Consider the following 144179-nt stretch of genomic DNA (forward strand, 5'->3'; position numbering starts at 1 on the left):
CACCAATCATGAAACTAATGTAAAATCCCGATTTAAAAGCACATTGATTTTTCTTTTATCTACAGGTCTCTAAGTTCACAGAGAGCAGGCTTCCAGACTTTCCCTGGCAGTCATGAAGGATGAAAACATTGTTTTGAAGGTTGCACTTTTCACATAATCTTATGCTTCTTGGGATCAGTGCTCTGAGAGATATGAAACATTTTGTATAATAATTACAATAATTGGCAAAGCAGTTTTCAAAGGCAGGGCCTATGAATAGTCACCAGTTATTAGATTATAATTGGGAAGGCTAATGAGGAGCATTTGTTTCCTTCTCTGCAGTTAACTACAGTATTGTCAGTTTATGAAACTGACACCAGTCAGACCTCTAAAAGGTAAAGTCAGCTCTTTGATATGAAGTTGATAATTAAGGCTGTAGACACATAGTAGAGAGCCAAGCAGGAACTTAAACCCAAGTCAGCATGATGTCACAGGATTGTTGCATTGCCTTCACTCACAACCTGAGCTGCTTTTTCAACCTCTTGGCCCAACTCAGTGCCACCATCCCTCTGCTCCATTTGCCCAGGCTCTTGGGTAAACATGGTCCAGTAATGTATCTACGGATCTGAGGCACAACACTTTGCCACTTTTTCAGATCGTGGCTGCTGTACCAAGCTGGGATGGGCCAGAGAAGAAGTCCTGTTCAGGCACCCAAATGCTGCAAGGCTGTGGCTGTGGGTCCTCAAGGAAGCTGCCTTGGAGCTTGGCCCAAGGAGTTTGAGGGTCCATGGGATAAGCCTCCCTGCATCAGTAAACAACTATGTAATCTTGGAAAATGTTCCTCCCAAGCAAAGAAAGAACTGGTTCCTGGGCTTATACAACTCATAAATTGGTCATGCAGCCTGCTGGATCTCCAAGTAAGACAACCTCTTCTGTTTCTCTTCTGTTGTCTCTCCCTACACATTTTTTCCCCATGAGAGGGGAGTACCAACTTGCAGTCCTGAACAAAGTCCAGTGTGGGCAATTGCATTTTGCTGACATAACCTACCACAGCAGTGGAATGCTGTATCCTGCACCACTGGCTCTGAACTGTTGAATGGTTCTGGCACACGGCAGGGGGTTGTGCTCCTCCCTTAAAATGGCTGCACCTCATGGCTGGAAGATGCAACGCCCATGTCTCTGCACTGTGCAGAACAGCCAACTCTGGACAGAATTTGGTATTTAAGTGCAAAATGGATATTACACAGCAGAGTCAGAACATTTAACAGCAGTATTTTGAATTTCAAAACTGTATGAAAGATCAGTTTTAACCTTTGAATAGAGTTCAAAAGATGTCCCTCAGCACACTTCCACTTTTAAATAAACAGGAGAATCAAGGGCCCTGACATTTCCAAAGCCCAAAACACCAGTTTGTTTTCCTTACATAAATACTTTGAATCTCAGCAACTGTCTACAAAAGATAATGATAGAATTTGTCATAGTAAAATGTGATCTGCTGATAGATTTAGCTTGCAGTTTTACAGTACCTTTGGGGAGCTTTGGTCCATTGAATAGAAGAATTTGGATGTATTGTGAGCTCTAAGGACACGTTCTTCCCCTCAACATTTTTCATAAATGTCACTGAAGATGCAGCAGCCATGCACTAAGTGAGAAAAGCAGCTGCCTTACCGTCAGGCTGAATTAGAATCATAGTGCAAATATACTTAAGTGACTCAGCAGTAACTAAGTGAGTATTTGGGATCTATTCTCCCCTGGTCATGTAATTCCCCTTCATCTACATGGGAATTGAGTATATGTTTTAAGCAGAAACTAAACGTGTAGTGCTGTAAACCCTTCAAGAAGATTTTTTCTTGAGGGAAAAGACACTGATAGAAGTTTTCTTCTATCATCTGTTATTCTGTTGTTTGTGGAATTAAAATGAGCATTTTTTTTCAGGTTAGGGAGAATTAAAAAATCACCTTTTTTTTTTCCTCCAGTGCCCAGGGTTTTTTTACCTTTCCATTTGTTAGTGACACAGTATTAACAGCCCACCTATATAAATGGAATTTATTAGACTATTGATACCTTTAAAAGGCAGTTTTGAAAGTTAGGAGTAGTGGTTTTTGAAAGAGGTTGATCACAGAATCATAGAATAAATGAGGTTGTGAAAAGACCTCTCAGGTCATGGAGTCCAACCTACATTAACTCAGATTTAGGTATATTTTGTCCCCAATGGACTAACATAGAGTGACCAAACACCTTTGCTGTCTACCTCTGAAATGGACAACGTTGTTTTCCAGATTTTCAACTTACCAGTCCCTCTTTCTCACATCCCTGTTAAAATGTCTCCCTATGGGAGTGGGTAATAGCTCATACTCTAGATAGAGCAGCTGGTGAGCAAACCTGATGCATCGGGAGAAAAGATCAGGTATTTGCGCAGAAGGCAGAAGCAGCCGCATCTGGGGGGTGGTGGTTGTCTCCTTCCACAACCGGTGTAAATACATTTGTGTGGTTAGGATCTGTATGGCTGGGATCCATACGGTCACATGCCCTTCCTGGGGAAGCCACTGCTCTGCCAGGCAGGTGGTAAAGCACAAGCAGCATCACATAGGGGACAGAAGATGGGTAGTAACGAAAAAAGAAAGGCCAAAAATAATAAAGAAGTTTAAGCCAAAAGACACACTATTGTTTTTTTAGCCTCTTGTGCAAGACATGAACAGAAAGATGAATTGACTGCCATTATGTAATTGTAAAATAGATCTATCACACATCCTCTGGGTTTGGGGTTTGCATGTAGCCCTGTTTGAAGCAGCAGCATGAGGCATGCTGTTTCTTTGCCAAAGACACAGACACATATTTCTATTGCTTAACCATATTTTTCTTTTTTTTTTGGTATATAGCTATGGCCTCAGGCTGGGAAAAACATTCATGCTCTTCTCTCCGGTGTATGTATTTTCTAAGGACAGCACCACTCTTATGCATATGCAAAAGCGCATGCTTTATATATTTACTTTCTTTATACAAAACAGCGTGCCTGCCACATCATGTACTGCTTTCACTTCTGTGCATATTACCCCAAATTTATCATCTTCTCATATTTAGAATGTAATTCTCACTCAAATCATAAGCAGCCAGCTTTTCTTAATAACAGTTATTCCAGAGATAACAGCTAATTATGACATTTCAAAAGGCGTACATTAATATTTCAGTAGGCTCAATGTTTTGAAATACTACTCAGGGCAACATCTTGGTTGTTTTTGCGGGGAAACCTAAGGATCCATTCAGCAAATAGGCAGTTAAAACATCCTTCAACATACAAACCCTTGCAAACACTTTCTACAGTGTCTTCTGTTCATCATAAGCCACAGTTTGGAAAAAACCAGCTTTAATGGATCGCTTCTTAATGCAATTAAGTATATTTAACAACAGTATGCTTCAGAGTCCTTAAATTAGTCCTTTGCCTCAAGACAATGTATTCATCCAAATCCCTCCCTAAAACATTCTTATTTTGTAAATCCTATTAGCATTAATCTGCTAAAGTTAGGTGTGCTTTATCTTTTTTTTTTTCAGATACCTGGAAAGCTTTGAGAGCTACTGCTCATTCAGCAGCTTATGGTTCCAAACACTTCTGGAGGTCTAACTTAGCCTGGAAGCTTTGAAGGATTCATGCCACCTTGCTTTGGACATCCTCAACTGAACAGTGCTATAGGGAAAAGAACAAAGTGCAGGGATTTACTGTAGGATGGCATTAGCGAGGGTGTGGTATAAGAAGGGACAAAACTGAGACCGAAACCTAACTGTGTACTATAAATGCAAAGGAGAGAAGGGATAATTCATGTCTCTTTTACCACTTCCACAGTGCAACTTGTTCCAGAAACAACAGAGATTTTTAACTGAAAGTCCTTGGATGACCGATCCCATTTAAACTCAGCCTAAGTCTCTGCAAGCTGGAGTGAGGCCTGACTGCTGTGAGGCAGAGATAGCCGGGACCCCAAATATTTTCCAGCTCTAAACAAGCATGGTCAGGTTATTGTTTCAAAAGGAAGATTAACACCACTCTGAATTGAAGTCAAATGCACGCACAAAAAGCCAGGACAGGGCCCTTCTGTTCCTCCCTGAGGTGCATGCAAAGTCTTTCTTGGAAGAAAGAAGTGGCCACATTTTCCTTTCAGGTTTATCTCACAGGCACGTGAAAGGCACTTGGGGCTTCCCAAACCCTCAATTAAATGCTGTGAGAATTTGTAAAAGTTAGCAAGTGGAAGAGGGAGTTATTTGAGGATTTCTAAACTATTTTAAGCAGGAACATGGAAAGATTGTGGAGGAAACATTTTTAAATCATCATATTTCAAGCATTTAAAATTTTTGTCCCGAGATCTCACTGCCAGATTAAGCTTGGTCACAGAAAACAAGACAGCAGGGCTGCTGACTTTAATTTGGATTCAGAAAGAGTGGTGTTGCCTAGCCTTGCCTCCCAAGCCAAGAAAAGTCTCCTGAGGAGAACCAGTATGGTTAACACTCCAGCCTCCTCTCCCTCGAAGCTGCCATGTTGCAAAGGGCTTACAGTGTTTTAGAGTGGCTTCCCCCTTTCCCTTGCCCACCCCGAGGGATGATCTTTCCCCATAGCCCAGGGACACTACTGGGGGGAGTGTGCCAAGGGGAAGGCACTGGGGCTGGCAGGTTGGCTATTCCCACTAGAGACCAGGGCTACCATGGGAGGCTTCTGTTCTCTGCCTTTAACCACTCGTGGAGGTGTCTCCCGTGCGTGGAGGGGCACAGCGGCTGGCATGGACTGGACATACACCCAGCCACGGGGCTCTATTTTGGAACTGGTTTACCCCTGGGACTGGCCTGAAGTTGTGTCAGGGAAGGTTTAGGTTGGGTATTAAAAAAAGATTCTTCACCCAGAGAGTGGCTGGGCACTGGAACAGGGTCTCCAGGGAAGTAGTCACAGCACCAAGCCTAACAGAGATCATTTGAAGAAGCATTTGGACAATGCTCACAGCACATGCTGGAATTCTTGGAGTGTCCTGTGCTGGGCAAAGAGTTGGACTCGACGATCCTTGTAGGTCCCTTCCAACACAGAATATTCTCTGATTCCGTGACTTGGGGCGGCTGCCGTGCCCACCACCCTCTGCCAAGGGCACAACACCTGCGCAGGTACATGCCGAGTCCCCGTAATACCGATCACCGCCCGACCCGGCTGATACGCGGGGCGCTGAGGTTGAAACTTCGCCCCGGGCTGGCAGGGAAGAGAAGGGCCGGGAACAGCTGGGGCTGCGCCTGCCGCGCGGCCAATGGGCGGCGGCGGAAGCACCCCGATTCGGCGGCTGGAAATTCCCCGGCGGCAGCGGCCCCGCGCTCCCGGCCCGTGGGTCTCCCGGCCCGTGGCAGCCCCGGGCGAACCGCGGCGCGCCCCTCCCCGCTCCGGGGCGCTTCCCCCGGCCCAGCCCCGAAGCGCGCGCGTCCCCCCATCCCCGGGTCTCTCAGCGTTCTCCAGTACTTTTCCCGGACGCTTCCGCTCCCAGCGGGGCAGCTTCTCCGGGAGCGCCGGGTCTCACGGGGCTGGGAGGGGACCAGGGAGGGGCAGGAGGCATCAGAGCGCTCCTGCCGGGCAGGGCCCCCTTTGCCCCGCCCCGCGGTCCCGGAGAGGTCCTCCCGCAGAGGGGAGGTAGCCACCCAGGCTGTCCCTGCCCGTCCTTCCTGCGCTGGAGCGGGGGAGCAGCGGCCCTCCCGGCGGGCAAGGGGGAGCCCAGGGAGCTCCTCCCGCGCGATCCCGGCAGCGGCAGCGGCAGGAAGGGCAGGGCGGGGGCGGGGGCTGTGCCTGTGCCGGGGGGGGCGGTTCGCGGAGGAGGGGCCGCCGCCGCCGCCGCCGGGCGCAGCAGGCAGAGGGAAGGCAGTGAGCGGAGCTGCCGCCGTCGTTGCCGCCGCCGAGGGCCGGGGCCTTGGACGCGTCCGGCGAAGAGCGCAGGAGGAGAAGGAAGGAGAAGGGGGGGAGCCAGCCGGCCCCTCTCGGAGGACGCGGCCCGCATCCGCCCGGCGAAGGGCAGAGGGAAGCGGAGGGGGAGCGAGCGGGCGCCGCCGCCGAGGAGACAAAGAAGCGGAGCCCGCCTGGGCTGGGAGCCTCCCCGCCGCCGCCGCCCGCCCCGCTCCGCTCCCCGCCGGCCGGCCGGAGGTGAGCGCGGCCGCGGGCGGGACGGGGATGGGGCCGGGGCGGGGGCTGGGGCCCGCCGCAAAGTTGTGGCGACCGCGGGGGGCGACGCGGGGAAGGGGCGCCGGGAGCGGGGGAAGGGCGGGTGTCACCTGGGCGGCCGAGGCTCCGCGGCCGCCCCGCGCGGGGGGGGGGCCGGTACCTGCTGGGGGCGGCACGGGGGGCCCGGAGCGGGAGGACGTGTTTGTGTGCCACGTCCAGTTGCGGGGCGGGGGGGGGGGGGGGTCGGGGGCGGCCCTTCCTTCATCCTCCCGAGTTGCCTCTTGTGTCTGTGTGCGTGTGACAGCCGCTGCTTTGTGCCGCTCGGCCGGGGGGCAGCGCCGGGCCGGGACACCACCCCCCCACACCTCTCGCGGGGCTCCGGTGAATGGAGGCGGCGTATCCGGCGACCGCGGGGCAGCGCCGGGGGAAGGCGGGCAGCGCCTCCCGGCCGGAGCGCGGCGCAACCCGAAAGTTTCCCGGGCGGGAGCGGGAGCGCCGCCGCCCCGCACGGGGACCGGCGGGCGGACACACCGGGCTGCAGCGGGGACATGGCCCTCGGCCCGCTCGGTTCTTTTTTCTTTCCGTCACCGACTTTCGACTTTAGTAGGGCTGAGGCCGGAGGTTTTCTCGAGGAGCGCGGTGCACTGTGGCCCCGGTTGATACCAGTGTAGGAAAAGGGCACAAAGGTAAAATTACACCTCATGTACTGAGTGTTCAATGAAGCGCATCCCTGCGTGTTTTGGGAAGAAAATTACTGAAGTTTGTAAGTCTTCTCGCCCTGTTTTTAATTAAAAATGTGCCCAGGCTAACAGCTACCCCTTCCTGGTGGGGTAGGCACTTTGGCCTATCTCAGATCAGGTTGTCAGATTGGGATTCAGGTTTGTAATTCAGGTCTCACCTACAGCTGGCTGATCATGAGTGCTCTCAGTTCTAGTTCCTATGTTGATATCTTCCCCTGTTTTTTAACCGTGAATGTGGCCCTCTGCATGCATCAGGGTTATTCCCTGAATTCCATGTAATATTTCACTCGGAGCTGTCATGTTTTTGTAAAACAAAGTGAAACCTTTTGTTGTTTTAAAAGTTAAATGGTGACTGAAAGTCGGCAAGAATTTAAAGTGTTCTTCAGCTTGAACAGCGTTTCTTCCCCTTCTCCTTCCCATGAAGCATTTTTGTTTCTGAGGAATATACTGCTACTGTTCTAGCAGCTCAACGTGGGAGAATTAGACTTCTCTTTCATGAAATGTGGTAGTGGCCTTTGTAAAAACCAATTTTCATGGCCCAACCACGCGTGGTTTGTATCATCGGGAGTTTGGATTAGTAACTTAACATGGAAGAATTTGAAAGGACTTATTGGGTAGGAGATTATGAAGAATTTCTGTTTGAAAGTACTTGTTTTGCCACTGCTTTTTAGGAATCTGAAGCAGTCTGCACCACATAGATGATGTTAATGGTACTGTGTTTTAATTTTTAGGATTATAATTTCTGATGCAATGTTGTTGCTTCTCTGAACTATTGATTTCACAACTTTGGAAATCAAAATCCTCTGTCTTGCTCAAGTCTGTTTAAGAAGTTGAGCAGATCACTTTGTCTTTGTAACTGACTTTCTTCTTGTGACTTTGACAGAAGATGTCACTTTTGGGAACAGTGAATAAATGTAGCAATAGAAGGCACCTGTACCATGAAGATCAAGGCTGTCATTAGCAAATATTTTTATATAGGCCATGAAACAGATACAGATTCATTATAATGTTAGCTCTTGTTGCTGTTGTTCTGTATTGCAACATTAGCTGTTGCATTTGCCTCTTACTTCTACCAGATTATGTTTCCGATTGCTTTTGTGAAAAAAAAAAAAAATGATACACAAAATCACTTTTGCTATATTTTCCCAAAACTAACAGCAGAGTTAGCCCTTGATAGTCTGGATGATCCTTTTTATTGCACCCTGGTTACTGAACATATGATAAATTCAGAACTTCAGCCTTTGCCTTGTTGCTGCACAGAAAGGGAACTCACCTCCCCTTCCTGTCTTTTCTTCTCTAGTTTCCTGGCTTGCTGTCTGGAAGCTTATGGAAAGGTGTTTGTTCTCTTCGGTGTCACCTTGCATCTTCTGTAGCTAAAGAAGAGAGACAAGGTCAGCCATGTCTGCTGCTTTTCCAGCCTTTGTTTTTTTGTGCCTTGTGTTGTTGTTGGTATGTTAATCCTTTGCAGTGGTCATGGCTTCCTTTGGTAGAAACTATAACAGTAGTGACTCGAAAAGTGATACCCAGATAGCTCTGTTTGCTGGTCGTGGTCTTGAGCAGCAGCAAAACTACCCAGAGTATCTGCATTTTTCATGCTCCTTGAGCATAAAAGCTGCTTCCAGACTCATGGAGACAGGTGCTGTATCAATTTACTTGCCGCAGGTTTGAAATCAAAACCAAGGCATCTTTGAATGCAAAGCGCATGTTCTAGAAAAATACTTTCTGTTTGCATTGAGGGACTGATGGTTTCTAAGCTGTGGCTATTCACAACCCCCCATTCCCAGTGTGTTTTGAGGAAGGAGGATTACTGATGTGGATTTATTAGAGGTGTTTAAGGGAGTTTTTAGATAGCTGAAAACTGTGAAACCAGGTGCTGCCGTGTTTCAGTTAGTTTAGTCAGACAGGGGTGGGGTGCTGGGTGCTTGTCGCTGGACACCCTGCTCCCCCAAAGTAGGTCATCTGGCGTGTCGGAGAGGCGGAGGGTTGAGGCACTCTGCAGGAGAGCTACTTTCTGCTTCTCATGAAATAATAAACTTAAAGGCAGTGCTCTTTGTCCTTGTATTTACTAGGTATAGAGAAATGTTGTAGAACAATAGTTTCCAGGGAGTGAAAGTCAAGGATTCTTACTAGCTCCTGAAGTGAACAATGTTCAGAGACAGCTGGGATGGTGTTTGTAATGTGGGAAATAGCAGTGTTTCTTCATCCTGAGGTGGAGAAATGAGGCCTGCACTAATCACTTCACCTGTGAACCATTGTCCAGTCTTTTGAAAAAGTTAGTACATGAGATCCTGGTACACCTTTTGAAAAAATGAGTTTTCTGTTTGTTTTGCTTTGCAGATTTATGCATATTGGCCCAGGAATCCAGAAGTTATTTCTGTTTTAGGTAGTTCCAATTTAAAATTTTCTTGCAAATTAATTAGACCCATTAGTTTTCTCATAATAATATAGTCATCGGTGTTCTGCCCAATTAAACTGTTGCTCTGTTCAGTGGTGGGTAAAGTAATTCTTCCAAATGTTAAATTTTTTTTTTCTTGAAGTAATCTTTTTTCCTCTATCATAAGGATTCTTAATTGTTTCATAAATGCTAATGGCATGAGTAAATTGAAAGTGCATTGAAATATGAAATATATATATTTATATTCAATTAGGTATATGTGACACAACAAATTAATTTGTTTCTCACCATTAATGGAGTTCATATTTTAAACCCAGCATAAATAATAACTTTGTGTGCAATGAGGTGGCCTGACAGTGTACATTTTTAAACTTTAATAGAGTACTGCATATTTTAAGAATTCAGATACAGAGGAATATATCTTGATTAGAGAATACCAACCCATTGCATTTTAAATTACTGCAGCTATACACAAAACCCTGGTGTCAGTAAAGTTTTAGAAATACTCATGCTAAGAAAAACATATGTTAGAGTGGAAGCTCGGGCATGCTGGTATAGCCTGTATTTGTTCACAGTTATAGAAACAAACTTTGTGGTTTAGAGACTTTTTGGTACTATAGGTTTGCTGTGCTGGTTTTGGTCCTGATCTCATTAGCCAGTATTAATATGGTGACATGTAACTACTGTTGATCATTCGGTGGAGCAGACAGTGTGGTGAACACGGCATGCTTGGCAGATCCCTGCATTCTCAAAAGTGTTGCTTTTCTCTTACAATCATGACAAAATACAGGTGCAAAATAAAATGCTATACGGGTGTGTTTTTACCTTACCCACTTTTCCTCAATTCATATCAGTTACCGTGTGCAAAGTATGCACAACCATAGAAGCAGACGTGAAAACAGGTAGTGAGATATACCACAGATAGAATATGGCTGAAATTTTATCAGACAAAAATGGTGAATGTAGTATGTTTACAGAATCGGGTAACAATTGTCTTAGGCAACCTCCTTTTCAAAGTCTTTTTTTTAATTAATGAAATGAAATACAAACTTTGTTTCACATAAGATGTTTAAGCAAGAAAGGAAATATAGTTAGGTAGCCTGTTGTGTTTCAGCAGTTGTGCTGTTTGGATAGGTGGGGCACTGGTTTCCTCTGTTGCTTCAGAGGTATCTATTGTGTGGTGCTTGGAGTTGATGTGGATGGTACTTGTTGTGCCAGGACTGGGCTGATTAGCCAAGATGGATCAATAACCAAAAATAAACGAGCAGGCCTTCAGTTTATTACCTATTTGTTACAAAGGCAGATTTTAGCCTTCTGAGCTGTTTGAAGTTTCTACATTCTAGTAATGATCAAAGTATTTATGAGGGCCTTAATGAAGAGAAGTGACACAAGTGTGAAAGCAGGTACTGAAGTTTATGGAGAAGCTAGAGGATGCGGATGCTTTGCTGACGCTGGGTCATGTCCTCTTACAGTGCGAGAAGCTGCTTTTAGCTGAGTGCTGTCTCTTGCTTGTCTTTCCCTATGGGTTATGCTGGATCAGCTCTGTGCAAATATGGAGGAGCCATCAGACCCTATAGGAAAACAGGAAGAGGGTTAACAAAAGCAGGTGCATTTTACTCATGCTGGAGTGGGATTATTGGTTGTGCTAGCAGTGCATCATTTAAGAAGTATGTGTTTTATTTTTAAGAAAATAGAAGCAAGCTCTTGGAGAAAAATTTGTCAATTTCTCTTTGGATTTAACTATATTGTACTTATTTATATTATTTTCAAAAAGTCATTGAACACTGTTTTAGAACCTTTCCTTCAAAATAAGATTAGATCCTTGGAAGGGTGGGAAGGTTTAGAAAGGAATGATGATATTCATTAGGCATATAAACTATAAATGAAATGTGGTGGGATTTTCTAACTCATCCTTGTCAAATTAAAGTTGGCTGAAATAATGCTTTTTGTATACCAGTTAAACATTAGTCAACTATATAGTAAAATAAAACATTCCATCAGTCCTTTCACAGGTTTGGGAGAGGAGAGGAACACTATATCCTGTTAAAACTTACTCTGTATATGGAGAGTTAAACTGGTGTATTACTCTTAAATTTTTTTAGCGGATTCTGGAGTAATAAACATTTCAAGGAACCAGCAATAAATTAAGCCTCTGGTTTAGCAAAACCTGTCACTGATACCTAAGAAGAGTCCCAAGCATTGATGATACTGACCTCTTGGTTTTAATGCAGTAAGAGCACCCTCAGCATACCATGGCTGCAAGGTTTTTCCTTCCTGTTCATGCAGTAGCGGTGTATCCATCACACTTGTTTTCTCCCCCATCCATTGTGTGTTGGACTTGGCTCCCAATGCCATCTTGGGCCACTGCTGTTTCAGGGGAGCCGACTTCTTAGTTGACATCCTAATGATGTTTCAGATGACGACAAGGAAAGTATTTTTCAACCTTTTAATGCAGAAGGAGAGATATGTGGCTCTATGATATGCTCTCAGGCTGAATTTTGATAGCTGTCATGACAACAAATGACACGTTCATTTGCCTGAATGGATGGTGTCCTTCCAGACACACACAGAGTGTTATCAAATTTGACAGGTCTTGAATGATGGCATGTCAAGAATTCTGGATTCCACCACAGGAGACTTGGGCTGCTGCAAATGCACTCTGCCACTTAGCTTAGCAAAAATTACTGTAGGCTTTTTCTTGAGTTTGAGGTCAGAGGTTTTTTAGTTTGTTTTTACAAGTATCCTTTGAGTTTTCATTTTAAATAGATTTAATGTTGGTTAAAATATAATTGGTAATTTTAGATTGAAAGTTTGTTTGCTAAATAGTAGAAGAGGAAAAAAAGGTAGTTGAACTTCATCCAGTCACTTCAAAGGTGCATGTGTTTTAGACGCCTTCAGTATTTTTAGTAAAAATGTCAGCAAAACCAGAAGGATAGGTTTTGAGTATTTGTTAAGTTGGAAGCGAGCACTCTGTTCACTGATTTTTTTCATTTTGTGTTAGTGCTGTCAGTCAGTGATGGTACAAACACTCCGTGGTAGTTCAGCTGTAGAGTGCAGGGCTAGGAGCTGACACCTGTGTAGATGGGCTGCAAACAGGGGCAGTCAGTGGCACAGATGGCTTATTTGGTTTATTTATAGTCTTGGCTGTTGTTTATTTGTAAGGGTGCAGTCTCAGTTGGCCAGGTGTTTCTGGTTTAACCGGACTGAAGAAGGTCCTGTAAGTTGGGCAAAGTCCTATAAATGCTGGTTTTTGTGTGTTTTGTATTGGAATGTTAAACTGCATTACAGTCTGTCAGTATCTAGTGCTCTGGTAACTGACTCAAATGATCTGCAAACAGCAGTTTTTCATGCATGGTGGTGTATTTATTTGCTTATAGTTATGGATTACTTTTGATAGCAATACTGTCTGGCTATACCTGTAATATAAGTGACTTGAAAACTGGTACCGTTTAGGTGCTGGGAAGGAAGTCCCATGTTTGTATCTTTAATTAGTCCTTCCTACCAGAACTTGAAATTCTGTGTATGGACCAACTTTGGAAATGTAAGTTGCAACATAGCATTTTTCCCAGTGAGCACTGAAATTTTGTAAAAATCCCTGCTATTTTTTCAGCTTTGTGGTTTTAATTAAGAATGTTTTTGTTCCAGTCATAAAAGAGGGTAGTTATGGTATGTCTTGTTTAAGTGTGCTTTCCTTTAATCATTGCATGTTGAATGCAAAAATATGTAGGTGGCATTTATAGGTATAAAGATGTGTATTTTTACATCAAAAAAAGAGTGAAGGCATTTAGAATATAAACATCCTGAGCATCACCTTTTCTGTCTCTCAGAAAAAAAAAAGAAAAGAAAAATTGATGATCGATCTCCTTCCTTTACATTTTCAGGTCTGTTGGCAGTCTTTGTGCTAGTGCTGCAGGGATAATATAGAAACAATTATATTGTGGCCTATTCATAAATTCACACTGTTTTGAATTCCGTTTAATTCAAATAGAGAAAGAAATTAATGCTAATATCCCAAATAATTAATGCTATAATAAAGGGTCTGCCTTCCACTTGACACTAAATGACTTATGTTCCATTACATCAAAAGACTTAAATCATTTTGAGCATTCAATATTAAAATTCAAGTTCATGAATATTAGAAATTTAATCAGATATCTCAGTAAGGACTGTGTGGATTGTATTGAGTTTAAACACTGGTAATCACAAAGCGTGTGTTTAGCACAAGTATCAAAATATGACACACCATTTTTATGAGCTTTGAGGCTCTTAAGGGATGCATGGGGATCATAATGAACTCAAATGTTATAGACTTCCCATGGCAGGAAACTGTTAAAGTCTGGGTAATGTTGTTACTGTGACAATGTGTGTCTTCCTCTGTTAATCTTGTCTTGTAATACTCTTGGTTGTATTCCTTTAGGATCTTTTCTGGTTTTGCTGACAGGAGATTCTGGATGTTTATTTTATTCAGATATTTCTTTCACCTCTCTGGAAGGCGCAATGTCAAAGCTTTGCCGAAGTTTCATTCTTTGTTTTGTATCCCAACTTTTCCTTCCATTGCTGTGGCCCTGTGAAAATGCAAGCATGTGCTTAGTACTACTGGTGGTCCTATTGGAATGAATGTCTCTTATTTACAAATTACGAAGCTCAGCTGTAAGTACCTCTTTTCCAAGGCAAGAACCACAGTTACATTGCAGGTCAATTCTTTTTTAGTTACACATTCTTTACTTGTCATGATATGTGTATTGAATTATGTGTTGAACTTCTGCTGTAGTGTTACACAGCGTATAACTGTGTTTAGAGACAGACTTTATACCTATACATTGTGTATGATGTTACTTTTCCAGCAGTCCCATAACGTCAGTGTGGCTCCTAGTAGTTCAGGATTGTTTAATGAACAGTAATACTGAGCTGTTGTAGAACAGGTGTGGATCAGGCAGTGCTTGATATAATGGCTGCTTAAGTTGATGGAATAGGAAGTTAGTCCCTCGGGGGGGAAACAAGGAATTAGTTAGTTTGGTGTATAATTTAAAAACATAGAAACCTAGAATGTGAAACAGAAAACCAAAATGTATGAGAACAGGAAAAAAAAGGGAAAACTAAAATGTGATGCAAGAAAAGCTCTTAAATGCATTGAGGTTTGTAATTCCTGTTTTGGAGGAATCAAGGTTTAAAAATATTAATGCAGATCATGGAAATTCATAACTTTTAAAATGCTTTGCCCCCCATGTTTTAACTGTATTAGATTGTTCAGTGGTGCAGCTAGACACGATTTCAATGTTCTGTTATAAAAGTCTTTTCAACTTGCCCTTGCGATTTGTCTGTTCTGTTCTTCGATATTTTTTTCCCTTCTTTCTGGATAGATAATTTTAGTGGTTAAGTAGCTGGTCATTTGGATTCCTTTGAGTTAATATAAGTGATATACTTGTGGTTAAAAGAAGATACCATACATAACTGCAATCTGAATTAATGGCCATTGACTTACTCTTCTGCAGCAATGGCATACATACCATTACTGAGTATACATAGCATTTGAAACAGCTTGGTATTTAGTAGATTATACTGTGCTTGCAAAGCAGGTAATAAAATTTTAAATGCTTCATTCTTCAAAAGTAGCAATCCTGAATCTGATGTCAGTGAGTCATGAGTGTGGGTGAGTCAAGGTGGAGTTGTGCTAGAGAGGAGGTCATTTTTCCAGTGCCACTCCCTGGTCAGCTCTGCCTGCCTGTTGCCCACCTGAATGGTAGAAGCCCTTGGCTCTTGTTTCTGCACCATTTTCCTGCCACAGGCTTTTTGAATGTGAGGGATGTGCCTAGTTTGCAGGATGTCATGCCTGATGTTAAGCAGCTGGATTTCAGTGGATTTTTAAATTGCTGATACTGTTGTTCTAAAACTGTGGTGCCTACTAGATATTAAGAAGACCCCCACAAAACCCAACAACAATCAAAACTCCAAACCTCAATATTAATACTTGCACCTGGTGTAAATATAATTCTTAGTTTTGGCAGTTGTGTAGATGCACCTTTAGATTTTCTTAGGTAAGTACAGTTTTATTTTATGAATCTGTAAATACTTACTCAAGAGAAATTTGATTTAGTTGGTGATTATCTTTATTGTTGTGCTGTCTAAACTGATGGTGATCACCCATACCTTTGCTTAATCTTTTCCCTCCTTCTTTTCCATTTTGCTGTATTTTGTAGATAATTAGGATTGGGAATAGCCTTGATTGTGAGTGGACGTGTTTTAGGGTTGTCTGTAATCCATTCATATGGCAGAAATATTTAAGCAAAGAAAATAAAATATTAGATAAAACTAGAAAAATATGTATTCTGTTTAACGTGATTGCACACATTTGGGAATGAGTAAGATTTGACTGGAACATTGCAGTTACGTGATGTGCAGAATTAGAGTTGATGAGATTTCTGAAATGAGGATACACTTGAACCCTTGCTTACAAGATTTCTGTATAATTGTTTTTAACTTTCTTCTTCTATGAATATATTCTGGAATTGTGTTAGGGTATTGGGTTGGGCTCCCACATGGGTCAGTCAATACATATCCTTCCTTAAATAAGAAAAAACATTTTTTACATTGGGAAATGTAATAAATAAGTGTTTTGCATTGTTTTTCTAGAATTTTCAGTGGCATTGATTTGAAGTACTGTAAATTTATGGAAGGCTAAAATGACCGTGTGTAACTATTTTGTGGAGAAATCTGTGTTCCTGCAGCTGCTCCGTGCTACTGATCATCATATGTTGTCTTGCATCATACAGCCCTTTGCTTTAACACCTCTTTCAAAGCATCCAAATCTGCCTCCTTACCCCATCTCCCTTCTGCTCCCTTTGCAGCACCAGGGAGCACAGGTCAGTGCCTCAGAAATCACATCCTCTGCTTAATGCACTCTTTCCATGCAGCACAGGGGCTGCCGGGTAGCTGAATGGCGTCCAGCTGCTGTGTTATGAAGCCCTTTGTCTAACGATCTGCTGTTAAAGTTCCCGTGGAGGCTATTACTCATGTATTCTTCATGCCGGAAGAGTCTTTCCATTAAATTAACAGCTGTGAATAGGATTTGGATGAAGATATTTTTGTTAGTGTTTTGTTGGCTCACTGTTCTAACCCTGTAGTTGCACACAGTCACAGAAAGGAAGTTTGCCGCTTATGTCTGCTCAGGGTAGGAGTAACTGTAGGGTGCTTTACAGGTTATTCTGTTGAATATAATGTTCTCGTTTCCTACCTTCATATGTGTATGCTTGCAACTTGGTATTTGGGAATGATTAATTAAATCTGAACTTAATGTGGTCCAAATTGGGGTAGGATTTACCAGTATGCACTGGCTTTGGGCTAAGACGAATTGTATAAAAATAACACTGTACTTTCCTTCACTGTACATCCTCCTCCTTCTGCTTGTCCATTCTTCATAGTGTGGGAGAGCTGCCCCAGAGAGAATTGTGTGATGAGGTTCAGCACTGGATCCCAGTTTCATAGGATGTTGGGGGAATGGTGGAAGCAATATTATTTCAGTTTTTCTGTTTTCCAATAGCTGGATATGCTCTTTTCTGTAATATTTTTTCAGAACTTTGCTGTTCTGAAAAGTCTGTGTTGTTCCGTACTGAAATGAAATGTAGCCTGGAGTTTTCAGCTTGTAGATGTGCTGTAGTATACTTACTGACTGTTACTGATTCTGAGGACTTTATATGCAACATTGGTCTGAAACTTACAAATTTTAAAGGGCAGGTAAAGGAATGAGAGTTGGAAAATAGAAATCTTGAGTTCAGGAAGAGTTAGACAAAGGATATATGATTCACAGTTAGTAGCCTTAAATGTATATGTATATTTTAAAAAGTTTCGTTTGGGCATACTTCCAAGATTTGTTTTTAAAGTAATTGTTTTGTGGATATCAGCTTTTGCTGCAAAGTGGACGTAATGCAGGTTGCTGAGTCATTGACCCTTGTAACCAACAATTTGTATATCTTCAGCTTGTTTAGCTTCATACCAAGAAGCAGTAGAAAAGTGATTTTTATATAAAATCACTAGATGAATAAACTGTTCACAAAGGAAAGACTTAAATTTTTCTCTGGTATGTCTAATTTTTTATCATTATGTATGGACTTACAAAATGTGCTCAGCTGAGATTGATCACTGGTGTGTGAAATGACCAAATTATAACAATGGAGGTTTTTCTGAGGTGGGTAATATATTTTCATATGTAGCTTCCAGCAATGACTTTAATACACTGAAGACCACACTTTCAATGCTTCTGTTATTGAAATGTAGTGCTGTGACTGTTTTTCTGCTGAACTTCAATTTAGAACTTCATCTGGAAAACATCCAAGGGAAAAAAGCATCAAAGCAAAATAATAAGAATTGTCTCGGAATGCAGGAAGATCTTTAAGTATAGAATTAAAATAGGTAGCAAGAGCTTGGAAAAGTGCACAGGACATATTAAAGGCTAAATCTGTAAATAAGAAAGGAAAAGACTGGCATGTAGCTTGATGTTGTAATAGTTTGCTAGCCTTGCATACAGGGAGTAAACTTTTGCATTCTTACTGTTTATAGCTTCATTTCCCGTCTTGAATCTTTTGGCCTTACTTTACTTAAAGGGTTGTTACCACTTTACTGATAGATCCTCAAGAAGTATATTGCCGCTCGCAGAGCCCTGAATTGGTCCTCTGCTGCACTTCAAAGCCACCAGGTAAACTCTTCCAAATATTTAATCAACTGAGTTATGATACTCAAGCTACTTATGAATGTGTTTGGTTAACTTTTCTGAGGTTTGGATTTGGGACTTTGTAAAGAAAGGCACATATGGGAAGAAGAAAATGATGATTAAAAGAAGTGTACGCACAGTTGAGAATCAGTTCTGGCTCTTGGGCATTTTAGGTGTGCCAGTGAGAGAACTGTTTCTCTAGGTTTCTCTAGTTCTTCTACCAGCGTAGTAATAGCTGTGGCAGGATGGTGGTGTGCTTGAGGCTTCAACAGCTGACAGCTTTTTTGTTTTCTACACCTACAATTAAAAATGCCATAGAAGTTGAATTTCACACTGCTTTTATTGAAAGAATGATTAAAGAAGAAATGTAATCTGTATTATCCAGGAAAACCTTTATATATCATGCTGAAGTCATTCAGGTTTTCCTTTCTTTACAGTAGGTCTGGACCTGTCAAACACAGATTTTGGTGGTTCCTGAATTGTTCTGGCAGCATCAGCAGATGGTTTCAATGCAATCTGCAAAGTACATGGGAAGTTCGGTAAAGTGCAGATTTTCTAGGGTTTTTGATTGGTTTTATTCTGCCTTGCAATGAATATTAAAATGTTCAGGAAGTTTACTTCATTTGTCTGCTGGGCACAGTAAAATTTTGCTGTGGCATGTGGAAGCTGCTTTTCATCTTACCCACAAGCTCAGTGTACCTGAAAAATCCAGTTATTGGCTCTGGAGTGTGTTGGGGAAGAGATCTGCTCTTCAGCCTACATCTTAGCAGACATGGGGATTTTCTTCACCTCTTGTATTACAGAGGACTCTTCTGCTTGCTTTAGTTTCTACATTGTCTTTTCAGCTCAGCCCACACATTTATCTTGCTTTTCTAGGAATAGCTTCCCTAAATGGCAACACCGGCGGCTGGCAGCTCTGTGCTTGTTATGGCTGGGAAAAAGCCCTGTCTTTCTCAAAGCCCACTGCCTCTAGCAGCAATGAGCAGATACACTCATTGTTAGGAGATGTGAGTGGCAGGTATGTGGTAGTCTTGTCTCTGCGTGGCCGAAACCATTGTCACCTGGAGCAGCTGAATGGATCCTGGTCTTGGATGAGCTCGATGGGTTAGCGTAGTGGAAGAGTGTCTGCTATGTAACATATGTCAGTTGATGCTGCCATGAGTTGTTGTAGGTGCTTGCAAATATTCTCTCCCAGATATGGTGGAAATGCTCTTGATTTTCTTGTTTATTCATAGGTATGTTGCAGTAGGTCTGGATTGGACTCTGATAATAGAATCACCTGTATTTCCACCTGCCATCTTTTTCCAAGTCACCTCTGCTTGCTGGATAAATAGCACACATACACTTGTCTCCAAACCAAGGATTTCTGTGGAATACACACATGGGAAGTTTGTTACAGATTTTAAAATCTATCCCTCTGTAGTAAGACTATTTCCTTGATTTCTGTATGTGTTTAAAAACATAGTATCACCCCCAAAGCAGGTCTTGTCAACAGTTACTACTCCTTGTTAATTTTCATCCTTGGGGTAAAAAGTTGTCTGTTAAGGTAACTTAGTTTCAAGATGCGATAAGAGGTGTTAAGAGAGGACCTGTATGTGCCTGCAAAAAGGTGAATGATTCCCTGTTTCTCTGTATCTGTGATTCCATCTGTGAAAGAAAAAAGCAAGGAGAAAAGTCATTCCGGTCATGTAATGTTGTTTGATTTCAGCTAGTCTGAGTTTTCTTTCTCAGAAAAGAAAGATCATTTAATCACAGATTGCAAATAATGGAAATTAGACACCCCTGGAAAGTAGAAATGATAGTAGAAGGATGAATTAGTTGATTTCTACCTACAGCACAGGACTTGCTCATTTTGGCAACAGCAAGATGTTTAGTTCAGCTCCGCCAGTTTTTTTTTTTTGAAATCTCGCTCTAATTTGCTGAGCTTGGAAACTGTGTGATTATTTCAGCCAGCAGGAGAGCCTTATTTCTTTTGTCAGGGTTTCTTTTAAATCTGCTTGCTAATTCTTCTGGGTTTTGTTTCGGGGGTTTTTGGTTTTTTGGGGTTTTTTTTGAATGTGGCTTCATCATGTGCACCATTAAACATTTTATGCAGGAATGAGAGGTAATTATTTCTTCTTCAGTTGGTTCACAGTGGAATAGCCATAAAACCCTTGATCCTGATTCTCCCCTGTTCTGCAACTTGTAAGTCATTTATTTCGTGCTCCAAGTGCAATATGTTTGTATAAATCTACTATTGATGTTGATGTATCATTTCTACTTCAGTCTCACTTAAGGCAACTGTAAATAACTTTACAGAGTTGCAAAACAGTAGGGAAATGAGCCTCCACAAGATAAGGCATCAGATTTATTTTCTGGGGCAAATGAAGAGGTTCTTTGAAGCCTGATCAAAGCCCAGGCTCTCCTGTTGTACATAGTATAAAGCTGGTGGCGTTTGAGCAGAATTTGTTGGCTTCAGAAGTTTTGGTTTTGTTTTCCTTTTTTTTATTTTTTTATTGGGGCTTTATATCTCTGGAACCCATATTCAACATATTTCTGGAAATGACAAGTGTACTGCCATATGGCATACCAGATTTCAAGCCACTCTGAGGTGCATGTGTGAATTTTAGAGTGCCTGGAAGAAATGAATGAAAACCACATTCTCAATTTTATCTGTTGCCGAGCTCTGTAGGCAGAGGAACGGGAAGGCTTTGAAGTAAATTCTGCTGGAGGGATTGTGTGCTTATTTCTGAGCCACCATGCTAATGCATCAAGGTATAGATGTAATTTATGTTTCAAAATATGCACTAATTTCAGCAGGACTGTTGATTTATCTGCTGCTGTGCTGTTCTGGGAGATGGTAAGAAATACTGAGCATCCTTTTGCTACTGGCAACTGTTACCATTTTCAATTCTTAATTTCCAACCCTTTCTGTGCCTAAACCTCTCTTTCAGACTTTGATGCCTGAACTTAATTCTTAAGTATTGTTGAACTGTTATTCTTGTATATGCTGTGCTTCCTTAAAAGGTGCTGTATTGATTGTAATTTGAGTAGATTTCTTAAGCTTTTGTTGGTTAATAAAAGCTCAGGAAGCATTACTGAAGGTATTTCTACCAGGGTTATTTTTAATCCTGGAGACTTTATGTGGACTTCTTAAATGCAGAAGAGATGTTTGGGGAAATTGTATCAGGTTTTGGTTAGAAAAAGCATCTCCTGCTTGCAGAGGGCAAGCTATTAAGGGAGTTCCTTAAGATCAGTTGTGTGATCAGCTTACACCATTCTGTGAATTTTCTTCAGAATCAAAGACAATTAATTTTGAAGGCTTTTTTTTTAATGTAGAAAGGGGGGAGAAACTTACTTGTGAGATAGCTAATTTGAGTGATTAATATTTTGCCACAGTAGTTGCTTAGCTGGTCGAATTTGTTAAAATTAATTCTGTCTTCCTCTAACAATAAGAGAGTGTTCACAGGGGAAATAATGTTACTCTACTAAATCCTTTCCTCCAAATTTTTCTTTTAAAAAATGTACCTTGATACAGTAACTGTTCATGATCACTTCCAGTGCACAGCCTCATGCTCTTTGATTTGTGTGAAACCCCAAGGCTTTTCATAAGATTTCCTCCGTGTTAGGTCATCTCCATGATTCAATTTAATTTTCTGTGTGCCAATTAATTGCTGTTTCTGACCTTGAATGAAAGAGTATGTTGTGTGTTCCAGTTGTATGAAAAAGGTGACGGCAAAGGAATGATCCTGAAGTGATGTAAAGCAGCAGTTTTACGTGTATTTATGATTACCAACATTTCTGATGTTGGTAAAATGTGGAAATGGTGGTAAAATGTGGAAATGGTGGAAAAATGTTTTCCTTCTTCCTAGAAAGTACTGATTTGTTAGGTCTGTGTTGTTTAATAAATCAGTTTGACAAGGTTGGATGTCCTCATGGGTCGAGAAGCAGGAAGCTGTGGTTCTTGCCAGTGGCAGCAGGGCCAGGAGCTGCACTTGGGATCTGTGTGTGCGCAATCCTCCTCTGGCCCTTGGGACAGCTCTCTCTGGTTAGAGGTCACAGAAGCCTGAACAGACACAGAGTGAGGGGTTCCTGATGCTGACAGCATGTCCTCTTGTAGGTGACAGTGGGCAACGATTGGAAAATTCATGGCGTTTTCAAGGAGGAGAAAACTATATCCCTTCTTTCTTTCTGAATGCTTTTTGGTGATTTTTTTTTTTCTTGGTGTGTTACATGTTTTCAAACTATCTTCCTCTTTCCGAGAAAATAGATTTTTAAAATAATTTAAGCAAAGTTTTTTTTAAATACAAAATCTTAGTTCATATCTGTCTTCCACTTAAAGACTTCTGGAGTATAGAGATTCCCACAATAGTAATAAGCCATTGTTCTTTGCTTTTGAAATTCTGTGGCACCATATGTAGCACCAAGTATGTATTCAATGTAATGTTTATTTGAAATCAAGGATTTGGCATTTGTGAAATGCAATTTCTGTGTGTTTTGGTAGGAATAAAATAAAGGACATTTTAGAGTTTTTAGCTTTACCTGCTTTATGCACAAACAATTTTGAAACATAAGGTTTTGTGTCAGAATGGCAATACACTTATTAAATTGCCATCCATATAGAAACTGGTTTTGAAATGGTTTAAGAAGGGTATTAGTACACTGTGAATTTGTTAGTTAGTCCTCTTTCTTCATACATTTGTTTCAAAACTCTTCTTCCAACTTCTGTAGAAATTCTGTGTATAATCATATCTGTAAAGAAACCTAGATAAGAAACTCTTGGAAAAAATCACAAAATGGAACATGTAGTCGGCCATTTGAAGAATTCCTGTATGCTGAACCTTTTCATCATATGTCTCTGATGTGGATCAAAATTAGCTACAAACATCTCCCCAGTTCTTCCCTTTCTGAAAGACTGACTTGAATTTGTTAGCATTTTATTTTATCTTTCAGGATTATAGTTTAAGCTGTCAATACAAAACCCTAGCTAAAACCTGAGCTCTTTTGGTGTAATAACTCATTGCAGGTGATGTGTGTTTCCTTTACTGTGTATAAATTTTCTTAAATGTATTATCTCTGAAATTTTGGTGTATCAAAAGTGATGTTTCTTCCAAGGCTACTACCAACCAACCCTTATTTTCTATCAAATTGTTTTGAATGATGTAATAATTGGTGGTTGCTTGTCATCAGTTTAAGTAAAACTAAGCTCTGCATAGCTCTTCTGTGTGTATTTGTCTTTCCCTGTCTGTGAAGGGAATTGCTAATTGCTTAAAACATTTCTGCATGTCTTTCAGTGTTTCTCCAAAATTTTGGCTGTTTTTGTCTTGTTTCTTCCTCTACTTTTGCACTGCTTGACCTTCTCATGTGAGTTATCTTTACCAGCCACTTACTAAAAGACTACATCTGCTATCCATGCTCTTGTTTTGAAAACACCAGCAAAGAGCAATTCTGAAATAAAATTGTGATTGCATGCCCATCCAAGCTTTATTGCTTGGTAGATATTGCAGGTAATGGCACTAAGGAAGACGTGATAGCATGCTCTAGCAATCAAAGTACATCCCTGCTAGATTTGTACTCTCATTCACATCTTGGTCCTGTTTGGAGAAGCTCTGTAGACCTGAAGCAGAACTCTTGCTGCCCTTAGGCCATCAATTTACACATACTTCTAGTTCTGCAAGTTTTCTTTGAAATCATAGATGTGTGTGGTTGGCTTGTTTTGTTTTGTTTTGGGTTTTTTTTAGTGAAGAGTTGTTTCATAACATTTGGTGGCAATTAGCCTGAGTCAGTCATTTGAGTTGGGGGGTGGGGGGGGGAATCCTGCCCTGCTGAGAATCACAGAAGTCTTGTGATTCTGATATTTGAGGACCCCACAATCTCATTCCATTTTGCAGTAAAGCTTTTGTATGGGTACGCAAGATGCCTTTAGAAGTTTGTGGATGTGTGTGTATTAGTCGAATAGCTTATTCTTTGTTATTATAAATTCGAGTGATAAACATGTGCCAATAACTTTAAGATGGTGCTTAAATCAGGATTACCTACTCTTCTGCTCACCAGTGTAAGTTGCCTTCAAAAGTATCAGGTCCAAGCAGTCCTCCTGCCTCTCTGCTCCAGGGAGAGCATTGATAGGAAAGAGAAGGTTTTTTGCCTATGGGTACACTGAAAGGCTGGACAAAGAAACAATACCACTGTCCTTTGAGGTGATTCTTCCTTCAAGCTGTATTCAAACAGGAGGCATTTTTGCCCTGTGACAATTTTGAGCTTGGTTCTCAGACCCAAAGTGCTCATTTGAAGATCCCATCAGATTCTATTTAGCAGAAAAGAGGAGTTGTGTTTCTGTGGTGAAGCCAGCTAGCTTTTTTAGGTGACAAAGCTAAAACTGGCTTCTGAGATACAAGCTAAGCAAAGTGTGCAACATTTATCCTTGCAGTTTATAAGTGTGGCACTACCTACTTCAAAATTTTGTTACTGATAAGTAATAGGCATAGAAACCCATGCTAGAGATTTTGGTTGCTATGTCCTCTGGAGGGTTGGTCTTTTTTCTGTCCTCTCTTTCCTTTGTATCTCATGAAGTAAGACAGTAATGTCTTTAATAAAAATAAATTGCCCCCAGTTGCTTTGTTTTGGGTATTTTTTGAAGTGTCGAATATTGATTGACCCTTCTTGAACTCATTAATGCCTGTCATCAGCAGGAAATATAAGAATTCTGGTTGAAGAAAGCCTGCACGTGTAAAGTTACTATAAGCTGGTAAAATGTAAGGTGAGAATAAATTTTTTTTTGCCAAAGGAATGAATGAATGGTGTACCCCACTTATGGGGTTAGAACCAGTACTAGATGGTGCATCATGCTTTTTATCCTTAATATTGTTTTGTCATGGTAGGTTTATTGCTGAATCTTGGAGCATCACCAAAATTTTGAATCCTGTTCACACAGGATGTCTGTTCCTGGGCTGTTTTTTCTTTCTTTTTTTTTTTTTTTTTGTTTGCCACCATATGTCAAATGTGCAAAGAACATGAAGCTTGTTGTACTCCTTTCTTAAGGTACCTAGTGCTTCTAAAAATACAGTAGCTATAATTTGAGAACTTGATATGTTCATAGTCTGTAGGTTCTAGTTCTGAAAATACTTAATTCTTACTGGGAATGGCTACTTTGTATTTGTCAAGAAGAAAGCACTTGTGTCATCTGTGATATTGCTGATTTAAATGAAAGGTTGCTATAACTTTTTTAAAGCAAAATTGTGTGTATGCTTTAGTAATTAACAGTGAGTTTTTGAGACTGTTGCTCTTAGGCTTCATGGCAATAGACTTTGTGTTCTGAAGCATGTGGGATATTTGTGCTGTTTTGCAGTTTGAGATGTGTAACTTCCCTAAAGGATCTGTTCTTATTACATGAGGATCCGTACTTCCATCATAGTCTACTGAAAGGAATGGTAAATTACAAAGAAAACAAATACCATTAAAATCACACAGAAAGGAGAGGAAATTGTTCTGCCTCCTTTAAAGTTAACCAGAATTTTCAAAATTATTTAAGTATACAAGTACAATCTAGTGTTTTCAAATCTTTATTAGTTTTAAAAAACTCAGAGATGATACTCTTAGCTTTATTTTTAGGCAAAGATGTTTGGATCATGAAGCTGGTGTCTTCATATTTCTCTTAGCGAAGCTTCTGTTCCTTCAGGTCAATAAAGACATTTTAAAGTGTGTGCAGAAGACGCTATGGAAACACACCAGAAAAGCCCACGTGATCAAGTAATATGCATGGAAAAATACCTCTGCCTTTTGTTTCCTTTTGTCGCAGAAAGGAAAAAAAAAAAACAAACCTCATGTTATTGTCTTCTAATCTCCCCTGCACCGAGAAAGTTCTGGCCCAGATCTTCCCATTTTAATTGTGGAATTGGAGTACAAACCTTGAAATTACTTAACTACCCTCCTTCCCCCCAACAGCATCTTCTCTCTCTGTCTGGAATTTATCTGTTTCTCAGGTTGTCAGTAGGCATGTAAAGGACAAAATTTAATAAAACTATAACAAGAATTGTTTAATGAAATGACTGAAATATTTTAAAGTCTGTTCTTGAAGCTTTAAGCCTTTCTGTACTAGAAACAAAGTGTTTGGCATGTGTGTTTGAAAGTGGACAGCATATGTTTTCTTGGCTTTTGTATTTTAACAACAGATCATGTGTTTAAATGGCATCATGACATTTTGATTCCTAGCCTGCATGAGGAAGATGATTTAGTCAGGTTAGCTCTTGAGAAAGAGCTATTCAACAAGGCTCTTGTGTACCCTTCAGAGAGAGCTTTGACTGTTGTGACTGCCTACTACAAATGAGGGATTTTTTTATTTGTTTTCTTTGAGTTTTTTGTTCCCAAAGAAAGGACAGACCTGGACATCTATAAACATTTGGTTTTGGGTAGTTGGATGAGCTTGGGAAATACTGTATGAAGAGAGAGACACGTGATTATTATATATCCATAAATAAACTGCACTGAACTGGTGAAGCATTCAGAGCTTATGAAAGTTATCTAAACTTACATGGAAATATTTAGCAAAGATAGTTTTTAAAATCCAGATAGGATAAGAGCTTATTTTTAAGAATTTAGTCATCTTTTCAGTAGCCTTCAGATTGGTGAGTTTGTTTTGATCTCCCTCTCCCTGTTTTCCAGCCTGATGTAACCCTGTGTCAAAAGGTTCCTTACCCAGGAAATCTTTAAAAAACAACAAACAGAATAAAACAACCCTAGCAAACAAGAAAATGAGAACTGGGACACCATTGGAATAAATGTTGAATTCATCTGGTGGTTGTTATGGTTTGCATACGTTTTGAGCATTGGGACCAGCACAAACTTCTGTGCTGCAAGCAGAATGAACTCTTGTTTGAGAACTATGAAATAGCAACTGGCTTTTTCAATGGATGGTGGGAAGAACAGGCATTTCCCAAATGCCTAGCAGAGAAAGGTAGCTCTGAATTTTCTTTCTTGTAAATGAAATTTTATTAAGCTATGATTGCCATCTATGTCATACTGTAAAGATGGTTGAAGAATGTGCTGATTCTCATTTCATTCAGTTTATTGTCGTACCGTATCGGATTTCAATGAGACCTAATGGAGTAGTAATTGGATTTGATTGGATTTGCAGTGCCTGTGTGACATGAAGGAGGATTCATGGTACTGTGCTCAGTCTGTTGTAGAGAGCAAATGCAAAAATTAAATCTCATATTAAACTGGAAACAAATAGATTGATTGAATATATCCTTAAACTTAAAAAAAAAAAAAAAGGAAAAATTGTAGCTGAAGAATTTCATTCTAGGCTTTATCAAAATGCTTCTGACAGGCTCATTGACTGTGTGATTCAGCTGGAAGATACTTTCAATTAACTGTATATTTTCATATATATATTAACTTTATATTTTCAGTCTCTTAACTGTATATTCTAAGTAAATACAATAAAGTTATTATTAGTTTAGAAGTTTAGTTAAAATTGTTGTCTGATATTCTCTGTTATGCTTTAACAGCAGAAAACATACGGGTTATTGATTTGAATTTGTTCCAAACCAGTAATATCCAAAATTGCTGCCTTGCAAAGAGATGTCTGTGAATACCTCTGAAAAGGATTTTGGGACTACATGCCCCAAGAAAATGGTAGCTGCTCTTCATTGGCACTGCTTTTGAATTGAGGCTATCTTGAGTTCTGGAATGCAACCCTGCATTTGTGTATTACATTTTTCTTTGAATTTCTTTTTGAATTAGCTCTATACTCTAGAATGTTCCCCATTTTGACCAAGAAAGTTTCTTGTTTTCAGACTTTTCTGAGTATCGCTAATGACTGTATTCAGGAAAAAATCAGTCAAACAGAAACAAAAAATACCCAACTCTAATTGTGTGAGTCTTGGTGTAAGAAGCACAGGCTTGGAATATGCAGTTCTAAATTTAGCCACATTAATAATGAATGCTTTAGTCTCTCCTGAATTTTATACTGTCTTGATACCAGAAGCACTTGCAATATATATAAAGTGAGTTATATCCTTACCGTTGAAAGTGCTCTGGACAGATCAGGGTTAGAAACTTTGTCTAAACCAGTCTGCTATTTTTAATCATCATTTACTTATATTTAAAGGTTTATTCATCTATTCATAATAGAGATAAGGGATTCTCGATAGAATGTATTTACTAACCAACATATATTGCTCCGGTTATTTGGCATGTACAGTTTTTTTCTTTTGTTTCATAGCAGTTTCTTGAATAGTTTCATTTTAAAAACAGGTAAACTTATATTTTAATGTGCCTGCCACGAAGAAAAAAAAATTCCTTATATTTTTTTCTTTGTTGAATTAAAATACTGTTTCCCTTTTTCCTTGATCCTTACATGTTTTAAAACAACGAATAAACAGAATCCTGTTGCAGGGTTCAGCAAGCTGAATTTGCCACATAATTAAACAGTAACAGAGACACTTCCAAGGAAAAAGGAAAATCAACAGTTAAAATGGTTTAAGGGAAGCAGCAAGAAATCATACTCTTAAAATACATTTGTCAATGAATACCATTTGTCAAAGTGAGGGGGAATATTATTTTCTTTTATGTAAACTTCATATAAATTTATTTTGTGCTTCTGGGAAGTTGGCATGTTGTACTACTGCTGTTAGTGTTTTGTCGGGAGAAAGAAATTTTGGGAAAACCAAAATGGTAGTTGAGGATGAAGAGGTAAGTAGAAATCTTTGTAATGACTTGAGTCAGTATGTCTTTTTTCAAAGAAGTGGACCTGGAAGCTATTATCTTGGGGGGCAAATTTGGAGAAGGTAATTGGCTTTGACCTTTAGCCAGATGTCTAACAGTTCTTTTTCCCCTCTCCCTTGCATCCAGATAAATGTCATGCCTTCAGGTTTTTGTTCCCTTGTTCTGGTTTCAGGAGTGGAGCTGCTTATGTAGCTAATCTGCGCTTAAAATTATTTCCAGTTCTAACCCCAGTAGGACGCTCTTTTGGGGTATTCAGACAGAATTGACATAATTGGATTTCTGCCCAGATACTGTATTTAGATAGCTTTGGAGATGTCATTAATTTGACAGCTGCTGTAGGAAATCTTTGTTTTGACTATTGTTACAGGGCCTGCAATGTTTCTATTGCATTTTCGTTCGTAGTCTGCCACTGAATTGCTGTGATTAAAATGAGTAGAATAAGACACCATCAAACATGTACAAGACATGAGAGAAAATCAGCGCTAAAAACCTCAGAAGGTAGGCTGTTGCCAAATTTTATTTGAGTATGATGAGATTCTGGAATACCTAGTTATCTTCCAAACACCAATAACAGCAGAGCCTGTGGCTAGAGCTGCTGTGTGCTGTGATGGAACCAAAGCTGTGTTAACGTTTCTCTTGTTGCCAACCTAAAGCAAAGTTTCTGTGTGGTTCAGGCAGAATCTGCTTCAACTGCTTTTCTGATGGTTAACTTGGAAGAAAAACAGGTTTTTTGGGGGACTGTGTTCTTGGGAACTAGCAGTCTTAGCAACTCAGCCATTATTAACAAAAGGCAACATGGATCTAAGGATCTTTGTCCTGCACATTGAAGGTGGTGAATTTGGAGGCTGCTGTTCTGCCACGTTGAAAGAGGATGGTCACTGTACCACCTACCAAGTTGTGTAAGTGGTAAAAACACTTCAAAGTTTCATGGGTTTGTCTTCTGCTTCCCTTTGGCTCTTATATGTGAACCTCTAGTTTTGGTAGTTTTGTACTTGAACCTTATGCAGGTTGTTGCAACTTGAACCTTTTTTTTTGCCAATTGCATCATCAGTGGAGACTCAGAAAAACTTAAATGTGAAATACCAGTTTTTCACAGCCTTTGACATACAAATAGACTGTGACAAAAATATCTTACTCCTTCCAAGGAAGATAGCTTTCATCAGTGCATTACTGAGTGCTAACACCAGATATTATTTGAGCCTATTCCGGTTTCAGTAAGGGATTTTGTGTTGAGCCTGCCTCAGTTGTACTATTGCATTCTAGGTTAGTGTCTGTTTATGTGAGTTCTTCAGCCCTGTGCTTTTTGGCATTGTAAATGAAATACTGAGTTTCAGTAAACAGTAGATACCTGCTCTTTCTGATGGTTATGGTTTAGAGAGGTTTCTTCAACTTGCTCCCTGAGCTGAAGTCATTATTGATTTCACCTGAGGGCCAGGATGCCTGGACTTTTCTGCTGTCCTGTCCAAGTCAAGTGGCTCGTTCATGCTGGCAGTATTTCAGATTTGCCTAAAGAGTATAGGGCAGAACTTGCAAAATCTTTGGTGTCAGATTTTCTACTTGGACAATAATGCCTGGAGTATCATTACATCTGGTGGCTGAGCATCTGGAGGAAGGGTAAAACCCAGACACCCTCAGCAAACAGGCTCAGCTGTGGGGCGTGATGGCAGCAGCTGTTGGTGATGGCAGCTTTTGCTGGGGAGTGCCCAAACCAGGCCTTGTTCTGTCAGTGTAAATTATCCCCTTGCCACCTTGCAGTTTGAGTTACAAAGAAGTTTCTGACAGTGGTTTCCTTGAAGATAACAGTCACAAACTGCTCTGTGCTTTTCTTCTAGTTCTCTGTATCTGCCTGGTGGCTTCAAAGGCAAACACTGACCTTGACCCATCCCTCTTAAAATCACCATTGCCATATATTTTAGCACCAAGACAGTAGTGGCAATATTGTTTTAAATTCAGACAGTGCTGTGTTGAATGTACACATAGGAAAAAATTTCTGCAGACTAAGAAAGAATGAATAATTTACCACAACAGAAGCTCTAATAAGGATTTCAGTCAGCCTTTAAGTTTGAATTGCCAGAAGGCTAAGTCTGCCTTACTTGACTCTGTAGCCCCTGGTACAGTCCATTTTCTGTTATATCTCACCCTTCCAATCTTCTCAAACTGTGTAACTGTGAGATTTATTTGCTTATTTTAAATGTTAGTCTTTTTAGCCATGAGAGGTAACCAGTTGTCTCTGCCTGGTGTTTCTCTGATACTGAGTTAATGTTACATCCTTCTGTGGTAGCTAATTCATCAGAATATGTGGTTTTCAGTTCTCCAAAAGGCATCTGTGAATGTCTTTTTCCAGTGGAGGTGTTAATTTTCAGTAATCTACATGTACAGATTACTAGATTAGTATAATATGCTATTTGTAGTCATCTTTCACAGTCCTGAAATCCACAAGTATTGAATTAAAAGCTCTGACTCTAGTAGAAAGGTTTGGAAGAACTGGTATAATTCAGTGGGTCATATATGTCTTCAATTACAATGTTTTACATAAAGATGCAATAGGAAAAATAGATTTGTGAAGGAGTTGCTTGGGGCTGGTAAGTTGCTAACCACTGAGGTCATCCTCAAAGATTCTGAGAAGATTGTATATCTAGTGGAAAAGACTGTCATCGTACAGTTTTTACAGAGCATTAAATTATTGATCAGAAAAAGGCTGAAGCTCAAATGCAACCAATTATTAAACTGTATATACAAAGTACTAGTTTATGAAATTTTTACTGACTGTAGATGCTAAGATGTTTCTAAAAATGTCTGTAATTTGAATAATAAAGCATCCTATTAACAAAACCAAAATAATTAATTATCTCATGCTCAAACCATGCCCCGAGAAGCTCACTTAGGCTGAAGTCTAATCCTTTCCTTTCCCTAGAGATGCTGTGAGGCAAAGTTTAAGAACAGCTTTGGTACATGTAGTTCAGTTTCTGCTTATCTATTGGCAGTTACAATTGGTAATGCAAGTCTTTCAGTGTGCATTTGTAGGGGTTCTTGAAGTGGTTAGAGCTGTCCTAAGCATGAATCATGACCTTTGTTGCTTCTCATATGTAGGCTTTTAGGGGTATTTATCCCTATACTTACAGATCCAGCTTGTAAACCCCTAAAGAAAGAAAACCATAGAGCTTGTGAGCTCTGTTTCCTTATTGCAAATAAAAAAGAAAAAAAATAGAGGAATTGATATAAAATGGAGTTTGAATACTTCACCTTTCACTGATAGTTCTTGAATAGGAATGCTTAAAGAAACTGGAGCTATGATGGTGGCACAGCACATTTGTTGTGAGCTTCCTTCAGCTTGCAGAGTGACTGGTCGCAGCGTGCACTTATTTTGGTGCTTGATTATTGGTCTGAACAACAGGTGTGTGGGGTTTTGGTCATGGGTGTTACTTGGTTTTGGTTTTGAGACTGCAATAGTGCATGTCTTCTCAAAGAGTTCATAGCCTTCCTGTCAGGGAAGCTTTCTGGCCACCCATTCATGATTTTTCCACTGTGCTTTATGTTTGGTTTTTTTTTTTCTTTTTCTCATGCAGGGGCTGCCATGGACGTTTGCAGCTCAGCGTAATCAAATATGGATTAGATCAATATCAGCAAGTATCAAGATCGAAAATCCTGCTTAATCCAGGAATTTTAAAAATTGCATATTACAATGAGTTTAGGTAGTAATTTGTTATTAGGGGTTTTTTATAGCTTAAACTTTTGGTGGAGAGCTAGAGAATGTAAAAAGCGTATGATTTCTCTTAAAATAATGTAAATTTGTACAATATATGTTGTAGAATTCTTATCAGAGGCAGCCACTAACAGATGTAACCCTCCTCCTTTCTTTCCAGTTTAAAAATTTGCTAGTCATGCAAGTGATTAGAGGATATACATACAATACATAGGAAGCTTGCAATGGCAGTTAGGTTTTGAAAGACAATATTTCTTTTAAATACTGGTATTATTTAAACAGCCAACTACTTGTGTGTCATGAGTAGATCAGGAGTTGGTGGTTGTGCAAATAGATGTAAAAAATATCCTTGTTTTTTGAAAGCATATCATGTATACACCAGTCTACAGAGCGTATGCATTTGACTGCAGGAGTTAAATGAGAATACAAGTCAGCATAGATTCTTTAATTGTGTGTGATTAAAGTGTGAGCCATGCATTTTTTTCTAGCTGCATTTCTTTTCCTATTCTCCCCAAGTATATGTTTGTTTAAAAAAAAAAAAAAAGAGTTGTTTGAAGGACCAATGATACGTGTCTAAGTGCTTCCTGTTTGATACAGACAGCATGGCCAGAGGTGCACGACAGCTCTTGCATCCAGACAGGAGCACAGAGAAGATGCACAACCTCCTGCCTGTGTGCTGTTCAATAGAGACATGAATTTCTTGGGATAACCTGAACAGCCTCTGGTGATGGCTCCAAACCTGGACTGCTTAAAAAAGCCCATTTAAATACAGTAATTTGTCTTTGCTTCAAGGGCTAGTCCCATTTTTATAGCTGGCATATGAGCACAAATCTTTCCCAGTGTTTTAAGGATCTCACAGTCTTTTCTGCATGCAAGGCAATGAACCTATTCTTGTGCCTCATTTCACTTGCTTTCTCACTGTTAGGGAACCACAATATTAAGAGAAGAAAAGCTTAGTTGTATAGACGATATAGCATGACAGGATTTTAACTTTTTTGTTTGTTTTTAAAATGTTATACACCTTGTAATGCAGCATTGTAATTTGCTGCCTTTTTGAAACCTTAAATATGATATAAATCCAGTTTCCCTTATTCTTTTCTCCCTGTGTTTCTTACTGACTCTGAAAGTGTGTTACTATTTTAACATAACCATTTTCTTAGCTGTAGAAGAAGGTAATATTAAGTGAGTTTTGAGAGGATTTATATGACTAGGTGGTTTAAAATACTAAGCATATACTAGAGTATTAAAAAACTTGTCGGGTTTCTTTTCCCTTTAAGCAAATTCAGGCATTGGGCTTTTGAGTGCTTAGGCTGATCTGTCTGCTGCTCCATGGAACTGGATTGTGCTTGCCCAATTGTCTGCATAGTTAAAATATTTTGAACATTGCCTATTTTAATGTAACTTCTTTTGAAATATCTGCCTAATGTAGAAGTCTTAATGGAATACTTTAATAGCCCAGAGTGGTTACCTGCAATTGCTCCAGTGTATTTGAGTCAATTACAAAGGAAGGCAATATTTAATGTTGGAGTGAAGCTAGATGGTATAATGAACTGGCAGATTGCCAACTTGATCTTCTCCACAGGAGAATTTGTATTAATGTGATGCTTTTCATTTGTTCTCCAGAAGGTCAGCAGTAATACGTCAATTGGAGTTAAAATTCCCACTCTGTGCAGTACAGGTTTATGGTCAGATCATTCTTGTGTATTAGCATATTAAGTATCAAAGAGATTATTTTAGCTATTTCATGTCAGAATTTAAATGGGAGGTGGCTGGATATTGGGAAGAGAGCCTGAGAGAATTGTCGTTGAAATTGTTGCTGTAAGGCTGAATCTGGATTTTAGCCATGGAGATGAAGAAAATGGGGCACATTAGAGCTATTAGTGAAAGATGAGGTGGTTAATAACTGTGGATGTTACTTGTAATGTAATCATTACAAGACCACTAATTTATTCTGTGAGGTAGTAACCTTTTTAATAAGGTGCTTATTATATTAGATGTTACTGATATTTACCTTCTGGTGCTCGTTTGCAAGCATCAAGTTCGAACTTTTATTTCTGACTGTTGACAGGAGCTTTTTACAGTGGAACTTTTATAGTCCTTGTGTTTGGAAGACCTTGGTTTAGAAAGCAAATGAGTGACTAAAGTTGCTATTGAAAAGTGGATAAATTTGTCTTTTTGCCTTATGTGTTTGTAATCACGTGTTCATCCAATTCCTATACTTTGCCATTCCTATTCTTTGTCATAGTCTTCTGTTCCTCTGCTTTGGGCCTCAAGGGAAATGTAGGATATGAGGAGAGTCATGAGTGGTAAGGTGGTGTGGCATTTTACATGGGGCAGGGCTGGCATTACTCCAGTAGCAGATGCATTGAGTGAGGTACAGCAAGTGGACATCATGCTAAATGTACAGAAGTGATGGGCACTGGGGATACCATGGGATAAGACTGTCTACCTCTGTGCCTCCATTTGCTTTGCTGCCTTCCAAAAAAAAGATGTTGACTTGATTTCCCAAGTTTTCCAGTGTTGCACCAGTTTGTCTTTTGGGTGAACACTAAGTCCTGTGTGCTGCAAGGCTTTTGAAGGTGGTTGGAGATGATCTTGTACTCTTAGAGTTTAACAATTTGTTCCCCAGAATGGCTGTGCTATCAAATATATCTCTCTAGTCCTGGCTGGTAGAACATAGCAGGAGAACCAGAAAACTCCATGTGTGGTGCAAACTCTGCCTGGGGCAGATAGTCCCAAACCCTAACTGCTTTTACAATTTATTGACCTTTGAGAAGAAAGGTCCTGAACTTCTGTAACTGAAAGATTGTTTCAAGGAACACATTTTAGATAGAAGTGAAATATTTGAAGTCTGAGTTTCCATTCTGAGTTTGTGTCACTTGGCAAATCACAGTGTTTTGGGCAAAGCTTTGGACTGTGGGGGTGTGTGATGGAAATTGGCTACTCCCCTGGGGAAGTGACTGTTAATATGACTCGTAGCAGAAAACTTCCTCTGGCTCTTCCAAAGCCAAGTGAAGATTTTTATCATGAGAAAAATAGAAAATGGGGTCACAATGCAACAGGATTGAACCCAAGGAGGGCAGAGACCAGTTTGCATCTTGTACTTCTGTGTCTGTTAGATTAACAGAATTTTATTTCAATCTAAATATTGTTAGGGAATGATGGTTTTTTGTGCATCTTCTTCCTTTGACTATTTGCACTATTACCATTAACATTCTGAGCTACTTTCAATGTGTGTTAATTAAGCTGCCAAAATAAAACCATTCTTGCTCTACAGAAGGAAGTCAGCATTGTTATGATGAGATAAACACTTGACTCATTCTTTTCTTATGCGTTTGGATGAAATGTGGACTCTTTCCCAACTGTACTTCTCCATTTAACTAATATATACAGGGCTAGTTTTTTAGATATTGATAATGAACAGTACTGTTTTTCAGCTCACTTTTGAACACATGTTCCATATGCAGGTGTGCATTTGTGAAGATGGAAGCAATAATTGAGGGAGGTATTGTGTTTTTCTTTAAGGTACAAACCAAAAAAACCCCAGACAAAATCAGAGGCTTGCTACAGCACTTCAGTGATAGATGGTAATGGATAGTAGATGATTTGTGAGGTAGGACAAGGAAAGATAGTACTATTCAGAAGATCTTGTACCAAAAAAATGAGGAGACTTTTATTTTCTCATTTTTACCTCTTAATATTAAAAATGTCCTTGTGTTATTGACAGGAGAAAAACACATACTACAAAACATTCAGCTAGCAGGAAAATAGATCTGCTCTGCCTCAGGGTTTTAATGTTGCTTCATTTATTAAAGTATCTCTCTCATTTACTTGATATCTGTCCTACAATTTCAATAGAGCAGTTTTCAGTGGGAACACAGTTAAGGTCTATAATTGGTTAGAAAAATTGATATAGCAAAGTGTGGTTGCCTGTAGTCTGTGTCTGCAGAAAGCTGAAAACCCAGGTGGGGCAGCAGCTATTCTTGCCACCACCTGGCAGAGGAAAAGGGATTGGTCACTCTCCAGTCCTGTCTGCTTTCTGCTGCCACAGGCAAATCTTCATTCAGTTGGTGAGCTCTTCTGTTGGAATAATATTTCCTCATGATTTGCTATCCTCCATTATTTATTTTTTTAATCTTATGTGTTTTTCAGGAGGGTTGGCAACAGTTTGTCTCCCCTTGCAGCTGCTGGGGACCAAGGGGTGAGCTTCCAGGAGCAGAGGGTCAGGGAGTCTCTTGTTCTTTACCCCCTAACAATATGTTTAGGCTTAAGTGTTTGTCAAACTGTGACTTTAGTAGTTCTGTTACTCCACCTATTAATGAGTGTGAGAGTAAATCTCACTTTGAAACATTTGTGTAAGGTATTTATAACACCTTTGTCAATACTTTTTATTCTTGCCTCACTTCATTATCGTGCATGGGATCACTGGGTGACTTGCTCCTTTGAAGTTAATATCTTCCTAGGATGCTTTTGTAGAGTCACAACTGATTGGAATCTGTTCAGAAAAGACTTTGAACAGAAACATTTGTGCGTGAGTGGCCTGGGGTTGCGTAGGAGTTTTAACACATCGTTCTTATGAGGTAGAGGCTACAGCACAAGAAGTTGCTGAGAATTTTTTTCTTATTTTTGATTTGGATCTTATTGGGTTTACACTACCTGAGTTTGTCAGACATCCTATGGAGTTAGAAGGGTCATTAAAAAAACAGAAAGAAGGGTTTAAATACTCTGACCTCTCTTCTGAACAGTTACTTTTGTGGCTAGAAAGACTTAACTGAACAATGGAGGCCAGGAGGGACCTCTGGACAAGCCATCCATGTCCTGTCAGGGCTGAGGCTGCACCTGGGGCCATGTTCAGTAGAATTTGAGACTTCCAGGAAGAAGGCCCATTACTTTCTCAGAGGATATGTGGCTGTGCTTAACCACCCTTGTGCCTTCTTTACATCCAGCCAGAATTTCCCTGAATGTAGTTCTCTGACCATATGACCAGCTTCACCACCTCTGTCAGAGCTCTCTCGTTGGGCCACCATCTCTTGTGCCAGAAGGCCCCAGGCCACATGTGGTAGTAATCCAGCTGAATTACACATCTGTATGTGTGTGAGTGCCTTCTGGATGGAAATACTTCCCTACCCCACAAAACTCCTGGCGGTCCTTTTGTTGCTGTACCTCTTTTCCACGTGTAGAGGCATTTCCTTTTTCTTAGAAAATACAGTCAAGTTAAACCAATACAGGAGTGAAGGAAACAGTAAATAATGGTGCTTTGTAAAAGATAATCTTTCTAAAACTAGGCTGAATTTTTAATTCCATTTCTTGACTGATTTTTCTCTGTATTATGTAGGCTTAACATTGTACATGGTCTGGATTGTTCGTGATTAAAATTACCTTGTATTCATTGAGAGAAGTTAAATATGAAGATGGGGTCTGTTTTTGCAAAACGGTGGATCAAGTTCAAGCTATTCTGCCTGCTCCTCAGCATCTCACAGGAGGTTTTGGCAGCATGAAAGCTAAATTACCTAGTAGAAGTGTTCTAAGTTTAGTGCTAGAACTAAAATATATGTTTGTTGTTTCAGGTGGTGGTGGTGGTGTATATAACTTTGTTGGAGAGTCCTGCCTTTCACTGCCTGGATCCTTTTAACAGTGTGTCAAAGGTGAGTGGTTCAAGTTCAGTGGTTATTTTTGTAACTAAAGATAACAAGTGAACTGGATGTATTGCTTGGTTTTGGCTTTATGTAATAGCAGTGTAGTTGTGATTTTAATTTTTTTTTTTAACTGCTGCATGATTGATTAAATAGTAAGTCTTTTTCTGTCAGTGATCTGGGGCAAATGAGTTCTAGCTCTTGCTTTCAGGAAAAAAAACCCAAGAAAAAATGATAGTCTCAGACTGTGAATGAAGCAGTAGGTATTGCTTCCACTGTTTCATGGCCCCTGTCTCCTGCTACCTACTGCTTTGACTTGGGATGTTTTCCCCTGAAGGTGCTGCCTGAAAGCACAACATGATGGTGTGGGAAGTATGGAGGAGAAGCAGTCATCCATACACCATGGTGGGGCAGGCTTAGTGTTATTCTTTGGTTGGATTCTGAAAACTAAGTAATAGCTTTGAAAGTGTTGAGTACTGAAAGTATTGAGTGGAAAGAAGGTTTTTGTGTTTTCTGTGAGAGCAGAAGAGAATTGCATTCAATGTATAGAGAGCATCTTCCTAGCCTGGCTCTGAAGACCTGAAATAATCTAATGAAGCTGATGCTCCTGTAGAATTCTTTTTGTGGTAGAGTTTGGCTAACTTCTTTCTGTTAATTTGTGTACCCTGTTGTCAGTTTGTCGTAGCTGTAGTTGATCTCTGTGGCTTATTAGGAATTTGTTAACAGAAACCTTTAATAAATGACACCTCATTACAACTGTACCAAAAAATAAAATCAAAATGGCAGTACACTGAATAAACATTCAGCATTGTAGTAGCTGCAGCATGAAACAGAAAACTTGGAATCTTGGCTTTATTCAGTACTTTATCAGGTGGATTTATTATTTCTTACTCAAGTTCTCTGTTTATAAAATAAAAGTCATTTTACCTTCTTCAGAGGGAGGTTATGAAGTCCAGTTATTGACATTTTGGAACATTCAAATGGAAAGCAATATATTAAGTTGTTGTGTGCCTTGATATTTGCTGTGAGTTCTGTTAAATACTTGTTCAATGAAGTGTTATGAGCCATTGAAATTAGACATATTTATTGAATAAAGTGAAGGTGAACCAGTTAGAATGAAAAATGCAATCCAGTCTTAACTATAGTGTCTCCATATGTTTTTGCAAATGATTCATTTTCCTTTAAACTGAAAAGGAAATTCTAAAGTAATACTGAGATAGGGGGCTTTTGCTCTATGTTTTCAAATTATCTGACATTTGTTTTTAAATGTACTAAAAAAAATTTATAATCCTGGCCTTTCTAACAGATCAGAGTGTAACCTTGACGACTTAGGTGTTTAAAGACTAATAGTGAGAAACCTTTTGTACTAGTTTTCTGGAGTAGAAATTGCAGTAAGTTTTCTTTAATACTTTTTCTATGACGTAATGTAGCAAAATTAAAATATTCTTGAAAGAGCTGTTAATGTGAAAACAAAGTACACAATCCTAAATGATTAATCAAGCTGTTGACTTAGTCATTGTAAAATTATTTTTCTATGATAATTTCTACTCAAAATTAAGCCTGTATTTTACTAACTATGGGTCAAATTATGTATTTATTTCAAGTGTGTAATATAAAACACATTAGAGTTTTATCTTTGGAATCTTTCTTGTTCTTTTTTATAATAGTTTTAAGTTAAATGTTCAGTGAAAATAATTTTTAAAATAGTCCACTGCTCAGTTAAAGGAAATAGGTGTCTGAGATCCTGGTTATGTACTTAGTCATCTTTATTTCTTGAGCTAGTTGCTGTGATATTTGGCTTATTGGGTAATTTTTTTTTGTTACTCTTTAATCCGATAAATGTGGAGGGTAACCAAGCAGGCCTAAAGTAGAGTTCTTTACATCAGGTGAAGGTTTTATGTATTTCAGGAAAAGGCAGTAAGTAGATAACAGCTCACTAAAAGGAGGTGAGGAAGAACTATCTGGACATGTCAGTTGGTGGGGGAGTGTAAGGAGTGTCTCTCTTTTTGTATCTTTTTTCTTTCCCTTTTTTATTGAAGATGAGTACCCGGCATATTTGCTGTGTACAATTAGACCACACTCAATTTCAGTAAGAAAATTAAATCTAACTGTATTAATATTTTATGTCTTTTTCCATCCTTCGTGTGCTTGTTTCTGATGGACTGTATTCAGCTTGGTAAATATGTGAATCTGCAAAACCTGGAGCATTCTAATGCTGTTCCCAAAAGGAAATGAATGCGTAGATGTAGGTTCACTTCACTAAAGCCTACATTTGTAATGCTTGTTGAACCAGAACATTGTAACCCTTTTGCCCTTTGAAAAGGAAATGAAATGGCAACAATGTAAATATTCAGAAATTACACCCGAAGTCCTTAAACTTCACTAAACTGCAGGCAGTCATGTATCCTTTCAGGCTTTTGTTGTCGTCATCAAGATCTGCCAGGTCTTCTTTTACGTAGCTGGGCAAACTGGCTTTTTTCAGTCGTTTGTTCTCCTCTCCCCCTCTCTCTCCCTTTCCTCTAACATCATATTTTATGTAGTGGTATTCTGTACTTTTGAGCTTGTCCCTCATTCACTTGCAGTAATTGAATCAAAACCAAGATCTCATATTGTATTTTCACAATAAAATATTTTGAAAAGTGGTTGCAATGTTGATATGTGCATTGAACATTTTGTATTTTAGATTAAAATCTCCTGGGAAATGTTCTGTAATTTTTTGAAACTTGATACATTTGTATGGAATGATTGGTTTTTTAGGTTACCCCTGTACACGGGAGGGAGATTGTTTGATGAGATCAGAAGCAAACCAGTACAAGCAAAGTTATAGATGTGTTAGTACTCAGCAGATCTGTCAAAGGCTACAGTACCACAGCGTACAACAGAAATCCTTGTCTGTAAAGATTCTCAGAACAACCATGACAGAGATGAGCTCCTCATATTGTGAGACTGGGGACCTGTACACAGCTTCTGACAGACTGATCCTCCTCCTCTGTTCAAGAGCAAAAAGCACCCTAGACATTTCAACTTGATGGAACTGTTTGTGATGCTGTAGCAGAATATTTCTTGGTATTTTTCTGTGATTCAGTATGTTTGTAGTTGTTGGCTTTTTTTGAGATTTTTTAACCCAAGGAAAATGATACCTATTCTCAGTGTTTCATATGAGTTAGTTATGAGAGCTTTGATTCTGACAGTTATGAAGAGAATGAAAGGTATGTGCTGAGTGGATGTCTGGATTCCTTTCCCTTAAAAAAATATTTCTGTAATTACGCCAATTATCTCAGGTGCCCGAAGTGATTTTAAGACTTTGAATGTAACTTCAGTGTTACTTAAATATACTTACAGACATTTAGTATAATAAATGAATTTATAGAATACTGCCTGTTATGTTATGCTAGTGTCATAATACTTCGTAACCTGTAATTGAGGACAGTGGAGAAGAACACTTTTAGCCCACTCTTCCACTTCCATAACCACAGGTACACACCCTGAATAAATTGATCTTCTCTGAATTACATTATTTTAGTACTTTCGTTTTTTAGATTTTTCTTTACTGCATTTTTTCTGTTTCTCTTTGTAGTAATTGTAGTTCTTTGCTTGAAGTACAGGCATGTTTAAATTTGCTAGTAATATAAAAGTTAAGAATCGGTTGTCTAATTTTTTCGAGTTTTGATACTTTCAAGTGCAATGCATGTTTGTGGGTACCAGCAGTACCTGTTACAGGCCACAAATGGCCTTTGCATTGTGCTTTAACTGCAATCCATGTGCATGCCTCATCAGAGAACACTGTACAGCTTTCATCAATGCAGGAAAATTAACTTAAGTAAAAATACAACAATAACCACGTTTTTCCTGGTGAAAGTAGTTTTGTGGTATGATAGCCGGTATGGACTTTTTCTGTCTTGTCATCCAGCATGTCAGTTTTTCCGAGCCAAAACCACTTGGCCTGCTGAAAAGAATCCAGCATGTTGCTCATGAATATAATTAAGTTATACATACATATGCATATACATGTAGTAGTTATATATGAGTGAGCTAACTTGTGCCCAAGTATATTAGTGAACTGAGTATTAAAAAAAGTGACTAACCTTGCTGTCTTGACCAGTGTTCAGAGGAATGGCAGAACAGGGTATTGAGCCCCTGTTGCTGTAGTTTCTAAATAAATATATCCCAGTGTTACACCAGTTTCAGTTAAATGATTTAAATATGCACTGTACTTTTGATGGACAAGTGATGTGGCTTAGAATATGATCTTGAAAAAACCCTTCAAAGTAGCTTATGCAGTTAAACTACATCACAGGGAGGGTGTCCTTAGATGCTGAAAGTGGTTGTGACTTTGCGTCTTGTATATAGATCCAAATGTTGGGGAAAGTCAGCTTGAGGCTTTTGGGATGCAGGGACCAGGGGCAGTCCTTGTGCCAGCACTGTGTAGTGTGATTGGGCTGTACTGGTGTAGGGGAGTGGCAGAGACCCCACACCCTCCTGAAGGAGGAAGCAGATTAGCAGTTGAGTCCACCAAGCTACTCCAAGATTTAACTGTCCCTAAAGGAGCATCTGCTGGCAGACACATACAGGAGATCTCCTCTCCTTGGACTGCTGTGCCTCTTTTTTAGTTCAGGGCTGACTTCTTCAGCTGGTGCTTTGCAGAGTGGGCATGCATCTGGTGTTGGCATAGGTCATTTAAGAAAATCAGTTGAAGGCTTGTTCGTCCATTTGACAATAGCTGGAAGGCAAGTCTTCTGGTGTGAAGGCTTTGAGGGAGCTTTAAATGATTCGCTGTTCATGTTAGTGTGTAGTAGAACTATAGCCTAAATAGTACATGTATGTAGTTTTGGTAGTGTTTTTAGCATATTCCATATGGCATCCTGTTGAAATGGTATGTATTGCATCAAATGTATTATGATATTAAAAAAGAGTTGGGCTTGCTGATTTACTGCCATTTACTGAGTGGGAAGACACTGTACACAGAGTTAATCTCGTTTAGTATCTGGTGAATGGTTTGGTGTCTTATCTAGATGCTGAAATTGGTGAATTTCACAGAAGAGAAAAATATTTAAAAATTAGTGTGGTGTATTTCTTGTGGAATTCTGTTTCTAATAACTTGGTTAATTAATTGTGGATTACAATTACTGTTCGCACTGTAGTAACAAAGCTCCTATTGTACTAAGCAGAAAGGACTGAGAAAATGAGCTTGTCCTGTTGTTTATTTTTTAAGCCAGTAGCAACACAAAGCATAGAATACCATGCATACAGATGCAAACCTTTTACAGTTTATTTTTCTTTCCGTGATTTTAAGTTTGAGAGCCTTATTTTGGCATCACAGGTTCCTTGCCGTCTTGTGGATTTAAACCCCGCTTTCCTTTTTACTATCTCTTCACACCCTTTTGTTTCAGGCATCGCCTGCAGCTCTCATCCCTCCTTATTTTGGAGGCTGTTGTTTGTGTCAGCTGCTCTTAGTTGTTCGCTGCAATAGAGCCTCTGCGTAGCCTATCTTCTACCTGCTCCATCCTTTCTTTTATCCCCCTACCTTTCTTTTAAATGACCCTTCTCCTGCTTTTTGATTCAGCAGCTGTATGCTTAATCCTTCCAGGTACTGTTGTTGCTACCCAGACTGGTTTTTTTCCTCACTTGTTTGGGTCCTTGGATTTTTGTAGCACACCATTTCCTTGCAGCTGCTTGTTCCACCTCTTCTTACTAATATTTAAAATTTACCAGTAGCCTGATTTTTTTTTTTTTTTTAATGTGCAATACCGTCATCTCAACAGACGTGTTCCTATATGCAAGTTAGAAATCTGCCTCATGCAAGCAGCTACAGCAGGTGATGTCAGTGAGATTATTTCCCTGAAGCAGCAGGTAGTTGGGGGATCCAAATTTTCCCAAGAGGTTGATTTTAAATTCTCTATCTTGCACCAAAATCCATAGCTCCTAGTGCATTCCCTGATAAGCTCAGTTGTCTCATACCATTAGTTCTCAGGTTATCACATACCAGCCCCAAAAATGCTGTTGAATGAGGGTTAGACTTCTCTTTATATTTGATCTCTGAATTTGTTTTTCGAGATTAAACAGTCAGAGTATTAGTTTTCCTTGCTTAGTTCTCCCTGAAGATTACTGAATTGTATTTTCTGCCAGCCCTGGATTTGCATGGGTTCTGGAAAGGTGTGTTCCGTTATTGCTAGAGAGAGTGCTGGTTTATGATTATGAAGATCTGGATGCATAGTAATGTAAAGCATTTATCTCAAAACAAAAGGACATCCTTGAGTTTACTTCCGTCTTTGGACTAGAGCTACAAAACGTGTGTGTATGTATGTTTATAAAATTGGTTTTGAAACTAGCTCATAAGCAAGGCTTTGACAATTGTGCTCCGTAGAATTTGAATTTACTGTCAAAGGGCTAATGGAAGCTAGCATTCTCAACTGCTGACTTGCACTTCAGGCACCCTTTGGATGCATGGCTGCTGTAACATACTTTCTGACTGCAGTAAATTACTGAAACTTCAGGAAGTCTTGAGCTGTGAGCTGGAAGTCTTTCTCCATGTGACTGGTCACGCATCGTTATGTGGCCAAAATGGGGGTGTCCCATTTGTGTGCTGGGCTTATGTCCATTGTGTGAAGAGCAGCTGCTGCTTTGTATTCTTCAGGAAAAAAGGTGGTGGCAGAGAGATCAGAAGCCTGCTGATTGCTGTAGCCTGCTTCCTGTCTGGTTTAGGAGAAGGGGAGAAAAATGACAGCACAAAGTAGGTCACTGGTCAGCTAAAGATTCTGGCCTGTAGGTGGTGGCTGGGCATTTTGGCATTTCCACATCCCGAATCAGTGTCCTAACGAATCCTGCAGAATTCTTGAAAATAAGAGAAACAAATGTGAGGGCAGTATTTGATGAAATAGTGCTGCTTACCTTTACAGACTATAGCTTGATTTCAGGGTGGAGTTTTTTGAACCTAAATGTATTTGTTACACTCTAGAGGAGCAGGAGCAAGGCATCAAATAATAATTCAGACCAAGCCCTGTTCGTCAGAGTTTAATTTGCAAGAAGCTAAAGAACAAATAAAATAAAAATGCTTGGTATTAGTCACTTGAAACAGTCAGGAATTCTGTGGTAGAGGAAAGGAAAAGGGATCTCTCTTCCATAAGCTCTCCTTGGAGTCCAGAGAAGGAGAGGATGAGTATATCTTCCTACTTCCCTATTCTTTTTTTTCCTCTATTTTCTTTGTTTTCTATTTTATTCTCTATTACCTTGAGGTGATTTGTGAATTTTTACATGCTTGCTCCTATTTCTGTTTAGTCATGGGATTATAACTTGCTGCTCCTTTAATACACTGCTCTGCACCTCCCAGTATTTGTGTATCAGTTTTCTTCAGAAAGCCTTTCAGGCTTGATCCAGATGTGGTAACACTGTTGTCTTGTTTGAGTGAGGTCTGAGTTAGATAATGAAGAAATTGTCTACTTCTGTTGTAACATTACTTTTAACAGGGTTGCGGTGTGTCGCTCTTGGATGTTGACTACAAGTAATGCTTAGTACTTGACAGCATCTTGTAGTATTTACTATTAGTATTTTTTATGGCTCCCAGCTGAACTGGTGTATGAGAGCAATGGCATAATAACTTTTATTGAAAATCAGTAGCAATATAAATTTTTAAATTTATATTAATCTAGAAGGAACACAAACTCTGTAGTTGAAGTTCCACATTTCAGACCTGTGGTTTTGAACCTGTTTTTTCCTTTATTTAATCTTTGTTCTTGTACAGATGCTAATCCTCACAATCTCTCTATGTTTGGAAGTTATTTGGCTGCTATTATTTCCCTTTAATTTTTTTTAATGCATTTTATTGTTATCTGGCAGGAGTAAGAAAGAAAATATGTCTGTGAGCACGTGAGGATAGAATGTCTCATCAGTGCAAGAGTACGTAACATTCCTGGATGAAAGGGAATGTGGCGTAGCAGCCAAAACCAAATATTTAATTTTGAACCAAGTTATTGCAGGGAGGTTTGATTCAGGAAAAGTAAGCTTTGGAGAAATTTGACAGAAGATAAAAATAATAGGATATTTAAAGGTGTTTGGAAGTACTCTATTTTGTTCAAGCACTGAAAGTGAGAGTAGGAATAAAGGAGGTTGAGAGTCTGGCATTATGAGGCAATGTTGGTTTCTCGTGAATGTGTATTTTGCTCTTAGAAATGTAGACAGTTCTATTTGCTTAATTTTGGTTTTAGGTAACTGTTTCTATGGAAAAAGTCAGGTATTCCTGCAGTAAAAGTTTACTTTCAGATGCTTATCCTTTTGAGAGGCAGATCTAGTGCAGTGGAAAGTTGTGCTGGTTTAATAGCAGTGGAACAACTTTTTAGATTGTCTGTGTAAGCCATCTTAGAGCAGCTGGCACCTGAAGTGCAACGTAAGAATTCAGAATAAGTAGCATCTTCCTAATGTGCTTACAGAATCATGTGTTCTTTGGAGCACTCCTGGCAGAATGGTTTTAGAAAATCCCCTTTCATCCTCTTCCCTCTTCTATGAATGGTGTTTCTCTCTTGGCTTTGTGTCCCTCTCCATTGACTGAGGAATTACCAATAGCTAGCTGCTGTAATTGTGTAGCAGAACACTCACCAGTACAATTTTTTGGAAGAGGTCCTCATTTAAACTGGAAGATACGTAAGAAATAATTTGATTGAAATAAATGAACACTGCCAAAAATCCAGACCAAAAATGCAGTCTTGGTTTTAAATTTAAAGCATTCTTTAAGAGTTACAGGGCAAGTAATTTTGAAACCTGTTTTGTTCGGGAAAGTGTGAGGGATAGTGTTTCCTCTGTACTTGTGTTTTGGGAGCAGTAGGAGAGGATTCCTCTATTAACTCTGAAGTGCTGTTAGATAGAAGAAGAAATAATTTCAAGGGGAGACTGGGATTGCTATTTCTTGCCTAGCCTTATACTTTCTTGGTTAGCACAGCAGTCAGTATGACTGACAAAAGGCTTGTGAAGCTGCAGCGTTCACTTGCATCTCGTACAAGACCCAAGAGTGTTTCTTTATTTAAATTGTGCTTTCTCTGGATACGTGTCCTATCAGGAAATTAAAAGCATAGCTTTCTGAGTAACTATCTCATGTTCCAGTCTGTTTCAGGAAGGTGTACAGATTTACACAGGAATAAATTTAATACTGTTAGCTGTTTCTTAATGAAATCTAACAGTGCATCTTTCAAGCTGCCTGTTTGATTACATACATAAGTACAGAATCAAGAATGGTATCTTACATCTGGTGATTATTTTTACTTGTACTATTCAAAGACCCTGCTTCTAGAAAGTAGCTTTGTGCCTGAGAAACTCTCCTAGATATGAGAAATAGGTGTTCATTAACCCCAGTTCAGGTAGAAAACTTTGGAACTTTGCCTTGAGATTTAAATTGAGATGTATCTTTTTCTTTTTTTCTTCCCCACTGCTACACGCACCTTTTCATATTGGATAAATATTTTGGCCCAGGTGAGTTGGTAAGAAAATCCAGAAATCTAAGAATTTATTCAGTATTTAAAATGACATTAAACTGGAAAGCTCACAGGAGTATAGTCCAAACAGGACCTTTAAACTACTTAGTACTCTGTGAACTAAAAGCTTAAATTTATTTTAACAATTAAAATTGTTTTCTCATTTTCCTACTGTTATGAGGTAGATTGATTGGGTTTTTTTTTTGAAAAGCAAATGATAAATTGCTTAAGACTATAGAGTGAATGTTGTCTAGAAACGGACAATGTATATATTTTTTCCCCCCTTAAAAACTTTAGAAATAAATGGGGTTTTGAACTGAACAAACATCTCTTCCTCTTTCTAGTTAAAAAGTGAATATGTGATTTTTCCATTGGGGAACAGAAGGTCAGCAGTCAGTTTTATTTTCAGCATTTTATAGACAGTTTAAAGTGAAATCCCTTGAAAAGTAGGTAGCGGTGTTTCAAGGGATTAGCAGTGAAACGTAGCAATCCACAGTGATTCTGAGCTTTGTCCTTCTGTGCGAGATCAAGGTTAAACTTCTTATGTCTGAGGACTGTTCTTTGTTTATACAATACATAAATGTACTAATACTTCCAGTGAAGTATAGCTCCTGCAGACCATTGAATGTTTGAGTTATGGGAAAAGAAGAAGCAGTGGAAGGAAATCTTTCAAACACTTTATTATTTGGAATCTTGAAAGAAATTCAAGGATGTCTCCTTTATAAAATCTCATGATGTTCACAGTGTCCTGAGTGGCTGACTGTTTTAATTTTGAGGAGAGAAGGAAGGTTTATTGATAGTAAGGATGAAAGTCCATGAACGGGGGTACACTCAATTTGTTCTTCTGTAGAGCATGTTTCACCGGTCTGTCATAAAGCTAATATTACCTAAATGTCCTCTCAGCAGAGCATCTGGATTTTTTTTTTGACCTTGTGCGCTTGGCTCCCTCCTACCCTGTTTTTGTAAAGGGCTGTGGAGAGGTTGTTAGGTGTGAAATTATTTGTAATTTTGTCTTATGTAGACACCTATGGTATGTTTTATTCTTCCCAGACTTTCCTTCTCTTTTATCTTGTTTGTTTTTGGTTTCATGTGTTTCTGAATAGAGAGGTAAACTTAATGCTGTCTGCCGGGAGGAATGAAGAGAGAGTTAGCCAGAGCAAGAGCAACAAACATTAAGCTTATCTGTGTCTCTGTAGAAACACCCATAAACCAACGCAGAGATGTGGTCATTAATCATTGCTGCTGTTTTAGAGGTGAGATGAGGTCTCTTTTCCAAAAATTTTCTTTAGGGAAGCAGAGTTTATTAACTGCATCATTTTTCTGGAACTGCTTTTAAAAGCATTCAGGAAAAGGTGAGCCAATGCTCTTTTCTGGCCCTCTTGCTGTATCTAAATGTGAGGCAGTTTGAGATTCTGTTGTGTTTACTCTGCAGTCAAGAAACATGGGCCAAAAAAGTTGCCACCTTGCTGTTTGTCTCATGTTGTTTGCAGCCAAAAGGTCTAAAGGTCTCTGCACATTCTGGGGTTTTCCACTGCTGTCTAGAATGTACCATTGCTCTTGATTGCCTTCAAAATAAAGCAAGAAGACTTTTTGCACTAATAGTGGAAAAAGTCACCGGAGGCTGGGTCATTCACAGTAGCTGCATCTGCATTAGGCTGCTGATGGAGACAGAAAAAAACTTGCAGCTGCTGCCTATACTTGCCTGAGCCCTGCCTGCTGCTGGGGATTGCAGCAGCAGGTGCAGGAAAGGGAGGTTGAGGGCAGATGGCACAAGCACGTAGAGGCTAAAGGCTGGAGAAGGGGCTTGCTAGGAAGAGAGATATTAGCCAACTGTCTGCCATTGGAGTTGCTTTATTTTCAGACATCATTATTTTTTCTCATCTTTCAACAAATTAAAATCAGCAAAGATGACAGTTCACATTCCTTGTGTTTTCTGATAAGTATATGATGAAAGGGCATGAAAAGATGTATAGTCTTCAAGATACGGGTAAATACCTTCTTCCAAAAATACTGTCTTGGTGAGATGAAACAGTAAAAATCATCTAACTACCAAAATCCGCTCTCTTAGTGTTGTTTCCTGGGGTTTTTTTTGCTTGGTCTCTAGAAGGTTGCGAGTACTGTCTGTTAATCTTTGTCCTGTTTTCTGAATGACATGTGGATACACATTTCTTAAAAACAACGCGCACCCCAAACAAACTGAAATATGTTTGTTTGTTTATTTTAATCCCTTAAGGTTGTCATCCCATATTTATGGAAGTATTTGAGTTAGGTTTTTCTTACAAGCCCACTGCCTTGTCTGATGGTGACCGTACTAAGCTTAGTTAAAGACCTGTTGAAGTGTTCTCTCTGTAATTTCTATTACTATCACTATCTATCTTTTAAGCATAGGTAAGTTATAAGGCTTGTAGTTAGTACTGTGAAACTGTAACATGAGCTGCTATAATACCACCTTGTTCCTGTAAAATACCAGCTTTTTGTCCTTTGAAATAGAACTTTACATTTAAATTATCTGTCAGAAGCTAAAAACAAACACTGCCTGCTTTATAACAGGCATACTGTTCCAAAAGAGGCTATAGAAATATCCTTTTCAAGTAAAACATCAAAAGAGTTTTAAAAACTTAGCTTCCTGAAGCAGCAGAGCACTTATCATGTAAATAGAAAAGATAGTACTTAGTATTATGTGTTTTAAAGTCTGCCACATTGATTAGCATTTGTATCTTGAACTGCACCAGATGAGGAAATTTTGTGGTATAGCAGTATTACTAATGAAAATCTTAAAAAATACGGAATTGGGAGGGTTAGCTTGTATGAAATTCACAACACGAAACAAGTGTTAATAGCACATAAAATTAGAGTAGTGTTGCATGGTTAGTAGAAGGCCAGAACTCAGATTTGTGTTCTTCTGATGTTGCAGCAGCCTACCTTAGCCTGGAGGGCTTTCTCTTTGTACCACCAGAGAGTTAGCAGGCTAAAGTACCTGCTACTTTTCATAGAATCATAAAATATTTAGGGTTGGAAGGGACTTCTAAAGGTCATCTAGTCCAACCCCTCCTGCAGTGAGGAGGGACATCCTCAAGTAGATCAGGTTGCTGAGAGTCCTATCTAATCTGACCTTGAATATTTCTGGGGATGGAGCATCTTCCACATCTCTGGACAACCTGTTCCAGTGTTTCACCACTCTCATTTAAAAAAAAAAAATACTTTAATCTAGTCTAAACCTACTGTCTTTTTTGTTTAAAACCACTACCCCTTGTCCTATCCCAATAGGCCCTGCTAAAAAGCCTGTCCCCATCTTTCTTATGTATTGGAAGGTTATGTAAGGTTGTTTCTTCTCCAGGCTGAACAACCCCAACTCTCTGAGCCTGTCTGTATAGAAGACGTGCTCCAGCCCACTGAACATCTTGGTGGTCCTCCTTTGGACCTGCTGCAACAGGCCCATCCATGTGTTTTCTGTGCTGAGGGCCCCAGATCTGGATGCAGTATTCTGGATGGGGTCTCACCAGAGCAGAGTAAAGGGGCAGAATCACCTTCTCTGACCTACTGGCCACACTGCTTTTGATGCAGCCCAGGATGCAGTTGGCTTTCTGGGCTGCAAGTGGACATTACTGGGTCATGTCCTGACTTTCATCTACCAATGCTCCACAGTCCTTCTCCACAGGGTTGCTCTCAATCCCTGCATCCCCCAGCCTGTGCTGATACCAGGGGTTGCCCTGACCCAGGCACAGTACTTTGTACTTGGCCTTGTTGAACCTCCTGAGGTGCCCATGGGCCCAGTTCTTGAGCTTGTCCATGTCCCTCTGGATGGCATCCCATCCTTCAGTTTTGTCAACTGTAGTTTGGTGTTACACGTAGACTTGCTGAGGATGCTCTCGATTCCCACATCTGCGTCACTGATGAAGACATTGAACAGTGCTGGTCCCAGTATGGACTCTGCTTGTCACTGATACCCATCCAGACATTGAGCCATTGATCAATATCCAAATACCCTCTGGATGTGACCATCCAGCCAATTCCTCATCCACTGAGTAATCTATGCATCAAATCCATATCTCTCTAAAGTAGAGAGAAGGATGTTGTGGAGGACTGCGTCAAAGGTCTTACTGGAGTCCAGACAGACAACATCTGTAGCCTTATCCACAGTTGTAGTCACTCCATCATAGAAGGCCACTAAGTTGCTCAGGCATTTGGTGAAGCCACTTTCTCACATAACTATTAGCAATTTTATTCCTATTTGATATTTTCCAAAGTCTTAGTGTTGTGTTTCTTCTTTCAACTTCTGACATTATATGCCTCAAATGATGAAGCTGTATTAGTCTGAATAATGGGCACCCGTGACTGTGAGGTGACTCTGGCTTTCAAGAAAGGAGGAAAAAATGTGAGCTGGAAAATTGCCCTCATTGTGCTTGGCAGCCTCTACTTTTGAGGGCATCCCCACTGGTCTTGCACGACAGACACTTGTGCTACACCTTCCTGCTGAAGTGGGGCTTGGAGAGCTGGAAAAACCTACAACCATCAGATATTGACATCACTAAGAATCTGGACTGCAAGTAAAACATAAGTGGGTCTTGCTGAGGAGATGTAGCCTTTTTGATTATAACTATTCCTTTTCCTTAAATGTTGAGTTTACATTTTAAGAGATCATTTGAAGCAGTTCCTGCTTGCTTATTTCAACTGAGCAGACTCATTTGTGTGATAGACTTCATGAAAACTTTGGATGGGAAATTTTTTACAAACATCTTTTTATGCATTCTTACATAAACACACAAAGATTTCATTTTTGTTGAATAGTAAAATGCTGTACTGACTCCTTAGCAGGAAGGATGTATTTCTGGGTGTTTTAACATGTATTCTCCTTTATTTCTTTGTGTGTCTTTGAAAAAGACTTCTAAGCCACGTACAAGTCAAAAACACATGCTTAAGTTCTGTGCTCTATTGGAACTATGCAGAAATTCGTTACCACTAAACTAGTCTTGAGGTTTCCTGTTTGCTGTTGTTCTGCAATGTGAGATACAAGGTGCTGGCACGTAGCTGTAGCTGTATTAGAGATTGGGATATCAGATATGTTGTGGGGCGGAGAAAGGCCAACCTTGCCTAGCAGCTGTCAAAGGCATTTGACTGCAGAAACAAACCCCAGCCCTCACCACTGTGCCCATGAACAGTGGCAGGCCATACCAAGGGGACAGGGTCTGTAGATAGCAAGGTCAAGTTAGTTGGTACAGCTCTAAATTACTGGTTAATTGAGAGTGATCCTTCCCTTTTATTTTGAGATATAGCGCCTGGTATTATAGCAGCTCACGTTACAGTTTCACAGTACTAACTACAAGCCTTATAACTTACCTATGCTTAAAAGATAGATAGTGATAGTAATAGAAATTACAGAGAGAACACTTCAACAGGTCTTTAACTAAGCTTAGTACGGTCACCATCAGACAAGGCAGTGGGCTTGTAAGAAAAACCTAACTCAAATACTTCCATAAATATGGGATGACAACCTTAAGGGATTAAAACAAACAAACAAACATATTTCAGTTTGTTTGGGGTGTGTGTTGTTTTTAAGAGCTCCTAAAAGTCCCATCCTTTCGGTGCCTATAGAAGGGGACCGTGGCAGGGCTGTCCTTCCTGGGTGCACAGGCTGTAGCGCCTCTGGTGCCATTAACTGTTGCACTGGCCTGGATTGCTCTCACCCTTTCATCTATAACTATGCTTTTCTGGTTGTATTTTAATTTTTTTTCCCCCATAAGTGACTTGAAAGGAAACCAAGTGCTTTTTGTGCTTAAGAACAAATGTCCTGCTGCTGCCAGAAAACAGGACATCCAGCAACAGGAGTGCCATCTCGGCCTCATGGCACCTGCTGAGCATGCCTTTGAGTCACTCCTGCATTGTCCTGTCATTGGGGCTGTCCCCTCACTAATTGGTACATCTGTTCAGCTTCGGCAGATGGGTAGACCTAAACCAGGATCTCAAAAGAAGTGGAAAAAAAAATTTAGTGGATAGTTAAAACTGTGATAGCTTTGTGGATGTTTCTGATATCTTGGGGTGCATTTGAACATTGTTTAAATTTTTCTTATTACTTTTATATTCTAGTTAATGACACAGAAGAAAATGGTTGTCTCTGTAATATAATCCCACAGTGTAGAAATAAGTATTCAGCTTTTTTCCTGCATCAGGTACAGTCCACTTAATATTCTATCTAATTCTCTACTTATTCTTTTACTAATACTTAAATTACTCCAATGCAGTTTTAATACCTTTTTAATAGTTCTTGATGAGCTGAATTTTACTTCTTTCAATACTTTCAGTTTTCCTTTCTGGACTTCAGCTTGTTGCTATCAGTTTTTCCTTTTCAAGGAAAGGACCAGGGAGAGGGGACACAAGAAACCTCTAGAGCTTTTTATCTCACTTTTTTAACAGGTTCTTTTTTTAACCAATTCTTCTTTTGTAGATGCTGAATTGTGAGAGTAGGTTGGAAATGTAATTCTAAACATTCCTCCTTTGCAGTGGATTAATTTATTTACATCTTTGTTCATATTCATTCTTTACAGCTTCCACTCATCTTTGCTTTCACCTTTGGAAAACTGACCCCTAAAGTACAGACAGCAGCATCTATTGATTGTGACTGTGTCTCCAGTTTGCACATCAAAGTAAATTAGATAATAATTACTTGCACTTACTCAGCTATCACTTTCAGTTCTATAATCAATGCATCCTAATGAGACCTAGTAGTGAAATCCCCTGAATTAATTGTCAAGCTTGTGCTAAAACAGTCAACTATTTTAGACTGCCTGGGCATGGGGGGGCTTTTTTGCTCAGGTATCGGTTTGACACCTCAGAACTACATAGCTGGGTGATGAATGCTTGTTCACTACAGCTGTTTAGTTAACTTCCTTTAAAAGAGAGAGAGTACAGTAGTCTTAGAGTAGTTTTTGATGCAGTGACCTCTTTCTGAAGAAATGTGTCTCTTGGGGTGGATTGACACATATTATATGAAGTACTAAAGTGTTAAACTGCAAAAGCAGTTAGACAAAGTGGCCTTTATGTGATCCATCTTTATTTGTCCAAGCACCAGCAAATAGCCCAAGTAACAAAGCATGGAAAGGGTTTTACTGGTTATAACAAAGGACTGTGATTAGCTGTAATTTGGGTCAGTTTGTTTATTCTTTTTAAACCTCTGCATTCTGAGATTTTGAGAATCATTAGAAATAGGTCTTCCTTGGTTTAGGTTAACTTTGGCCTTTGAATGAATGAGATGATATTTTTCTGTTTCTTCAAACATGTTCCACTGGAAATAGCTAAAAGTATGTCCAAAAGGTGTATTCTTTTTCACAAGTGTTTATTTGAATTCACATTACTGGTTCTTTTAAATGCCTTCTGAGTACTGTCTTTGCGTTGGTGTTTACTGATTCTCAAGAACTGAATGAAAAAATTTCAAATGTAAAGATGTGTTTTTTTTGAAACTTTTCTATATATCAAAACTATTCATCTAGGCTGATACAAGAAAACTAACCACACACCCACACATGCAACAAAGAAAAAAACTGTAGGTGAAAACAAAACTTCAAAATTTCCTGAAACTGTAGGCAAGCTAACCAGAGATTGCATCATCATAAACAAGAACGCTTCAGACCTAGAGCATACTTCAGATGAAGTGATCTAATAGAAGTTATTAATTGCAGAATACAGTAAGCACATCCAGGTACTATGAAACAAGTCTTGATGAACACAGGCTTTTTAAAATTTATTTTCTGCAACTATATTGCCTTAGAGGACCAAATACTGCCTGTTTCCTGTAGCTTATGAAACATTAACCGGGTGGGCACCAGATAGCTGGCCTGTCAGTAACAAATGCTGCGCAGTTCAAAACCCATTTTGATTTTTCAGGGTTTGGGGACAGGAGGAGAGGTTGTTCAGCCTTCAAATCTTAGAGAAAACCATGATATGTCATTAGTTTGTTTTCCATTCTTCCCATGTAATTAACTAAATATCATATAGTAATTATACCTTATTTAATATTGTGTAGCAATTAGGTGTTTTGTGTACATCAGTGTCATGTAAAAGCCTCTGTATGAATTCTGTCCCTTTCTTTCAGTGTGTCTTAGGAAGACATCCAATTCCAGAACAGTCTATTATATCAATTGGCACTGCCTATTATTAGAATTTTTGCTTGTTCCCTTGGTGAGGGATTAAATTTCAAGCATTACTGTCAGTAATTTTTCAGTCGTGTTCCTTTTTGCAAAACAAATTATAAGGAGAGCAACTGCTTCCTTTCTCACTGCATCTTTAAAGCTCAAACATAGCTTCTGTTTGCACTGTCCTAACTAACCCTGACATACCTGTGAGCCTTCTTCTTGAGGGCAAGAAAAAAATGTGGCTTTTCTACCCACTGGACCAGGACATGAAATTAGTCATAGTGTTAACTTGTGTGTCTATAGGAGAAGGTTCCATTTCAGGTGGAATGCTGATAAGGGTCTTTTCCTATTTGTCATTGTGGGAGAAATATATTAGTCCTATATGGGGAGGGGGAGGGAGTGAGAATTGAAATCCCAGCCTGGTAAAAAGAGACTGAGATCTGTGTAACAATTCTATGTATTTTGATATTTAAAATGACACCAAGTAAATCTTTCACATAAAGAATCACTAGTAGATTTACAAGCTTGTTGGAGCAATTCTCTTACATTCCTCTATGTTTAAGTTTCCATAATCTCAAATATTACTTGCGTGGTTCAGTTTTAAGCATGGCTTCAAAACGGCATAGGTGTTCATTTGTCTGTTTGGTTTTTTTTCCTGTCATTGCTAAGTTGTTGGGTTGTTGATAGTTTATTGAACATAACCTTTTCTTTCCTGGGCTTTCTTCTCATAAAGTTGTACAGAAGATACAGTACTAGATATTCCACCAATGTCTGCCTTTATTCTGCCATATGGTTAGTTAATGTTCCTCACCTGTCTGAGCAGACTTTCAGTACAGCCTTAACTGACTTGACTTTGGCTGAGTTTTTGTTCATTGCCTTCTTGGCTGGGCAATTTTTCAGTTTTTGCCCTTTCTCCTAAGGGCAATTTCGGGTAGAAAAATGTTCGTGTGTGCTTCTTCAGTAGGGCAGCTTCCATTGAAGACAGGACTCCTTTCCTAACAAAACCTAAACTGGAGGGAAGAAACAAAGTGGTTGAAAATATGTGAGCTCAGTCTAAACTATATTAGTTTTAACATTTCAGCAAATACAATGTTGGTAAAATAAATTAGTTTTTTAGGACTGATAGCAGTGAAGGAATTGCTGGATTAAAAGGAGTTGGAGTTGTGTATTGGTCACGTAGGTGATACAAGAATTACCTTTTGAAGGTCTGGGTTGTGGAATTCTGTTTGCTCTCATTTAATGTGGTGGTTTTGGTTTTTAAGGTTGGAAGTTGGATTGCCATAAAAGTAAAGCAAATACTCCTTGATACGGTAAGGTAAAAACCAGGGTCATGTGAAACAATATTTTATGGAGGTAAGATTTGCATTTCATGCACTTACAGTTCCTTGCAGAAGTATTTCAAAGCTTTTCACTGGTGCTTTTTAAAGTGTGGAATGTTGTTCTGTCAGGTAGGAGAAGACAACTCAGTATTTCAGTGCTAGGACTTCTGAGCTTTTTGAGAAGGAACTTTCAAGGAAGTTGTGCACTCTTAGCAGTAATGGATTTTCATTTTCTTGATGTGAAGGAATCTCATGTTGCCATTAAAATCTTTGGGAACTGTGGTATGTTTTGTTTTGCAGTCTGTAAGCAGTACACTAAAGAAATTTCATGCTTTCAGTCCACATCAAGTTTTTATGGTACTCTCAGATGCTTTGGGAGGCTGTGTCATTGTGTTTTCCTTTCATTTTCCCCCAGATCTAGTTATGTTGTCGGCTTATAATCTTTTATTTAGCACATGGCTGTGTTGTGGAAGCATTTCAAAACTATTACTTCTACAGCCCCCCTTCTGGGATACAAATGTGTCCTAATTCACATACTAGGAAATCTTAGCTCTGCAGATGTCACAAGAAGAGCCATATTGTCCTTGATGGAGCCAGTCTAATGATGTAATCATAAGAAAATAATTTTAAGAACTTTAATGTATTTCCCCACATTAAAAACAAACATACAAAATTAAACAAAACAAGCAAACAACCCCAAAACACAAAATAAAATTCACCCCCCCCCAAAAAAAAAAGAACAAACCTAAAACTAAAAAAATAAAAACCCAACACAACTAAGTTCTACACACATGTGTACAGCTTTAAATGGACAAATGTTGAGCTGCAATTACATTATGCATTTTGACTCTAAATTGTGCCCCACTTGGGAAGGAAAGCTTCTGCCACTAAACATTTAGTAAAACCTGGACTGCTTTACTGAAAGGGGTTGTGTGAGCATGGTACTCCAGAAACTTGGCTTCTCTATACCTGAATATTTCAGCCAAAATTGCAAGGGGTGGTCTGCTTGTGAAATGACATCATTTCTCAGGCATAGTGACAGTTTTACATGTCTACACTAATGGGAATTTAAGAAATCAAGTAGGTTTGAGCACCCTGTCCGGGTGAGTTTCAGAGGATTACAGTTGATGTTGTTGGCCCTGGTAAATATTCTCTTCCTGTGCTTCTGTCCTCGCCCAACACCGTGGGTAAGGACTTGATGACTTTTGCAATAGGGATCAATTCAAATTCTTTTTTTTCTTCAGAGGTATGGGAAGAGTTTAATAGTTTTCCACCAGTCACTCCTCAAATATTATTCCTAATGTGGGCTTTTTTTATTATTAATATCCTGTAATATTTGTCATTTTAATTGGCCTGTATTGTGAAAATAACCTTTTTTAGAAGGGGAGCCTATGTAGTGGCCACGTCAGCCAACTGCATTGATGATGTCCTATTTCTTCATATTCTCCATGTCCCCAGGAATAGTAAGAATTGACCATTTTACAATTGCTGAGATAAAATAAACCAACCTAATTTGGAGAGATAGATTATATTGACAACACCAGCCTCCAGAACATGTTTGATTGCAGTCCCCTGTGGCTACATCAGCTTATCGACCTGTAGGCTCTCTGTCCATTTTATGTCAGTCAGAAAGCAGGGCAGTTTAATGGAGACTGAAGTCCAAAGCTCAGGCTCTTCTCTGTCATTGTCAGATGGGATTATTATTTTAGGGGGAAAAAATGGTTGAATGGTTACTGATTTATTTCTTGTAAAACTATCAGTTCCACTGCATAAGTCACAGCCTGTTTGAATTGTAAGGATTGTGCTTTTCAGTTTTCAAAGCATCATAGCTCCTTTTTAAGTTCGTCTTGGGGACCTCAACCATGCAAATGCACATTTGAATAATGTTCTAATTGTTGTATGTTCTTTCTGGTTTTTGAGTGGAAAATGAGAGCTTAAACCTGTTCAACTCAGCTTCAGGTTTTCAAAAATCATGTCCTTCCTTGGCCATGAGGGGTAATACTCATTTAATATTTAATACTGCTGGTCCTTGCTTAGCAACCATAGCTCCAGCCTATATGCTGTTCTCCTGGAAACAAAATTCAAGATAAGAGGAGGCTATTAATTTATAATAGGGTCCACTATTGTGTTTCATGATTATAGATTAAATAAGGAAAGCACTTATTTTTCCTGGAGCAGGTAAGCTGGGTTGTCTGGCATGCAGTTTTCACAGTTTGTACTGTAGCTAAAGGGGGAAGTGTGTGTGTGTGTATTTACAGACTGCAGAAGGAACCCTTTTGGAATGTAGGTGATGTAACTTACATGCTGAACAGAATTTCTGAATGAGGTTTGGTTTTTTAATTACCTTTCTGTCACATAAACTATTAGGTATCAGAGAAGATAGGGTTGTGAACTTCCAAGACCTAGGCAACAAAGTCAAATGTTACAAAGATCACTGGACATGAATAGATTGAAGTACTTTTGCACCTCTTTCTACTAATCTGTAGTTTAAATAAAATTGACACCTTTTATTAAAAAAAAACCCAAAATCTGCTACATTGATTTTCAAATATGTTCTTACCTCCTACCCTCTCTGTCCTCCTCCACTTCCCTCTCCCAACCCTCATGGCAGCAATTAGAACACTTAAGGTGACTTCTCAGAATTTAGAAGGTAAAATCAATGTGCTTTGGTTGGCATTATAATATATTTGAATGTCATTGGTACTAGCGTTGGACTTATCCTTGCACACTATTGTGCTCCCTCACATTGTTCCTGGTAATTGCTGGGATGCGTAGGAAAATGTGGAGGCATGCAGCTGTCTTGGTGCAGCTGACAAATAGCTTTGAGAAAGATCATTGTTCTTACAGGTGAGTGAGAAAAACACAGCTCATTCAGTCTTAATGGAACTCTGGATATGTTTCAGGTAGGGAAGAAATGAAATCCAGTGGGTGCTCTTTTCCACCCCCCTGACTAATGCCTGGTGCAGGACTGTGCTGAGCTGGGATCTTCCTGGGAACAAAGGAGGAGTGAAGACTCTTAAATGCAGTTTTGTGCTGCCTGCACAAAACGGTGAACAAAGACTTGCTAAAGACAGTACCCTCTTATTGATGGCAGATTTCCTTGCTGGGTTGCATTACTTCTTGAATTATTTCTTAATTTTCTACTAAAAAAAGATGGATAACTTCGTTTAAATGCAGAAGACTTATATGTGACATTAGTGTGAGGATGCGAAACTAGTGCAGAAGGAAAAAATATTTTTGAAATGCTGCTATTTTATTTTTTTACTTGGATCAGAACTTGGAATGCCACATGTGAGATACTTTTATAATGCTATATGCAAAACCTAAATGGATTTTATAAATTAGCTTTTGTTACTATATATCCAGATAATATTTTATATATATTCTGAGGAAGTGTATGTAATACATTATGACCAGCATTTACTATCAAGGTATTGCCATATTTTAGTGGCAAAAAAGCAAGAAAGGTCGATATGACTTCCCTTATTTTTAAAAGAGGGTTTTCCCTGTATGGCATTCTAATTTTTCCCTAGCCTTTTTCTTGCTTATTTTAGAAGAATTCAAAGAAAAAAATGAGTAAGAATTATATGACATAATTTACTGAGGATAATGTTTTAATATTTTGTTGCAGAAGGACTCCATGAAAGATGACAGAAGAAGTTATTGTTATTGCGAAGTGGGATTACACTGCACAGCAAGACCAAGAACTTGACATCAAGAAAAATGAGCGTCTTTGGCTATTAGATGATTCTAAGACGTGGTGGAGGGTAAGAAACGCGGCCAACAAAACAGGATATGTGCCATCAAATTATGTGGAGCGAAAAAACAGCTTGAAGAAAGGTTCTCTGGTTAAAAATCTAAAAGACACATTGGGTAAGTCCTTCTGTATTTTGGAGTACATTTAGTTGACTTGATGAGTTTCAGGTTGGGAATGTAATGTAGATACAATTTTTTTTTAACATGCATGTTTGGATTGTCTTTATGCTTAGTTTGAGGTGACATGGTGGGTGGATGATTGAGGGAGGGAGAGACAGAGGGTGTGGGTGGAGAATCACATGTAAAAATCTGTAACATGTTTTCTTGCATCACGTCCAGCAGAAAAAGATGTTACTATTGTTCCAGTTTGTCAGAGGTTGTGTATTTTCAGTGGCTGAAAAACTGTTATTTTCACACACATATCAACTGCTGAATCCTCTCCTTTCATGCCAACTCCTCTCACTTGAAAGATGAAGGATGTAAACTGGATTGTTCAGCATAGCTCTCATAGCCAAAGCTAAATCACTGTATGAATAGGCTTTTACAGTGTGGCTGTGTACAGAGCCAGAGGTTAAGTTTCTGTGGTCCAGCATGTTCTGTCAACTTCCAGGTCCTTGAATATGTATTCTATTTTATACTTGCACATAAAGTCTTCACAACAGTCTGTCATACATATAAAATAATCTAGCTTTGAAAATTTTTATGTGTATTTTAAAGAAATCTATTTGAAAGTCAAGTGAAATGGTTTTTTTTCCTCTTTGATTTTTAAGGACTGATTAAAAAGGGCTTTGCATATGGCTAGAGAAGTTTATAAACATAGTGATAAGTTGTTGTTTTATGCCAGGAAAACCTACTAGTGGTGTTTTAGGATGTTATTAATAAAACAGAAACAAGCACATTAGAAGTGTTTTGAGGGGTTTTCTTTTGCTTCTGTTTTATGAAGTCTTACATAGGGAAAACTTCTGTTGTGGACTGCTGTACAAAATGACTCTTCAACAGAAAAATTAGGATTTGGGATTGGACTTAATAGAAAGCTAAAAGGTTCACTTAAAAATAACACAGCAATAGCTTATGTAGGATTATCCTGTACCAGTATTGTTTCTAACAAGTTTGGTTTCTTAGTCACTGTTTTATTACCATGTCTTCCACTGCTAAGTTGTCATAAAGTACATGGAAATTGAGGACTACGTAGCAGGCAAACAAGGTTATCATAAAATTTACCATGGTAATATTTAGTACCATAGTCCTTTCTACAGATACTCTTCGAATATACTGATTACAGTGCCAGGAAATGTGGTTATGCCTTTTTAATTATTTGTGTGGTTAAAATCAAAGTCCAAGTTGTGACTTTAAGCTCCTTTTATATAGATTTATGTTGTTTAAAACATAAATTTAATGTATGTATTTTGTCTGAAAGGTACCTTAGGAAAGGATTGCAGTTCTGTTGTAGTAATATTTCAAGTGTTTGTGTAAAATGTGGGCAATATCTGCTTCATGTAAACACATTTTTATGTCCAACAGAAATCTATTTAAGTGAAGGAATAGAGGTGTGTCCTGGCATATGTATGTGTTTATCTTTTCAGTCTTAACCTTAAGCTGCATGGTGCAGGGTGCTTCCCTTCACTCTGATGGTGAACAATGAAAAGGCATGAGAAAAAAAGCTTGGTGGTTTCATGGCTGAGCCATCCCTAGTGTCACATCTTCCAAACCTCAGCCCTTTGCACATACCTACATGGGTTTTTAAGTTCTGAAGCACTGTTACGATAATTTACTCATTCCCTGTTCCCTTTCCAATGGTTTTCTTGGTGTGTTTGTTCAGCCAAGGCTGAAAGTGCCTTATGATGGAATCTGGCTTTTCGTGTGCTGTGACCACACTTACCTGGTGAGCATCCAGAGTGTAAAGCACCTCTCATGCTCTTTTAAGCTCGTACATCCTGTGACAGTGAGAAACTGCCTAAGGCATACCTGTTACAGCGGGGATTACTGTAACACGCATATATCAAACCAGGAGTCCCGTGGAAAGGAAATATCTATGGACGGATTCTTGATAGCTGTTTCAGAGATGTTTATTTCTCCAGCCGCATGGCCAGGGCTCTGCTCAGGAGCTGCCCCCAGTCACGGGACCCGAGGGTCCTTGCCCGCACAAGGGAACACAAAACAATCAATGAGGAATGAGGCTGACCAGGGGCAGGGAAACACCGTGCCTCCCCCCCAGGGCCCTCTCCCAGGGCTCCACGGCAGGGGGGGAGACCCCAACACATACCTAACTCACAAATTGATTCAGAATATTCTTTAAATCCACCCAAAAGAGTTGGTGCTTAAGAGTGTTCTTTTTTAATGGTTTAGGTGCTGTGAACTCCTTACCGTAATGAAACGTGTGTGCTGTGCACCACGTGTCTGTACTATTTTTTTTACCTTGCTTGAATCAGAGTCGTCAACTAAACTATAGTCTTTAAGCCTTTCCTGTCTTGCTGTACAGTAATTTCCCATTCAGAACAAGCAGAGTATGTGTCCTTCCTTAGAGGAGCCATTGTTCTGAGAGGCCTTCAAAAATGCACTCCTTCTTTTTAAACAAAGGCTTGCAAATTACAAGACTGATGCTTCATCTAGTGAAACAGCTTTTGAAAGTTTTGCTTCACCCAGTGAAGCAAGTTCTTAAGTTCTCTCTATACAAATATGTCTAATGCATCATCACTCCTGCCTCTCCAAGGATCACAAGAAAATTCTCATTAAAATACCTCCTAAACCAGCACAGTTGGGAATGATGGTCATGAGTATTAGTCCTTAAACCAAATCTGTTTCCAGCCTTGATCTTGAAATATCAGGTACTGAACTCAAAAAAAAAAAAATCCAACAGTGTCACTTAGTAGTCTGTTAATAATTAATTATGAGTCTTGTGAAGTCTCAGGAGAGAAACAGCAGACTCATAGCTACTTCCAGTGACGTACCTGGACCCGCCTTTCATACTTGTGTCGCTCAAGCAAATGGTTGTTCCCATGGAGATGCACTTTTCCCTGCCTCTTCTTTAATAGATTACATTTCCTTGTGTTAAAAAATAAATTCATCTGAAAGCATTTTTGTCATGCAAGTGATGTCATGTGTTGTCTATGTGATTACCTGTGGCTATCTGCCACTCTTGTGCTTATCCACAGTAATTACCGGTGCTTGATTTATACTTTTATATTCAATAAATATGAAAAGTGACAGCCATAGTTCAAATTGTGGCAGGCCCATAGAAGCTATAACTATTTAATTAGTAGTTCCCCTCGTTTGCTGTTGAAGAGGCATCATCTGAATAGTTGTTCATCTTTGGCAGTCTGTGTTCTAATGAAATTTTATCCCACTATGTTGATGTCTTGTACACAAAAGCCAAAGTACACCACGAAAGTTTACTACCTTTTTGAAGTTGCCTTTATCTGGAAAACTTATAATCTCATCAGAGAATGAAGTCATGCCTGTTTGATACTAAAAACTAATTTTCCCAGAACTGTTGACTGTCATTAATTATATCTCACCCCTTGAATATTTTATTAATAGAGTCCTATCAGCTTTATTGTTTTTTGGCTTGGGGTTGCTGGAAGGTTAATGGACATGTGGGTACCTAGAATAGGCAGCTTGATGTTTTAAAATATCAGCCCATTTTTAGCAGTGTCTTAACTCTTCTTGAATTTCTATTTTGTTTCAGTATTTTTTTGAAAAGAATATCAAATAAAATGTGTTCAGAGACAGCTCTCCTAAATGTGTTGGGTGCTTATTAAAATGCTGATTAATGCTTGTTTAGCATATGTTCATTAAAGCAGTTCCTTGTGAACTAAAAAACAGCTCACCCAAAATCTCAAATGACCCCCAGAAATTTCTGAAGAGATATTTTTGAATCATCCTATGCCTTTTTACAAAACAATAGCCTTTTCTACACGGTTCACTTTGTCTTTGCCTTTTTAAGGGCTTGCTCTATTCTACTGAATCTTCTTTTAGTCCGGACATTAGGGAATTTTCTGTGACTTTTAACTTTCCTTAAATTACTTGAAGAAACTTTGAGTCTTGTCATTCTTTTATTGATGGATGTCTGGTTTTGTCATTTTTCTGTTTGATATATACTACTTGTGTCTTCTTAAATCTCTTTCTTGAGTGAAGTCTAATGAATACTCAGCAACAATGGCCTAGTTTTAATTATGGAAATACAGTGTATAGGCCACCTATTGAGTATTTTAAATGATTCATCTTCTCATTCCCCTTTTTTGTCTTAGCTGAGTGATACTGCAAGTAAAAACGGTAATTTGGCCATTTCAAATTGCTGTCTTCTGTTTGCTCATATTGAATGAAATCTGGTAATTATTACTATTCTTAAGGCAAAAGCCAACTTCCATGCCTGTGATTAAAATTTCATCTTCATTATAATGAAGTTTAAAATAGTTTCCTTTTACATTATTTCTTTTGCAGGGAGGGTAATTTTTATACATTTTGAATAAGTCTTACTAAGCAAGAGACCTCCAGCATGCATCTTTTAAACCGTAATTTTCTGTAATATTATTCTTCCCATGTGCTGGGGGGTGGAAAGGAATTCCCATATCCATTTGGTTGGAGTGGGTGTTTGCCAGCACCACCCCCAGAGCTGCCTCTGAGTGTAACTCCATGGGTTTCCCCTTCTGCAGCAAAGATGATCTATGCCTGCTGGCTTGTCTCTGTCATGCCAAACAGAAACCTTATCTAAAGGAAGCCAAAATAATTGAGAAGTCAGTTGTTTGTGTACTCAAAATGAAACTTCTACATTTTTTCCATCCCTTTGCAAGTCATTTTCCTGGCAGCAGCACAACTCCCCAGGCAGCAGCGTGCCATGAGTGACTGAAGCGTGTGATCCAGCAGCAGGATGCCATTTTCATGGGAATCCATGATTTTCTGAATGTTACTGGTTTTGCTTCACAACCAGCACTGCATGTAGGCTTTTCTTACAGGTTTCTGGTCTTGTTCCCTTTAGTGAACAACTACATAAGAAACCTTGAGGACATTTCTACTCTGTTCTTGGTGTGGGTTTTTGAACAGATGTCCTGCAAAAGAAAAAGGTTTAATAAAAGGTGTATGGAAAGAGAGATTGGACAGCAAGAATACAGGAGAGGTGTTTGCAAATCTGTAGGAACAATAGAAATGGATGAGTTTTGGTGGTGACGGCAAGTAACAGTAACCTTGATAACGTTTTACAGAGATGTTTGAGTTGCATGAGAGACTTTTTAAATAGCTCCTTTATTAAGCTTCTGGAAGTCTGCAAAACTTTTCAGTAACTTTTTAGTTTTAATTCACTCAGTGTGCCAGATTTGGAAAGTAAGAATTGCTAAGCGAGGTGTAGTATAGAGAAGCCAGTCCTTGCTTGCATCGGTGATCCTAGCACATTATTTCAGAAATACTTCAGGAGTATTTCCTGTGTTTGTCAACCCTGGGGTGTGTGTCTGCGTGGGTCAATCTGTAGATCTGTGCAGCAGTCCCTGAATGCCATATATACTGGCACTTCCAGAAATTAACAGTTTTATATCTCCCCCCTCTCCCCAGTTATTTTAATGAAAATGCTGGGGGTTTTTTCAAATTTATAACTTCATATTTTCCCATTTTAGAGGTACTTAGTACCACTTTCTTGGTGCTCTTTTGGAAATTGACCAGGAAGTTAGCTCTTTTTTCTTTGCAGTGTCACTGCCTAGTAAGAGGCAGAAATGAGGAATTGGTCATTCTTTAATGCAATATTTTCATTAGCAATGGAAAACTGGGAAAACTGTTCCTCTTTACTGTTGATTAAGAGACTTGGTATACTTCCTTTTTACATAGAAATATTTCAACTTGGATTTAAACCATTACCACCATAGTTCTGTATAACATGGTTATGAAATCTCATTCTCCAATTAAATTATCAACCTTTAAGTTCTGGTGTGTGTGTTATTGGCCTTTATTTTATTTTTTTGCTTGTTTGCTTTGGTTTTGAGGATTTTTTTTCTTTTTAAAAATATCTTAGTGATCTGATTTTGGTAGTTCTGATGTGGTACATGTGGTAGATTTAATTGTATAAGGTGCTATTTTGACATTAATCAGATTGCTTCTAAATCTTGTTTTAAATATTGAAATGTGATTACTAAAGTCTTTCACTGGTAAAAGTTACTTATGTGACTCTAATGTTGTGAGTTTTAGCTGGAAGTTTTCCAGTTCTTCCACACTAGTTTTTAAAAGTGTAATAATAAGTAGTATGCACAGTATTTTTGGCACAGTCAGAGCACTAAATTGAGTCTTCCGTATTCTCTGCCTGATGATTTTGTTTGTTTATCAGTGACCTGCCTGAGCCTCATGAGCTGCAAGATCACAGAAAGCACATTAAATTCGTAATATGACCAAGTAACAGTTTGAGAATATTTCTGTTAGTTCTTACTTAGTTATTTCCAATTCTGGTCTTCTCGGGACACCATAAGGGTGTAAAATTTGCTACAGAATGAAAGAATGGTGGAAATAAAAATAAATATGGTATCACTGTATAATAAGTACACTGTTGTATAGTACAGCCTCTTAAGCCTTATACAGCTTATGTTAATAAAAACAGGTCTACCTTACAAGACAAACAGAAGTTATTTTAATCTCTTTAGAACTTCAAGCTCTCAATGTTTTTTGCCTTCCTTGTCACAGACCTGTAAGAAGTGGTAGTCTTTCCATTCAAAAACCAACATTTAATAAAGCTGATTTTAAAAAAATAAATAACTTCCTGCGGTATATAGCTACTTTTCAAATTATTTATCACATATAAAAATTCCTAAGAAGGAATTATATGAAGTTTTTGTTTAGCCAAATACCTCTAGCTGAAATTAGAATAAAATCAATCCCCTCATAGGAATTCAGCAAAAATAAAAGTATTTTTTTCTGTGTCGCTTATTGTTGCTTTGAAGCTTTCTAGCTTGTCAGAAAATGTAGGCATGACAGTAGTGGCATGTCCGTTGTGTCTCTTGGAGGATTGGATGAGGGTAAGTTATCTCTATTTGCACTTTAAAGGAGTTGGCATACAGGAATTTAAGTTCAAATTTAGGGAGAGGAAGTAGTGGAAGTGTTTATATACAGCACAAATTCTTGCTCAGTTTCCTAGAATCCTAGAATAGCTCGTTTCATGGTTGAAATTGTTCAACAAAAGCACTTTCTCTGCTGTGCTTTATGCTGCTTTGTACTTGCATTGCTCAAAATAAGCATGTTTGTTAGTGAGACAGTGTGGCAACAGTGGTGACTCTTTACCAGGGATGAAATTGAGTAACATGGTTTTGTGGTAGTGAGAGAAGTGATGGGAACTCCTTTTAGGTGTTGTGTCTTTAGTTTCAGGGGGGAAAAAAAAGCTGGAACAATTGCATTTCTTCCATATTCACAGTAATCATTGTGGTTACGTAGATTGCTGAGAACGGAGAAATGAGAGATGTTCACAATGATTTCAAACGAAGGGAAGAGATTTCTTCCATTCCCATCTAGAGCATGTGGCATTAGGTGCTGGCAGTGCTGATGCCACTGGAGTGGTAGCAGATGATTTGTATAATAAGTAATTCAAATGCTTTGCTGCTTTCTGGAAATATATCTGCCTCATGATCATTAAAACCTGGACTTAAAGCAGCAGTTTCACTTTATTGATGATCTTCAAAAATATGGAGACACGCTCAATAACAGTAGTTTTGCATGTGGAAAGTGACACGAACATACTGATAACAGGGTAGGGTCTGCTTTCTCACTATCAATGAGATATATAATGGCAAAAAGTATATTAATTTTGAATTAGCATTACTATAACATGTTAAAATATTTATCTAGAATGCGAAACATAACTCGGAAATTTATGGTTTTGGACCTTTTGTACACCTGTAAATATTTAAATAATTTTAATATGCATATCAACTGTGTCCACTGAAAGTAACATTAAAGGAATCCAAGTCTCTACTTCATGGAACTAAAATTAGACTTTCTAAAAAATCCTGTGTTGTAATTTCTGAAGAAACATCTGCTTGAAAAGGAAAAAATCTGAAGTTGCAGAGCAGACTAATGCAAAACAAACAAACAAACAAAACCACAACAAAAAACCCCAATGAAAATTAAACACAAAATTTCATGCCTTTTAAAGAGCTGAAAGCAAAAAATTTTGGTGAATATTCTGGAGAACTCAAGGTACAGAATAATTCTTCTTTTCTTGCTTGATAAAAGTTTCTCTGCTGGATGTATGCACTAGGCCCTTTATCTGCACCAAAGTGAAAAGCCAAAAGCAGCAGTGAATGCAGAACCTGAAGCTTCTTGCGGGGCTAGCTTGTAATGGTTCGGAAGTTTGCTTTTTTCTATTTACAATTTCATGTATTGAAGTTTTAGCTTTATTGGGGTAGATTATTTATTGTGGTAGATTATTTGAAGGATGTGCTGCTCCAAGAATTTAAAACAAATATATAATGGAAACCGTGATGTGTGCTACCTTTCAGCAGATTTTTCTACTGTGATGGCTGCAGTAAAATGTTGCAAGGCTGAAGGCATAAAGAAATCCTCCTATTTTTGTCTATATTGAATGAATAAATTTATTCTTTGTATTGTGTTAGAAGTTTTATCTAATAGGTATACTTTTTTCCCCCCCTTTCCCATGCAGAATGTGTGTGTGTGCTTGGAGGTACATTGACATTTACAGGTCGAAGAATGAGACTTTATTCATAATTATGTGTGAAAAGATAAAAGGATCACCTTAATTCAATGTGGCTGTGTGTACTGATGTCTTTGGTATTATCTCCCTCAGTTGTCACCTTGGAGGATCCTTGGTTTTGTCCCTCTCTGAGCCAGTTATATTTCAACCTGTAATGTCTGGCCTTAGAGCAAGCCCAAAACTTAGCTCCCAAGGTAGTTTCACAGCTCACTATTAGAGTCACTCCATTGCCAGTAGCTCTTCCTATGCCCTGTTCCAGCTGTGGAGGCAGTCTTTTACTTTCTTAGCATTAAAAGTTTGTGTCTGAACCCTCAACTCTTTTGATGTTTCATTTTTTACATAGAATAAAATACTTTAGGCACTCTGCTAATTATGTCTCTTCTGAACCAGTGAAAATAGAGTATGTTTTTTTCCAAGTACTGTCTTGTCCTAGATTCATTGCATTGTGTTCCCTTCTGTCTTCCTTTCCCTCAGGTTCCTGGGAGAACTGAAGTTGGCTGAGGCAGCAGAACTGGGGCCGCAGTGTGTGGGTCACTGCATTGCACCTATCTGCCTGGGTCAGGCTTTTTCCATAAGTACATATTTGTGGGGGTACATGTATTTGTGTGCTCTGCATACTGCCCTCCCCTTTGGCTTCATGTCTTAGCACATGAAGGTGGTAGCAGAGCGAAGATCCAGATGACAATAGCTGAGGTATTGGAGGTATTGTGCACCTTGTTCGGTGTGTGGAGCTGGGTCAGCGTTCTAAAGACCAAGCTAAGGTAACTGGCAAAAATCAAGAGCCTGTGTGTGTACTCTCAGGGACACCATTTTCCAAGGAATTCTAGTGACTCAAAGGACAAGAGATTTTTCAATACAGAGGTGACAGTGGCTGTGCTTTCTCCCACCTTAGAATCATCAGGGAATTATTTTCCTTCAGATGTGGCTATTTCCTTCAATATGAAACCCTAAGTAATTCTTTCAGTATTACCAGATGGATCTCTCTCTCTTTTTTTTTTCTTTTTTTGGTGGCCTTGGGCTGTCTTGAGGTTTAATATTCCAGGATATTTTGAAGTATTAACTTGTTTCTTTTTCTCTGCGTGTTTCCACTTCAGTTCCATTGTTTTCTGTTTCTCAGGTGTTTGGAAGACCTGAACAATATGTGGCTACTGTGACACGTTCTCATACGACACGAACAGAGTTTGTAAATTAGCAGTCACACCAAAAGAAATTGGACTTTGCCTTAGAGTGTGTAAGGGAAGGTTTCCTTCCATTTTCTGAGTCTCAAAAGTGTTATGCTTTGTGGAGTCTGTCCATAAAGCAGGAATTGACATGCATTCAATGTATGCAGACATAAAGCACAAAGCTGCTATGCTGGAGAGAATGCCCACCTCTGTTGCTTTAAGGGGAAACATATAAACATATGTTTTTTGAGAGTTGCTTCAGTGGGGAACGTGTTTACTGACAAGTCATTTTTGTGGTCTTAGCAAGTGCATTTGGACAGACACCTCTCTTAATGGCTGGGCAGCTCAGGTGGACATTTAGGGGTGTTCTTTCTAATGCATGACTATTTGTAGCTGTATTTTGCACTAGAAATTGATTTAGGACTTAGGCTGTAGACTGTCTAAATTGTATGCAATCATTGCCATCACTCCTGTTTGCATTTTACAAAATCCTTTGGGATTTTGTAAATTAAAGAAAATGGAAAGTGAAAGAGAAAAGAAAGGGAAAATGTATTTTGATGTAGTAAAAATGTCATTCTTCTTGTATATGGGCTCTACCAGTTTACTAATCAACCTGTAAGATATTTTTTTAATCGTTCATTCAGGAAAATGTTCTCCAGGACTAGAGGTACATTTATTACTTTATTATTACTCTATAGTTATTGAGCTTAAATCTACAAAAGAAAAAGGTTCGTTTTCTGTGTGAGTTATGGGGTTTTGTGTTTTGGCTGTGAGGACTAAACCTCAGAGGAGATGGGCTGCTTTGTTAAGTGAGCCATTTCATCCTGTTACTTCCCCTTCAGAGATGGAGAGGCCTGGTTTTGTGTATGTAATTGCAAATAACCCGAGAGCCCTTGATTAATGGAGCTACATGCATTGAAATTCAGAGAGGAAGTTAGTACAGAAAAGATGGCATTTAGTTTGCTTTCCCCTTCCTAAAAGGAGCTTACAAGAAAACTGCAGTATCTATGACAGGCTTCTAAGGATTTTGAGGTTTCTAAACCAAAAAAAGTAATAAACATCTTGTATTATTTTGTAACCCTTACTTAATTTTCAAAAACATTAGTATAGTATAACATGGGCATTCTGGTCTTATGGTAGAATTACTAAGGCTTTACATCATCCTTGGTATTGGTATGGGTCAACTGGAATAAAACGCAGTAAGCTCAAAGAGTAGATGACTGTTGTACTTTCAGGAGGGACTGTCTTGAGCTTTTTGATGCTGACATACTGCCCTTTAGTCAGTATTTGGATCATTGTCCTCTAATGCATTTCTTTCAGTTGAGGAGCTGTATAATTGTTGTTTTGTAGTTTCTCTGTTCAGGTTTGGGCTTGGTGATCTGAGCTTCAGTCCCTTTCTGTAACATCTATTACATCTTTGCTTTTCAGGTACAGAATTAAGAGCATACAAGAAGTGAAAAGACTAAGTTAGAGCTAAAATGGAATGATTCCATCTTGGTTATTTGGAATGCTTTTAAATTGGAGGGTTGTCATCTTGCATTCAGGATAGTCTACTTTGTACTTGCTGGATTTTTTTTTCCAATTTCTTTTTAATTGAGCAGGTTTGTGTTAGGAAGTCCAGTTTATATCCTGGGTTGCCCTGTGCACCTCTTTTACTTCATATAAATGTGAGATAGCTAAGTATAGATCATCTTCCCAGCTAGTGCTGGAAGGGGAGAGGGAATGTAAGCTATGATATACTTTCTGAGGGACAGGAGTATATATTGAGGTAGACAGTTCGGAGCATCTCATGCATATTAGTGATTTATTTGTCAATATCCTCTGTTAGTCTTTGTGAAGGAGAGGCAAAATAGTATTTAGCTTTCCCTCCCTACATCAAGGGAATGGAAAGCAATGGGAAGTCCTACAGAGCTACTGTGCCTTCTCTCCACACTTTATAAATAATGTTCTTAGAATTATAGGGCTGCCTTAGATTTAAGGTAGTTCTGGTTATATTCTCTCATCAGGACATCCTACAAAATCAAGATAGCATCATTTATAAGATTACAAATTAGGTAGAAATATTTTTATTGTATTTGAAAGCAGAGACTGCGTATTTAAAGCCAGCAAGCTTCAATTTAAATATGTAGAGAGAAATTGGAATGGTGGGCCTTGAGAAACCCCATTCATTTTATATACCTTCTATTTGAGACCAAGACAGCCATTTTCCTATTATATAGAGTGTTTAAAATCCCAAGACCACTTAAATTTGCCTAGCAAGTCTTCTACTTCATCTTGCCACTGGGGTAGGAACATACATGCGTCAGTTTATGGAAGCCTCCAGATCGCATGTTTGTCTCTGTCCACATACGTCCCTGTATTACATCTTTATAATTTTAACCTTTTGCTCTAAAATGCTCTGGGTATAGAAAACTCAGTATCTGATGCTGGAATTTGAGTGTACCTTTCTTAATAACAGATAGGCATGTGTAGCACAATGTAAATTACAACAATTAATGCAGTAGTTGTTTTTAACATAGTTGTTGAGTCGATTTCTTTACAGAAGCCTCCAGACCGAATAGTGTTTGATGCATGGAAAACTTTGACACTACTTTTTCCTGTATTTGAAAAGCAGTGATAAAGCAGCCTGGTTGTCGAAATGTCAGAGTTTCACTTTGACATTTAGAGAAGAGTTTCCATTTTCTGATTTGTTCTAGTGTGGCTTTTTTGATATTGAGCTTCTTCGAGAAGATACAAAAAGTCATTAATTGAGCTGTAAAGCTTCATTTCTGGATCACAAATGCAGTTGAAGATTTCTGGAATTTATAGCAGTGTCCTTTAAAGAGTGCTGTTGATGGATATGTTGCTTCTAAAACACTGACTACCCCATATGGATCTTGGCCTTTGAACATTTTCTTGGAAACTGGACGTGTAGGTGCAGGGGGAGAAGAAGGAGTGGGAGGTTGCAGTCTGAAAATGTGCAGAAATGTTTGGTTTTTCTTTCTGTGTAACAGAAGAAACTTTAGTCTGCTGAATTCCTTAGTAATAAAGAAGCAAAGACAAGTTAATTTGAAATTATAAAAGCGATAATAAATAACAAAACTAAATGAATGTCTGTTTTGAATATTCCAGCTGTCAAGAAGTTGTGTTTATCTCTGTACTGAGTGAATGAATTCCTTAATTTACACTGCATTATGGTGGGGTTTTTTCTGAAGAATTTCCCTGAAAAGTTAATTGCTTCTTTCTTAGTGCAATTTTTGGTTTCTTTTAAAACAGACACTGTACACTTTGCACACTTATTAACTGTATGCATTAATATGCAATATAAGTCATTGTCACAGTATTCAGAGATTAATAACATTTGTTAAACAAGAAAGGATCATTGTTTTTAACTACATCTATATGAAGTCAGATGGAATTGGAATTTTATTAGAATAAACAAGAAAAATGTTAATTGGCTAAAATGTTAAATATTACTTCTAAATAAAAATGCGTTTTGGAATTTTCTTGTTTCTGCTGCATCTTACAGAAACACTTGATTAGTAAATTGAATGAAAATTTCTGGTTGCCTTGTCTTTGAAAATTTTTAAAACAAGGAGAGGTGTTCTGTAAAATGTGATTTAATGTTTGGGGGTACTAAAACATATCTCAATTTCAGCTGAAATTTCTTTCTTAACTTTTTATATAACTGTCTGAAATCAGCAGAAATTATTTAAAAGAAATTTTTTTTTGCTCTAGGTATTTTTATTGGGAGTTCTAGTTAATTTGACTTCCCCTGAAGTTTATAGCCTCAAACTTGTTATCTTGAACCTTTCAGCTCTTTAATGGAAGTTGTTTTAAAATATAATAATAAGGCACTCTGGAGTGCTTTGTTTCAGTTCGAATTGTAATGGGGTTACTTTTAAAGAACAAAACCCATTACTATAAAAAAACTGGTTAAAATTAAAATATTTCCATTAAAAATGTACTGTACTCATGTTCTTTGTGTGGCTTCTATGATTTTATGGAGTTCTTTGGGGTTTTTTTATAGCCATAAAGCAAGTGGGACTGTTAAAAGCATTTTACTCTAGAGGGAGGGTACCTAAATTAAAATGCATTAAAATTTGTATGAAAATTTTTACAAGTAATAGCTTTGTTGTTTTGGGTTGTTTTGTTGTTAGTTTTTTTGTTGCTGTTGTTTTTTTAATTCGGAGGATAATGGTCAGTAATATTAAAAAAAAAAAGAGTTACTGGATAATTCCTATTTCCAATGAAAGATCTTTTTTTAAATTTTTTTTTCCTATAAATAAATTTTCAAGTATTCTGTTAAGTTTTAAACCCATGCTTTGACAGCCTGTGTGAGAGTTGTGGGTGTACATGTGTCCTTTTCAGCTCTAGTATAATTTTCTGTGTTTTTGCTTGGTGATACAGCACAATTTAGTTTTTTAATTGAGAAAAAGCTTGTTGTATTTGTAAATAGATTATAAAAGAGAGTACTTCTTGGTATTTGATGCACTATTAATTCAAGATATCTCTTTTACTCTTATCTTGGTCAAGTTACTTTTTTTGCCAACTTACAGCTTTGTAGTAATATATAATAACTGATGGGAAACCAATTTCAAACATAAAGTGTTTAATACATGATAGAAAAATTAGTTCCGACTTGTTATGATAAAAAAATCTATTAAGATATGTAAATACAGAAATAGGTGAAAATGTACAAATAGTTGGCTTTCTAATTGCTGTGGGGAGAACTAACAGCTTTACTCAGCAGCATTCATTTTTATATTTCCAGCTGCATATTTAGACTTAAAACTGTCTTCTCCAACACTGATACAGGATATTTGAAGAACACCACTTAGTAGAACTCTAGTGCCTTAAAGAGAAAGTAGTTTTCAAAACTCAGTTGTATTGAGACACTTTTGTTGGTTTTGCAGTGTACTCTATAACTTAAAGGTCACTTTTGGAGGAGAGTGTCCATCCTTAATTGTTCTTGATATTTGAATAAGAAGTTATTGGAGGATTCTTAAGGAGTTGTATCTATTATATTTAGTGGTATGATCTTTTTCATTGAGTTCTGAGTTGAGGAATTCTGTTTTGGAAATTTACACTTAGGATTTCTCAAAGCAATAGTTTTCTTGTATTAGAACATTTTTCTGAAAGGGTTTTTGGCTTTTTTTTGTCCTGTGATTTTGATTTGATGTGCAGGTAAGCTGCAAAAAATATTTTTGCTCATCATTTATGTATTAAATGTATGTGTTAAAATCAGAGAATATTTTAGAAAAGGTAGATTGGGAGAATTCAGATGACACTAATTTCACTTGCCGGTAGTTTCTCAAAAACTGTCATTTGATACTGAATAATGTTTTTTGTATACAGAAGATGGAAGAATGGAAAAGACACTAATATCAAATCAAAAGACAGTAATATCAAATCAACTTTAGAAAAAGTCAGGTATCAAATCAACTTAAAATTCCTTTAAAAAAGAAATGCAACTGCATTTAGTCTAAAGTTAAGCTACATATGAGATTTTACAAATTTAGGGAGAAGTCTTGGGAAGGGGATGCTAGAGAATTTGACTGCATATACCTTTAACGTTTGGTTAATCTTAAGCAGAACGTAATAACCATATGGATAAGCCTGTGGAAATACTCTTTCATCTCTGGAGATTATCAAATGCAGTTAAAATACAAAATGTGGTCACTCATCAGTTTCAGACGAGGATACCAGCTTGCAGGAACATGGAAAGACTTGTCAAATAAAACTTCGTGAAATTAGGAGGTTGTCTGTTTTGTAAATAGGCTTTTTCTAGTAGTGTGGAGTACTAAACCATAATTAGCAAATGGAATACAAACTTTTACCAGTGGCAAAAAAAGTCCCTTTCTATGCAAGTGTTAAACTTGTTTATGCTAGGAACCAATTTTTGTAGAGCTTGTAGCTCTGCAGCCTTGTTTCAGTGCCATCACTGAAGGCAGGAGAGAGAGAGAGAATTCCTTTTAGTTTTAGCAGGAGAAGGCTGGGCAGTTGGGGCATCTGTGCTGTCTGACAGGCAGCCAAGCTTTGGTCCAGGAGTGTGGCCAGCATGGCAGGAGACACATGTAGGAGTAGGGGAACTGGCACTGTCTCAGCATCGGGCCAAAGGAGACTGACCAGAAGGAAATTCCACCACTTCGAGCTTTGGGGTCTGGGGGAGCTCAAGACATTTCCTACACAAGTCTAAGGAGGATGAGGTGGGAAGGCTGGAAGTGCTGTGGGGAGAGGGAATTGGAGGTGCAAGCTCAAGGACCTTGTCGGTACAATGGAAAGGCTGTCTCAGGGACAAGCTGGTCGTGAAGGGGTGCTTGCACAATGGAAACTTAAGTGACAGGAAGCAAATTCATAGGAAACTGGTCTTCAGCCTGCTGCTCAAAAAACAAGCTATTCTTTAGAGCTGCAGCTGAGCTAGGAAAGGAAGACAGCACAAAGTGATGCGACAGGCACGTTTCTGAGTTTCCCTAGGACTAACTGTGGGACCAGAGGATTACTTTCACTTCAGAGAGGAGGATTTGCAGTGGGTCCCTTCTCTGGAAATGATGTTAACCAGTTGATTCTCTTTCTTTGTCTCAGTAGTATTTCCTAAAAATTATACCTGCTCACATCACTTGGCAATGTATTTATAAGAGTGAAAATGAACTAATTTACTGTAGGTTACTTGTAAATTGTGAATAGTGTTACTTCCTACAAATTGCAGTAACAAAACAGGCTTTCTGCTGCTTTGCAATATTTCTTTTCCTTCCACACTATTCCTCTCACTTGAAAGCTAATCTCTTGCTTTAGATTACTCCTTACAACTGTTTTACAAAGGATTATGGCTTCAGGTGAACTGTAACCAGCAAGTCAGAATAGGAGGAGCACAGTTGTATTTCATTAGTAGATAGGTTTTCATTAGAACAAAGCCAATAAAAAATGCCAAAACTATCACTGCGATGGCAAGTATGTTCAACTTTTCTACATGTGACTCCTGAAGTGCTTGAATGTTTTGTTTTCCATTAAATCCTTTATATGGATTTCATTCCATTTGGACATAAGAATAGCGATCCCCTTACGAACAGTAGTAAGTGAACATTTCTGTTCGTAGTGAGTAATGGTAGTGTTTACTCTTCTAGAGATGACTCATGTAGATTGTACTTTTTTTTAATGGAGTTGTGGTTTTTGTTATAGATTGTATATACAAAGTTTATAATTGTCCTAACTTTATTCTTGCTTAGCTATGACAAGCCATCCTACTAAACTGTATTTTTAGACTTGTTTCCTAAGGAAATGAAGCTTGCACTAGTCATGCTGTCACAGTCAGCTGTCATAGTCCGTCCATCTGTCCATCCTTGATAACTCAGCCAATTTTAGTCAAACTTGACAGACTGGCAGAGATAAACTAACTAAGTTTTCTCCAAGTCTGTGCCTGGGAGAGTCATTGCTAGTGTCCCTCACTGGAGGAGAAGCCAGAGCAACCCTATCTCTTAGCTCAGTCCAGGCAGGGCTGAAAGGCAGTGGAGCACCAGGCATTGTGCTTGGCTGGCCAGCCCGACAAAGGCAGGGAGGATGGCAGCACCAGGGGAGATGAGTATGCTTTGAAGGCATTTTGGAGATGGGAGCTAGAGATATGAGAAGGACCTGGGGATGTGAAAGCTGTCATACAGTAGGGGGACTTTTTGTGAATGCTGCAGGAGATGGGGGAGGCAGAGGAGGAATAGCTCAGCAGGAGGTATAAGGAGAAAAACAGGAACAGATTTTCTGCATTCTGCTCTTGGAACAACTTGTTTCCTCTTCAGTCATGGACGCAGTTATGAATGTTGCAACCTCACATAAAAAATGATTGTTAGATAATGTGCGTGCCCTTCACTGTGCCTGACTGCAGATGGGTCTCTGTATAGTTTGTTCCTTTGGTCAAACCAACTGGAAAGTCTTTGGTGCACATTGCTGCTGTTGCAAAAGGTTAATCATTACCACGCTGTCAGCCTTAAAAAGTTTGTTCACATGAAATGTTAAGCTTAAACTAAAGAACTCCAGTTGTCTTTATTGATAAAAACTTTATGTTTCTTTTTTTTCTTAAATTTTTCTGCATTTGTAATGACTTGTGTTTAATGGGGAGGATAGGAAGCAACATTTGAAATGTCAGATGCACCATTGGAAGGTTTTTGAAAAAAGAGGGAATTTATGAAACTCCAAATGAAAGAAAGTGCTTGAATGATAATTTTTCCCTAAATATTTAGATACCTTTATCAGATTTCAGTGGGTTTTTTTGAGAAATTTTGGGGTTTTACCTGTTTGTCAACATTTTTTTCTCTAGATAATTCAGTTTATGGCATTTTCTTCGCACATTACATCCCCGTTTCTCACCGTTATCTCTGTGCTCTGAGTTTCAACTAGTTAGGCCAGCTATTTCATCATCTACTGCTTTTTTTATTAGTTCTTCCGCTGTAATTCCAAGAAGTGTACTGTGTATCTTCATAGTGTGCAGAAAGAAGCCTAAATTTTTAATCTGGAAGGTTCAATCTCAGTTGAGGGCTTTATGTAGAGTGAATCTATTGAAATACAGTTGCTTGCTTTCCATGAAGTTACAACAAGTAATTTCCCCCCTTTCTTAACAGAATGACCCTTAAGCTGTGTTTATTTATATCATTGTAATTTAATGCTCATTAGTTCCAAGACATCCTTGCCTTTCTGGTTAAAACTGATCTCTAAACTGATGAAAATTTCCAGTCTTGGCAGAGATCAGACCCTGACCAGCTTCTGATTAGTGCTTGCTTGGACACTCTTTTCCTGTGATTGTCTCCCCTAGTACAATAAGCTGCCCTCCCTCATTTTGCCTGAAAGTGCAGCCACAGGCTCTCGGCTGAAATGATATAGTTAGGATTACGTTAAGATGTAGCAGGTTCCAGCAGGAAACAAGGCACTACTGGGGAAGGTCAGGAAACACTTTAGGATCATCAGAATTTTCTGCCATATTCTGAGACCATAAGGCCATGTATTAATTAATGTATTTAACCCTTCTAGACAGTGATCCCTGCATGGTTATGTGTGCACTGTTAGTCTGTGCTGTACAGATGACTATGTGAAATAAGCATGAAGTTTTGTGCTGAAAAAACAGCTTTGCTGAAGATCCCCATTGTATATGCAAGTACCTATACTTATGTTAAATATATTAAAACACACTCCAGCAGTGGAGTGGCTGGATTGAGTAGGCCTGAATTGTTGAAAACGGAATAGCATACATCTCCTTATTTGAGATTATTAGAAGAAACAAAAAAAAGTACTTTTATTTATTTTTCTTCCATTAAGTATTCCATAATCAGCATGTGTGCTCTGTTGTCTCAACTAAATCTCTCATCTGCCAGCCAGGCTCTAGGAGTATGGAGAAAAGTACAAATGCTCCTCTTTCTGTGGTGGTTTTGCTTTCTGTCCCTTGCATGACATCTTGGGTATTGTTGGGTTGTGCTATACTGAGACATCATCTTTTGTTTTCAGAACTTTTAATGTCACAAGAGAGGGCTACTTGTTCACATCATTATTTTGTTTATATATAAGCTTAAGCAGGGGTTGCTGCAAAAGTTTGAAAAGTGCACCACGTGTGTTATGCAGTTTTTCTGTATGTAAACAGACATTAGTATGGTTCCTCTAAGTAAGAAAAAAAAAGCGATGTGTTCAATGTTATTGTTGTTTCTTCTATGTGTTGTATTTCACACTATAATTAAAGCCATGACAGGACATCAGAATTTACAGATTATAGGGAAACATATGCAAATGCTCTTCCTCATCCTCAGGTTTCTGCTGTTACAGTATGTGATGAAATGTAGGTGAAAGAATTGTGGATTTTGGATGGGGGGTTGCAGTTGGAAGGAATTGCAGCTGTACCTGCCTGGGTACTGCCAGAGCAAAGAGAGCAAAACAATCTGCAGAGAAACTATTGCTTTTATTTGCTCATTAATTTTTGTAGATTTTCTTTCACTTTTTGTTTGAGCCAAATTGAAGTCATCTCTAAAATTAAAAGGCATGGTGATTTGGCTGGAATTTAAAGATACATAACAGCAAGCTCAGAAATGTTTCAGTGATTAGCTGTTCTCCTAGTGAGAAATCACTGTGTTTAAGTGTGTTTAAACTCTGGTACTTCTGAGAAGAGAATAGAAGTCATCCTAACACAAATTGCTCCTTGCCTAATGGTGCATCAGCTGGATGTTAACAAGAATCTCTTAAAGGTGTTGCTATTTCCTGACTATGTAGTGTTACAGGAGAGATCTTCATTTAGCAGTGTTGTTGAAGTGAGGGTACAGTATGTCACCAAATCCAGTGTTTGCAGTCTGGGGACATGCATTCCAAGTGACCACTTTACATTTCTGTCTTTAACAGGCTTGGGAAAAACCAAGAGAAAGACGAGTGCGAGAGACGCCTCCCCCACTCCCAGCACAGACGCAGAATACCCTTCCAACGGCAGCAGCGCCGACCGGATTTATGATCTTAACATTCCCGCCTACGTGAAATTTGCCTATCTCGCCGAGAGGGAGGATGAGCTGTCCCTCGTTAAAGGGTCCCGAGTGATTGTCATGGAGAAGTGCAGCGACGGCTGGTGGAGAGGTAGCTACAATGGACAGATCGGCTGGTTCCCTTCGAACTATGTGGTAGAGGAGGTTGAGGAGGCAACTGCAGATTCACCCAGCTTTCTCAGCCTAAGGAAAGGCGCTTCCATGAGTAACGGCCAGGGCACCAAAGTACTCCACATTGTTCAGACGCTGTACCCATTCAGCTCGGTCACAGAAGAAGAGCTCAATTTTGAAAAAGGGGAAACGATGGAAGTCATTGAAAAGCCAGAAAATGACCCAGAATGGTGGAAATGTAAAAATTCCAGAGGTCAAATCGGTCTTGTTCCTAAAAACTATGTAGTAATCATTAGTGATGGTCCTACCATGAACACTTCCCATCCGCCTCAGATAAGCTACACGGGACCATCTTCTACCGGACGGTTTGCTGGAAGAGAGTGGTATTATGGGAACGTTACCCGGCACCAAGCAGAATGTGCCCTGAACGAAAGGGGAGTGGAAGGAGATTTCCTTGTTAGAGATAGTGAATCTTCGGTAAGTGGTGCTCAGCCCACAGGTTTGTAACCCCCCATGCATGGGTTAGCAAGCACAGCACTTAACAGGGTCCCTGTCTTTTCACCCATAAAGAAGCGAGCAGGGCGTCAGCGTTACCAGCCAATACCCTCCCTGCTTGTGCAAATTGATCTGTTAGTGAAATGCAGTGACATTTACACTGAAATTTAACAGCTGTGATCTGTGTTATCCAGGGGTTTTTTAACTAATGGACAAGCAGGTAAATATTTCAGGTTTCCATTTGGCTTTTCATGTGTTTCTTATGCAATCCTCAAATTTAAAGCACTAGAAGATAAAATAATTCTAGTTGATTGAATATTTGGTCATTGATTTGATCTTAAAGCTAATTTCAAATAGAATCTTTACATTGGTCAGTTCTGTTCTGCTTTTAATTGAATAATTACATCATTTTTTTATTAGTTAAAATCCCATTTTAATGTATTTTTGATCTACTTAGATCATTTAGATTGTAATAAGGTAAAGTTATTATTGTATCTAGTTGTTAATAATCTAGTAGTTATAATATACAACAGAAAGGGTCAAGTCAGCAGCTCATATGCCTTGTAAATTGAGCCTTGATGACATCAGAGGGATCTGAGTAATGCTGATTATGGTTTATGTAATTCCAAAAGTTCAGATTTAAAATTCAGCTGAAAGGACTTTCATGTATGCTGAGGCCAGAGAATTCATAGTTAAAGCACTAAAATTTAATTATCCCTTGACTGTGATTTTGAAAAGGTGACAGATTTGAATCTTACATCATATGTAACATTGACAAAATTGACAAAGCACGATTTTGTAACAGTCCCAGATATTTTTATCTGAAGACAGTATTGTCTGATTAAATTTCAGGCACCTCTCCTTAATGAATTTGCTCTGCAAAAAACATGATAGCTATCAAACTACCCTTTCTTTGAAGCTCTGTGTAATTGAATTCCTATTTCTGCTTAATTGTAATCACTAAACAAAGGCAAATGCAAATAAACCACAGGAGAACAGGAAAAAAACCAGAGATTAAATAAAAATAAACCAGAGGAAGACAGGAAATAAAATAGGAATTTAGAAATCATGACTGATTTACAGAGGCTGAGAGGAATCAAGTTTGTTTAGTCAACAGAAGAAAAGACTGATGTGGGACACATGGTCTTCTGAAATGTAGAAAGCCACTGGAGGATTATGGTAATCATTAAATTACAGTAGGTCTTTTTTTTTTTTTTTTGACATTATTTTTCTGTCAACATGCTTTCTGACAGGGGCATACTGGATGTGGTGGATTCTTGGCATGTCTGTCCCGCAGGTAGAAGCTCACTTTCAGTTCTAGAGGCTACATTGTGATATATCCTGAGACTATAGCTATCAATTTCCTTTCATTTCTTGGGAAAGTGCCAGAAGGAGAGTTCAAAAATTGATACATTACTTAAAATACAAAAATGCTCACCCATTTCTCAGTGCATGACATGTCACAGTGACCACTATGCTATGGCTTGGGTTTTTTGCTCTTAAGAGTCTACCTTTATCTCTGGAGTAAACAAATTGCCTTGACAGAACACAGTAACCTTTTAATGTAATGTGACATCATAACGCTAAATCCTTGTATTCAGAGCAGTTTCAAACTTTTCTGCCTGCACTCTTGCTGGAGAAATCATTGCTTTGGAGTACAAAAAGATTCATTTTGCATGTGGTCTTCAAACTATTTCCAGCACCTAACACTTAGTGAGGTAATAGAAAATTTATTCAGTTCATATCACAGCAAGTTTTTTGCTCACCCGCAGGAAAAAAAAAGCGCTGAATTGAGGAACTTACCTTTTTTCCTTCTTTTTGTACTCTTTATCTGGTCTTGCAAACCCTGTACTTGAGACTTTTTTTAGCAATTAGAAAACCGTAGTTATGCATGTAAATGCCTCCTTTTTATTAGTACTACATGAGAGTTCTAGTTTTTATTAGGTTTAAAGAAATAATTTACTGCATCTCAAACTTTCATCTGCCCCAATCCTTATGTATCATTCCATGCTAATGGTGTGTTTATGTATGTGAATTATAAGATGCTGGGGATTGCTAGTTTTTCCCTGAAGTGCCACAGGTGATATAATAAGCGAATGGGCATAATTGATAGCATTGAGAAAAGGATCATAAAATATCTATTTCGAACTTATTATGTATGGAACAAAGAAAGAGTTTAGCAATATCTCATAAATTTCTGACAGTTGCTGTATTTCACGTGTATGACTACAGAGGTTGTTCATGCTGTGGCTGAAAGTCACCAGGAGTGTCTGCACAATCTGAGCAGAAGATCTTGATTAGAGAGAACAGACTGAGCAGAGCCAAGTTGTCAGCTCTCTGGTTTGCTCATCTGACCAGCAGACCAGCACTTCCCTTTACATTGTGGTGTTACCTATTAAAGCTGTGGATGCAGGGGTTATTCCTTTATAGAAAGGCCCATAGATAAAACTGTGACTCATACTGCTAATTCTGTGCCTGATTTTTGACCTGTTTTAGAGTTTTCTGTAGCGTTCCATCACCATAGTTACAAAAATTTGTCTGTATAAAAGTTTTACTTAGATTTCAGTTTTGTTCTTGTTACTGAGCTATGAAAAGCTCTCCTTGGATAGATGAAGGTTTGTATTATTCTGTAGTCACTTGATGAGACTGTAATGTTTTTCCATTTCAGGTGTTAGTAGTTGCAAGATTTTACAGTATTTCTCTAGGTTTAATTTACCAGGTGTTTGTCTAACAGCTAGATTCCTTTAGCCAAAAATATTCTGCTCAGAAACACTTAGATCTACAGGATGCTGCCATAGTGGAGAATAACCTGAGATGAACTCCATAAGGTAGCTAGGAGCCTGATTATCTTCATTAATTACGAAATACTATTATTGGAACCATAAACTTGTTTGAACCATTTAAGCCCATAGTTTATGTAACAGGCACAGTTACCTACTGATAACATTTTTGCCAACTCTGTTACAGCTCGGTAATGTCACCTTAGTTTTGGAGATCTAAAAGAACTGGGCATGTTGCCTAGTTAGAAATACTGCTTGATTTGTTCTTTCTGTTGCAGGCTGCCAGGCTAATGAAACCTGATATTTGTCTTATTTAAGTAGCACTCCTGAACAAAAAAATGTAGATTTAACATATGCAGTCTCTGTAGAGTCACTTTTTGGATTGCAGGCTCTTCAGTGGTCAGATTTTTGCTCTCTTTGTGTAGTTCCTAACCCAAGACAAACAGGCCTTGGCTGATACTGGTGGTCTTAGTTGGGTGGGTGATTGTCGTGCTTTGAAGATCTCAGATTTAGAGAAGCAAATTTGGGTGGGAGAGTGTTGTTTTGTTCAGATTCACACCAGGAAACAAGTGTGCTCACTAGTGCTGTAGCTAACAGGAAGCAGTAGTGTGTCACCTCCAGCTTCTGAGCAGAGCCTTTGCTGCAGACACCCTTAAACTTCAAAGGGAGCTTCTGTCAGAGCTTGGCGGGCCCCTTGCACTCCTCTGCAGGTGGGTGCGAAACTGGTGATCAGGCAAACACCAGTGCTTCATAGTCCTATAAGGTCTTCTCATGAAGCAGAGAAGGTGTTATTTTTCTCAGACTCTGAGAGTCTGAGCTATGCAAATTTTTGGATGATTTCAGGGGCAGTTATTCATTAGGAAGTAATGTCTACCTTCTGCTGGTAGCATCACAGCATTCAAATTACAGTAGCCCATCCTAAACAGAGTTGCAGGGTATAGTTTAAAGATGATACTGATGATTGTAGATGTATTAAAATGATATTGAGGATTGTAGGTGTGACTGGATTTGTCAGTTTTTTGAGATCATATTTAGCTTTTCTGTTGTCTAGAAATAATGACAATAGAGGGAGGGAGTAGAGGTTGAGAATTTGTATGTTTTTTGATGTGCCAATTCTGTAGCATTCAGAGTGCCCTGTGTTTTCCTGGGCTTTTAATCCTGCAGCTGCTGGATAGAAGCAGTGATATGTGGCAGTTGTTTAAAAACTGAACATTGGTCATGTTCTGTGACATGTGGTGATTGATGAGTACAGCAGACATGAGGAGACAGTTTTTCTTTGAAAACAGGAATAAGGAAATATCCTAGTGGTATATTTTAAATGGAAGAACAGAAATCTTATTAGAGCTATACTTGAAGATTGATGGAACCAATTCATATTTCTAACCTGTGTAATACTGATTTTGGAACATGAACATTACATAGAGAGGAGAATGGTATTTGGTTATATCCAAATGTCTTTCCAGCCTGACCTCAGATCTTTGAGCCATGACTTGGAGTTTTTTGGCTGGGTGATTGAGTAAGAGGAGAAGTGAGAGAAAACTTGGGTATGGAAGTGGAAGGAGTTGGGGAGCCCCAGGACAGGCTCACTGATGGGAGCTCAAAGGGTCAGGAATAGTTTGAAGAATGAGTGCATGAAAATATCTTTCTTTGAGAAACGGCATTGGCGAATGGAAGTGGATTGAAAGGGAAAAATTGAAATAAGTTACAGGATCAGTAAAAGGCTCTCAGAGGGAGCTGTTTTTCACAACCTTGCCATTAATAAATGATACAACTATCGTTTCATTCTCAAATGGAGATTGTAAGAGGAAACTCTCTTTTTCCCATTTCACCTGTTTTTCCTTATATTACTTTATCACTTGTTTTTGTAATAGTTTTCAGTTGTTTTGGTTTTTCTTTTTAAGATAGTTCAGTTCCTCACCAAAGAAATAAAATTAAAGATACATCTTCCTACCTTTTGTTTTCCATGTGCTGTGGGCACCAGCTAGCTTATGATCATCTCTACATATAAGCTGGTGTTAAAAGAAAGGAAAACAATTCAAAGTAGTACTACACCTGGACTGTAGATACATTAGAGCTAATAGTTAATTTTTTGGTTTAGGGATTGATTTCACTTCAGGTTAGGTTTTTCAGGTCTAGGTCTTTCCAATTATGATGGTGCAGAAGTACTCATAGGGTCCCTGCCACAAAGCTATGCTCTGTAACTGTTGCAGCATCATCAACTCTTCAATAACTTAAGGGATTAAAGCTTACTTCTGATATGCCTTTTTTTGGTGTATGTGAGTCTTTTATTCCTGGAAAAGTTAGTGTGTAAACATCCAAATGTAGCAATTAATTTAAGAGGGAGAAGAGAGAAAAATTGGCCAGCAGTTAGAACAAAATAGCTTAAACAGTAAATAAAATAAACAGCCTTGGAGCAAATCCAAGGAGGACAGCAGGGAACCAATTCAAACTGCATTGATCCAGCAGACTTTAAAATGGTAGTGTTAAGAGCAATAGTTTATTTAGATTTTTCTTTAAATAGTATTTTTTAATGAATTTGCATTTTTGGTAGGGCAGAAAGGAACTGAAATAAAAACAAAACCAAGTCCAATTGCTTTTGCTGTTCATTCTTGAATCCTACAGACGTTACTACTCTGAGACCAATAAAGGGTTTCAGATTTTTGCAACAGCTGTTTGAGCTCTTCCATCTCTTTGCACCGGATGATGACTCTCAAAAGAGTTAGATCAGCCTTTCCGCTTTTTACATTTTATTTTAATTAAATCAGATAATGAAAAGAATAAACTTTGTAATATATTCTGCAGAAAATATGATAACGTCTTCTACTTATGTATCAATCTAACTAGCAGGCTCCACGGTTGTGGAGAATAGACAGTAGTTCATGAGAAATGTTCATTCACTAAGGTTATAATTAAAATGGCAGAAAGAGTATTTAATGTATTGTGTGGATCACTTCACAAAGATAGAAGTCTGGCCAGTGTCTGGGTCATAGGACAGTAGGTCAGAGGTCCAGCATCTCTCTGCATGTCATTAGCACATCCTTAATGGTCTAGAAATAATGATTCTCAACAGATAACAAGGAGCTTTGAAAGCTCATAATTTTTACAGGCTAAAAACAACTCTGCTTTGTCAGAAAACATTAAAACTTTTTTGAGAGCAAAGTGATTATTTCACTTAAACTTTCGCCATAACATTGTTTCCTGTTCCTAAAACAAATCTGTTTAGTTCAGATTATGAACTTCCCATTTGTAAGTTCTTCTGTTTTAATTGAGGGCCTTCTGGTTAGTGGTTTTTGTTTGGTGTAGGCATCACCCATGGAAGCAGCAGAACTTAGCAAGATTTGATATTGTTTTTTGAATCCTAACCAGCTAATCTGTACTTGCTGCCTCAGTCTGTCCTTGGTGAGACCCTACAGACCTGCCTGTGTTCAGGGCCCAGCAATCAGCACACTGCCCAGAGCCCATGCCCTAAATTTCTCCTCTGTGAGCCCAAGGTCCCAAAGCTTCTGCAGAGCTTCGTTTGTGCGGGCCTGTGCTTTGTTACTGTTCCATGGCTGCAGCTTGGAACTGTGGAGATACCACTGGAACCAGGTCCCAGGCTTGTGTGGCTGTGGCTGCTGGAGGGTTTGTCCACGCTGCATTCAGAGCCTTAACCACACCAAAGTGTTTGTACAGCCAGGTTAGCTTTAACCCAGTGGGGTAAGTGCTGAAAAGAAGTCAGTCTCAGTGTCACTGAGTTCTGTGCGGCCTTCTTTGTGATGCTCCTGAGGCAGGGGCTTAGTATCAGAGAGAGCTGGCTTAAAATAGCAGTTTTCATGCTTGGAGTTAGGGATGGATGACAAGGCACAAAATGTATCTTGGGTGGAGCATTGGAAATACCAAAGATATGTTCTTATGCACATTTCTTTCCATCACTTTCCCCCACCCTTCCCAGTCCCCTCCTGGCAGTCACAGAGAGTGTTCCATGTATTTTGAGCCAGTGGCTGCTCAATGCCAGAGGAAGCCTTCCTGATGGAGCCTGTACTGACCCGGTCAAGGCCCGGTGACACTGGACTGTAGATGGAACAAGTAATTATCCTGTTGGTGTTACATAAAATAATTTTTGAAGAAGTGATGCCTGTTGCTCTGGAATGTAGTGGCTTCAAGTAGAAGAGGGTTGGGCCAGGGGTGTGGGGAGGTTGCTGCTGCCTTTAGCACTACAAAAAGGGAAGAGCTGCTGCCCAAAGCCAAGCTGTGAGTCTGAGGAGTTGGACCAGAGCCAGATCAACAGGCATGGCAGGAGCTTTGTTTGCTGTGGGCAGGGTGCATGGAGTCAGAGGGAAGGCAGAGAAAGCATTAGTGCTAAAACAGGTGAGTGGGAAATGCAAGAGATGAGATTTTGGGATAGGCAGGACATGAGGGATGTGTGGGTAGAGACACACTTTATTTCAGGAATAAAGACAGCCTGTCTGAGAAAATGCTGTCCTCCAGCTTATTTGGACATGAGTATGCACTCAGTGTGTATTTGACCCCTCGCAAATGCAGTGTAGAGGACTCTTAGGGTGTGGTTTCATGACCTGAAGTCTGGTGACAGCAGTAACATGTGAGGGCTCGTGACCCCTCCACTTGGTCCTCTGCTATGCTCAGGGTTGTTCCTAAGGCAGGGCTGTTAACCAGCTGGTGGGTTTTGTTTAACCTGGACAAGCTCAGGTTTGCAGTGCTGGCCCAGCCAAAGCAGCATGGTGGGAAAGGACCAAGGGACACAGTAAGGTTGTGTCAAAAGCCTGGCACGTGCCTTCAGCAGTTTGTGCTTGAAGCCATGCCTTCAGTGGGCTGAGACCCTGCAGCAGGACCTCCAGACTAGCACCAGGCATTACTTAACTCCATTAAGTGCTTGTTACAGACTCCAGTGTGTGCTTTTTATTATTCATTTTCCTGCTGGCTGGTGACACCTACCTCCATACAGCTGCCACAGGGCAAACCCATGCTCCCATCTGTCACATCCCACTCCTACATGGAAGGGAGCATCCAAGATTCATCAAAGAATGGCAAAAACCAGAAGGGTCCAAAAGAAGTTCATGGAGTTTTATTAGCAAACTACTTGGCATAGAAATTCATGTTTTGCCCCCATTCTCTAATAGTGAGAGGAATAATAAAAGAAAAGAGGGAAGAAAGTGAAAGATCATATTGCAGAGGAAAAGAGATCCACAGTCCTGGATCCAGGATCAATCCAGCCAACAGGGTATCGAGGGCCTGGGGGACACATCCAAGGCGTTTTGGGGCTACCTTCTTATAGGTAAGTTTTCCCCTCCCTGGGATTAGGTTTCTTGCTTGTCATGTAAATGAATTGGCATGTGTAGTCTTCTGGACTTCATGAAAATGGGGGGAGCTTTGAGGGCCTTTTGGTGGTCTTGATCCCCCTCTACTGGACTTGCCTGCTCCTTGACCCCATTCCCATGCCTGCACTGTTTTGTGTTGTGTGGTCTTCATGGACCAGAACAGGAAAATTGGTCCCAGAAAGGTGCTGCCTTACCTCTGCATATCCCCCCTTTCCAGCCACATCCTTTTCTAGCTTGCCTGCTTGAATGGTCGTCCGTGCTTGAGGCATAGCAGCACATTAAATCCTTATTGCCCAGGCTTCTGCACCATTTCTGTGGCCAGCTAGCAGCAGTAGGTGGCTGGAGACAGTTCAGCTGGAAGCAAGGGATATTGTGTCCTTTCTACCCTCCTGTGGTGGCTTGTGGTGAAGAAAGTGGAATGGTCTTATTCTGGCTGTTTGGATGACAGCACTCCCTTGTTAAAGCAACTGATGGCCAGGATGAAGAGATTTATCATTAGAAATTGTTACATCCTGAATAACTTAATTAGTGCATAAATTCTGTCTTTTGTGGGTGGTGGTGTGATGGTGAGATTTGTCCTGTGTTTTTCTTCTATAGCTTTATCTTTTTTTACAAAGAAAGTGTACTCAATGGGAGAAATTATTCCCCATACATGTGATAATGAAGATAAAAGGTGCATGTGTTTTTGTCTTTTGCAATGCAAAGCAAGAACGGCCCTCTAGTGGTCACGATATGGGGAATTTTCATCTTGCACAAGCAGTATTGCAGTCACTGTTTTCTCCAGGGCACTCTAGTGAGGAAGACATGCATGATAAAAAATTTTCCCTTCTCCTTGACATTCTTGTGCTTCTAGATTGAGTAACTAAGATAATATTTGCAATTTAGTCATGTAATTGGCAACTTCAGACTGTGCATCTGGGGAGCTTTTACTTAACTGACTTAACTGCACACTTTAATAACGATGGCAATTATTTATTGAATAATAGGCTATTGGGTTTCTTAAGTAGCTAAAGCACTGAGCTGTGGAACAAAGACTTATGTAAATTACTGTCAACTATATGACACAGTTTGTTCCTGAAACCAAAAATTATGCCTTCATTTTGTTCACTTTTATGTAATTTTCTTTTTCTTTTTGAATTCTTCTCAACAGCCCAGTGACTTCTCAGTATCTCTAAAGGCGTCGGGGAAGAACAAACATTTCAAGGTGCAGCTCGTGGACAATGTCTATTGTATTGGGCAGCGACGCTTTAATACTATGGATGAGTTGGTGGAACACTACAAAAAGGCTCCCATCTTCACCAGTGAACACGGGGAAAAGCTATATCTTGTGAAAGCACTTCAGTGACATTGAAGATGGACTTGGCCACCTGGGCCTCTTATAACTTACAAGCCTTAGGTCCTAAATTCACTTTTATAGAGCAGAGCAATATCTGAAGCAGGCTTAAGGAATAGGCTCTTTCTAAAGTGTTTGCTCTGTCAGTTGCTGTTTGTCCTTTCTTTTTGTTTGCATCTTTTTGTGTTCCAGTTTTGTTAACCTCTGACCACCTCTCTTCAGGTTGAGAGTTTCCCTTGGGTGGCCATGGCGAGCACTCACCTTCCCGGCAGAGTTCAAAACGCCCCTCTCCTGTGTACGTTTACATAGTTAGCTCAGATCAAGGAGGGGCGTTTTCAATTCGAACCAGTGTTAATCTGTTCAGACTGCTCATGCAGGCAGAACTCTCCGTTCAGAGACATCGGGCACAGTTTGAATGCACTGAAGCTGCAGCTGCTTGAGTGAGAGAGAGTAGACATAACAGTTGTGGCTGTGAGTTCTGTAGCTATATCGCTTACCGAGTAGGATAATACAAAATCTCCTAGTTCCTAGAAGCACTCTTTACACTGTACTCTGCTATTACATTGCCTCTCTGACTCTTTGTAAAGAGTACACTAATTCAAAACATTTTGTAATAGTACTTCTTAAACTACTATGGTAAGATTGTAGTAAAAGAAAACTAGTGTATTTTGGTCTGTAATTGCAACAAAGAGAAATTTTATTTGAAAGTTGATTACTAGAGAAAGAATAATTGAATTGTAAAGGCTGAATGTTTTGGTAATCTACAACCAAATGTGCCATCCACATAATGCTTTTTCCTCTTGCCCTTCTGCTTGTTTGAATTAAATGATTATGTATTTAATTCTCAAAGTAATATGTATCTGTAGCTGATTGTTGACACTAATACAGAAGATTAATAAAAACTGATCTTGGGACAGGGTGGGGCGGGCTACCAACACTATATATATATTTGCTTTACAGAAAGAAATCTTCGGGTTTTACAGAGGATGGCGTGGTTGGTAGGAAGAGACACACAGAATGTTTATGAAGAAAATGCATTTTTCTCTTTTCTTTACATTTAAACTCCTTTATGGTTTAAATATACAGTCTTTAGATGGCACATTCCTGAGATTGAAGAAGGGATCATGAGATCTCAAAATCTTGCATACTCAGTTTTTTGGATATTGTAATAAAAAAGGTATTATGTCATGATGGAGTACTGGATTTATCCTTGGGTGGTAGTCCTGGTGTTACTTTAGCAAGGGGAAATAGGGTGAATAATGAATTTGTTTGTCTTGGAATTTGTGTGGCTTAAAAAGAAATCATCTGCAACTGCAGAGGACAGTTTTGATATGAGGCAGTGTCTAATGAGCTCTGTGTTTCTTGTTTCTGTGATAATTAAGTCCATTCAAAGCTTTAATGAAAACTGCAAGATGGACCTGTTTCCTGGTACCTCTTTGCTATTAAAACACATTTCTTAACCTATTCTGTATTTCAGCCAGTAGTAGTGGAACTACCTCTGTGTATAACTCCAGAGCAGGTTGAGCAGACACCAGCACTGTCTGACTTGCTTTGGGGTAAATCATGCCACTGCCAGGAGACTGCACTGGCACCTTTGCAAATGAACCGCAGCCTTGCTCAGATCCAAGAGGCAAGTACAGTTTCTGAAGTTCTATGCACGTACTATTTTTCCACCACTCTTGAAATCTTATTTCTGTAAGGTTTTCTGACTTGACAGCTTGTATTGGAACTAAAAACTGTATTTTTCTGTATGTGCATTAACTAAAAACTGGGCAGTGACACTTGTGCTTGGTAAAGCGTAATGAAAGAAAGAAAGCAGTGATTCAGAGCAATCCAAAATGATCATGCATTATCCTGAAGAGCACCTACCCATGACTGTCTTCTAAGAAGATAGAAGTTTTCCTTAGGAAGTTGGTGAGAAGTACCAGTTGTTTACAACTTACCTACAGAAGGACTTCACAGTGAGCTTCTTAAACCTCATGAGTGAATTCTGCAGAGAATGTAGGGATCTGCCTTCTAATTCCTAGTTTTTTCTTTAGGTGAATCTAAGCATGTACCAAGTATGGCAATAACATTAAGAAAGTCATATGTTGTATGAGCATTTTCAGGTTTGAGTGAATTGCTTTTCAGTCTCATTGTCTCTTGGTAGTATTTGCAAAAATTATATACGGGATTGGTTTACCTTTTCAGTAAACTGATTACTCTAATTACTGTTTCATGCACCTTGTTCATTTTTTTCCTGAAATATTGCCTATGTTTCCTGTTTCAGGGGCCTTCATTATGCCTCTTGCAATCTTTTTTCACTTTTTTCTAGAGTCCATTTTTACAAGCTCTCTTAGTTCCTAACTCCTTTCTAGTCTTAGTAGCTTAGAACTAAGTCAAATAGACATCTGAATGAAGATTTTGCCATATGCTTTATATTTTAATGGATTTATCAAATTTTCTTTGCTTGTTTTTGTTACCTCATCCTCTGTAAACAGCTTCTGTGTCTTGAGGTGTGAATTGTAAAGTACTTTGTTTTGGAAGCAGTTAGTTAATTTATGACCTGTAAATGACTAGCTCATGTAATTTCTTTTCTTTTTTTTCAAGTAGATCTCACCTGGGTTTTTCCCATGGTGTATTTTATCAGCATGCTTTCCATTCAACAGGCTCATTAATAGCTCTTCAGTTGTTCCCACCATTAATGAGATATATTCATACAAATTTTGCCACCTTTTCCTGTCCTTTTCATCTCACTTGTTGGACTTGGCTTAAGCATTAATAATCTTCAGTACTAACTGCTTGAAAGGGGCAATAGACATGGATGTTATTATTATTTTCCTATTTCATACATACCTTTCAATTATTTGACAAAACCTCACCTTTATTTTTTGACTACTTATAGCCTCTTTGTCAAAGCTTAGGGGAGGGGGGGGGATGTTTTTTAAAAATATGAGCTGAGTCATGGTGACCTGACTTCCTTTGCCTGCAGTATTCATTAAAGGCTCAAATAATTTCTGATGGAGTAGAAGTGGTGATTTTTCCTTATGGTGTTCAGTCTGGCTTTTGCCATCATACCTGATTGACACAGGTGCATAAGTTGTACTTTTAAGTATTATTCCTGTACAGCTGTTAATGTTTCTTTACCTTGCTGGTGTCTACGAAGGACTGTGGATGACCTGTGAATCCGTAACAGTTGCTGTACTTTCCACACAGTGGCAGAAATTTGAGATCCGTGTTTATAATTTTAGCTCTGGGAGCTTGTTGACAAGCTCCCAATTGAAGTTATCTTGACTGTTTGTGGTATCACCCCTTTTGGTATCACATATTAGGTGGGGACAAATTAGCAAAGGATTAATATAAGAGTGCACTGAGAACTTGCCAGGTAAACTCACATGGACCTACTGTGTTTTAAAAGCAAAGGATTTGCTTACTCTTTGCTTTTGAGAAGAGGCAATAATATAGACATGCAGTTGGGTATTTAACATCACTGACTGCATGAACAAACTCTGAAGTCCCCCGCTTGAATGATTCTGCTCAGTGTTCTCTATTCAGATCTTCTTGTCTCATAAACGTATATTAAATCCTAAAAGTTTACAGCTGTTCTTCCAAACCTTTATTGTAACTTTTCTGTACTGTAAAGTTTGGTGTCTGGTTTAATGGTTTCACTATGGGAAAATAGAGAGCCTCCACACTTAGAACAATAACTTCTGTTAGAATACAACGTTGAAGTACTTTCAAAATGCCACGATACAATTTCACCTAAAAAATGAGTCAGATTTTTTCCTAAATTATAAATAAAAAACTAGAAAATGGATCACAGCTCCTTTGAGCTACATGTGACAATTTACGTGGCAAAAGCTACTAAATAACTGTAAGGGCTTTCATTTCTTCTTGATCTTAAGCTAGTTTAATTCAGTGTTGTAGAGGTAAATGAAACTTGGGCAATCTCTACAATCTGAATCTGACAAGTTCTGTTTTCTTACTCCAGTGGGATGGGATGACTCATTTTTAAATGGAAACTTGTTAACATATTTGTAATAAGCTGTGAAAGTTGTATTGCTAAAGTAACACTGAGCTCTTAAAATGCTCAAGGAACTGTGAACCTTCTTATTCTTTTCTTTTCAGTACCTTCAAAATTCAGTGCCTTTTTTATGAAGTGGAAAAGTGTAAGCCAGCAAGAGTACAGCGTGCACAGTCCTGAAGAGCACTACAGATCACCTGTACCACATGAATGAAAGTTTTTAGAGTAGGATGCAAGTAAACGCTGCCATTCATTCACTGTTTTGACTAACAAGTAAATCAGTTGTGCAATACTCTTTCAGAAAGTATACTGCAATTGCAATCCAAATGTGCACCAGCTTTAGTACGTGATAATAATGCCTAATGTGTGTATGTTCCTGTGCCAGTGTCTTGCAAAAGCAATAGCTTGCTGTCTTTCTCTCTGTTTTAGGTGGGTGTTCATATCTGTAGCTGTTAGATATATAACTTGGAGAAATCAACACAATGTTTTTTGACCTAAATTGACTTAATGTGAAAAATAACTTATATATAGTATACTTATAACTGTAGTATTTTCTGGTCTTTTGCATGCTGCTGGAACCCTACACTCTTTTTGTATTTTAAAATGTAACTTTTTTTTCTGGCGTATTCTTAGTGTTTCTTTTCTTGTTAGAAAATAGGCTGTTTCCCCTGTTGTTACTTCAACTATCCACCCAGGCTGATAGAGAAGCTGACTAATAGAAGTGGCATGTAGCCATTGGCACATTAGACAAGTTTTTCCTTGCATTTTCTTTCCCATGTGGTAATATTAAACGGTTTAAGAGTGGGAGGCTTAACAAAAAGAAAGAAAAAAGAGGACTCTAACTTGACAGCTTATCTTCAGAGTGGGAGTTCACAGTTATGAGGAAATAGTAACAGGTAAGAAATGTTATTTTCTATTTTCCTAAATGGATTTAGTTTGGAATTTATCTTGACACCATATGACATGAGTGCATGAAGCAATACAAAGGTTAACAAATTAATGCTGATTTAGTCCATTTTATTGAAGGAGTGGATGGATAAAGTTGTTAATCTCAATGCTTTACTACAGAAAATAGTAGTCATCTTAAAAAGGGGAGAACTGGGATTTTGGGGATTTCTTTTGTGGTGGTGGGTTTTTCGTTTTGGTTTTTGAGGGAAGACTTCAAAAGAAGTGTCTTGCTCCAGTTTTCAAGCCAGATTTTGCTTCTAAGCTTCTTCCCAAAAAACATGTCTTGAGTGTGGGCCAGGCCACAGGGAATGTGTTAAATGGAATTATTCTCCCAGCTGTAATTGAAACTGGTGGTGAATAATGGGCTACTTTCTTTCTTTATTTTTTTTTTAATTTTGATCTCTATTAGATTGGATACATACATCTATATGGTAATTAATTAGTGGGTTCTGTGGGTTACTGACTTAGTTTTTCACCTGGGTTCAGCTCTCTCAAGTTGAAATAAGCTTGATGACTTTTTTTTTTAATTCCTTTTTATGTCACAGAACCAGTAGCGCATTCAGTGCAATTATAATTGGTAATGCAAAGAAGCCCTTCAGTTGTGGGCAGCTGGTATGTTTGGAATACTAAGTCCAGAGATGATGATGATGATAATACAGCCATAAACAATTGCGGGTAAGGGCACCAGCAGACAGTCAGAGAGAGCAGGCTCTGGCATCATTAACCAAGTGTCTTGATGGTTTCTCTTTGGAGAATTCGGATGTTTATTGTCATTTGAATATACATAGCTAATTTGTAGAAGTTAAACTTAACCCTTTTTTGGTGTACAGTGTATTTATATGTAAGTAAATTTGCAGGAATTAGCACTGTAGGAGGGAATATGAATGTTGAGGCCCCAGGAGAATTAAGGGTACTGGTGTTTATGACAGCTTTCCTAATGAAAATCCTTCTAGGTTTATGTCCCAGTGAAAAGTGGGGTACTGCTTCATGTTCCTTGGTTTGGCATCGGCATTGGCCTGGCTTTGTGCTGCCACAACCTGTCTCCACCAAAGACAGGGCAACTGTGATTATGTTAGAAGAGATTTCAATAGTGTCAGGGCTCTTGTGCAGCTAGCTTGGGCTAAGCACAGAGTGCAGTGTGAAGAGAAGAACAAGGTGTTGAAGAACCCACCAGGAATGGGTGGGTGCCACAGAGAACTCATTAAACCTAGTTATTTTTGTCCTTTGCCCTTACTAGTTCAGCAGTGAATGCTGACATTATCAGTGTTTGATGTTTTGTGTTAGTAAGTCTCAGGGTTGTTTCTTGTGCTAACAGGTAACTTTGATCAGATGTACCACTTCTCTGGCTTATCTCTGTAATCATTCTGCTATGAAGTTCAGAATGGTTTAAGAGAAATTATGTCTTCATTTTAGCTGGTATTTCTGATGCAGCATATAACCATACATATCTTGTTAGCCTTCTGATGCTCTTTAGTATTACTTCTTCTGTAAAAATTAGAAGTCTGAGCATGTTTCAAAAGTTATCAATCTCAACTCAGTCCTTTGCCGAGTGGTGAGTATTAGATTACCAGTTATGGGCCCCTCCATGGCAACATTCCATATTGTAAAACAGTGGTCCTGGAGACTTGTCTCCCTAAAATAGCATCAGACTTACTTTTTCCTTTTTTTTTTTTGTTGTTCATTTGGCTTTTTTTCTCTCCAATTTTTTTTCCTTAGAAATACACATGCATCTGTCTTAACAGTCTTCTTAGTTCCTGGAAAGTCTCCTCGTCCTTGGCTGCTGTTCTGGAACTTTGTGGATCATTTGGAAAAATGGCCTTTCCATCCAGTGTTGGCTTCTTGGGAAATAATACTCGTCTTGATGAATTGCGCTATCCTCTGTTGGGGAAATAAGAGCCAAAAGTGCTTTCCTACTTCATGGTAGTTCTGGGAAGCACTTTGTGCTAATAGAATGAACTCTGGCCATTCTTTTGAGAAGAAAGAAAGAGGGAACAGGTTACCATTCTGGTTTGAATAGAATGCTCTGTATAAGCTTGCAAATCATTTTAAAACTAATAACGGAGGAGCTTGTTATATAATGCAATGTCAGGAACCACTTTGGTTACTTATGGAAGGAGGAGATTGCGTTCCTCGGCATTACGAGGATGTTAATTAGTTTTAGAATTTCTGAAGAACAAACCCAACCACCTCCAGGAATATATCTGAAATCAAGCTGTGCATACTACAGTTCTGAATCTTTGAGGGTAGGGCACCACACAGTCACCTATCTTAAATTTTTATTATTTTACTGTTAACTGCAATGATTTTACTTTTATGATGACTTAGATGAATCAATTTTCTTTTGTTTTTCCTAGTGCAGTTGCATGTGGTCTGGCATAATTTTCTTTGAAGTTGGTTGAGCTTCCAGGAATCCTGCTTGTCCTGTGCTTTATTCATCTGCACTGACTTCCTGTCTCATTTGTACTTGGTCTCCTATTCTGCCTTTTTGCTTTTCTCACCTGTTTTCTCTTTTGCCCTAGAGCTTCTTCAGTTTTTCATCTCCTTCTTCTTGTCTTCAATTATTTCTACTCTCCCTCCATTTACAATCTTTCATATTTAGAGCCTGCCTAATGAAGAGGAATGATTGCTTTGCTCCACACTTCTCCCTTACACCCCCAGATTGCAGAGGAGCAGACCTATTTCCCTACATGGAGCAGTATTTGTGCTGTGGGAACATCAAGGAACAGACCATTGAGCAAATAACTGTATGGCCTGATCAAACCTGTTCTTACTCACGCAGGTGGTTATTGGATGGTATAATGCCCACTTGAATCAGCAGCTTGACTTCAGAGCCTCAGTGCATGTGTTCTCACTGTGGAAGGTGCTCAAACAGGCTAAGCATCTGCAATTCTGAAATGGGGAGTGGGAAAATAAATGGCCAGTATTTCTGCATATTTACCCCAAATGCCACACAGCATGCTCATCAAAAGAGGGGTAGTGAAATTCTTTTGCTGGTATTTGGGAGTGATGTCCCATCCCTCCTTTCTTGCTGCCTGAAGTTTCTTCTGCTTGACCTACTGGATGGTATTTTCCAGCACTGAACAGAGAGAATAGCAATCATTCCTCCAAGAGAGTTGCAATTCAGCAGTAGCAGCTTTTGAGATCTGATTTGCTTGAATTGCATCGATCCATATTTAGGCTGATACAGTGGAGTTCTTACAGTGGCATATAACTATTACACTGTGTTATAGCTGTAAATGCCAGTTTGGGCTATTTATTGGGACTGTTATAATTATGGTGTGTGCTATAAAATCTTCATTCAAAACCTGATATCATAAACAAAGCCCTTTAATTAAAAAGAAAAAAATAGCGCCCAGCCCACATACAAAAGGAAGGAAAAGCTCAAACTGAAAAGAGGAGCCAAAGTAATTGTCATGCACTGTACAGTGATGATGGAGAGCAGACAAAGAGCATACACCAAGGAGCCATGGAAACGAAGCAGCATAAAAGGACTGGTGACAGTGCCATTGGGAGTGTGCTCACCCACACGAATGGAGTGATGCATGTGTTGGCACCAGTGAGCAGGAGTGGAGTTCAAAATGATCACGTGAGGCATTTGCTAAGGGACTGGGCTGAGCAGGCCCAGCCCAGAGGAACTTCAGTTTCATTCTGAAGAAATTCATGCATTTTCTCCCAAGATACAGAGACGGGATATAAATAGCAGTGGGCTTGAATAAGCAGTCAGCCTCTGTGGCAGGAAATGAAGACATCTAAGAAATCCCCTTTGTCCCAGATAGATATGTGTGTCTGCCTGTTTACTTTCCCTCCATTTAAAAGACTGCTTCAGATTTGATTTGTTCCAGAACTAACTCAGTGCTCCATTCAGAATCAGTGCAAGCCTTTTCGCAGCAGACTGATCGCCAGGGAAAGTTTGATTACCCTTGAGCATGAGTGTAATCCATGTTGTCCTAGATTCACATGGGTGCTTTAATCCTTGGTGAGCTCAGTGCCTTAGGAAGGAAGAACCAATACTTGAACAATTTTAGTGTAAGGTACTTAATTGCATTAAAACTCCTCTGCTCTTCCTCCTTCCCCACCATACTGATAGCTTGGGGACACATATCCCTTTGGTTTCCATGGCTGATATGGTTTGCAGCCCTGATACTTGCTCAAGTTGTTTTAAGTCTGATACTTGGAAAAAAAACCCTTGAACCTGCTTCTCACACCAGCCATACCCACTAAACGTGAAAAATGTCTGCACTTACGTAGTCATACCCATGCCAGCCAGAGAACCTCACTGCCCACTGCCATAAGAAGAATGTGTTGCCTGCCATCAGTACACAGAAAATACAGGATTGCTCCATCCCTGATGGAAGTGCAGTATGAGGCTATTTGTATGTCATTTCACATCAGCATGGATATGAGTTGGATTGGGAGCTGATGATGCATGAAACTTGACGACGAGAGGTAAAATAAGATGTGTGTCAATTCTGAATCATCTCTTTTCAATGAAGAGGTGTTGATGTCTGTGCTGGCCCTCCTATTTATACAGCTCTAACAGTAGACTTAACCAGTACACTTATATTAGAGGGATGCAAGGCCTTAAAAACACTGCATAAAAGGCTCTCTGTGGTGCTTCTGTTTTTAAAGCAAGAGAACATAATTGTTGCAAAAGTAGTGAATGTGGGTTAAAAATACACCTTTCTTGTTAGTAATATTGGCTGATGTCGTCTCTTTGCTGGTTCCTCATCAGTCCTTGTGAGGCCTTGTACTTCTGAATGGGACCCATCTCCTCCCAGTCAGGATGGGTGCAAGTGAGTTATGAACTCTTAACATGGTGCTCTGAACTAATCCTCCCCTGGGCTTTCAGCTGCTGTGCTTCCCAGTCATGAAAGCCATCTTTTACTGGCTTGATAAAGAAAGCTGAGAGATTTTCACAGAAGCTTGTATCTGTGTCAGCAGACATTGGGAGGAACAGTCTTGAAATTAAGTCATGATAAATTGTGATCTAGAGAGCTATAGATTTTTATGCTCATCTAACATGATAGGTACTGAAAAAAACAGAAGTTAATGAAGGCATTTCTTTCTCTGAATGTCATTCACCCTTCCTGTAAGCCTTATCCTTTCCAGATGGTAGAGAAGTTTGACAGTGCTTCCTCCTGTCTGAATTTCTTGCCCTAGAACTCAGGAAACTGGCCAGTCTTGGTACTGTCTTCTGGTAAATGATTGCAGTTTACACTCGCCACATGTTTTGAATATACAGGCTTGTTAACATGTTTCAGCACGATTTGTGTGTCACTGCCCCTCAGCAATGCTGCCTATACTGAGAAGCACACATGTAACTTATCTGGCACCCTGATTGTTAATTTGAGAATGCTTTGGGTTTTAATGGGCAGTGGCCATGAACTGAGATGCAGAAGAAGGAAATTACTTGCAGAGAACCTCGCAATATTATGCAATAACCACAAAGAGCATCAACATTTACTTTACGTGTTCTCTAAGGGCTTATACTGAGGCAGGCTGAAATTTAATGGAAAGATCAAAATGACTAGACTTGGCTTTGGATCAAACTCTAATACAATTCATTTTTTACTGACTTCTGTTTGATATCAGAAGGTATTAAGGCACTTGCACTTATGATTTTAAGAGACCTAATTTTAGAAAATATAGGGGATCAGGAATGTTAACTTGTATTCCAGAGCAGCTGACTGGAGTATACATCTGTGTTTTCTAAACTATCTCAGATGAGGCATATTTACCAATCTTGCAGGAAGTATAAAAAGTGGAGATGGTGCCAAATCTGCTAAGAGAATGTCATATTTCATGCTTCGTTCAATATGAACTATTGCACTGTTCTTAACTGAATCTGACTTCCTAAGTTTTCTGCTGTAGAATTAGTGTGGCTTTTCTCAGATTTTCTGGTTATTAAAATTCAGCCCTCCAACTTCAGAGCTCCCTTGTCTAATGTTATTTGATCCTAGCTAGAGGAAAGTGTTTTAAGTGTTAGATATATTTTTAATGGATAAAACCTTAATAGTAAGAATTTAAAGGATATTACACTTTGGGACTTAGGAACCTCAAGCTGGAGAAGAAAAGGATGCTATTTGTTTTCTCAGTTTATTTCACCTTTCCATATATAATGTTTCCAAATAATGTTCCAGCTCTTCAAGGAACACTATGGTATTACTGTGCCTATACACTTGGGCCTTACATTCCCATCCCATAGGGATTTTGCAAGTTTTCTTTATCTATAATAAGCCAGTATTAAAAATAAATTCTGGATGTCTCACAGAATCACAGCATGGTTTTGGTTGGAACAGACCTTAAAGATCATCTAGTTCCAATCCCCCTGCCATGGGCAGGGATAGCTTCCATTAGACCAGGTTGCTCAAAACCCCATCCAGCATGGTCTTAGACACTTGCAGGGATGGGACATCCACAACTTCTCTGGGCACCCTGTCCCAGTGCCTCACCACCCTCACAAGTAAATAATTTCTTCTTAATATCTAATCTAAATCTACCCTCTTTCAGTTTAAAGCCATTTCCCCCTTGTTCTGTCACTACATGTCCTTGTGGGAAGTCCCTGCCCAGCTCTCTTTGTCAGCTCCCATTAGGTTCTGGTAGGTGCTGTAAGGTCTCCCCAGAGCCTTCTCTTCTCTAGGCTGAACAACCCAGATTCTCTCAGCCTGTTTTCACAGGAGAGGTGTTCCAGCCCTCTGATCATGTTCGCAGCCCTCCTCTCAACTCCAGTAGGTCCACGCCTTTCATGTGCTGGGGTCCCCAGAGGTGGATGCAGCTCTCCAGGTGGGGTCTCACAGGAGCAGAGTAGAGGGGCAGAATCCCGTCCCTTGCCCTGCTGCCCACGCTGCTTTTGATGCAGCCCAGGACACCATCAGCTTTCTGAGCTGCAATGTGCATATTGCCAGGTCATGCCCAGCCTGTATTTTTTTAGAGACATACTTTCCTCCAGTCCTTTGGAATTACAGAGAAGACAGTGTCACATATATTCCCAGTTTCAGGACTTGCCTTCGAGACAGTCCTTGTTGCATCATCGTAGTGAGAAACGTTTTCAATGTGTGAAAGAGCTTAAAAAGTAGATCAGGAATGATTGCTTTCAATTCCTTCATCTCATGGGTTTTGATGTTTATCTTTGTGATGGTATAGCAATATAACACAACTGTAGCTTGTTTGGCAGTTTGTTCCTCTTGGGTTCTCTTTCAGCTTCTCTGAAAGAAGCATTAAGCTTGCTGTTTAATGATGTTCCTTTCTTCTCTGCTGGTTGGAACTGACTGGATTCACAAGCTTCACATTTCAGTAATTACTCTGTAATTCATTATAAGATGTTTAGTACTAGACACTGGATACTTAAAAGAGCAGTGAGTTTCCAGGCGGTGATCAGCTGCTGACTACTGCTTGCAGAAGGGTTTAGCAAGGTTACACCTGTTTATCTGCTGCAAACTGGTCTTTTTTTAGTTTCTCTTGCTGCCATTTTCCCATGTCTTCAGTGATTCACAGCCTCCTACACTGCAGTCCACTGGGACTGCCAGAGATGACTTTGTTATTAGTTGATGTTTCTTGAATGACCCAAGTTTTCCTTGTAATCTGATTCCATCAAGGGGATGGTGTTAGGCCTCTGGGATTTTCAGGAATGACTTGCATTGCACACACTTAAAGAAAGCTTGTTCAAAGTGACCTAAAACCTTAAAAGTCTCAAAGGAATGAGCATTTTTTTTCAGTTCTAGACTCAAAAACATGACTTCCTCAAATGCCTGTGCTCTTTTGGATGAGTGTGCTTGCTCCATGCCAAGATATCCTGCTCCCTTTCCTCTAGTCCTAAGCTCCTCTGTGCAAGCAGGGTCACAATCCTGCTTGGACGTGAGGCACCCATGTCAAATAGACCCCCTATGACCCCAATGCTTTCACTGTTGTGCCCTCCTCTTCTTATCTGTGTGCTTACTATGTGAGATTTCTCAATCATATATGAAACTGAAGGCACAATCTTGGGCCCTGCTTATGAAACACCATTTAAAAAGCCACTACAGACTTCAGTTTGCCTTGAATGTGTGAAAGTCCACCTTCTTGGCAGAGTGGTATGTTTCCATTTTCTATTTATGAGAAGGATAATAAATAACAAATGTCATAAGATTACTCCTGTACACTGTATACATGTTTTGTAGATGCCCCCAAAATAGAGGGAATTAAATAAGGAATTAGAAAAATTAAATGGTATTGTGCATTTTCTGCCATTGGCCTGTTCTTCCATGTGCTTTGCAGCACTGAGAAATAAAAACCCAGCCAGTCTCTTCCTTTTACAACACTACTTAGACAGTGTATCCCTCTGCTACTAGAATTTATTTCCAGAGTTGCCAAGTGGCAAATCACATGGATTCATCACATGAATGGACCCTTGTTCACGTGGAATTGCTTTGCTGCTGCAAAACTGTTTCCTATAGGTCACTGATTTGCTGTTATTCAGGTGCTCAGCGATGTTATTCATCATTTCTTTTTGCTGTTGATCAGAGCCACACTTCAGGCTGTGAAGAAGGGTATAGAGGATGTTCAATATAAATCGGAACTGTGCAATTCTCTCTTAAGGTGCATGTTGTAAAGAAGGAGGGAATTCATTCCCCTGCTGCTTCTGCCACAAGTGGGATTTAAGGTGAGCCAAGAAACTTCAGCTGATGCTCCATATTTTATTGTGTGTCAGGCAAGCCCAGAAACTTTCTTCATGAGGGCTGTGCATGCTCTTGACTGATGAAATATTTCACCCGCTTCAGCAGTGGGAGGTTGTTTAATTAAAGGGAATAAGTAGCATGTACTATATCAAACACTTTAATTCTGAAAACTTGGAAATGAGAATTAATAGATTCATGCAGAAGTGTGCTTACAGGGGATTAATGACTGTTGTTAAGCTGGTGATTATTCATTTCCATTTTGAATACATTGGTCTGAGAATATTCTTGGGATCCAAAAAATTAAAAAATGGAGACATGGGGACTTGGGAGTGGGAACTCTGGGACTGAAATGTATCTCCCTTCAGTGCTACAGCATTAAAACCCACTGGCTCATGCTTCACGTACTTGTGACTGTCATTTCAGCCCTGCACGTGGCCCTGCGACTTTCTGCTCAGTTTTCAAGCATGCCATAATACTGAGGATGAGGCTTAAAGACAACAGTGAAAATAAAAGTGTGAAATATTAGTAAAAGCCCAATTTCTTGTCACTGATTGAGGGGAAACACAGTGAAGGTTTGTATGATGTTCACAGAGGCTTTGGTGTCATGCTGCTGTCACTGAAATCCACAGTCCTCCAACAGTCTCTGGGACTTGAATCAGACCTAGTTTGCCTGGATTATCAGTGCAACCTGTTTTCTCCCATCTTGCTTCATCCAGAATAAAAGAAACTGCCTCACAGTTCTAGGACTGGCATTTAAAACAAATGGGCAGTATTAAGAGAGATAAGTAAACCCTTTTAAAAAAGGTGCCCTGTGGAATGGTATTGGAAGAAAAACTGATCATGCGGAAGAACAAGAGAAAGCTGAGGTACACACGTGAGTTTTTCATGCAACAAGCGTGGGGTGGGGGGTGAACAAGAAGATCAGGATGAGGAATGAGCTTCCACTGATACTCACACAGAAAGGGAAGAGCATTAAATCAGGTCTATTGATTGGCACTGATACAAAAGTAATGCTTTTCTCTTAAGCACAACTCTGCTGTCACAGCTTTTTGCCTACTGATGTGTGCTCCCAACAAAAGACATTACCTTAATGCAGAGAGGTTGCTGTGAGCCACAGGAGTAACTGAGGCTGTGACATACTCTCAAGCATGGTTATGCAGACAATTTTTTCCTAGTGCATTTTTACATCTGTATTTTTCTCTCCTGAGTGCTTCTGTTGATAGTCAGACTTTCTTAATTGTTACTGCTCACATTAAGTGGTAGGAGGAGGGAAGAGTAAAAACCTGAGTGCTTATAATGTCCCTCACTGTTGCAAAATCATTATTGGGAACCAAGTGACATCAGCACGGGGGATTAGAGAAGCACAAAAATAGTACATGAGGGGTTAAAAAGACAGTGTTAGTGGCTGTAGAACATCATCTTCCCTCTCTCAAATAAAATGCTCTCATCCACTAACTCATCTATCTCAGTCCTCATTAAAGTTAGTGGGAGCCTTCCCATTAACTTAAAAGGATATTGGATCAACCCCAGATCCTCCGTGCTGGGTGTAACGGGCACAGTTGTTAAGCTCAGAGGTGAGCAGAGGGAATTTTATGATGGAAGAGTCAGTGTGAAATGTCAGCCCTCTTGAATCCACTGGTGAAACTCCCATTAACTTCATTAGTGCTGGGATTTTGCCACTAGACTCAGCATGAAGTGAAATCAATGTGGCAAGAGACGGCAGGATGTTTGACAACAGAGATGCTAGCTGTGTTTTATCCATGGCTGGAATGCTGAAGTGTAAACTGTTTCTCCGCATTTCAGTTGCAATAGGAGAATTCAGCCTGACTGTGGCTGCCTGTCTCATAAGGAGAGAAATTCTGGCGTGGCATCTGGTATGGGCTTTCCTTCAGAAATGCTCCCTTGGGAGATTTCCAGTTTATCCAGAGGTGGCTGTATCTAATATGCAGCAGATAACTGGAATATAATACGCTTCCATCCAGCAGCAGACACCAAGCCCATAATCCCTTCCAAGGTGGAAGAAAGCATAAAGCTGGAGTTCAAATAAAAATAGGGAATTTGGAAGAAAAGAAGCTTCTAAGAAAGTAATGAGCAGTACCCATCCAGCTGTGCTATCTGCAGGGAAATGATACATTTTAAAATTGGAAAGAGATGTGTGTCTGTAAGAAGGAGGAAAAAATGATTGAAAACACATGAGAATGGAAAGGATTTTCACCGCACTTTCCCCCACTCTGAAAAGAAAGATGTCCGTTATAATAATTGCAGTATAAGGCCCAGAAATATGCTGCAGTGTGAGGCCAGATCCATCCCTGGAGGGCTTGCAGGCAGAGATGAATATAAGAAGTCACAGGAGTTCAGGGATAGGTCAACACAAAGATTTCAGTTTTTAAGCAACTAGTACATGGTTTTCTAGAAAGGGCTGGAAATCTTATTTCCCTTAAGCAGTTGAACTCTTAAAGGCTCTTAAAACACTGGTTGCTTTCTGAAATGTTTGTGGTTATCAGTATCTAATTCCAGCCTGTCTCCCAACCTTGGGCTGCCTTTGAAGTATCACTACCAAGAACTGCTCTGTGCTCCTTCTCTGCCCTAGCACATGCTTCACCTTTTATTTCTACGTGCTGTTGACTGGTATTAGTGTACCTTCCTCAAAAGAGATGAGGATAATGAGGTAGTGCTTAACTGAGGTCCCTGAAAGGACCTCACTGGCTTTAGGCTCTGTCTGTAGCCACCAAAGATCTCTGTCCCTGGGGAAAGCACGTAGTGCAGCGTTGTAGTGCCTGCATTTAGATGTGCTGCCTGTCAGTCAGACTCCTTCTGGGGTTAAATGGTTCATTTGTTCACACACTATCTTACTGGTAATGCCAGTGTGTCATTAATGTAGGGAATCATTAAATGGGGAACATTTTTTCTGTCTACTTTTCTGTGCATTAATGTTAAATGTGGTCCCCCATTCCTGCCTCCCAACACCCACCCTCCACACCCCCCATCCATTTCTCTTTCTGGAGCATTTAGAGTGCATGACTTCATCTGCTTGATTATCTCGAGCCTTGGGAATGCTGGCTTTGTCTCTGAAACCACCAGAATGTGCTGAGCAAACACCGCTCCTGGTCAGGCTGCATCAGGGCTGGTGGTTAAACCTCCTATGCAAGAAAACTTGCAGGGAGCTGCTTTTCGATGAGATCATCTCTAATGATAGGGGGGTGTCTTATTTTGGTGAACTGGAGTGAACACGAGGGCAGTATCAAGGCCAAATAAAAGAGCTGTTGTTTCCGAATGTTTTTGTAGCTTTCTAGGATTGCATTTTTGCACAAAAGTGGGCATTCATTCTTAGTTGTGTTGCAGTTTCATCTTTCATACTGACAGTGTGGTTTCTGTCATTGGCAGCAGTGCCAGTAAAATCTACAATGGATTTTTAAAATGTAATTGGGGAGGGAGTGTTTTTTCGCTGAGAGGCATGAAGAGCTGTATCTCTGATGATGCAAACTTCTTAAGAAGAGCTGTGCTGTTCACTGAAGTCTGTCTGGCTATAGAGCATTGTTGTTGTTGTGCATCAAGCAGCAGGAGTAAGCTGAAGCAATGGAAGGGGAAGGATTGCTGACAGGTATCTAACAGGAGCCATTTCGTGGGAACTCCTGTGATGGGAGTGCAGGAGCTCTCTGTGCAGCAGTTCCAACTTGTTGAGGGGAGTATTTGCTGCCACAGATGTTCTGATGTGCAGAACAGGAAATTAGGATGGGTTCAATATTACTGGGATACAAGGAAGAATATTATGTTTCCGTGTTAGCTGATAGTATCTAAGCTATGCAAATGCAATCTTTTATGGTCTGCAGATATCTCCTTCTGCCCTCCATGAGGAAGATAAGTTTAGAGCTTGCTCAGAACTCAAGCTGGGGCATTACATTGTCAGAAGTGATCCAAAAGAGGGAAGGTAGTGTGTGAAAAAATGGACAATGTGAGTTACATACCCTGACCCCCCAGTCTGTGAAGGCACATCTTGACATCTTGAATTTCCTCCTTGAATATTCAAAAAATGTGGGCCTGACACTGTTCGTACATAGCAGAGGCAAATAATGGAGATGGCAATTACAACCACTGTTCAAATCTTAGCCAAGCATGTGCTTATTAGTTTGAACAGTGGCAAGGTCCCAGCTTTCTCCCCGTCAGGCAGTACAACCCCTGCAGGTTTAGGAGCTGCCAGTGCATGTGAGGACATTTGCTGTTTTCTGTCACTGTTCTTGCATATATATGAAGTTGAGTGTTACCCTGATGTTACAGTGATTGCTTCCAGCACAGCTTTTTTGGGGAAATAAATCATGCCAGTCAAATTAGGAAGTGATCCAATATCTTGCTCATAACCCAAATTAAGTAAAACAAAGCTTGCATTTTATTCTGGTTTAGAAGAGGTTTAACTATTTGGCATGAAGCCCTCTATTCTCACCTCTAGTCCATCACACAAGCATCAAAGAAATTGTTATACCTTGGCCAGAAATGCTTAAAGATGTTCTAGAAAAGAGCTTATTCTCACTGAGCTGAGAAGATAAGCTTGTGCAGAGCTGAAACCAGCTTTCAGGAGTTTTGCAGGTGGAAGCTTTGAATGTCTGGCTCAGTTTTGATTGTTTCTATTGAGATTAGTGCTCAAGCCAGTGTTAATACACAGTTTGCATGGCCTAATAGAAGATACAGCTTTATCACAGATGATGAAATTGAAGTCTTTTCCATTGAGATAGAAGCTAGAGAAGGTTACTGTGGACAACTGCTGACTCTGAACGTTTTAGAATTCTTAAATCCAACAAATTTGTACCCATGAAATTTTAAAGACCTGGAGATAGGAGCTCTGGTGATCTCTGTATGTTGCTTTTTAGTCAGTAAGTGGAAAAAAGTGTACTGCTAACAGGCTGTGAAAATTGAGTGCTGGTGGTAAGTATTGGTCTATCAGCTTGACATTGATCCAAAGCAAAATAATGGAACAACTGAAATAGGAGCCCTTTATTAACAAATTAAGGGAGCAGCACTTTGTTAACATCTATCTACCTGAGCCTAAGGAAAATGGATCTTGTCAAATCAGCCTGATGTATTTTACTTTACCAAGATTACAAGCTTGCCTGATAAAAGTTGTGGTAGTCTCCTGAGTGGGCCTTCTTCACATCTTGATCCGGAGAGAAAATGAACAATGTCCAACAGAAAATGGTTCTGATGCTGACAGATCTCCAGGTGGAGATGGATGGAGGCAATAATCTCTGAGCATTTGGTGTAGGGCTCCTCAGAGGTCATTTACTGTCTTTTCACTATTTAACACTTGTGTCATTAGCTTGCTAGAAAACATGAAATGATTACTGCTACTGTTTGTAGATGTGCATGCAGACTGGACACAACTGAGGGAATAAGTCAGCTCACTGTAAGAGCCACCCACATTATATGATAAACTGTGAGAATGTAAGAAACGCTCATATATTACTTGCCTGGTACAGGGTCTTCTATTTAAGCTCAGGACAGCAGGTCTTGAAGGGGCCTGAGGCTTTGGTCCTGCAGAGCAGCAATCAAGAGGCCCTGGTGGATGGAAAAGGGAGTATAAATCCCGACACTCTGCCAGGCTGTGGGGTTTGATAAGGCACCATTGTGGATGTGGAAGGAAACATTAGAAAACTGAACTCAGTATGGGTAAAACGGAAGCGGGTTGTTTACAAAGTCACTGTATGTTGGATAAAATCCACTTTTGTGCAGAGGGCTAGCACAGATGATATCAGGGCTTGGAATGAGATTTTCATCTTGGGCTGCCTTTCAGTGCAGAGGTGGAGTTTAACCTCAGTATGTTATTGTGCTACATCAGGATTTAAATTCCTTATTTACTGTTTTCTGGCAAACATTTAGGTAAATGTTGCATGAAGTAACATTTATTTTTAATAACATTGACATTTATCTCACTTTTCTCCTGACATTTTTAGCATCTTCACAGATACCTGTATAGCTATTTCTGTTCTAAAATTTGCAGTAATTAATTGCTTTTCTGTATATCTGTGGAGCAGCTATCAACAAAGAGAAAGGGAGGCACTCTAATTTCACATAGTTTGATTAAAAGTAAATTGAAATAATTAAAGATGTGGTATTTAACATAGAGGCTTTAAGGCTGAAAACCAACATCCTGATACCTGCTGAGAAATACCTTACTCCACAAATAATCCCTGCTCTAGTAACTCCTGCCATGGCTAAGGCTAGCATTGGAATGTGGCCCACAGTAATTACTGTTTTGAGACAAAGGGGACGCTTTCCGCTCACCCAGAAATAAATCACTTTGATTGCTTTTCTCCTATGGCAGAGTGCTGTATGTATAATTTAGGATGTACAGCACAGCAGTGGAGCCTCTTAGAACTGGATCATCCCACCGGTCAGCAGTAAGAAAGCTGATGCAAGTGATGGGTGAGCAGATAAACAGTAACAGCGCTGGGAGCTGGCAAGTGCCAAGGATGCTACACGTGCTTGTACAGCTAAGAGTGCCGTATGTGTTTCGGTCTCTGGTATCAGCCTGTCTTGAGGTGAGACCCAGCTTGCCCACGTGTGGCTAAACTGCAGGAATGTCTCAGGAATGCTCTTGGGGGATTGTCTGAGTGCCGACTGGAGCTGCAGTCGTGTCAAGAAAACCAGTCCGTCGTGTTAAGTGCTAATAACAGGAATTAAATCATTCTGTAAGCACATTTTATGAACAAGTATAATCAGTTTAGTGTCTCTTAAAAGGCTGGTATGTGATGACTCTGAAGAGCCTTGGAACAGCTTTAGGAAGGGGAGGCAAGGCAGAGCATCATCCCCTTTGAGAGGGTATTTACTGAAAATGTGGAGCTCTCTTGTAGAAGTGAGTGGGGCTCTCCATGCGCAGCTGGGGGCTGACCTCACAAATGCAGGGTCGTTTGTTGTTGTAGAAACCAGCCACCTGAGAAAGGTTTCTAAACACAGTTCTTTTTCATTACTTGGTGAGCACTCAAAACAATTATATCTATGGCAGGAATTGCTGATGGGCTTGTATCAATTTCCTTTTGATGGTTGTCTTTTCTTTCTTTACTCTGGGGTCTGAGATGTTTTGGGAATACCGGGATCTTCGTCCCTCTCTTCCACAGCTCCAGCTCCTCTTGAGACTGTGAAATCAGCTTCAGTCCCTCTGTGTCTCATCCTGCTGTGAAGTCGTTGAACTTTTAACCAGTTCTGTAGTTAAATAGTCCCTTCTCACCGTGCCACGAAAGCACATCTCGCTCTGCATGCCCCAAGTTTCTGTACTGGAGGCACGGCAAGAACCGGAGGAACCGCCTCTGCCAGCAGCCACCCACCTCTTCCAGGGCTTTCCACCTGAGCAGGCAGTTCCTGGTGCTTGGTGTCATCCCTGCTCTGGCTGAGAGCAGAGGTGAACAGCGAGCATCAAGGTTCTGTGTCACAGAGCATCTGGCAAAGTTAGTGAACCTGGGCTTGATACTGTGCTTTGTCTTCTGGATCAGGTGAAAGGCTGACACAGGAATTTTAGTAAAACGTGTTAAGTGGGCACCCAGAACCTGCCACAGACAAGATCACTTCATTGTCTTGCATGGGTTCATCTGAAAAAGCAAATATATGTAGTTTGCATGTCTAATGCAACTAGAAGAGACAGAAAAAGACAGAGAAGAGGTTGTTCCGTTTCATTTCTAGTTATTCTACTTTTGTGTAAAATCAGCATTGTGATTGAGGCATTCTTATTATAATTTTGCACATACTTGTTTGTAATGGGAGGCATTGCCATGTGGCATCTTTACAACCCCCTTTTTTTTTGTCCTTTATGAAATCTTGTGTTTTCAATTCTGAGTAAATTAAAGGGTTTGGATTGGCAGTTCCAGATGCAGATGCTGTCGGTTCATAAAGCAGGTCCTGTACAGTAACAGAATTAAACTGCCAGTTTAGCTGTGCTTGAGCACCTCTGATTTGATCTGAAGAAACCTCCAAGTCAGCAAAGAAAGTTAGTAATTTTGTTTTCAGCACAAACATGAACTTTTATGATGCAGAAGTTATGCAGCTGATTTAAGTAAACTGACTGGTGGTATTGCTGCTCTTCCATCCCTGCCACTACTTACTGATTATAAAACTCTGCCTCTTTACCCCTGTTGATAGCAAGTTTCTTACTTTCTGCATCTGCTGGGCTTCAGTAACATGTTTGCTGAGAAAAAGTCCTGATGTCTAATCTTGAGCCTGGTGCATTCTTCTACATTTTCTTTTTAATTACATTAGAAAGAAAAAAAGCAGATGGGGGAGAATTTGGATCTGAACGATGTTATTTAGGCAACGAGTTCAACTTGGAGGCTAAACCAGACCTTTTGCTTTTGAATCACTCCGTGGGTGGTGCTGCTTCTGTACAAGCACAAGGTGCCCTTATTATGTTTGTAATTCAAAATAATTTCCAGCAATATGAGTGCAGATGGAGCCAATCATTGGTGCTTATTTCTAGGCTCTTTCTACCTTCTCATGGAGAAAAAAGTCTTTCTGATGCACTTTTGAAGCTGAACACGATGCAAAAATCAGGCAGACCTTTCATCTTCCTCTGTCCTGATGCTTACCATCTTCTCTGTTGAAACATGGGCACAGTGGCATGTGACTAGCATATGGATCAAGTCTCCTGTACAACAAACAACAGCTGTTTCTTCCATGCAGGACCCCAACAAGGTACTTGTCCCAGCCCCAAACTGTGGAACAAACTGCTTCCCTGAGGTCTGCGCCCATCCCTCTTGCAGGACTGGATCCCCATCTCACACTGGTCCCAGACAGGAGCTGGGGAAGGCTGTGTTCACTCACACAGGGACAACAGCTCCAGGGTGAACGGCCCTTGCCTGCCCCAGTTGCTATTAAAACATGGGGGAGGTTCCTTTACAGAAGCCTAATGGGAGACGTGTCAATCTCTTCTAATTGAGCACTACTACAAACCAGAATGCTACTTGAAAATCAAAATCCCTTTGTACGCAGCTCTTCTCTTTCGCGTATCTCACCATGACCAAGGCATGGAGCTGAATTACAAGCCCTGCAACATCTGGGTGATGGCTGACAACAGGGCATGTTCACAAGGGGCCAAAGCTTGGTCTAGACTAGGGAGTGGGGGCAGGGAAAACCATCTCCTTTAAGGAAATCTGGCAGCTCAAACAGACTGACACAGTTTCTCTGCCCCTCATCCAGACCATGGTTAGCCACTGGTCTGGCACACCAGTGGCATGCTCTCCACACCCATCCTCTCTCTGCCAGGCACAATCTGTCCCTCTGTGCTGACCGCTGGAAAAGCTTGTAGGGGTTATAGAACAAAGGTTTGCCTGTGCAGCTGGTGAAGTGAGAAGTGCTCACTCTTGGATAGAAATGACAACAGCTTTTTTTTTAAAACCAAATTATTTATTTGAGTAGATGAAGCAGTAACTGTGCACTGTCTTCAGAGTCATCTAAAACCAAATTAATGCCATGCACTTGTAAGCCAAGGCATAGGGAGGCAAGTAAATCCTTCTTCCTAGTCTCAGGGGAGTTGCTTTTTCCCTGCAGCACAGGACACAGGCTCATGCATGCTTAAAATGCCATGTATCAGTTACAGAGCCCATGCTGCTGTTCAGATGACACCACTGGTAAGTACACAGTCTTCTTCCCTCTCGACCTAGTAATGTGCCTGCCCTCTCATCATCATCCCCCATTTTATTTTAATAGGGAGCAGGCTACACCAGCAGCCTAACAATTTGTTTCACAGGGTTCCTCCTCATCTCAGGATGATTGTTAGAGAAACGCTGGGGTTGGATTGACTCATGGGAAATTGTTATACTAAAGCTGGAGCCCATGAGGAGTATGGCTTAGCCCATCTGCATTCGAAGGTAATGCGGCTCTTGCTTTTTTAGGATTTTTAGTTTGGGAAAAGTTAAGGCTGGGTGCAGCAATGCTGCTCTTTGCAGCTAGAGGTGCAGGGAGAGGTTTGCTGCTCTGTTACATACCATCTGCTGTTGGGCTGCTGGGGAAGCTGGCAAGTAGCTCCAGCTTACCACCCAGGTAAGGTATTTTTGAGAAACTGCTTCTGGGATTGTCCTCAACCCAAAGACCTGTTAAAATCAGTGTTAAACTGATGATCAGGGATATCTGCTCGTTGCCATAAAGGCTGAAATGACTGGATAGAGAAAGCTGCCAGTTTTCAGTTCTCCTTGAGCAGATATTTCTGCCCAGGATAATGCTCCTCTGGGGGTGGAGAATAAATGGAAATTAATTACAGAGAATTCCATGGGAAGGCAAAAATGAAAGCAATTTAATCATAAGGTAAGTGTTTATGTTGCAGAAATAACTAATTGGTTTTGAGCAACGAAGATTTTAGGATAGAAAACAGAGAAATGAAATATTTTATGTGTGGAAGTACTTTTCATAGATTCTGAATACTAGATTGTATACTGGAGTAAATTTGTACCATTAATTCTGTGCAGAAAAAATGAGGTTTTTATAAGGGAAACAGTAGTAGGACGTTGTCTCATAGAGATGAAAGAAGAGGGGCTTTCTCTCACCCTACATTTACATCCAGAAAATTTTGGTTTTTTCCTGTTAGTATCTTGACCAAAACCCCAAACACTTTTTTTAATGCATACTCTGAATGCTGCTTTGCACTGTACTGCACAGAGTAGGGGCAAGTGACTGAAACAGACCGATGGGGAAAGCATAAAAATTATTGTACAAAGAGAGATTGTTTAGATACCTTTATTTAGCAAGTGAAGTACATTGCCAATAGGAAGGAGAAAAACGGAGACTCAGCTGTGTTTACCAAGGCAACAGAAATTTTCCTGAAGTGAGGCCAACTTTGATATGAGCTATTAATTTTGCTTGATTTTTGCAGGGCTACTTCTGAATAGGATTGGAATGTCATGTTTTCGTGTGAGGGCATAAACATCTTGCTTTCAGTTCATGTTAGTTTTGCATCTGTTCTTCTAAAAACTGACACCCGCTCTGGCACTCGAAGACCCATAACATGGCTGAGGTTGTAGCACAACCTGAAACAAGTTGTGCCCTGTGCGCTTTTGGGAAGGGCTGGGATCCTTGTGGCACCAAAATAGGCTCTTGAAACAGAGCCAAGTGCATTGTGTTAATCCTGTATTTTTTGCCCTTCTCTTCTTCCATCTCAGCAAAACTTTTCCTTGTGGCCTTGATCCAACAAGCCGTTTAACTGCCTGCAGGTGCAGGCACAGGATGGCACCTCCTGGCATGTCTCACTGTGTGCTAAACTATATTTTCAATGACAAAACAACCACAAGACAACTTTTGTGCCCACCTGCCCCTGCCAGCCCCAGCCTTTGTTAGTGCTGAGTACAAACATCTTTCCAGAGCACCAAGGTCAGTGTGACAAACCAGGAAAAATACCAAGTGAAGGTACAAGTCCCCACATTTCACTCTCTGACCTTCAAAGATGGGTGCGGCTGCTGGGATTTACCTGCAGCACTCTGGCTTTGTCCATTAGAGCAGTTTTGCTGGGCAGTGCAGCAGACTGTGCCTGGGTCTCAGTGCTCCCTGAACACACTTGTCTGAGCACAGGTTGGCTGGTCATGCAAGGCCACCTGCAGCTCTTGCACCACCAGTGATCCATGTTGTGCCAATTGTCAGTGGCCGGCGCAGGTGGTGATGTCCTGGAGATTGCCATCCATGAAACACTAGAGGAGGGTGAACTGTTTTCCGCACGGTTTCCTATGGATCACATTTTTTAGTGTTCCCTAGGCACAGCTATTAGTTGGTGGCTTCGATACCTGCCAACCTATGAGATGTCAAGTCTATTTCTGCCTTCATTCTGCCTCAGGTAAGTGCCAGGCATGAGTGCCATGTCCTTTCTCATCCCACTAGGCCACTCACACTCTGAGGGCGCGGTGGCCAGGAAACACTAAAGAATCCCAAAGGTCTGGCTGCACCCTCCGCTTCACGGCAGCTTCCACACAAATGGGTCAGAGTGAGCTCCTCGCCTGAGGGAGCTACTCCTTGTATAGATTGCACATGAAGCTTTATTTGTGAAGGGATTAAGGACAAAGAGCTAAAAAAATCTGAGGGTCCAGGGATTTTATATAGATGGTTGGAAAGGCGGGAATAAGGGATACAGCCAATGGGACAAAGGGAAGGAGGTGGAGTTGAGGCTAAGAGAACCAATGGGGACAAAACATAGGCGGGAGCAAGGGAAGCAACCAATGGGATGTCGAGGAGTACAGAACTTTCTAGAACTAATACATAGTTAACTAAGGGAAATAAATATTCACAACTTCATACATAAAACAGGGAGGGGAAAACATGAACCAATCATTTTAAAGTGTACAAATTACTGAACCAGGGGATGATGGGTTCTCACCCTAACCACGGAGACAGTCTTCAGACATTGGTGCCTGACCACCAAACATTGGGGTTTAGTGTTTCATTTGAGGTTAGGGTGCTTGCAGCCATTTACACCGCCACAACACTCATGACCCATTGAGCATTAGCCAAGTCTTGCTCCTTGGCCCGTTTTCTACTGCAGATGGAAATGAGAAGGAGTTCTGAGGGGTCTCCTGTATCTCACACCCACACTGATAACTACCTTTCCCCATCAACAGGAGCTCTCAGCCTTCTCTTCCTCACTGATACCTTTCTTCAGTATTTCACCCTATTATTCCATTTTTCCTTAGTTCAAACTTTTCTGCCAAGAAGAATTTGTTTAGCTTCAAGTGTTTTTTTCATCTCTCACTGGACTCAAATTACAGCACCTCAGAGTGAGCTTGCCCCTCCTCATCACCTTCTTAGCAGACCCAGGTTGTAAGAGCATACCACTATTTTACTTCTGCCCACTCCTTGGACGAAGAGTACGTTTTGTAGGTATTGTTCAGCTTTTGGGTGTAGTGAACTGTCCCACTGATTGTGTCGAGAAAAAGAGAAAAATTGAAGGCTAGGAATTTTCTGGACCTGCCCAAGCTTGTGTTCTGTGACCCATTTGCCTGAGCTCTTGCATGTGTGACTGCCCCTTGAAGAGCTCGATTGTTTTGGCAAGACAGGGCTGAATTGGCCATATCCCAGTAGGGAATTACTTGGTGCTACTTAAGTGGAAGTGTCAACAGGCTTGTAAGTATGAAGTTATGACAGAATCTGCTTTTGAGCAAGTCCTGATAGACTTCTATCCACTGCAAGAAAATTATGAATTTGTCTGTAGATCTGGTTTGCACAACTGAGAAGAGAGAGTCTCGTGGAGATATTTATGGTGTTTACCTCATACCAATATTTTCCTCCTTTTGAACACTGTGAGCAATAATTTGGAACAGTCAAGTTTGTGAGATTTGGTTGGGAGTTTTATTTCAAAAGACTTCTAAGTAACATTATAAAATAGGATTTGATTTTAACCCTGAGGAGCAAAATACAACTAATGGGCATGACCAAATTCCCACTTACTTAGAGAGAAAAAAATCTGCTGACATCCTTTGACAAATGGACTTGAGTGAGGCTTAACCAAAGACCCTAAGCAATGGGCCCAGATGAAGAGGTTCCCAGAGAAGTCTTTGCACAGCTTGTTCTTTCATTTGGCAACCCCAGGCTTCCTAGGCAAATGGGAGCTCTAAAGTTTGTTCATTTCCCAACCCAAACGTTAACCCTAGGCACAGACTAAACCCTTTTCCAAGGACCACAAGCTGTAGTAGAAATCAAAAAGCTATCATGGGAGAAATATTTTTACATTTTCCCTTGTCAGCCACAACACAACTAGAGTTCAAGGGTTTTCCCTCTCCTAACCCTAAACATTGGCCTTGGCTGGATTATCACAAGCCACACCAATGATGAAATTTTCAGAGACAAAATCCTAATGAATCCAGTCCCTCCCTCTGAGGGAGGTCCTTGGCAGTTCAACATCACATGCAATTCTAGGCTTTGACATTCCCCTGAACCTAACCCTAAACTTTCTGTGAGAGTTGAGCATTTGCCTAAGAGACTAAGCCATGGCCAAGATAAAAACTGGTGAGGGGAGAAAGCTTTTTGCAGCCTCTGCTTTGCCTTTAGCAGTGCATTAACAACCCCATGCCAGCTGGAGCTATAGGACCTCTAAGTGCTCCCACTGTAACCCTGAGCCCCAGTGTGGGCTGCTTCACAGGTAAGAACGCTCAGCCGTGGCTGAGATGAAAATGCAGCAGGGGGTTAAATTTTTTCCTGTTCATTCTAGCCTTTTCCAAACCCTTTGCAGACCTTTGCCATCTGGAGCTCTAAGCTTTGTCCCCCTTCCACCCTTAGCCCTAAAGCCTGGGGACAGCTGATCTTCAGTCAAGCACACAGAGCAATGGTCCAGATGAAAAAGCAATCAAAGGAGAAATATTTCTGTGACCCACACTTCCCTTCAGAAGTCCCTCACCAGTGCCATGTTAACTGTTGCTGTAGGCTTTTTCCCTTTCCCAACACTGAACTCAACTCTAAGGCTGTGCATGGGATGAACCATGGGAGGAATCAAAGCCCAAATCAAGCAATTGTCGAAGGAATGACCTTCTAGGAGACTGCTGCTTCTCCTGGCAGCCTGTGGCAAATGCAACATCTACTGAAGCTTCAGGGCATCTCACCCTCCTAAAGCAAAAGCCTGACCTTCAGTTAACTATAGTTAGGGATAACCTGCTGTGGTCCTGACCAAGATGTCAGAGGAACAAGCTTTCAGGAAACCCATACTTTAATCCTAACACTGAATGTGGAATGAGCCCTGGGCCGTCATTTAAATGAAAAAGCTGTAGGGAAGAAACATTTTTCTTGCCTTCTCCTTACTTTGGAATCCCCTTGGCAGCCCCATGCTAAAAGAGCTCCCATCCCAACTTTCTCCCTGTTTCTGTCCCAAATTGAACCCTGCCCCAGACTCTAACCTCAGCTTACCCAGAGCCCAGGGAAAAAGGTTCTCAGGGGATAATTTTTTTTCAGCCTATACATTGCTTTGACAGTGCAATGCCAACTGGGGCTTTAGGCTTTGTCCCATTCTTAAACAATGTTACTGTAACCGGAGTTTTATCCCTATCCCTGAACTGGCCTATTCAAGAGATAGCCATGTAACAACTCCAGTGCTGAAATGCTGACAGTCTCTAGCCTTTCTTCTTGCTACATTGACTCGCTATAGTCTTTGAGCCCTGTGTTCCTTTTGACTCTTAATGCCACAGCCAGGCACAGCACGATTAAAGGTTATTAACAGTCATGTGTTGCTAGTGTGTTTGTAAGCCGTATTTAGAGTTCTTCCTCTCTAATGGAAAAAAAAAAAAACAAATTGAAACCAATCACCTCAGCACTGTAGTGTCTGTGATTAATTATGGGGAGGATTGAAGACAGACGACATCCTTGTGAAATGTGCACATTTGTCCACTAACCTGTGTGGACTGTGTGATGAAGTGGTGGAGAGAAGGGCTTCAGACACTGACTATCTTCCTGCCTGTTCTGGTGCAGGCCATGCAGTTTCCCCCCCATGCTGAAGACTCTCCCCTGGCATCCAGTTGGAACAACAGAAGGATCAAACCAGCTCTCTGTTCGTTTGCATCCGGCTCTTTCTGTTCCTGCCAACAGCACCCAGAGAAAGACCACGTGTTTATTTTCATGTAGTGTCTCCCACTCATCTGCTGGAGCAAGCCATGGATCCCTGCCATCTAAATCCTGCAGGCATTTCCCTCCCCTCCCACCCCCTTCAAATCTGTGTGCCAATGTTGGAAAGTCACTTATTAATAAAATGAAAGGCTTCCCATATTAGGAGAGATTATTTCTGTAACTTCTGCTGCATGTTCCAATATCCTCAAGGACCTCTGCATCTTCCCTATTGTGCTTTAATGCTGGGAAGGATGGGGCATCCACCCCCAGAAATATTTTCCATCAGAAAATTGAATGAGCCATGTGTGTCTGGAAAATGGAACAGTGAATGTTAACAGGTCCTCACCCTTAGGTGTGCTCTGGTACTTATTGTTTCAGATGGCTCTGAATGAAGGTTATCTCCTCTAGCTTCTCAGATCTTTAGCAAAAGAATAAAATTTGCTCTGTGAGATCAGCCCAGCTGCATCTAAAGCTGTGACTGTACCACAACTCAGAGCTGTAGGATGGAATTTAGACTGGTGCAGTGGGTATCAAGGTAAACCTGCAGCATATGCAATTGCTTTTTCAGAGAGCTTGGGGGTTTGAGGCCAGAAAAGGAGGGTGACTGAAAGCTGGAAGGAAAATGGAAAGAGCCACTGCTAGGAAAGAAAATTGCTGTAGTAAAGATTTCTGTAGGCAAATGCCAGGTCAAGTGCTGATGGATGGTAACTGGCCAAGCATCGCTCACGGGTTATCGTGTGGTGGAAAGTAATAGACTACACTGAGCACCCTCATTCAGCAGAAAGGACCCCACTGCATATTCATGTGATACACAAGGGTTTACCTACACAGTTTTGGTAGTGCTGTAACTCCATCTGTAGCAATTAAATCTGGACATCCGTCTGGCATGGGTTCAGTTAGACTGATGGGACCCAGTTCCCACACATCTAGTAGAGAAGGCTGTGTGGATGTGAAAAACTCCAAGATAGAGCTGCCACCTGCACAAAAGTTAGTAGCATCGTGATGACACCAGCACAAAGTCACAACTATCTACCCAAAGGTAGAGTAAATCACTAAAAAACCCAAACCCTGTGGCATAATTTAAAAAAAAAAAGCTTTGTTTTGCTGCATACTCATCTTTCCAGCTCCTTGACACTGAAGACCAGAGGGATACATAGATCTGCAGGCAGAAGAGGTGAAAAGCCAGGTGAGGCAAGGGTGGAAGAGCTGCCCTGGCACAGCATGTTGAAACCATGCTGCCAGTGCCTCCTGCGGGGCTGTTGTGCAGGGTAACAGGCAGCCAGCAGGAGCAGGGTCTAAGGGAGGGTTTGATGAGGCTGGAATTGCCAAAGGGCTCTCCAGCTGTAGGGGACAGCGATGGTGCCTACGGGAGGAATGAATGGTGGAGTGGGTACAAGGGTAAAGCCATAAACCTTCGGCCCTGGCACATATCTGGCCATTTCATGTGCTTGCTAGGTCAGTGATGAAAGACTTATTCATCACATCATTGCATGCTGAAATGTGCTGCATTTTAGTAAAAATAACCTTTTGAAGCAAGATATATTATTTATTTCTGACCCTTTCACCTCAGCCAGAACACTTTTTCGTGTGATTTAACTGAATTAACAAGTAGGCTGTGATCTGATGAAACAGTGTATTCTGAAGTAGTGCTACAGGACAGAGCTCCCCTGTCCCTGGGTATGAGGCTGTGACACCGGATCAGAGCAGCAACCAGGGGAAAAAGTAAAAAGAGCTTAAAAAAGCGTTTTTTTTTTTTTTACTGTGTGTTGAGGTGGTGCGAACGGGCAGGCTGGGGTGAGGTTTTCAGCTTGTCTTGCCATGAAGTTTTCAAGTCTGAGTCAGTGGTTATGCAAAACAGAAGAAGCAACAGAAATAACAGTCTGCCTGTATTTGTTCTGATGTGTTTTGGTTAATAGTGCTCACAAAAGCTTACAAAAGATCACAGCGTGCTCATGGGCTCAAATTAAGCTGGGGAACATTTTTTTTAGATTTGAAAAGAGACTGAATTTCTTAGATTATATATCCACAACAAAAAATAAGTTCATTCTCATTACAGAAATCAGGAAGCGCATTTCCAGCAGGAGGCATGAAGGACATGCATGACCACCACTCATGCAACAAGTTGAAAATGTGCTTTTAAATTATAGTCTTCTCTGGTCATAGCATTTGGGGTGACATTTAGAAAGCCCAAGGAAATCTGTGGGCCTCTAAAATGACTAGCTGCATGGAGGTGGATTTTATTCTTGTAGGAGTAAGTGATTATTGCTTCCCATGGTTACTCTGAGTGGGGTTTGTGTTTGGTGTCCAGGCAGTGCCTTGTTGCACACTCAGTTCCCCAGCTCAGGGTCTTTTGCAGTGTCTGAGGGGAATGCATTGAATGAAATGTTTTTACTAAGTCTTTCTCAAAAAGCACAGCAGGAGGAAAAAGAGGAACCCCCTTTCCTCAGAAAGTGCCAGCATTAGTCCAGAATGTGGTACACAGGGATTAGCTTCCTCCTCTTTCCCTCAGGCTCCTTGGGCTCATCTCTCACACTTTCCTGTTGAAACTGCTTCGCTTTGTTTCAACAGCCGCTTGGCTAGAGAAAAAAAGAGCAAACACAAGGCAATTGCAATAATAATATTGGTAGTAGTAATAGTAGTTGTAGCAGCAGTAGTAGTAGTAGTAGTAATAATAATAATAATTTACTCTTGACAGCTGCATGAATCACATTGTGTTCTGACCATTTTTCTGATTAGTTTCTTGCACCTCTGGGAGTACAGGAGACAGGAGATTTGTTGGCCCTGCTCTCCATAGGTGAGGCAGAAGGACGCTAACAAATCTGAATCACTGGAGTTGCTGTCTCTTCTTACTCTCCAGCATAGCCAGGAATGTAGGGTTACTTCCTGTTTGGCTCTGCCTGGGAGAGAATGCAGCTGATCCTCAGAAATCAGAATAAATAATTCCTTTTGCACAACAAAAAATTAAAGTGTAGGGAAATGACGAGAAGGAAAGAATATACAAAATTGCTTAAAATTATTAGTATTGGCAGATGCAGAATTTGCCTAATCGGGAAGGTAAATGACTGGGGAAAAGTGAAGTCTGAGCTTAAATGTGAATATTTTTCCAGCTTTGCACATTGCCACTCTGTATTTAAGGAGGGATCAGTCAGGGAAGAACTTGCAGTAGTGATTGTCATGTCTGAAAGCAAAGCCAAAAGAGCCCTCTTACAAAAATTAAATCTTGATCCCCGTCCTGCCTTTTCTCTCCCTCTCAGATCACTAACCATTGGTTGCAGCTTTTCCAGGCTCAAAAGGGAAAACACTGAACTATTATTGCTGGGCAACTCTTCCTCCTCCAGGACATTTATTAAACTAACACCTTTATTATTCAAAATATTTGAACAAGTGGTAGCATGGTTACCTCCCTGTTTCAGAGGTCTGCTGACGCCAGCCCTAACACAGCAGAACAAAGCAGAGACTTTTGCTCAGCACACCATTTCTCCTCTCCCCTGTTCTCCCTGCACAAATTGACCCCTGATGAAGGGCAGGCGGAGACCTGAGCTTTAGAACAGATTGTTTTGTTCAACCTTGGAAAGGAAAGCAAGCCCTCCCAAGTCTCCTTTGATGCCAGCTGACCTGAATCAAAGCTTGCAGACCCCTGGCTGATAATGTTTACCAGATGCAGCAGTGAAAAAGGGTTTCCAATCTAGCTTCTCTCTTTCTAGGCATCTATACCAAAAATTAAGTGCATAGGTAGGAGTCTGGCATCTGAGTGTGTGAGGGAAGGCTTGCTGCAGAAGAGCAAAAGCAGAGAATTATCTTTCTGCATAGCCCAGTATATTCAGATACTTAAGTAATAGCTTGTAATAATCCGGGTAAGTGCAAAAGGCCTGTTACAGGTTCTGCAGTGATGGGGGTTGCTGGCAGCTGTATCTGTACTAACATTTGGGGGAGCAGGGGGAGTCCTGTGTGGCAAACACATTGGCAGGAAGGCAGAACTGAATGAAGGGAAGGAACAACAAAAGCAACATTATTTTTGCTGACAGAAGCAGAAGAAAATGGAAAGTGTCACCTGAGGGACTCTCAGTGGCAGATAGAGACACTGGCAGGGCCTGATGGCACTGGGGACACAGATGCCTCAGTCACCTGCCACAGGGACAGAGAGAGATGGTGACAGCTACCTGATCACTAAATGTAGAAGAAAGCAGTGATATTACTTGCAGGTATTACTTCATAACCTGCAGTCATTGTCTTGGAGAATCCAGTCCTTCTGGCAGCTCAGTGATGACAAAGCAAAGGTGCTTTGGCACAGAGGGAGGAATGAGGTGGTCACACAGCAAAGTCACAAGTGCTCGACTTCCAGAGGCTCAATCTAATTTGCGAGAACTCCAGCTGACCCTGTTGAGAATGGGAGAAGGAGAAGGAAAGGGGGAAAATGTAAGCATTCATATTTCAGAGCCCCAGCTGCTCGAAGCAAATCCAGACAAAAGGCACTGTTGTCCCACTGCTGGAAATAACAGCATGGTCAGGCTTTGGGGCAGCAGGAGAGAGTTAAGCATCACATGACAGGACATGTCCACCCTTGTGACGGCTGTTGTGCTGTATATACAGCATTGTATATGATACAGAAAAATATTAAACAAAGGAAGAATATCCAGGCCCCACAACTCCCTGTGTGTCCGTGTATACCGTGGGGTTGTGCCTGTACTCCCAGCACACGACAGCTTGCCAGCCCAGACATGTCAGTTCCCTGGGGCTCCTGGGAATGTGCCGGCCATCCTTAGGGATGGACTCTCCTTTCAGAAACTGCCTTAAAAAGCAGCAGCAGGGTGGGGGCAGGGAAAGCAGCCAAAAGATGCAACTTTATGCAAAAATCTGTGAAACAAAGGCTGGTGAGCGTGGCCTGCATGGGGGAGTACACCTTTACTGGGTTTTGGGGCAGTGGCAAGAGATGTGGCATGGTTGCAAGTCCTTCATACAGGGAAGGAGAACATAAAACAGGGCTAGATCTGAGTCTGCAGGAATGCTCTCCCCTTCCTCCTCCTCCTCGAAGTGTGGGTGTGTGTGTGTGTGTGTGCCAATTGCTGATTAATTACCATCCCTGACAGACCCTATTAGCTTGACCTGGGCTAAGACCTCTCATCTATCTTTGCTTTTTAAAGAAATGGGGCATAACCACCTTGTGTGGGCAGTAAGCTTCACACTGTCCTCCTTCACTCCAGGCTTCGCTGTCTGAAAAATCCTTAGCTTGCTCTCAGCTCCATGAGCTTTCCTAGGTGTGACAGCCAGAAGGCCAAAGAGCAGGGCATGGGATGTGTACATCCCCTCCAGGGGCTGAAGCAGCTGCTGCACAGTACCTGGTCTCTCCATCACCTGCCAGACCTGCATCAGCTGTGTTACAGCTGCTGGTGTGCTCCCACACCCCTGTCCTTCATACACTGTTGACACACAGGAGCCATAGCCTCTTCTCCCTTACTAGTCCCCGCAAGTCCTACAGCCTTCTGTCAAAGATGTTTTTCCCTCTGTTGTTCTGCAGTCTCCTTGCCTGAGCAAGACCTTGACATTTCATGATTCAAGCAATAAATGACACATAATTAAAATACATGCATGACCTGTCTATCATATGCTGTTAACCCATTCTTTGCAAGGAGCGAGTGGCTGCTCACCTCAACAGGTCTCATCCCTTGTCTCCCAGATGCCTGCCTTCTTCAATCCTCACCTCATTTTAGAGCTGCTAAAACATCAGTGGATGTTTGAGCCGAAACCCCGAACAAGACTGAAATTTTGTTCCTCAGCTCCTTAGATGCACCCTGCTGCAGCCCTTCACATCCAAGATGAAAGCCAAAGAATGGAGTAAAATGGACCCTCTGTACAGTCTGATCCCCCATGGGCAGGTGAGAAAGAAGGTCAGGGCTCTCCCATGTCTGATCCTGGATCCTGGGATGTGGCCTGCCTGGCCTGCCTGTGCTTTACTGTATTCTCATTCAGTATGTATGTACTCGTACTGGGAATTTCAGTCTCAAGCTCACTGATTCTGCTCCCCCACCCCTCCCAGTCCATCCAGTATGTTTGTTTCGGTCTTGGACTGGAGTCTGAAGTGATGTAATAGGTCTCCCAGACAGGAAACTCGTGCTCAGGGCTGGCAGAAGTTGTAGGTCTGGACAGTGCAGGTGTGGGGGCTGCACCCCCTGGCCCTTTCCCCATGTCCCAGCAGTGCCAGCAGCACGGTGTCTGCAGCCTTTCCTTCCCTCTTTCCGCCCAGAGCACCTCAGGGATGCCACCCTGGCACAGAGCTGCCTGCAAACCACAGGGGTGCTTAAGATGGCATGTATTTAAATGTTATTTAGCATGTGGTTTGCATGCTGTCTAGTCTTTTCTTGAAAGAGCAGTGTATAGGGAGAGAACCAACAAGTGATGCTTTTTTATAGTCCTGGAAGAGCTACAAACCCAACACCTCCAAAGTAACACAAGCCACTGATGAAAGGAAGAGCCATGTGTCAGTACTACAGGTGAGCAGCCAGGCATCTGCTTTAACAAGGAGTGTTTAAAGGCCCCCAGTGAGCAGACCCTTGCTCAAGTTCCTATCAAACAGAAATTCAGTCTCAGGAGGATTCCTTTTTTTTCCTTGGGATGTTTTCCAGCCATATGGTGCCAGTCTCAAAAATTCATGTCTGAATCATTTATTTTTAATAGGTAAATATCTTCCTTCTGCTTCCTTCTGTCTCTCCTTTATTCCTTAGTGGGACAAGAACCTTTTTTTTTTTTTTTTTGTAATAGAGAATGAGCTTCCCTGTCTGGCTCCCTTGGATTTCTGGAAGTTTTTCCTTGAGAAGTCTTGCCAGAAGGGGAAGGCAGCCATGCTTGTCCCATCCCATGGGGTGGCTCGAGGAAGTGCCACTCTCACCTCATATGCAACACAGGGCTGCTGACAAATACCCCTGCTGAAGCGAGGAAGTCCCTCAGAAACTTCATTTATGTGATAACATACTTTTGTTACAATATATGTGTCCAGCTCCTTTTACAAAGTTCACCGTGGTTTTCTTTCTGCTGCTGTATTGCAGCACCTTGGAAGACACACTTCATCATCACTTCAGTGGCCCTGCTGTTCTCCAGGTTGTCTGCCACCATCTCTTGCAAGCTGGAAATGAAACCTTTTATGTCATGGGAGGCAATACACAGATGGTGTGTGTGCCTGGATGGGTGTGGGTTTAAGTGCATCTCCTGTTTGGGTGCCTTAAACTCACCAGCTACACGAGAAAACCAGCACTGCATCTGCCCTCCCCTGGCTCCTCTCACTGGGCTTCACCATCTTAGTGCTAAAATATCCTCCCAACAGTAGGCTGAAAGCAGTGGTGAGAAGGTGCTTTCACGTCCAACCTGATGCACTGAGTCTGGGCAATAAAAGGGCCCGAATTACACCCTGCAGCTGGGTTGTTAACTGCAGCGATTAGATATGCACCTGCATGTGTGAGCAAGTGGATGTATCCAACTTTGGGAGAGATTTTAAATAGGCAGCTCTGGCAATCCTCTCAGTTTCTCTCAACATGAGGATATTCTGCTTTACTGGTTTATTTTCGGACATGCAGGCTGCAGAAAAAGGAATTTTGTTAATAGAGGCATGCAGTCTCATTTGTGAAAATAACTTCATAAGTATGGGAGAACATTGTGCTGTTTTACTTAAATCTGCACATGTTTTGCTGACTTAGAAGTTGGTACTGCATTTCAAAGACTAACTCACTAAGCCTGATTGGTGTCCTTTATCTTTTGATGTTTAAGAAGTTTTTCTTTCCAAAGTCTTCTTTTCTTTCAAGGCACTTCAATGAAAAGTCTTCTTTCACCCACCTTCAGAACTGCACGTAGCATCCTTCAATTCTCCCTGATTTATCTTCTGTATTCTCTTGACTCAAGACAGATCATAAATTTACCCTAATTTATGATCTGGTATGTATATATATATATATATATATTTGTGGGTTTTTTCCAATTCTGCATTTTCTGAGACATTTATTTCACCCTAATGAAAATAATGTATCTACTTGGGTATGCTTGTCCCTCTGAAAGTAAACTGTGGTGGCCTACCATGGCCATAGGGACAATAAATGCATCAACTGGAAGCTGAATCAACTGATTCCTTGCTGATATTTCATCAAGCATATGGACCTTTTTATTTTTCCCTTGAACTACTACTACTTACATGTTCAAGTGCAAAAAAGTGTGTTTAAAAATAAAGTGAAGGGTCAAACTCTGACCTTGTCTTCTGTGGGAACTGCACTGACTTGGTGCTCAAGACCATGTTCTGGTCAGAATTCCAGAGTAGAAAGAAGAGTCTTTTTTATTTTCTTTTGATGCTTTTTTTGGTGCAGCAATAGCTACAGGCTAAAAGATCCACTTATGTCTTGTTTGAAGGCTTTATAACAAACCACAGTTTTCAGTGACAGTTCTGGGACTTGTACATCACTTCATTTTTCTACTTTTCTTCTAGCTTTTTGTCACCAAAGGTTTTGGCAGGAAAAGAGGATTATTATTACTATTAACTTTAAAGAGGTCATCTGCTCCTGCTTCATATCTCTCTCTCCTGAAACCATTATTTGCTGTTTGTGACATCAAGTTGTTGCTGTGGTAGCAACTCAAAAATAGAAGAACATGACATCATGCAGGGAAATAACAGCTTATCTGAGGAACTTTTATAGGTGTCCTCATTTTCACTTTTTGTTTTCCCAAACCCTGATTTTAATATGTTTGCCTGAAAAAATAATTTTGCAGACAATAAGCATCCTACCTACCTACCTACCTACCTACCGTGTCCCTTGCTGATGTGTATGGCTACCCAGAGTTTTCCTGTTTCAATACGAGATGTTAAACACTGGCTAAAGGTTTAAGCTCCCAAATCAGCGTTCATCACAAAAATGCAACTAGATCCTGAGCCACAGATTCCCTGGCAAAATGCTCCACTGATTGTGACTTCTGCCAGGGTGGGATAAAGATTAGTTAATTCCATTGTAGGACCCAGGGTGCATTCTGTCTTTCCATAATGCTCAGTTTATCTGAATATAGGGAATAGGGAAGGTTTGGACAAGATGCTGTGCTTGGTGTTTCTCCTCCATCGGGGGGTCAGAGACTGGCTACAGCAGGAGGGGGAGAGGTGGACAAGAGGCAAAGCTTCTTCATGAAGGACCAAGAAACCTCATGAGTGATTGGTCATCTCTCTGGTCCTCAGAACTGAAATGATCACCAGGTTAGAAACAAGAAGCAAATCAAGAGCCAATGAGTTCCCTCCAGAGGTGTCATCTGGGCTTTTTCTGCTGACATGCTTCTTACTCTGGCACTGTCCTAAGCCATTAGGACCCTCATTGCTACCTTTCTGTGGTCTTTTGGGGTGGCTGTACCATACTTTATTTCTGCACCAAAGATCTTGATTTTCTCATGGATTAATGAAGTGTTTTGTGGCAAAGCAAGGAAAGGGTGTAGGTCCTTCCTTTATATGGTTGCCTGTGACTGCCAAAAACTGGATTGAATCACTCAACAGGCTTCTTCCAGTTGTATTACTGATACTAGTAGTTCAGGCTGAGCTTGTAGGAGAATCGAGTTTATTGCCCTGACAGTGCTTTACTCGCTTTCAGACCTGGGTTGGGAGCAGGACTCTTGTAATGGGTTCTGAAAGTTGCAAGTGACCCAGAGGAAGAAGCTGAAGGGAGCAGTCTACTACCTGAAGTCCACAGACATTGGGGATTTGAAGCCTTTTGACTTTGCATCCCAAATTCTTCTTCTGAATTTGCTTTTTTAGAGAAAGACTTTCTCATTCTCCATGCAGCAATGGAGTCCCTTTGCATATCACAGTCTTAAACTTGGCTGAGGCCTCTCAACACTTTAATCGTGAAACAGAAATTCAAGAATCAACAGTGAAGACTTTTGGCAGCCACCACAATCCTGCAGATACAGTCCCTTCCTTATTTTCTCTATGAATTTGCTGTGGAACTTGGCTGAATTGGCTGTAGGATTATTCCTTCATGCCTTCTTTTCTACTGAGGTTTTAGAGACCTCATCACAGTTCTACTTATCACCCCCTCCATGCCCCTGCTCCTCTGTTCATCATGTCTCTTTCATCACCTTTCATCAGGCAGGATCATGCAGTCTCTCAGACACTGGACATGTAGAGGCATCCTCACCCCATAGACATTTAACAGGTCTGCAGGGCTGCATTACTATTCTGGCCAGGAGGCATTACCCTGGCATGGGAACTGGAGAGCAAACAATCAGGGCACGTGAAGGGACTGAGGGAGAGTTACCAAAGCTGCTCTTCAGTGCCTCATCATGGATTCACATGGCCAAATGGGTCTGAATGCAGCATCAACTATGACAGACCAGGGGTACCACCTGCACTGCACCCTCAGTGCCTCTGAGTGTCTCGGTGGCTTTTCTAAAGGGGAAAGCACAGGGAACTGTGGTGCAGTCTTCTCAAGGTAGCCCCATGGAAGGTCTATGGGAGATGGTAAGATCCATGCTGGTCCTGTGGTAGTGAGCCCTGGCTTCTGGAATGACTTATAAGGAAGGAAGCCACCTCTGTCTACAAAACAAGAGAAGAAAATATGAGTCAAAGTGTTGCCACAGCAATTTTACAGGCCTGCCTTAGAGATAGCTTGATAGAAAAAGCAGGAACTAAAAACACACACTATAATGGGAAATAGAAGGTTTAGAAAACATCAATTGGGCTGCAGAGATAAAGATACGCCAGTGAATGTATTTTAAAAATGGGAGCTTTATCCTCATCTTTTTTATCTAATAGAAAAGTTGATTGCATTTTCTTTCATATGAAAAATCATAGAATCATAAAATGGTTCAGGTTGGAAAGGACATTAAAGATGATCTCATTCCAACCCCCTCCTCACCATGGGCAGGGACACCTTCCTCTAAAACAGGTTGCTCAGAGCTCCATCCAACCTGGCCTTGAACACTTCCAGGAATGGGGCATCCACAGTTTCTCTGAGCAAGCTGTTCCAGTGCCTCACCGACCCCACAGTAAAGAACTTCTTCCTAATATCTAATCTACACTTGCTGTCCTTCAGTTTAAAGCCATTATTCCTTGTCCTGTTACTACATGCTCTTGTAAGAAGTCCCTCTCCACCTGTCCTGTACACTCCCTTTAGGTACTGGAAGGCTTTTATAAAGCCTCCCTGGGGGCTTCTCTTCTCAAGGCTGAACAACCTCAATCTCTCTCAGCCTGTCTTCACAGGAGAGATGTTCCAACCCTGTAATCATCTTTGTGGCCCTTCTCTGGACTCATGTCAGCAGGACCACATCCTTCTTATGTTGGGCCCCCAGAGCTGGATGCAGCACTCCAGATGGGATCTCGCCAGAGTGGAGGAGTGGGGCAGAATCCCCTCCCTCGCCCTGCTGGTCACACTGGTTTTGATGCAGCCCAGGACACAGTTGGTTTTCTGGGCTGCAAGTGCACATTGCCAGCTCATGTCCAGCATTTCTTTCACCACTGCCTCTAAATCCTTCTCCTCAGGGCTGTTCTCAATCCATTCTCTGCCCAGCCTGTATTTGTGCTTGGCTTACCCCAGCCCAGGTGCAGGACCTTGGCACTTGGCCTTGTTGAACTCCCTGAGGATGGGCTCACATGGTCCCACCTCTCATGCCTGTCCAGATCCCTCTGGATGCCATCCCTTCCCTCCAGCATGTTGACCACACCACAGAGTTTGGTGTTGCCAGCAAACTTGCTGAGGGTGCACTCGACCCCACTGTCCATGTCACTGACAAAGGCATTAAACAGCACTGGTCCCAGTATCGACTCCTGAGGAACACCGCTAGTTACTCTTCTCCACTTGGGCATAGAGCCATTGACCACAACTCCTGGAGTATGACCATCCACCCAATTTCTTATCCATCCAGTTGTCTATCCATCAAATCCATGTCTTCACAGGCTACCTGTTCTTGTTTCCACCCACTCTAGGCTTCCTTTTTGTGTTTGAGTTTGTCCAGGAGCTCCTTGTTCATCCACACAGGTCTCTCTCTGGTGTTTCTGCCTGACTTCCTCCTTGTTGGAATGCACTGCTTCTGAGCTTGAAGGAGGTGATTCTTGAATATCAACCAGCCTTCTCGTGCTCCTCTTCCCTACAGTGCCTTATTGCATGGTACTTTATCAACCAGATCCCTGAACTGCCAAAATCTTCCCTCCTGAAGTCCAGGATAGCAGGAGTATTACATGCCCTCCTCACTGCTTTGGGGATCTTGAGTGACTTTCATGGTTACTGCAGCCCAGGCTACCCTTGGGCTTCACATTTCCCACCAGCCTCTCCTTGCTGGTGAGAACCAGGTCCAGTATAATATCTGTCCTCGTTGGGTGCTTATTAAATTTTCTTGTTTCGTTTCTTTTCTTCTTTGCCTCTGCCTTTGGAGCTCCTTTACTCAGAGTTTGGATTAAAATGCAGGAGATGCAGAGTTGTTCTTCAGACTCAGATGTTTATTATTTCTTATCTATGGTACAGCTGCACGGAATGTGCCTCTAAATTAACAAGATGGAAATGGCCTCTGAGTGCTACCTTCCAAGGTCTTTTAAATCCCTAACTGTCCAAATATGGAATGCCAACTCATTTATTTTTACTTATAATCCAGTAACTAATCATTCATGTTCCACATTGCAGGTTTTTTGAACCAATACCAGATCATGCAGGCATGTGGAGAAGAAGGAAGAAGAACGAAGAAGAACTAACCTACACCCAAAATCCTCCATCTTGTTAAATTATCCCAGAAACCTAAATGTCCTACATCTCTACATATTCCACCCAGTGATATAACTTTAATTAGACAGCAACAACCTCAGTGCTATCACATAAAAAGGGAAGCCTTTCCCAAGGCCCCAGGTCAAATGCATTGTGCTTCTGAGGATCGCTGCCTGTCAGCACTGAAAGACTGAAATTCTCTGAACTCAAGGTTCCAACAGGTGCTCTGTCACTTGGAGGAGGAAGTTACCATCAGTGCATTCAGGAACCATCTGAATTCTCACACCCTGCTGTGTTTTCTCTCCAACAGATATCAGGGTGGTCAGAGTCGCCCATGAGGACCAGTTCTTGTGAACATGAGGCTGCTCCTATCTGTCTATAGAGGGGTGGGTCTTCTAGGTCAGGTGGCCTGTAGCAGACCTCCACCATACTGTTACCTGTCCCTGCCCTCCCTTTGTTCCTGACCCATAATTTCTTGATCAGCTCTTCATCCATCCCCAGGTGGAGCTCCATTCCCTCCAGCTGGTCACTGACACAGAGAGCAACACCTGCTCCTTCATGTCCCCTGCCTGTCCCTCCTGAGGAGCCTGTATCCTTCCATTCCAACACCCCAGTCACAGGAGCCATGTCTCCATGGTGCTGATAAGGCCGTAGCTCTGCAGGCACGCACACAACTCTAACTCCTCTCATTTATTCCCCCTGCTGTGTGTTTGAACAGAGGCATTTAAGCTGGGCCCCCTTATGAAGATGACTTACTGGCTGGGGCGGCAAGAATTCCTTTGTGCTGCCCTTCAGGTGCTCACCTGATGACCTGTGATCCTTTTCCAGGCTTTCGGCATCTCTTGCTGGCCCTGGCATCAAACTGGAAGGGATGCATTGAGGTTCTCCTCCCCGAGAAACTTTATTTTGACAAACTTTTAAAACTTTGTTAAACTTCAAGTTTAATGAACATTTTAGTTTAAATAAAACAAACAAGTGAAAAGGAGGGAGTAGTAAACTGTTAGCTGCCTATTTAAAAACAAGGGAGCTGCAAACAGTTATTCCAAAGGCATTTGCTTCATCCTGCTCACTAACTTGTAACTCAAGTGGAATAATTAATTAATTTGAGGCACTCTGAAACATGCAAATGCGTTTCTCAGCATCTCCTGTAATCAATCACTCTACAGGGAGACAATTAATTTATCAAAATTAGGAATTCCTGATAAGGCTGTTTCATAGTTCCCCTACCTTTAGAGAGGAAAACAAAACAGTAATTAAATAAAAGGGAGAATTTTTCCAAAGCAATGACTCCCCAGCCAAATAAAATTGAACCTCTTGTGGTAATGAGTTTATTTTGGACTTGGTGAGGAAGGTGGTGATCTCCAAAGGCAAGCAGCTTCCACAGACACCAGTGCCCAGAAACTGTATGAGCTCTCAAACTGCAGTGTTGTTGCTGGGTGTCAGCACTTTCTCCTAAGCCGTTTAGCAACACTTTGAAACACCAGCTTAATTTTAAACTCACTTGCTCACTGATTGTGGAGGTGGCCGCAGCTACAGGACATCTGGGCAGCTGCTCCCTCCGCCCGTTTGTGTCACCCCCAGGACTTGCTGGAGGTCACAGTCCCCGCAGCAGCCCTTGTTGAAGACATGACTTTTTCCTTGGCCCTGGCAGAGGGGGAGCCACCAGGCCTGAGGCTGCTGAGGATGGCTGCAGGGCTCTGCCGTCTCATAGGCTCCAGCAGCTCTTAGGTGCACATTCACTTACAAAATCTGATGTCTTCATGGATGCTTATCTGCATCTCAGCTCAATGGAACCCCCAGTCTGGGGCTTTTGAGTAATCCTACTCAAAATTTTAGATAACCATTTATAAAAGTAAGAATAGGAAAATGAACTAATCAAATGCTTGCCTCAAATTCTGTTGAAATCAGTAAGGCTTTTCCTTTGAAGCCGTTAGGATTTTGATTTGGTTCTTGAGAAAATTGGTTTTTCCATGAAAGAAACACTGGAAATGTGTTTATTGCTCCTGCATTCATGTATGGGATTCTTCCACTTTTTCTCTGCATAATGAAGAATTATAGACTTATTCCTAATCAGTTAGCAGCAAGGAGGGAACAGATCCTACACACTAGGCTGTATCAGAGAGATAATGAAACCCACATGACATTTCAGGGCAAGCTTTGAAAGCCTTTTCCTTAGATAAGCTATCATGCTCTTTAAGCAAAATTGTTGTGACTATGGGTTTCCCCCCACCTTGATTTTCATTAACATAACCATTTGCATAAAAAGCAAGATTCTTGTTTCTGAAAAATCCATATTCTCCTGCTGCTTGTTTCCCCCCGCGCCCCCAAAGTTTCCATTCTCTGTTGGCAACTTGATAAATCACTTCCACTAAACTCAATTATGGTATCACCAACACAGCTTTATCACTTCAGGTGATAAGGAATAACCAGCAAGCACAGCCACAAAACCTGCAAGAATACAGATTATGTTTCCATGTCATTTGCTCCATTAACAGCTTGTATGGAGTGTTTGAAAAAAAAAAAAGGAACAAAAAGAAGACATGATAGAAAGAGATTATATTCTTTACATATCTCAGATGCTTACAGCCGAGGTAATGCATAAATTATGAGCCTCAGGTAGGGCCTTCTGAGAGCAGTGGAAGGACTTTCATCAGCTTCAGTGAGTTTCAGATAGAACAACGCATTTGGAGTGAAGCAGAGTACCATTATATAATGACAAAAATTGGAAAGAGAAAAAAAAAAGCAGCAAGTGAGAGGAGAAAAAAAGGCTGCAGGCATTTTTGCTGACTTGGATATGAAGGTTCACAGCAGAAGCCGAAAGATCCATATCTAAATGGAAATGAGGAAACCACTACATCTGAATGAGATTTTGCTGATCCAGTCTAATTAACCTGGTAATGTTCAGATACTTTAGTAATTAAACTTTAACTTTAGAAGGTAAATTGCTTCTTAATAAGTTCCTGGGATTTACTTTTGGCATGGAGAACAACAGTATTCTTGTCTTCTACACTACAAGAGTCTGGAGCATGATTCTGACAGACATCATTATAGTCCAAGCCACCACCATGAACAGATTTCAAGAGGAAGAGACCCCTATTTAACTATAGCCGAGAAGACCTGTGCAAAAAGAAAAACATTAAAGAATTGTAACTAGCAAAATTTCATCTAGTATTTCAATCATTAAGTGCTACAATCAACTTGTGCTATAAAGTAAAATGCATTGTGGGAAGGTTAGGGGATGAAACTACAGAGATAATGACAGGTTACTGAGAAAGAATAATGTGTTGTTAATAATCGCCATCCAAACATGTTTAAATATTTCTAAAATAGACTCACATTGCAGTTTGGAAAATATAGGGATTACCTGTAAGACAGGAGAACCTGTCCCAGGCAGGCTGTGAGAGTGATTATGAATAGCCTCCTCAACACAGCTTCCCAGGGCAAGGTTGCACTAGAAGAGGAGCATCAAAGAGAAGCAGTCACACTGCTGTTTGTCTGTGCAGCATGCACAAGACCACTCTGGAGAGAGATATCCACTTATGAAGTCCATGCTGCCTGAAGAATGAGGAAATGAGTCCACAGAAAAACAATCCAGGTGACCCTCAGCCGGGAGACCAAGCCTTCCCAGGTATGACTTGAGGTAGAAATGCTGTTGTTCTCACCTAGGAGGAATCTTAGCAGCCTTATGTTCTTGCAGACCGAAAAATCTATGATAAGATAATGGTGGGATGGTATAAAGTTACAGACAAGGGGATAACAAGATCCAGTGGGTAGAAATTTAAGTCAAATGAATTCAACCTTAACACAAGAAGTAATCTCCTACTGCTAAAGTTAATGGGATGTTGCAGTGCCTGAACAGGAAAGAAGGTGGATGCTTCTGTCAGTTTGTGATAACACATGCCCTTTACAACATGCTGCTCTCTTTGGATCAACTGCACATAATCCATACAGAGTCACAGAGGGGCGAGTAGGCAGGAGGGACCATGGCACAGGTGTCTTGGGGCGACTTTATGATGTTGTATCCCCTATCACTGCTCTATGCCCAGAAATTAACTTTGTGCCTTTCTGTGCCTTTAAACTGAGCCTGAGAGCGGGAAGAGGAAAAAACCGAGGGAACTTTTCAAAGCAGTTGTTCAAGGACACAGATACACACTCCTCTGCTCCTGCTGCAGCAGCAAGAGCGGAGGAAGCGCCCTGCTTGCTTTCCAGCCAGCTTTCAGCTCCTCTTCTCCGGAGGGAGACAGAGAGTTGAACTTTGTTTTCCTGGGACTTCGGTTTTTGCCTTCTTCTCTTCTGGACTGTTTCAACATCAGAACACATCAGGAGAATTTTCCACCGAGGCCCTGGCAGTGGGCCCACACCGACCCAGCTCTGAGGAGGAGGAGAGAGACCACACCTACAGAAGGACTCTGAAATCTTCCCAGGTTTCTCTCCACAGTGAGAGGTTTTTTATTTAGCATTATTATCCTTTTCCTGTGTGCTTGTTAAATAAATCGTTTTTTTATCTCTTTCACTTTCCTCCGATAAATTTTTTTCTTTTTTCCTGAACCTGATGGGGGAGGGATGGTTGTAACCTGCCTTCTATCAGAGGATATTTTGCTCCAAATTTGCCCAAGCCGGCACAACAGGGCATCAGGTGCAGAGGGGATATTGGGGCAGATGAGATCTGGTACAGGCACATACTTGTTATTTGTACTGCTGCAGGTGGCTGCATGGATGAAAATGCAGTGATTGCTCTCTCTGGTGCCTCCTTGCTGCATGGATGAAAATGCAGTGATTCCTCTCCCTGGTGCCTCCTTGCTGCATGGATGAAAATGCAGTGATTCCTCTCTCTGGTGCCTCCTTGCTCCACAGAGAGGCTGGGAAAGGCTGCAAGTCAAGGCAGTGCCAGCACGTGCTGATAGAGCCATTAGTGCAATGAAACTCGCTGCATCCAGGCTTCGTGCAGTTGCCTAGGGGGTCCTGGGGGGATATTTTTATCCTGCCAACGTTTGCCTATTGTATATATATTTCAGAGAAAGGCAGAAAGAGGAAATTTAACTCCAATGAGGCACAGCAAATCCAAACAGGGTGGATCATAGCACACCAAGGCAATCATTTGGTGCTGGGAGATGATATCAAGACCTCTTTTGCATTTTATTTAGCCCATTGACAGATACAGAATTGGGTCAGAAGAAACCTTTGGGTAACATCTGCTGGTGTTCAGCATCCTGAAGAGAGGCCACCATGGGCATGTTGACTCCTGCTACCCACTCCTGTCTGGCACCACCACAGCATCCTCGGCTGATGGAGCCCAGGCTTTGCTTTTGTCTCCAAAGAGGAGAGGGCCAATGGGAGGCAGTGCCATGAAGGGAGTCATCTTGGGTTTCCTGCCCTTTGGGTACCTGAATGCTGAATAGAAATGTTTTCAGTTGAGAACTGGACTCATCCGGCTTCCTGCTGAGCCTGGGTGCAGCCCTTTAATTAGTGGGAAATAATTGCATTCAGCAGAGGAAGAGGCTGTCAAGTAGCATGGGAAAAATATTTTTGATTTAGCAGAAGTCATTTTAACCTGAGGTGTCCTATAGGAAGTAGATGAAGATATAAAGCCAGCATTTCTGAGAGCAGGATATGTTGTCTTTTCAAAAACATTCCCCCTTCACTGGGGATGTGTCCTATTGGGACACTGGCTGAAAGACAAGAGATGAAAGGCTGCTGAGTCTGAGGTTTCCTACCAGCTGGCACCACTCCACCTTCCTGCTGCATCAGATGGGTGGCAGCAGCCAGTGGGGTGGGATCTGTCAGGGCATGTTTAGGCTGGTGTTGGACCTGAAGAAGGCTCAGGATGTGCAAAACCTCTTGACTTACTTGCTTATCAAAGCATTTAGGCTGAGCTTTCTAGAAGAAGCTGGCACAGACTGAGCTCTGCTCAGCCCCACCAATATCCAGGAGGAACTGGGCTCCTCATTTCCTGGACCTCTTTGAAAATCCCAAACTTCCTCTCCCCTCCTGCCCCTGGGGGCTGGGACCATCTCGGAGTGCTTACTTATGACTTATTTCATAATGTAGTAAAATAATAATGATATGGCAGATCTTAAACTCACTAAACTCCAACAACTAGTGTAATGTGGAGTTTGAAGAGCTGGCGATCGTAAATGGTTAACTAACGAGTGTTTACAGTGCCTCATGATAGTTGCTGGCACTAAGACAAGGGCAGTAAAAAGTGGATTAGATGAAGATAAATGTGAGACACAGGCAGAAACAAGTACTCTAGCAGATGTGTGTGGAAATTAATGGGGTGGTGATAATAACAAATTCTGATTCGCCACACAGTAAATGTGTCTCTTGATAATTGGTTTCCAGCCGAATACCAACCAGGCATGCAAGAGACAGAAACCTAAATGGGGTGGCATCTCCACATTGCCAATGCATTGGATGGACACAGAAAACCTCAAAAAAGATAGCTGGAAAAGTTGAGTTTTTTTGGTTCCCTGCAGTCTTCAAGATTTTTTTTTCTGGGTCTGTGACCAAGTGTCTTGACAAATAAATCCCCAGGGCTACCAGGGAAAGATTTCTCCCAACTCAAGCTGAGATCTTGGCCATGCTCCAGCCACTGCTGCAGATGTCCTGTCTGACGTGGGGCAGGCAGTCACCACTGACTCCACGTCTGCTCATCTACCAAACTGGGATGTGAAAGCTCCCACACAGCACAATGCTTTGCCAGATGTGTTGTTGAACTTCATGTGTTTATGTTTGCGAAGAGAACATAGGATGAAAGGCATTGCAGAAATGCAAGACATGATTTGTTATGATTTAAAAGCCATTCTGGTTTAGCAATGCTGCTTTCAAATATTTGCATCCTGCAGGCATTTCCAGATAAGAACTTAAGGCCAGCTTTTCTTTTCCAGTACCAATTTTTTTAAAAAGCAGAGTGGCTTTGGAAACGGAACTTTGAGCTTGCCTGCTGCAGCCTGTGTGACCACAGGGACCAGACTGTGACTCCACAGGCATGGAGGCATGGAAAGCAGTCCCTGCTCTTGCCTCTCTTCCCATGTGAACAGACCCTGTTCCTCCCCCAGCTTCACCATGCACACCCATCCTTGCAGGCATTGCAATGAAGGTAACACAAACCAAGCTGGGACATTTTCCCAGTGTGTGGAGCTGGGGCTGTAGAAGGGCAGGGAGGGGAGGAGGGCAGGAAGCCCTGAAACTGGTGTCACCATTGTGGAACTGTAAAAAGGACCCACCTCATCACTGGTACTCGGAATTTCTTCCCACTCACCTGAAGTTTGGGTGAATGTGAGAATAAATCCTGTGGGATGTCTCTGAGCCCCTGCTAAAATCCAGTAATTTGAATAAGTACAGGGGACTAAAGACAAACACAATGGAATGAACAGGTTTCTGTCCTACATTCTAAAATAAATGACATTTTCCATTCCCAGTGAAGGTAGCAAGTACCTCCTTGCTCAAAGTCTTCCTGCTGAGAACCCTCTGGCCACATGTGATGGTGCTGCTCAGAAACTCTGGCCCCTGGCCTCTTTTTCCTGGTGTCCCCATGTTCAGGCACATCAGTCCTGGGCCTCCTTGCCTTGGGCTTGGATAGTGAGGGGTCAGCAGCTGAATGCAGTGCCCAAAAAAATCCCTGAAAGCAGTGAGTGGGGACCTGCTGACTCCAGGCTACCAACAACGCAGCCCAATCAAATGCATCTAATTTCCCAGTCAGTGCTTCTTGCACACATGACCTGTTAAAAGGATTAAATTAAAAGAATTCCCAGAGCCAATCTAGAGATGATATGATGAGAGACGGGAGCTCAAGCACATCCCAGAGGTGACTGATCAGGTTTCCTAGGATATATTATTTATGGGGCCATCTGCTTTAGACAAGCGTTGAAGTCTGAAGGGGAGGAGGATTTTGACGGAATTCACTCATTTAACTGGGACAGGGTGATGGTGGAAAAGATGCTGTGGTTTCTCACCACTCCACCACCCCTCTCCAAAAAATGATATTGTAGTTATTTATTCAATAAAGCTGGCAGCAGGGTACCTGTGTGTCGATGCCTTCAACAAAATGCTGCTGAGCTCTGAGAGCTCACCCATGTCCTCACAGAAGGGGCCATTCCTAGCAGGGGCCATTCCTAGCAAGGTCCATTAGCATAAGGGAGAGAGGTGCAAGTATGCTCCAGTCTGAGCTATTGGTACTGTGAAAAATACTGGAGTATAAACAGAGCCATGACTGGAATGTGAGGAGGCAGGGGGGCAGCCAAAAAGAGGCAAAGTCAGCAGGAGAACAGGAAGAATTTCCCCAAAATAGATTATTTAGTTACTATATAGCTCAGTAACTGCAGGATCTGTTTACAGCAATTATAGACAACACAAAGCAAAATCTCAAGTGTAAAAAAGGAAACTGTCTTTCTTTCTGATTTAGGCTGATGTGCTATTTAAATAGTATGGGTCAAGCAATCTGAAATAAAATATCTTCATGAACAGAATTCCCTTCTGTCCATCTCCCACAGTGCTAAAAGTAGCCACCTTCTGCTGACATTTCCCCATCACATGTGCGTTACCAGATTTCTAAATATCGATGCTTCCTCAGGGTAATGTCTAAGCCTTTCTTAGTGATCAGGAGTGAAAGTCATCTCAAAGCTTTGGTTGGGAAAGTTCTACTAAACCTTTACACAGAAATTTGCTGGAAGCTACCTGTCAGTTTGCTGCCTACTTTCCAGTAATTCAGACTAATGACTCGTCAACACCCCTTTTTTTCCCCCTTTGCATCTGTCTAGAAGGAGCTTTCTGCTCCAGTTACTGGTTTAATAACACAAGGCTATGTACCGGGGCAAAATTCTCACACAGTCTTACTTGATTTGTCTCATGACTATTTTCCTAATCCTTATTTTTTAGTTTTTGAAAAACATTATCTGAGTGATTGGTTCTAGCTTATAAAGATTTGTTCTTCTGAATTGGGGTATTGCTTCAGAGCTGTTCTTCTGGCCACTGGGCTTATGCAGGAAAGTTTTGATTACAAAAAAATGCAGACTTAGAGTAATAGGCTATAAGAAAGGTGGCTGTGAGCAACATCAGAAATCCTTTTATGCAAAGTTTTTGCTTAGCTGAAATTTAGGTTTCTGTATTATGGAAGGTTTCTCCCAGAGTTGCTACCTATCAGTGTTTTACCCAGACAGACAGGGAACTAGACTTCTGTCTGATAGGTGATTTGTTGTATCAGCCACATGCTGAATGTTCCGGCTCGGAAATGCAGCCTGCAGAAGGAGCCTGGATTAGGCCATGTGGCAGGGTTGCTCTTGCTCATGAGCTTCACTGAGGTGCCTTTCTGGTGTAGCTTCCATCTCACTTCACCCCTGGCAGTGGCACACTGGGGCATCATCAGGCTCTTCTGGCTGGAGGACAGTCATGAATCATGGGAAGAGGGAGCAGCAAAGCTCCCCCATGAGTTGCCTTCAGCCACAAGTGTAACATCAGCTACACCTCCATGAGGGCCTGTGGCAAAGGGCTGGGTGCCCTCAGCATCCCCTGCTCTGTGGCACCTGGACAATGAGGGTCAGGGTGCTACGAGCTGGGTGTGTACAGTACAGGGAGTCGCATGAAGCCCCATCCGTGGGGCCATGCAGGCACGTGTCCCCTGCGTACTGCCAGAGGTCCATGAAGGCAGCTCCTTGGCACATGCTTCAGTCTCTAAATAGCCAGCAAGGTGTGTGCAGACAGAAACCTGCATGAGGATGAGTGCCTGGGAACAAGCAAGGGCATGCACTATCTTCTGGCTGCAAAAGTTGGAGTCAGCAAGGTGATAAAAAGCAACCAAGCCACTGGAGTCCCTTTTTGTTCCCATTGCTGTAAAAATAATACTAGTGGCAGATTTGTGTCCCCATCTCCCAGCCCAAAAGTGTCCCAAGGACTGGATTCCTCTCCCAAACTACTCTGGTTGGCAGCCCTTCATCTACTTCAGGGAAATTACTCACAAAAGACAAGACTTTTGGGCCAGACAGAGGGCCAGGGATTTTAAAGCCCTTGCAGAACAAAATACTGGAGGGGCTTATCTTCTGCGTGGCTTTTGAGCAGGTGTCTCTGCAGAGGCTTCTTCATTGTCCAGGAAAATAGGCTGAAATGTTATGAGAGCTTCTTAAGGAATACCTACAGCAAGTGAGCCTCCCTGTGTGCTGGTACAGCCCTTACCACAAAGCGTGTTGCTGCTGCCACTGTGCAGTTAAAGCAGGGGTGAATCTTCCATTACTGCTCGGTTAGTTTTTGCTGGATTATTCTTCTTCCAGCTTATTTTTCTGATGATCTAGTGAGTTAAACTGTGCGGGTGAAGACACGTGGTGCTGGAGTCAAGGTGGTATAGGCAGTGAGAGTAGCTCCTGGAAGGGATGAAGGGAGGACAGAGGCTGTTCTTGGTGGTGAGACATCACAGTGTGTCTCAGTCTCATCTGACTTGGCTCTCAACACTGCATGGTGTTTTCCTGTTCCCTGTGCTGTCAGTGAGAGGGTGAATCAGGGGATCGAGTGAAATGATGGGAAGGTTGTTTCTACCTCTTCCCTTGGGGTATTTGCTGCCAAAGCTCCTTCCCTGATCCGGACCACTGCATGGCTCTATGAAGAGCTGTGTGGGCAAACACAGCAATGTGGGGAAAAGCAGGGCAGAGTTTGCTTAACCCACCTTTGCTGTTAAAAACGCATTCACCGCATCGGAGCTTCACAGATCAGCCCTGAAGCTAAATTTTATTTTTCTAAGAAGGCATCTCCTCGAGTAAGCACTGATGTTTTCTGTGGAGTCAGCAAAGAAAAGAAAAGGCTTTTAGTGGCTTCCAGGTGCTGTTCGTTTAGGTTTAAAAATCTGTGCCAGGTGGACTGGGTTTTGCTGAGTAAACAGCAAGCCCCTGTGGTGGTACTTTTGAGGTCTGCATGATCATGTTATTTCCAAGTGGTGGCAGTAAGTAGAGCCTCTCCTCCCAGTACTCCAACATGAATGTGGACATGTGGCAGGCTGCCTGGAGGTGAGCCCCATGTGCAGTGTCTGGGCCCTTATGGACTGCATACAGCTGCTTTGCCACTGTATGTGATGGTATGTCCCATAAGCATGAATATTCACCCTAATGTGGCCAGACATCCTGAAGTATGATCCAAAGGGTATGTCCATTTCCACTGAATGTCTGGATATGTGTCCTGTCTTAGCCATTCTAAAAATACATAATGTGCCTCCAAAATACAGCTGCAACTTCATCAAATGTTTGTTTAAATTGATTGCAATTTCCTTGGGCCATTTGCAACATTACTGAGATGTCCCACTAAAAAGAAGAGCTTTTTAAT

The 144179-nt window shown here is 40.6% G+C and overlaps 1 protein-coding gene and 1 long non-coding RNA gene across 3 annotated transcripts; both read left to right on the forward strand.

Annotated features, from left to right (window-relative positions):
* Positions 1-5808: 5808 nt before the first annotated feature.
* On the forward strand, positions 5809-92223 carry NCK2 (NCK adaptor protein 2). Of its 2 annotated transcripts, XM_032100428.1 has the most exons (6): positions 5809-6130; positions 8189-8279; positions 37962-38039; positions 60562-60803; positions 80865-81586; positions 90850-92223. In XM_032100428.1, exons 4-6 carry the CDS (start codon positions 60578-60580, stop codon positions 91042-91044), a joined length of 1143 nt encoding a protein of 380 aa, XP_031956319.1. In that variant the 5' UTR covers positions 5809-6130; positions 8189-8279; positions 37962-38039; positions 60562-60577; the 3' UTR covers positions 91045-92223. The 2 variants fall into 2 exon arrangements, with proteins under 2 accessions (XP_031956319.1, XP_031956318.1); XM_032100427.1 differs by lacking the exon at positions 8189-8279.
* Positions 92224-108507: 16284 nt separating this feature from the next.
* On the forward strand, positions 108508-120666 carry LOC116440101. Its single transcript, XR_004238412.1, has 4 exons — positions 108508-114242; positions 114362-114482; positions 116353-116431; positions 120043-120666. It is a non-coding gene; the product is annotated as an uncharacterized LOC116440101 (long non-coding RNA).
* Positions 120667-144179: the final 23513 nt, after the last annotated feature.

The sequence above is a fragment of the Corvus moneduloides genome, chromosome 2 (genome assembly GCF_009650955.1).
Source record: "Corvus moneduloides isolate bCorMon1 chromosome 2, bCorMon1.pri, whole genome shotgun sequence".
In the NCBI taxonomy this organism is placed as follows: domain Eukaryota; kingdom Metazoa; phylum Chordata; class Aves; order Passeriformes; family Corvidae; genus Corvus; species Corvus moneduloides.

Bases quoted from the DNA above. Each gene is read 5' to 3' on its own strand.
- NCK2 (XM_032100428.1), top strand. From the start codon at position 60,578: ATGACAGAAGAAGTTATTGTTATTGCGAAGTGGGATTACACTGCACAG. The intron at 60,804-80,864 runs GTAAGTCCTTCT...TGTCTTTAACAG, and splicing joins AAATCTAAAAGACACATTGG to GCTTGGGAAAAACCAAGAGA. The intron at 81,587-90,849 runs GTAAGTGGTGCT...TCTTCTCAACAG, and splicing joins TTAGAGATAGTGAATCTTCG to CCCAGTGACTTCTCAGTATC.